Source organism: Aythya marila (genome assembly GCF_965140915.1).
Source record: "Aythya marila genome assembly, chromosome: 34".
In the NCBI taxonomy this organism is placed as follows: domain Eukaryota; kingdom Metazoa; phylum Chordata; class Aves; order Anseriformes; family Anatidae; genus Aythya; species Aythya marila.
In genome coordinates, this window is record NC_139075.1 from 77,122 (window position 1) to 194,579 (window position 117,458).

General features: G+C 44.5%; 3 protein-coding genes and 4 long non-coding RNA genes across 9 annotated transcripts; all 7 read right to left on the reverse strand.

The window, feature by feature from the left end:
- Positions 1-11,870: 11,870 nt before the first annotated feature.
- Positions 11,871-21,444, reverse strand: LOC309889283 (ubiquitin carboxyl-terminal hydrolase 42-like; the record flags this gene model as incomplete). Its single annotated transcript, XM_082782048.1, has 10 exons — positions 11,871-14,441; positions 15,248-15,710; positions 16,377-16,688; positions 17,190-17,834; positions 17,907-18,061; positions 18,596-18,684; positions 19,481-19,762; positions 20,443-20,584; positions 21,048-21,148; positions 21,343-21,444. The coding sequence occupies 7 exons, from the start codon at positions 21,442-21,444 to the stop codon at positions 17,674-17,676; spliced, it is 1,032 nt and encodes a 343-aa protein (XP_082638174.1). The 3' UTR covers positions 11,871-14,441; positions 15,248-15,710; positions 16,377-16,688; positions 17,190-17,673.
- Positions 21,445-23,762: 2,318 nt separating this feature from the next.
- Positions 23,763-24,380, reverse strand: LOC309889290. The gene is made up of 3 exons (XR_014319213.1): positions 24,297-24,380; positions 24,035-24,137; positions 23,763-23,830 (listed from the first exon to the last, which is right to left on the reverse strand). It is a non-coding gene; the product is annotated as an uncharacterized lncRNA (long non-coding RNA).
- Positions 24,381-26,060: 1,680 nt separating this feature from the next.
- LOC309889302 lies at positions 26,061-36,971 on the reverse strand. The gene is made up of 7 exons (XR_014319214.1): positions 36,889-36,971; positions 36,643-36,792; positions 35,558-35,700; positions 34,464-34,510; positions 33,312-33,465; positions 27,771-27,862; positions 26,061-26,168 (listed from the first exon to the last, which is right to left on the reverse strand). It is a non-coding gene; the product is annotated as an uncharacterized lncRNA (long non-coding RNA).
- Positions 36,972-37,367: 396 nt separating this feature from the next.
- LOC309889306 lies at positions 37,368-42,272 on the reverse strand. Its single transcript, XR_014319216.1, has 5 exons — positions 42,150-42,272; positions 41,446-41,700; positions 40,336-40,521; positions 38,643-38,839; positions 37,368-37,496 (listed from the first exon to the last, which is right to left on the reverse strand). It is a non-coding gene; the product is annotated as an uncharacterized lncRNA (long non-coding RNA).
- Positions 42,273-43,214: 942 nt separating this feature from the next.
- LOC309889305 lies at positions 43,215-51,827 on the reverse strand. The gene is made up of 4 exons (XR_014319215.1): positions 51,629-51,827; positions 44,907-51,159; positions 43,951-44,041; positions 43,215-43,523 (listed from the first exon to the last, which is right to left on the reverse strand). It is a non-coding gene; the product is annotated as an uncharacterized lncRNA (long non-coding RNA).
- A 12,008-nt stretch (positions 51,828-63,835) lies between these two features.
- LOC309889289 (ATPase family AAA domain-containing protein 2-like) lies at positions 63,836-75,398 on the reverse strand. 3 transcript variants are annotated; one of them, XM_082782054.1, is made up of 11 exons: positions 75,273-75,398; positions 74,163-74,348; positions 72,812-72,941; positions 72,465-72,661; positions 71,161-71,318; positions 70,711-70,824; positions 70,465-70,614; positions 69,148-69,402; positions 68,337-68,467; positions 66,808-66,936; positions 63,836-65,390 (listed from the first exon to the last, which is right to left on the reverse strand). In XM_082782054.1, exons 6-11 carry the CDS (start codon positions 70,781-70,783, stop codon positions 65,349-65,351), a joined length of 780 nt encoding a protein of 259 aa, XP_082638180.1. In that variant the 5' UTR covers positions 70,784-70,824; positions 71,161-71,318; positions 72,465-72,661; positions 72,812-72,941; positions 74,163-74,348; positions 75,273-75,398; the 3' UTR covers positions 63,836-65,348. The 3 variants fall into 3 exon arrangements, with proteins under 3 accessions (XP_082638180.1, XP_082638181.1, XP_082638182.1); XM_082782055.1 differs by lacking the exon at positions 72,812-72,941; XM_082782056.1 differs by lacking the exons at positions 72,465-72,661; positions 72,812-72,941.
- A 1,113-nt stretch (positions 75,399-76,511) lies between these two features.
- On the reverse strand, positions 76,512-79,364 carry LOC309889303 (ATPase family AAA domain-containing protein 2-like; the record flags this gene model as incomplete). Its single annotated transcript, XM_082782069.1, has 4 exons — positions 79,214-79,364; positions 78,262-78,352; positions 77,520-77,834; positions 76,512-76,642 (listed from the first exon to the last, which is right to left on the reverse strand). The coding sequence occupies exons 1-4, from the start codon at positions 79,343-79,345 to the stop codon at positions 76,512-76,514; spliced, it is 669 nt and encodes a 222-aa protein (XP_082638195.1). The 5' UTR covers positions 79,346-79,364.
- Positions 79,365-117,458: the final 38,094 nt, after the last annotated feature.

Here is a 117,458-nt window from a genome sequence, read left to right on the forward strand (position 1 = left end):
ATACCACAGCCACCGGAGGTGGATTGTTAGGATATGGAGATGGTAGGTTATCCAACGGCTCCCGTTTATTTTCTTTTTCTTTTTCCTGTTCTTCTTCAAATTTCTTATCTGCTTTTAGTGTAAATATTGAGGCTGGAAAAGGACATGAAGTCCTCCTGATCCATAATCCTGCATAATCACTTTCTACCCAGCAAAAAGGTTCTTTCGAATTAACATGTGTATTTCAGGCCTGACAAATCCAGTCTTCAAAAGATCGAAAAACAGACCGAAAGACATGTGATCTTAAAGGCTCCTTTGGCCATTCTATCACACAATACTGGACTGTTTTTTATTTACCTTTTCCTTTTCTTTTTTTATACCGTGGCACCAAGTATATTCAGCCAGCTGGCTCCACGCTGCTCTGACTCCCAGCTCCCATTAGCCACCCCAGATATGCAAATACCAGGTGCCCCCCAAGTTAGCTCTCAGGTTGCTGGATGGTAAAGTCCCTCCACCTCAAGAAACGCACAGGCACTGATTGTCATCTTAGTCAAGTGCCAGGCTCATCATCAGCTGCAAAAAGAGTATCAGCATTCACTAGGACGCCGGCAATGGCGCCCACCTTCTCCACAATGCTGACTACTTCTGATGCAACATACGATTGTGCTCACGCGTTCCTCTCCAAATCCAAACTCCAACAGTGCAGCCAGTATCATCCACACCACCTGGGAAAACAAAGGGATTAAATGATCACTGCGTTCACAAGAAGTAACCCAGCGGTGTTTTTTTGTTGTTGTTGTTTTCTTTGTGTGTGTGTTTCCTGTGCTCTCAGGCGTCCCGGCGGCAGAGCTCTCGGCGCTAAGCTGACTGCCAGGAGAAAAGGCTGCCGTGAAATGGCTGCTCCACAATGCCAGGAGCAAGGTCTGCTGGGCTGGGGGATCGCAGGGGAGCTCGGCCTTGGGCCTGGCAACTGCGCCTGGAAGCCAGGGACGGCCTTGGTGTGCAGCTGGACACCTGGGCCTGAGAAAGCAAGGTCTCTTTCAAGACAATTGGCACCATTGTCACCCAGTGGCTGTCTCAGGGGGACGAGAGAAATGCACAGCATCTCTTGCTGCCCTGAAAAATGGATGGATTTTGACCCCAAAGCGAGCTCCTTTCTCTCGGAAGCATCACGTCCTCCTGTCTTTCTTGTATTTGGCTATGACTTTAGGAATCCCTGCAATCCCAGCAGCTGTGTCCCCTGACAGCTTCTTGTGTGCCCCAAGCATCCTCGCTTGCAGGGCAGTAGAAGATGCAGAAAAGGCCTTGCCTTAGTGGAAGCACTGCCCTGCAGCAGCTCCAACATCCCTCTCAGCAGCACGCTGTAGCCCCCAAATGCCCCCAAAACGGCACATTTCAGCTACTGGGAAGGAAATGAGCTCGCTCAAGGTGAGCTACCCGCTCAAGGCCCTGCTCTTTGGCCCAGGTGTCTCTGAGGCAGTATTGGAAATGAGTTCTATTGTGAACATAAGAACATAACATAAGAACATAAAATAACATAACATAGAAAAAATGTATAAGAACATAACGTACCGTAAGAACATAAAACAAGAACAACTATCATCATGTGGTCTGCTAAGATCTAGGAGAAAGCAGAAATCCAGCAATGCTGTGTTTCCTACTCCTCTAAACCAATTCAGTTGACAACTATGAATGCTTCCAGCTGGAAAAAAATGGAAGAATGAAGTGGAGGACTCCTTGCCATCACTGTGTTTCTGGAGCACACCTCTACCTCTCCGCCCAACAAGGGCTTCTTCTTGGGAGAGAATTGCAGAACATGAAAAAAAACATGACCAAAGCCAGAGGACCCATCTCCACAACAGCACGATAAATATAAAAGACATCTCTAGATGCAGACCTGTCGTGGTTTAACCTGGCCGGCAGCTAAACACCACGCAGCCATTTGCTCACCCTCCCCCCTCCCTCTCTGGGGCGGGGGAGAGAAATGGAAAGTGAAGCCCGTGAGTTGAGATAAAGACAGTTTAATAAGACAGGAAAATAATAATAACAAAAATAATAATAACAATAATAATAATAATAATACACTGGTGATAATAGGAAAGTAATAATAATATGTACAAACAAGTGATGCACAATGCAATTGCTCACCACCCGCTGACCGATGCCCAGCCTAACCCCGAGCAGTCCGGCCCCCTCCCCCGGCTAGCCACCCCTATATATTGTTTAGCCTGACGTCAGATGGTATGGAATACCCCTTTGGCTAGTTTGGGTCACCTGTCCTGGATCTGTCCCCTCCCAGCTCTTACTGCACCCCCAGCCTGCCTGTTGGCAGGACAGAGCAAAAGGCTGAGATGTCCTTGGCTTGGTATAAGCACTGCTCTGCAACAATTAAAACATTAGAGTGTTATCAGCACTCTTCTCATCTTAAGCCAAAACACAGCATTCCACCAGCTACTAGGAAGAAAATTAATTCTGTTCTAACTGAAACCAGGACAGTGACCTATTTGGGATTTGAAATTTCGGGAGGACAACGAGAACTAGGAACTGAACGTAAGGAAGTCATTTGCCGGACTCCAGAACCTCAAATGGTAAAGGAGCTACGAACCTTTTTAGGAATGACAGGTTGATGTCGCCTTTGGATTTATAATTATGGGCTAATGGTAAAGCCTCTATATGAATTGATAAAGATTAACCAGTCAAAGTTAGTCTGGACTGGAGAAGCACGAAAAGCCTTTAAACAACTTAAACGAGAATTGATGCAAGCTCCGGCTTTGGGATTACCGGATCTCTCGAAATCCTTTTGATTGTTCTCTCATGAGAGACAAGGGATAGCTTTGGGAGTACTAGCACAAAGATTGTGTCCCTATAAACAAGCAGTAGCTTACTTCTCTAAACAATTAGATGAAGTAAGTAAAGGATAACCTGGATGCCTTTGGGCTGTTGCAGCTGTTGTTATCAATATACAAGAAGCTCGGAAGTTTACAATGGGACAGAAAATGACAGTGTTAGTCTCCCGTATGGCCTCAGCAGTTTTGGAACAAAAAGGAAACCATTGGCTTTCACCTCAGAGGTTTTAAAATATCAAGCAATATTAGTAGAACAAGATGATGTGGAAATTGTGCTCACTAACATCGTAAATCCAGCTTCTTTCCTTAGTGGAACTCTGGATGAACCCATAACCCATGATTATATAGAAACAATGGAGACTGTGTATTCTAGTCGACCCGATCTTAAGGAAGAACCTTTAGAAGATGCTGACAAATCTTGGTATACTGATGGAAGCAGCTTTGTGAAACAAGGACAACGTAAGGCAGGGTACGCCGTTACAACCACTCAACAGGTAATTGTGTCCAAACCATTACCCCCTGGGACATCCATCCAGAAAGCAGAGACAATTGCTCTTATGCGAGCGCTGGAACTAGCAGCAGGAAGGAATGTGGAGGAATGGTTAAGTGAAGTAGGTCATGTGAATGTTGAGCAACTTGGAGGTCACGAGCTAAGAAAGTATCGAACGCAGCTCATATGAGTCTGAGAAAGTACGTAACGTCTGGAAGCTAATCAGGCACAAGGACACGATATCCGTTGGAGGTTTGGGAAAGTACTAACTGTGTTATTTCAGTTTGATGGGAGTGAGAAACTAGCTGATAAAATAGAGAAATGCACTAACCAATCATGAGCTTAACTTTTGCAATATGTATGAGCTAATTATATTGAATTAGATAAAAGACAACTGAGCTATCCAATAAATCGAAGTTCACTGATCACTCATATTGAGCGTCTGTGTCTTCCTTCCGTCGACAACAAATGTCCTCGCAACAAAGGAAAATAAATATTTGGACAGATTCTAAATATGCATTCAGCGTGGTACATGCTCATGGAGCGATTTGGAAAGAATGTGGATTGCTGACCGCTCAGGGAGAACAGATAAAACATGCTGAAGAAATTTTAAAATTGTTAGGGGCTATAAAACAACCAGAAAAGGTAGCTATCATGCATTGTCGGGGACACCAAAAGGGGAACGCCGATTTTGAAATTGGAAATCGATTGGCAGATCAGGAGGCTAAGCGGGCAGCTGAAATAACTGAAGTGAAGGTATTGTCTTTGATACCAGATGGTAAAATCCAAACTATATACATGAACCAAAAGCCAAATTATACAAAAGAAGACTTAAAATTAATTGAAGATTTGAAAGGTAAAATGAAACCAGATGGATGGGTATATTTAAAAGATAACTGTGTAATAATACCCTCTAATTTGACATGGCCCATAGTTCTTACAGAACACAATAAAACACACCGGGGGCTGACATACTGCATAAGAGCATGAGTCAGACATTAGTGGGATGAAATTTATATACAATGATAAAACAAGTAACTCAACAATGGAGCATTTGCTTACACAATAACCCCAATACCAAGAATAGAATAAAATTTGGAATAATCGGTAAAGGAAATTATCTGGGGCAACAGTGGCAAATTGATTTTTCAGAACTCCCTAGAAAAGGGGGGTGTACTGGGTCTGGCTGGAATGTTAACTTTCCCGGCAGCAGCCCATACAGTGCCGTACTCTGTACTTGTAGCTGGAACAGCAGTGTTATCACACCAGTGTTGTGTCTACTGCTGAGCAGCAGTGGCACAGCATTGGGCCTTTCTCTAACCCTCCTAGGGGGTGGGCAAAAAAGTGAGGAGAGAAACATCACTAGGGCAGCTGACCTAAACCAATCAAAGGGATATTCCATACCATGTGGTGTCACACTCAGCAATAAAAGGTGGAAACAGGAAGAAGAGAGGAGGGGTGGGCTCTCGTTGAGAAGACGTCGGTCCTCCTCTCGAACACCGGCTGCGTGCGTTGAGGCCTTGCTTCAAGGACGTGGTCAATCATCGCTCATTTGTGGGAAGTAGAGAGTAATTTCTTTCCTCTGCACTTCCATATAGCTTTCATTTATTTTGTTTGTTTGTTTTCCTCCCTTTTTCCCCTTTCCCTTTTATTTCCCCTTAGTTAAATTGTTTAGTTCATGGTAGTCTTTATTTAATTATTATAATTATTTCCCTTTAATTAAATTATCCTTATCTCAACCCGTGAGTTGTTCTTTGCTTTACTTCTCCCCCTCCTTATCTAAAGGAGGGGGAGTGAGAGAGCGGTTGTGGGGTTTAGCTGCCCAGCACGGTAAAACCACCACAGGGGGGTATCGTGATTTACTGGTTCTGACTGACACGTTTTCAGGATGGCCTGAAGCCTTTCCCTGTCGAACAAACAAAGCAAGAGAAGTGGTTAAAGTCTTGTTAAATGAAGTAATACCACGCTCTGGGATTCCAGTAGCAATGTCTTCTGATAGAGGTTCACATTTTTGTGCGCAAGTGGTACAACAGATAAGTAAGATTCTAAAGATAGATTGGCAACTGCATACTCCTTATAGACCGCAGGCAAGTGGACAGGTAGAAAAAAATGAACCGTTTAATTAAACAACAAATAGCTAAAATCAGCTAATTTGTCATGGCCTCAATCCCTCCCTTTAGCACTACTTAGAATCAGAGTTAAACCTAAAATAAAAGGGAATATGAGTCCCTTTGAAATCTTATATGGAAGGCCGTATCAATTTCTATTTAGTGGAGAGGACCTAACGCAGTTAGGATCAGAATATTTATATGCTTATATATCTGAACTTCAGAAACAATTAAATAAAGTACATAAATTTGTTTTAGGTACCAGGGCTAGAGGGTTGGATCAACCAATCCACCCCTTTAAGCTCGGGGATTATATAAAGACTTTTTCAGGACAACCCCTAGAGGAAAAATGGAAGGGAAGTGGAGGGGACCATACCAGGTATTACTGACAACACACGCTGCCATTAAGATTAAGGAGCAAGCAGCTTGGATCCACTATTCAAGGGTGAAGAAGGCCCCGGCGAGGATATGGAGCACCACCCCAATTGGACCAGCAAAATTGCGGTTTTCCAGATCCTAATGATTGCAGGGGTGATGTTCTCGGATTTGGGGTGGGCAACTTGGGATGAGAACTTACACCTGTCCCTGATACAAACAATAGCTCAAGTAATTAATAAGACGAGATGTTGGGTATGCACCCATCTGCCAGAGCATGGGAATAAGAGTGTATCGTTAATCGGGATTCCCTTGCCTACAGATTTATCTTGGACTAATTTGTGGGAAAACACATCTTGGGGTCGAAAATATGAAGAAGTTTTGGAACTAGAAGTGAGTAGCTTCCTGCCATTGGAATCTTACTATGCATGTGTACAAAGGTGTAACCTGCCTACGGGTATGGGAAAACAGGATTGTATAAATACGAATACTACTTCTGTGGGAAATCAGACATCTTGTAATCGAACAATTGATATTAGTACGACTAGCGGTTGGGCAAATTCAACCAGCTGGCTGTTTCCAGAAGGAAAAGGGTGGTATTGGCTATACAATGATACAGTCCATAAGGTCTTGCCTGAGAATTGGAAGGGAACTTGCACTCTTGGAGCAGCAGTCCCCAATATGATGGTTACTTGAGTGATCATATCAGGAGAATCAGACGACAAATTAACAATCCGTTGATAGAGTGTCCTGGTTTCAGTTAGAACAGAATTGATTTTCTTCCTAGTAGCTGGTGGAATGCTGTGTTTTGGCTTAGGATGAGAAGAGTGCTGATAACACTCTAATGTTTTAATTGTTGCAGAGCAGTGCTTATACCAAGCCAAGGACATCTCAGCCTTTTGCTCTGTCCTGCCAACAGGCAGGCTGGGGGTGCAGTAAGAGCTGGGAGGGGACAGATCCAGGACAGGTGACCCAAACTAGCCAAAGGGGTATTCCATCCCATCTGACGTCATGCTAAACAATATATAGGGGTGGCTAGCCGGGGGGAGGGGGCCGGACTGCTCGGGGTTAGGCTGGGCATCGGTCAGCGGGTGGTGAGCAATTGCATTGTGCATCACTTGTTTGTACATATTATTATTACTTTCCTATTATCACCATTGTAACATTATTGTTATTATTGTTATTATTATTTTGTTATTATTATTTTCCTGTCTTATTAAACTGTCTTTATCTCAACTCACGGGCTTCACTTTCCATTTCTCTCCCCCGTCCCAGAGAGGGAGGGGGGAGGGTGAGCGAACAGCTGCGTGGTGTTTAGCTGCCGGCCGGGTTAAACCACGATATAGAGAGACCCACCGCTTTTCATAGTTTTGTTCAATGGTTTATCCCATGGTTAGGAGTGAGTGAATTGGAAAAGGTAATAGTTAATATTTCTGCAATTATAGAGAAGTTAGAAAACAAAACTCCGGATGCTATAGAGGCTCATCAAGAAGAGATATCTAGCTTATCACAGGTAGCATTACAAAATCGGATGGCCCTAGACTTGTTATTGGCCGCTCAAGGGGGAGTCTGTACAGTAATAAACACAAGTTGTTGTCTGTATGTAGATCAGAGCGGAAGAATCTCTGCTGACCTGGAAGAAATAGGGAAGCAAACAAAGATCATACATGAAATCAGTAAAGATGATCTTTCATGGAATTTTAGTGAAATATGGAATAAGTTAACCTCCTGGTTGCCCAATTTCCAATGGTTGAAACAAGTTTTCATTGCTCTAATTGCGCTAGTGGTGTTAGGAATATTTGTGTACATGTTGTTTAGATGCCTGCTTTGTTGTGTTACTGCAAATAATAAATCTGATGCAAAAGAATTTGCATGGGAAAAGAAAAGGGGGGATTGATTAAGGAGACTTTGGGGAGGCAAGGACAATAGACATTGGGGAGGCAAGGACAATCCCCCAATAAGGAAGCGGCAGACAGACAGAGAAACAGATGTAAGGACTATAAATCTCAAAACAGAACATTGGAATTCATGATAAAGATACAACAAACAGAAGAATCAGCAAAAGCCAGCTCTTGCAATTCAGAAACGTGCCAACTCAGCAGAATCCTGACCAATGGTGAAAAGTACACTGTGAGGAGGACTCGGGCTCTTCCTCCCAAAGACCACTGCCCACATCCCAAAGACCCCTGCCTGCAATTCTTGGGAGGCTATACACAGGTGCAAGGTGCCAAAAAGCTAATTAGCATGAGAAACGAGGGAAGGTGGGGATTGGTGATGAATATGTATAGGCGCTTGTAGAATATTAATAGATTGATTGTATAAATTCAAGACTGCTTTCCACTTTGGGTATGCATGATAGGTGGAGAGATCCCCCGTGCATCCAGCGCTGCAATAAAGAATATACCACTTCAAGGAATTTCGGCTTCAATCTTTGAATCACCTTTGAGGGAGGTACCCCTTGGGGGGAACCAGGGGGAAATAGGGTTTGTAGTGGTTCCTTTGAACACGTCAGATGTAAGAAATTTTAAGAAGGAAATGGGAAACCTTTTAGATGACCCTTTAGGAGTTGCCGAAAGATTGGACCAGTTCCTAGGTCCAAACACGTATACCTGGGAAGAAATGCAGTCCATATTAGGAATCCTCTTCACTATAGAAGAAAGAGGAATGATCAGGCAAGCAGGAATGAGACTGTGGGAAAGACAAAATCAGGGAGGTCCTCCAGGGGATGTGAAATGGCCAAATACCAACCCTAACTGGGATCATGAGGCTGCTCAGGGGAGGCAAAATATGAGGGAGCTTAGGACCATAATGATACAAGGGATAAAGGAATCGGTTCCAAGGGGACAAAATATTAATAAAGCTTTTAACGAGTGTCAGTGCAGAGACGAATCTCCAACTGAAGGGTTAGACAGGCTGAGAAAAAGCCTTCAGATGTACTCGGGGATAGATCCTGATTCCCCTGCAGGAGGGGCACTGTTGAGAACCCAGTTGGTAGCAAAATCCTGGGAAGACATCCGAAAGAAATTGGAGAAACTTGACGATTGGCATGAAAAAGGATTAGAAGAATTATTGAGGGAAGCACAAAAGGTCTATGTGAGGAGAGATGGGGAAAAACAGAAGGCAAAAGCAAATGTTTTTGTGGCAGCAATAAGGGAAAGTCAAAAACCAAGTGGACAGGAAAGCAGGAAAGCATCAGGAAAAAAAACAGGGTGAAAGAGAAGCCATGGATAAATGGAAAGGACAAGATAGAATCCTTATCTGTTACTATTGTGGCAAAAAGGGGCATCTTCAGAGGAACTGTAGAAAAAAGAAACAGGATGAAGAAATGTTGAAGGAAGACTAGGGGTGTCAGGGGCTATATCTTTTGGGGACCCGAACATCGAATGAGCCCTTGATAAAATTATTAATAGGTCCCCAAAGGGAAGAGGTGTATTTTTTTGGTAGATACTGGAGCGGAGAAATCACCTATGAGAAAATTACCAAAAGGGGTTAAGGAAAGAAAGGGGAATACCATGGTAGTAGGAGCAAAAGGTGAGCCCTTTAAGGTTCCTATATTGGAAAATATAGAAATAGAATCAGAAAAGAAACTATGTCTCAATGACCTATTGCTGGTGCCTGAGGCTGAGCACAATCTATTAGGAAGGGACTTAATAATAAGATTAGGGTTGGAAATAAAGAGCCAGGGGGGAGAATTTAAAATTCAGCTATATACCCTAACCCAAGAAGATGAGGGAGAAATAGACCCACAGGTATGGTACCAAGAGGGAGATTCAGAAAAATTAGATATGGAACCCTTGGTAGTAGAAATAGTGGTTCCACAACAGCCAATAAGGATTAGGTAATATCCTATCCCATTGGAGGGGAAGAGAGGACTCAAACCAGTGTGAGGAATGTTTGAACAATTCTTGTCAATAGAGAGCTTGAAGGAACATGTATTCGTAAGTTTTTTCCTTGAAGTCTCTGATATCCGGGGGTTTCAGAACAACTGCTAACTATTATGACTTTTGCATGGGACACTATGCAAGCCCCTGATATCTGGCCAGGAGATGAAGGAGAAGGGAAAAGCTGAAGGACGGCTAAAAGACAAAGCTTGCAGGGAACGCTGTGCAAGCTTTTGACATGCACCCAAGAAGTATAAAGAAGAAGGACAAGAAAAAAAGCCTGAGAGGAAGACTATGAGCCTTCAGCATGGGAGACCCACAGAGACCCCCAGGAGGACCACCAGAGACTGATACGCATGCTCCAGTAGGGGGGTTCAGTTTCTGGAACTAATTATAATAACCCTGTTTTTTTTAGAAGTAGTAATGAATATGTATTAGTCTAGGAGCAAAAAAAAAATCATCATCTTGATGTAACGGGTGTGTGTCTGGGTGGAGCGGAGACTCCCGGCACACCCAGTGCTGTTTGCTTACCTCTATTCCTTTAATAAATTGTAAACGTTGATTATTATCCTATTTTGGGATTTAGCCATTTATAACACCAGTTATAGACAGGTTGCTCCAAAAGGGGATGCTGGAACCATGTATGTCCCCACATAATACCCCCATTTTGTAAAAAAGGCTGATGGATCATACAGGTTGGTTCAGGATCTTAGGGCTGTGAATCAGCGAACCATAACCAAATTTCCAGTGGCGGCTAACCCATATACTTTATTAAACCACCTAACACCTCTGCATAAATGGTATAGTGTAATAGATTTGAAGGATGCTTTCTGGGCCTGCCCATTAAGTGAAGGGTCTTGGAATTACTTCGCCTTTGAATGGGAAGACCCCGAAACAGGAAGGTGACAACAGCTTAGATGGACTGTACTTCCTCAGGGATTTACTGAATCCCCAAAGTTATTTGGCCAAACCTTAGAAAAATTATTACAACTTTTTGAGGTAAAGGGGGAAGTGAAATTGTTGCAATATGTGGATGACCTATTAATAGCTGGGGAGACTGAAAAAGAGACACGGAGAACCACTATCGAATTACTTAATTTCTTAGGGAAAAAGGGTTGAAGGTCTCAAAATCTAAATTACAATTCGTGGAAAAAGAAGTAAGGTACTTAGGACATGGGCTTAGCCAAAGAAAGAAAAAAACGGATGCTGACAGGGTATCTGGGATTTTAGCCCTATCATCACCCAAAACGAAGAAGGAAGTGAGGCAACTGCTCGGGCTCTTGGGATATTGTAGACCCTGGATTGAAGGGTTTAGTGAAAAGGCAAAGTTTTTATATGAAAAACTGACTGGAGAAAAAATTAAGTGGAATGAGGAAGATGAGGAAAAGTTGAGGTTGATCAAGAAAACGTTAATAGAAGTTCCAGTGCTGAGCCTCCCAGATTTACAAAGACCCTTTTATTTATTTGTAAATGTTTCTAACCAAACTGCATATGTTAGTTGCAATTACAGCTAACTCAAGAATGGGCAGGAATCAAGAAACCTGTGGGATATTGTTCCAAACTATTAGACCCTGTGAGTAGGGGGTGGCCAGTGTGCTTACAGGCAATTGTGGCTACTGCCTTACTGATTGAGGAAGCTAGAAAAGTCACTTGTAGGGCACCTCTGAAGATATATTCTCCACATAATGTTAGGGGAGTACTCCAGCAGAAGGCTGAAAAATGGTTAACTGATAGTAGGATGCTGAAGTATGAGGCCATCCTGATCGACTCCCCTGATTTAGAATGAAAAATAACTGCTGCACAGAGCCCTGCACAATTTCTATATGGGGAACCCCTAACAGAACTACAACATAACTGCGTGGAAGTGATTGAATTGCAAACCAAAATCCGACCCGATCTCGAGGAGACAGAATTAGAAACAGGGGAAAAATTATTTATTGATGGATCATCCAAAGTAGTAGATGGAAAAAGAAGATCAGGGTATGCCATCGTAAATGGGGATATGGTCCTAATAGAGTCAGGACCACTCAGCGCTGCCTGGTCCGCTCAAGCACGTGAACTTTATGCATTACTACGAGCCCTAGAACTATTGAAAGGAAAAAGTGGCACTATTTATACAGACTCTAAATATGCTTATGGAATAGTCCACCCATTTGGGAAAATTTGGGAAGAAAGGGGACTCATAGGCACACAGGGAAAAGGGCTGATTCACCAAACTTTAGTTACTCAAATATTGCAGGCACTGAGAGGACCTAGGGAGATTGCTGTGGTACATGTCAGAGGACATCAAAAGGGAACTGCCTTCCACATAAGAGGGAATAACCTAGTGGATAGAGAAGCTAGGGAACCAGCTCTTAGGAAGCATGATGTAGTCCTAACCCTACAAGAAACGGATAACGGAAAAGGGACACAAGAGAAAAAGTATACAGAAGCAGAAATAAAAATTATAAAGACCATAGGAGCAGAACTGAAAGAAGGAAAATGGATTCTGCCTGATGGAAGAGAAATACTGCCAAAGGAACAAACTAGGTGTCTACTTTTACAGCTACATCTACAAACCCACTGGGGAACAAAAGCATTCAGTGATCAATTTCTAAAATTTTATGGGTCTGTAGGAATATATGAGATAGCCAAACAAACCGTCCAAGGATGCTTAACATGTCAAAAGGTGAATAAGAAGGTGATTAGGCAAGCACCTGCTGGAGGAAGACAAATTGCATATCGACCATTTGAGAGAATACAGGTGGACTTTACTGAACTACGAAAGAGATGGCTATAAGAATGGTGGAAAAGGGGTGGACACATGCATCACGAGTAAAGGGACCCGGAACAGGAACCTGGAAGGTTGAGTCTACTTCTGGAGATCTGAAAGTTAAGCTTAAAAGAACTTGAAGCATATCAGGGCATAGCTACCCTTTGGATGCTAATTGTATGTATATTAAATCTTGTACTGATTAGAATATTAGCAATCATTGGAAACTCATATAAAGGCCCTAATAGAAGGATTTGGGGACCCCAATATCCCATAGGGGGAGTGCCACCTCCAGTAGAGATACCCACAACATCTTGAATTACCTGAAAAATTTAAAATAATAGGTGGGAAAATTTACCTAGATGATTGGTTATCTGCTTTGAATCGAGCCCCCACTAACTAGTGGAAAAGTTGAACGCAAATAGAAGAACCATTGCATGTGTAAGTCTGGACCATTTCCTAAGAAGCATCAGGGAGAGGGCAAGACCGGAGAAGGGACCAGTACTGTGGCTCAAGACTGTGGCTCAAGAAGGTTTACCAAGGGCTGCAACCCCTTAGGGTAATAACCACCGGGTAACATGGCCTTTACCGGACCTCTCCTAATTACATGCTATTGGTCTCAGAATTGTAGTGAATGTATTGTTAACACCCGGAGGGGAAGAATTCAGGAACAAACACTACTATGCCTGTTAAACCTATGCTATGGAAACCAGAGTATGCTCGATGTAATGAAAGCAATAAGATAACCAGTTACAAGCCGAAAGAGGTCCCCTATCAATGGCGGATAGAGGTAAGAGCTAACAATGAAGGAGGGTTAATTGGGAAAAGAACAGTTATTATACACCCTGCGGAATCATGAAATTGAAACACGAGCTAACTATGGGATTCCAACCATTGCTAAAAACTTGTTTATAAATCTTACAGAGAATATTGTGAAAGCATTCTTTTATGGTTCAATTGGCCTTGGCCAAATTCAAAGCCAAGACACGAATTAATGACATTCAAAAGAAGAGGAGGGATTGTTATATATGGCGTGGTAATTTGTGACAGAAAAATGGCTGATATTAATAAAGAAGGGGGAGATTTGGGAATGTGGCAATGGGGGTCGGAAAGCCTCCTGGTTGCTCATAACATCAGACTCTTAACGGTGAGGTCATCAGGAATGTAAAGAGGTTAGAGGAAATAAAGAAGGGGGATTGAGGCAACGCCCTGCTGTCTGGGGTTGCTTGTTTTCCCCTCTGTTAAGGCACAAGGCACGGAAGTTGCTGGGGGGGTTGCTGGTTAGAACTGTTAACATTTATTGTTTTATGTTATATGATAATAATATTATTAGTGTGGTTTCAAGGGTTAATGAAACGCAGGAAAAGCAATCCCGTTTTGTTGCTTTTGGGAACCTTGTGGTGGGCAGAGCATGTGCAGAAGAAGAGGGAGACAGTCGAAGCCGCTCCTGCAGTCTGGAACAAAAGGTTGCTAATGGTGATGGGGAAACCGTGAGCCTTTCACCCACAAGGACCACCACAAAGAGAATTCTACTATGAAGCGGGGATAGGATATCCATATGTATAGGCGTACTTGGGTTTCTTGTAAATATGTAACAGCAATGTCCTCTATATATTAGGAAAGTTTGACGGTTGGGTGCGCGTGGTGGTAGAGCATAGACTCCCCACGCACCCAGCGCTGTTTACTTGCCTTTTATAAATATTCTTTTATGTTACTAAATTCAGAGGGAGTTGAGACTTCATTTATAACATGATGAGGTTGCATTGTCGGTTGTGAAGGTAAAAGGCAGTCGGTTTTGACTGTAAAAGGCAGTCAGTTTTGACGGTAAGAAGACGTTGGGATTGACGGTAAGAAATTGTAAGAAGTTGTTGGGTTTTTGATGGTAAGAAGTCGTAAGACGTTGTTGGGTTTGACGGTAAGAAGTTGTTGCGTTTCGATGGTAAAAAGGTTGTCGGATTTGATGGTAGGTTTAGTCTGAGTATTGAAGGCTTCCAGCAGTAAGCTCTGCATCTGAAAGACAAAGGGAAGAAATGTCATTCCCTGCTGTGATAGTCTACATGGAACTGTCTGGCTCACTGGTTTTCTTTCCAAAGAGAGAAGTCACAACCCTGTACACGGATTGATCTGCTCTCTGACTACAGGGCTGAACTGACTGGAGAAAGCAGCTTCCAAAGCCCTCCCATTAAACGGACTACATTTGAATTCTATGCTAAAATTGGTGAGCTGTACAGAATATTAGGACAAAGCTACCTGCTTTGATAGCAAATGGTTGACCTTAGGTAAGTTACAGTCATTTGAAGGTTTGATTGGACGGCATCCTTTGTTTACTAGTGATCAAAGCTGACCAAATCCTAGCCACAGAACAGAAGCGTTCACTAACTTGCTAGAGAGAGCACTTAGGAATGCAGGAATTTAACTGCTTTAATGCTGCTCTTTCTCTCACGTATCTGCAATTTCCTTAAATCACAAATTGTCACGAGCTATCCTTGTTCATTTATTCAAAGGAACATGATTCTGGTTGAAAAGGCACTCTAACAAGTCCTCCATTGTTCCTAGTCTGTCCCTAGCTTCTTTGAGAGGTTCAATACAGTAGAAAATTAAAAATAATAAACTAGCAAATAACTAACATGTGGAAGTGGTCTTCTTTCAGATTAGATTCCACCATTCAGAAAATCCTGCTTAAGAGACATTTTTTCTTTGCTTTGAAAGACTGACCTTCCCCAAAAGGAAACTAATTAGTATCTTTAGGCTTGACAAAATACTTGAATTCCTCAATTTACCAGAATTGCTTTGCACAGCCCTCCTATCCTGCTTACCTTGCAAGCAGTGTATCCAAGTGGGGTGGGTACTGCTGTATTTATCAACGAACATCTCTTTCACGTATATAGCCCAGGGATCCCCATGCCCCGCACTTGTGTAATGCATGCAAGACGTTGACTTTCTTCCTATACTTTGGACTGGTTTAGAAAGAACGAGTTCGCCATCTGCTGGCCAGAGAATTCACTGAAGCCCGAAGAGCAGTAGAGCAGAGGCATTTTCTTCTGTGCTCTTCCTGATTTTTCAGCTAGAAGAGATACTTCCAGTCCAGTACAATCAGGATTCTTTTGACATTAGTATCGTAAAAAGTCCATTTTTGCAACACTGGAATTTGAAAGACCTCCGTTCAGTCCCTAATTTTGTTCTTGATAATGGGACAGATTGCATGAATGTTGGCAAGAATGTGTGAACAACCAGCCTCCCCTCCATGTCGTATTTTAAGATGACAACTTCTGGTGCTCCCTGTCTCAGAAAAGAAAAATGCTTGGAAACAACTGAACTTGCTCTTAAGCTTGAAGAAACTTGTCAGTGCCAGAATCTACTGACTCTGGCAATTTACTTCATCATCCAAACTGGGCAAAAGATATGAAAACCTCTTCCGAGATTTTACTTCTCCAAACATTACGTAAAAGGCATTCAGCTGTACAGCAAGAAGCTGAAATAGCTGAAGGTAGTATGTTATTCACATGAATTATTCAGGCAGGTTTTTTTTAGGAAGGCTGTGATTCATTAGAACATTACTAGCCTCTAAGCCTCATGGCATCACCTTCCATCTTGACTGCTAAACCTCCTTGCTCCCTACTATCTTCTTTGCCAAGATACAGCTGTCCACGTTTACTTTTCCTACTTGGCTGGACTGAATTTAAGAAGGGAGCTTGCAACTCTTCCTCTTGTTTGCCACTTCATCATCAAACCAAATGAAAACTATTTGCCTTTAACCTCTTTATTTCAGGCCTTCTTTCCTAGTGGTCATTCAAAACTGGGAAAAAAATAGTCTACCAAGTTGGTTTTTTTTTTGATTTGATAATAAATCTGCAGACTGTTAAGTCATCAAGCACTTCAAGACTGTTTGAAATAATCTCGAGATTAATATAAAAGGAATTCCTCAAACACGCTGCGGCCGCTTACCTTTAGTATAGTCGTTGGATGTGATGGAGCTGTATTTCCTGCTTTCGCCTGCACTGGAAGTCTTCCCTTCCTTCTAAGGTTGTTTACTGCTCTCACTTCTGCATTACTCACATGAAGAGCCATCTGGAGGATGGGATTCTTCCTTCTTCTCCCGCGTTATCTTCTGGAAACGAGGATCTAAGTGTTCCAAGGAGCCTTTCACTTTCCTGGTGTTTCTCCTTTTTCTTCTTTTCCTTCTCCTTTTTCTTCTTTTTCTTATGCTTGCGATTGGCATTGTCAAAGTGGAGCGCACAGAAACACAAATCATGAAGTCTGAAAGAAACATGCAAGTTAAAAAGGGAAAAAAAGATGTGGCACTTGTTGCCTATATGAAACTTGATTTATTTTACCACAGGTGATGATTTGCAGCATGTCAGCTATTTTGTGGTGCTTTGTGCACACGCAACTTACTTTAGATGCAGCAAACTTAAGCCGTCAGATTGAAGGACCATAGGTCCTGGTTTGTACACAGATCATTAACAATGGCTAGCTCTGGAATACGTGTAAGCAGAAAAAATCTTTTAACCTAATCTGGAATGGTGTACAGATGTGATTCAAACTATGTGGTCCAAAGCTAGTGCTCTGACACAATTCAGCAAGAGCTTTCCTATCTTCACTGATCAACCTAACAACATGATCCCCAGCCAGCTGATGCTATCTAAATAACTTAGAAACTACCAGAAAAAAAAAAAAAAAAAAAAAAAGGAAGACATGAGAAGCACCCAGAAAAGAATTAGGATAAAAAATGCGGAGTATGCTGGAATCCTTGCTTACTTGGAATCCTTCTCTCCATGTTTATCCTTAGACTTCTGTTTCTTCCAGAACTTGTGATATTTTCGCATTTTTTTCACCACCTACAAGCTCCTTTTCTATCTTTCTGTCTTTCCTTTCTATTTCACTTTCACTACCTTCTGCACGGGTATATTTTCTTTTTCTGTTTCCTTCTGTTTCATTTTTCTGGCGACAGTTCTCCAAATGAGCTGACACAGGTGGAAGCGCATGTCTTTCACGAGAATGTCTTCCGGAATGTTGCTGAAGTACTGAGCAACGATGCAAGTCTGCTCGGGGTGTGCTAAAGCGACGTACATCTTCCTCTCTCAAGAGGGAACCGTGAGGCCATCCGCTTTTGTAATGATAATGCTTATGTGACCTGCTGTAGTAAGTTGCAGTCGATCTGTCAAAGGCTGCATCGCCGTGAGAGAACTTTCTCTCTCTACTGTCTCCTGTCGCATGAGGTGAATAGTAATCATTGTAATAGCTACATCTTTCCCATCTCTGTGCTTCGTCTCCTCTTGCTGGAAGGATCTGCTTTTTGACTCTCCTTCTCTTCAGTAGGAGCATGTTCCCTCTTTCTTCGGTAATGCTCTTTGTCAGTGTTTTTAGTCTTGTCCTTTGTATCTTGGTGTCTATCTGCAATAGCTAAGGAGGAAAGGTTTTTAGAGCTACATTCAGTGTCAGACTTGAGAGAGGAAGTTTGCCGCAATTTCTCACCAGGCTCACAAGACTCTTTGCCGTACAAAACATTTTCTTTTGAATTGAGGTCACGTTCTTTTGATCTTCTTGGTTTCTCCTTGTCTCCACCGTCATCACATTGGTACTGGGCGAGGTATTCATCATTCCCAGGAGATTTCGGAGGTTCCGCAACACTGCATAAAATAAAAACCCATTTCTGACTTCTGCTGAAGGACGTGAATATTAAGAGTAAAACCTTCCAAAGGCAAACAAACAAACAAAAACCTCCGGACTACAGGAACGCTCGCAAAGATATGCCATTTAGAAACCTCTCCTGTGATTAGGACACCTTCTTCAGCTCCCAGAGAAAGTGTTTTTTCCCCTCTTGCTTCTGAAGCCATTGCACTAAAAAAGCAAACGCATCTGTCTCCTTCCACCTGCTGCTCTGAGAAAAAAGGCATAGGGGCAAGCGGGGAACAGCCAATGTTTCTCCAGACAGTGGAGAAAAACGGAAAAACATTCTATAAAGGAACACAAGTTCTCCTTGAGGCACCAAGCTGCATCAGAGTGATATGCTCAGTGCTGATCATTAGTTCTGTTCGTGACACTGGACACACAGTATGGAATTGTACTAATTTAAATCCTTCCATTAAATACTATTAGTAGACAGATAAAACTGTAATGAACTTCCATAAAGTCTTGTCTTAATCAGACTGTGCTCATTTTACCTCATTTCCTCTGACAAGCTGTTCAGCTGGCTGGCTGTGAAGGACTCCGTGATGACTTCTCGATTGACTGAAGGCATAGCTCCAGGCATCTGCAATTAAAACGCACAAGTCAGCAGACAAAAAAATACTATTTGTAGTAGTACTGAGGACTAGTCTTGTCAGAATTTCTCCATTAAATGGTAAGCAAGACCGCTGTGAGTTGTATGCATTATCTACACTTCAAAGATAACCCCAACTCACCCCCCAAAATCTGCTTTATGAAACTTAGGAATTTTTATCTCAGCTGAGCTTAAGTTGACAAGTTCTAATGTAAGCTCAGGTCTGCAAATTCTAATGGGATAATACCACAAAGTCTTACGATCACATTTCTGCTGTGTTTTCTCAGTATTTCACCTGAATTAGGAACACAATAAACACTCCCGAATACATCGTAGGTGAGAAATTCTCGATGGAGCAAATCTATGTTTCAAGCAATCCATTTGTTTTAGAAAAGAACATCTCAGAAGGTTTAACAGGTTCAACTCAGCAAGTGGAATCATCAAGTTTCAGTCCGTTTTCTTTAGATTCATTAACTAACCTAATAGCACCATTTAGTGAATCTGTTTTTGGCAGCTCATGCTGGGATCTTCCTTTGTCAGCATTCTGACAGGAAGAATTGGAATGCTGCAATGTACGGACTACCTTTCCAACCAAAATTCCATTAGACATTGAATTGCAATTCCTTTGAAATAAGCCCTTTGACTCCTCCTCAGATTTTCCTGAAGATTCTGCACCATAAGGGACTGTGTTATCAGAGCTGAGTTTAGGATTTTCATTCACTGTTGGCTCCACAAAAATTTCATCAGAAACTTTTTTGTTTTTTTGCATTTGCTTCATTTGCATTACCAACTTTGTAATTGTGGATGAAGGAACAGCCTGGTAGAGATCTTCATCCTCCACAGCACTGCTAAGACAGTCAGGCTGTGACACAGTCTGACGAGCAGGCAATTTATTGTGAATACTGATGGTGATCTTCTGTTTTCTTGACGTATCAGTAATTGAAGGCCTGGTAATTGCCTGGTTTTGAACGCAGGCCATTGGTGGTGCTGAAGATGGCCTTTTTAGGGTGACACCAGTGGTCTTTGCGTCCTCTTTTATGGATCCATTTCCATTTAAACAGCTTGAATTCTGTATTTAAAAAGAAGAAATTGCAAGATGGATTAACGCAAACACTGCATGTAACATTTTGAAACACAAAACTCTCCTACTGAGTGTTTCTACAAATGGTCTTAACACCTAAAAAGAAAAACACACTGCCCTTTAAGGATAAATGCAAGTCCAATAAGCGTATTCAATTCCTGCTTTTGGTTTACTGCAGATTGGTATCAAATTAACATCATCTTTGAAAACCAGCCAAGCAACTTAACATTACCTGCTGCTATTCCCAAATATATTTATTTTCCCCTTTAAACATACCCTGAAAAGCCTGAAGTAATAGTTCTGGTGCTCAGGAATAAGACAATTAGTTTTCCCTGTCTTAGCTAAAGTGACGAGGATAGGAAAAACAAGTCCTCTTTTAAATGATTTGAGGATTAGTACACTCTGCTTAAATTGTCAAAGAGCGTAGCTCTCTGTGCTTTAGAAAGCTGTCTTGGAGGTACAAAGTAATGGAGTCGCATGGCTGCACAATTTAGCAGTAACCACTGTTTGAGTGACTCTGGCTGTAGCATGAGGGCTGTGAAGAAAGCTGCAGCGTGGGAAGGAAAACAAAACTAAGATGCCGAAAACCAAACAAAAAACCCCACGCCAAACCCCAAACCCACTAGCAGTTTGGTGCCGTTATCTGCCCTCCCACTTCCCTGAATTACCTTAATCATATGAGGAAGAAGTCGTGGTCCCATAAATCCAGCCTGCTTACTGTTAGCCCCCTGCTGACCAGGAGGGAATGAACAGGGATAAGATGGTGCTGGCAAGTAAAACGCACGTTCTCCAAGTGTCAAATCATAGCGCCTTCAGAAAAGAGCAGTGATCGTAGTTTAGTTTTTCTTTCAGCCTACTCTTGGATTAAATCCCATCCTATAATTTTAGAGGAACAGTTCATACGATATGGAAGCCTTCTCTACAGAAGGCTTCGCCAAGACTACAAACTGAAAAGTAGAGAACAGTCTTCCTACTAAGACTATCACTTTCAGAGCAATAATTCATTCTTACACCACAGATGACCTTCATTTCTCTCCTTCGCTAAATTAGCCAGCTACAGATAACACATAGATAGCAATTTACACAAGTGCTGCAGTTTAAGGCCAAGCAACAAAAGATAATAAATGACACAGAGAATTTCAGGCTAGACAGAACTGAATTAGACAAATAATAATCTTCTCCCGGGATAGCAAGAAAAACACTTGCAAAACAGAAAAATATCAATAACAGGAAAGTAAATCTCTTCTGAACACATTTTAAGATTTGTTATTACCTGATATAAAAAAGTATGTAAGCTTGCTGACCAAGAACTCTTTTAATGTCAGTACGGACTACTTTAGCATCATTCATCTGATACCAAAGTCCATTACCAGCCTGCAAATAAAGACAACGATTTCTTTAGGTGAATTGCACGTTTTCCAAATGAAATCACGGATAGGAACAAAATACACACATGTCAAATAAAAATATAATGAAATCTTTTTCCCTAGAAACAGTAGCCGCTAGTGATGCTTTAATTGGTTTGCCAGCACAACCTTTACCCTGTTAGAAATGCTGTTGACTTCTACCTTTACATAGCATATATAGTGTCCTGAGTGACAGTTGACACCGTGATGTACCAGCACCGCATATAAGGCATAGAGCAGTGGTTCTCCCATTGACTGCGACATGTAGGCTCTCAGGTCCAAATACTCCGGATATTTCACCTCCTAAAGAGACACCAAGAAGATAGAAAAATTATCCCAGAGTACTTCGTGGACTAGCCAGAGAAAAACACTTCCAAAAAACACAGACTAGAATTGATTTCTAGAATATATTTCTAGAATATATTTCTTGATTCACTACAAATAAGTCTTCCCATAAACAATGGTTAAGACTACAAGTTGCAGAGAACTGTTTCCTGATGAATCAGCCTTCTCAGAGGAAAGCATATGCTTCTTGTCAAGCGGGAACTTTATTGATATTAAGAGAAAGAATAAGCCATAGTCGTTAGTCTACAATTATTGTCTGAAAATATTAACAACTTTCAGCTTTGGGGGATGTCCCATTACACAATGATATAGTTGCATTACAGTGGTAAATATACCTTGTTGATCTTTCCACCTGTGAAATCCGCAAATCTTTTCAGTGATATTGTGAGAACCTTGGAAGAACGGTGTATGGTAAATCTCTTGGACGCAGGAACCATCTTTTTACACCTTAAAAACAAGCAGAGATAAGTGTTTGAAGGCATCTTCTTTTTTCGCCCCCAAAACAAACTCCTTTGAATGTCTCACACATGCCTATGCTATTTGAATGATATTTACTTGCATAATAGGTTGGTCTTTTTTCTTTTCATAAACCCATGCACTGCGTGTCAGGTTTGTTAATACAGAGAAGAAGGTCAATTTTCCCAACAACTCAGAGCATAGCGGGAACAGGAATCTCTCACGAAAGGGTATTACCAGGTTGGATGGCAAGGTACCATTTCTTGGTCTACAAAAGTGGCTATTTGAACTCCAATCCTGGATACATTCTTTCAGCTTTCAAGGGAAATACAAATACTGAAAGTGGAACGAGAGAGCCTTGGTCCCCAGGACTAGAAATTGCAAATAATCTCCAACATAGGTCGACTATCAACATCAAAAATACAACAGAAGCACATGGTCATTCTACAGGAGGGAGACATTTAACAGTAGGAAGTCTTCATGTACTGAGCTTGTCTGGAAAGACACTGAAACCATCTGCCATCCTTTGAAACAAAATAGTTCAGTTTGACACATTGCCCGCTCCAAGGTAGGACCTATGGTGTAAGCAGTGAAAATTAGCCACTAGCCCAGAGAACAACGGAAACTGGGCAGTTTACATCAAGAAAAGTACTGTCGAGAGCTAATAAATAGAAAGAACAAAAGTAGCTCTTTCTGAATTCTGATGGCAAAATACAAGCCAGAGAATTGCAAACCCATAGGGAATGCCTATGAACAAGACTTCCCCCCTCCAAAGAAACAAAAATCCAAGTCTAATAAACTTCCACAAGTCTAAAAATCCAAGTCTAATAAACTTCCACAAAACTTGTAAGTAGATCCAAAGTTTAGAGGTAGTCCAACAGAGTCATGCAACATAGAAAACTGACATCTAGGATTAAGACCTAATTCGTCAAAATCTTACTCGCTACATTTATAGCAATTCTCTCCATCCAGCTCTTCAGGTTTCACAAAGAGTTCCAGAGCTCTGCTAACAGACGAAACCGCCTAGAGCAGCGAGAAAGAAGAGCGTAAAGTCACCGTAATTCAAAATTCCAGAGACATACTAGTAGTTTATAAGAGAATCTTACTAACATACTCAAGCGATCTACTAGGAGCACTGTCAAGAAGGAGGCAGAAAGAGCATGCTCAGCATTGACCTCACCTGGAAGGCATTTGACTTTGGAACAAATACTTTTCCAGTTGCCTAAACAGCATCTATAGTGTGCTTTGTCATCAATACTGGGGACAAATTCATCAGTCTAACAATTAGATGTATATTGAGGTAGAACAACAAAGAAGTATGACAGCATTATAATTTTTGCAGAAAGAGAATTCTTTCCTCTTAAACCCAATGCAAATGTGGAGACTATTTACATGGGTTCCACAGAAGGACAAAGTCCAATCCACTTCCTTAGCACCACCAAGCTCTTATGTTTTAACATTATATGTGGTTTGGTTTTTTAAGTTAAACAAGTTTAATTTAGAAAGTTATGCATGTACTTAAACATCATGAATTATATTTAGAAAACATCTTACCTTTATATCCAAAGTGATATCAAGAAATGCCTCATACGTATCTGAAACTGCTTTGCAATTCAAGCACTTCACTGGAAACAAAATATAAATGCTTAACATTATGTGAAAGAGACTAACTGTCCAAATTCAAGTTGTTGACAGATACTACTTTAGACAAACTACAGACTGCTTTACTACCGACAGAAGACACAGATCAGTTCTAAGGACAGGAGTATTTTTTCAAGTACCTCTCGATCTTAGAAATCCTCCAAATATTTGATGAATGATGGTGGTAGCTTGAGAAGATCTGTCCAATCTGGAAATAAATTATAATCAGACCTCATAAGATTTAAGGCACAGAGTTAACTCTTCAAAGAGTTTGATGAAAACCAAGGATGATGTAGACTTTCGTTGCTGATAGTAAATAAGGCACTAAAAGGTGCTAGAGATCATTTTTGAGAGTAAATAAAGGACTAGAAGGTGCTAGAGAATGTATGAAAGTGAACTTGTTTATGCTTACTCGGTGCTTCCGTTCAAGCACGCTTCCTGCATAGCATCAACAGTATAGCGCAAGAACTCGTGTGCGTCTTCTTGACTGCCAAAACGGAAATGTTGTCCTATTCCTAAATAAGAAGATGATAGTATTGACCTCATTTAAAAATGAAATCATTCTTGTATTTCTAAAATCTCTCGTCATTTGAGTGTTAAAACCACTTATACGCATCAAATAATTATTTGAAGATTACAAGCTATCGAAAAGAAACACATCTGAAGCCACTTACGACTGAGATTACTGATAACATGTGTAGGCTCGATGGCATCAACAGTGCAACGCAGGGCCTGGTTAATGTGAGTCTCCATCGTGCACATCATGCAAAAATCTTGTTCACGACCTGAAGAGTGAAAGAACAAAGCATCCCAGTCCAGCGAAATATCCATAACTACAAACATCTAAGTACAATTTAAACTATAGATACAATATCCACTCTCCTTGCTACATTCTATTCTCCCAAGATGCCAATGTCCCAACAGTCTTGTAACATTTCATTTCACACAACTTGACAGAAGAAAAATATCCACTAAGCCTGTATTCAAATGCATTTTGTGATGAGAAATCTAAAAGACTACTGCAAAGTCGCAGTTGTAAAGGCTGACAGGAATGTGAACTCCACAGGCTGCCAAATGTATTACTCTCTAAAATTACTACTAAATGCATTACTGTCCAATGCACTTCATTATTCCCATGAAGCAATAAATGATCCTTTAATAAACAAACAAACAAACAAATAACTAAATAAATAAAACATGGTGCATTAATTGCACTCCATATGCTATTCGGAGCCCACTGCTAATACGGTGCTCAAAGCCAGCTTCTACAGGTAAAATCAGGCAAATAAGCTTATCTCACAGAATCACTGCTGTTCTTTCACCTTCAGAGCTATCCAACAGATTCAAAATACTGTTAGAAAGTACTCACATGACTGCCTGTGCTCAAGAGAAAGCATGTAATTGGCAAGTGGGGGTGTGTAGGTCAAACACTGTAGAGTAGCATTAAGAAAACATGTGTTGCCAAGATTGTACAGGCCAACTCCAACACTTTGTGTTTCTCGCCAATCCATACAAATCTTCTCAGGTGGAAAAAGAATGCTCTGTGGCGGAGCAATTCCATCATTAACGACTGCAAGAAAGTTAAATTTAAAAAGAGATTTTGTTTGTTTGTTTCTAAGAAAGGTATTTAAAAAAATACTATTCTGCAGGAGCACCTAGAGGAGCTAGCTACAATCCAAACCAGAAAAACTTATTGCAGACAGCTTTAATACCACCAAATTCAAATTGGCTGGTCAACACAATGTTTTGGGGAAAAAAAAACAAACAACTTTAGTCAACCATTTTAATTTTTCTAAGGCAAGGCTAACTGCCATTCTGTTTGTAGCACCTAATGCCAAGTTCCTCTCCATCTATAATCTTTAACCTGATTAACTCAACTACTGTTTTTTTCCTTATTATAACTTAAACCACAAACTTAGACTTGAAATTATACGGTAAAAACGTAAAAACTAGGAACTAGGAATGACGGTACCCCTACAGATACCAGGTTTTTTCCTGAGCAATGTTATCATTCAAAAAACCTGTGAAGAATGGAAGCTGTGAATAGCAACCATCAAACGCTTTTCTTTGCAAAACAGAAAAGACATGGAGGAATCTGTGCATTACAAAAAGCTCCCCATATTTCTCTGTTGACTGTAAATATATCAAAATTAATTTCTGTAACATCAGTCACTTCAGTTGCCTTAGGGGATTCGCTTTTGAAGTCTTTGTTCACAGTAGTCCCCTTCTCTATCAGTGCAACAAGTAAGAACTGCATTTTCTACTTTTGCTTTGAAGAAAATGGAGGCAGGATAAAACGCACACTTACTTAGATCTCTTGGGGCAAAAGCCTTAGATTTTTCAGATGATCTACAGTAAATAGCACCTCCACGTCCTTGGGCCACAGAGACTTGGCTTGAATCTTCTGCAGGCACTATCCGGCCCCAGTTGGCGGTGCGTGACATCAGTATTTTAGGACTTGGTTTCTTGGATTTGCCAGACCGCCTTGAAGAGGGCTTTTTAGGCTTTGAAGATTTGGGCTTCTTAGCTACGGTCATTGTTCACATCTGCGACAGAGACAGAAGTTCTGGTTGACGTAAGAATATCAAGAAGCATTCCAAGAAGAAAAGAGTAGCAGAAGTCCTGTCACTTAATCTCAAAGAAACAGCCTTAAGAACTAAATCGCTGGTATGAATGATTTAAAAAGAATCCCCAAACTAAACACACAAAGTGAAAATTTCCATCTAAACTCTATCAGTATTACTTCTAGCTTCTGCAGAACTAGTGGCTGATGCCATTTCTTTCCCTTCCGTAGGATTTTAATCCATTACAACTCTGGAGTCTTTTTGATATAAAAATGTAGAAGACATTCTCTGGGGGGAATCAGTTATTTATTGATTTCCGGAGTTGCGCAATTATCTGTTAATTATTACCTATGATCTAATAGATAATTGTTGCAATTATCTATTGCTGGCATGAGTAACGGAACACTATTACTTCACTGCCTGCGTTTTTCTGTTTCGTCTGCACAAAGGTACCCAGAACTCACTGCTACTTTTCTTCTGTCTTTCCAGGGCTCGCCCTCTACCTCACTGTCTACTGCACCAGTCATGAGGGGTTTGTTGTGATTCTATAATGAGCCTAGCTTTTAAATACACCTTTCATGGGCGTCACTTGGTGATAGCAAGTTAATTTCTGAGGGCTCCTCAGTCTACATCATGTGGTCGCTTTTTCCAGGTGAAAAAGCGGAGCCGTAAGTGGCAGTACACTAAAGCCCTGGCATGTTGAGATCCAAGAGGAGAGATGTTTGGCCCTCCTTTTCACTCCTGGGAACCATATACCTCAAAACCCACAGAGGATGGGCTATATCTCAGAGAAATCTTGGGAAAGGAGAGCATGAAGAGCATGTTTGCACATTTATTTCTCCCTGGGCTTCTTCTGCTTCTCCAAGAAAGACGAGTTTGAATATAACTTTGGCAGCAGTATTTCTGGTGTTTTACTCCTACCACATTTAAAACTCCTACGACAAACTGAAAAGTTAGACTAAAAAGCAGCTCTTTCCGTTCTACTTTCTAAAGTTGCACGTTTTCCTCATGCAAAACAACAGGGGAATGTAAGCTAGAAACGGAAATGCTGAATGTAAAACAAAACAAAACAAACCTCAGCCCTCCAGGACAAAAGCCAATAACTGCTACAAAGTCCTTTTTAAAATGCTGATTAGGTTTCAAGGTGATACCGCTTTAAATAAGCGTAGTTGTGTGTCCATAGGCAGAAGCTGAATAATGACAGGATGAACTTCTATACTTCATGTTTTGTTACTGTCTTACTGTAGCACACAGGGACTTGTTACCTTTAGGGAAACCACTAACCTCATGGAGGGTTTAAAACATAAGCTAGTTTGTTATACCAAAATGACGGAGAGAACAAAGCATAAAGTGCTTTCAGATTTCTAGCACGCCTTGATTGCTATCCATTAAACTTCAGACACGTTAAACAAAACACAGTAAATAAGAAAACTCCTAGTCCCACAGCTGGCAAATTGTGTGCAGAGGTTGTAATTAGAACTTTTTTGCCTTGACGTTTTACATTTAAAATTGATTTTAAATCCATTCTATACACACTTTCCATTCCTGAAAAAAACAATACGCAAACCTGAAAAATGCATTTACATGAGAAATGAAGTCGTCCTTGTCCGATTGGAAGACTAAGGTGACAGCTCCTGGGCTCAGGGATAAGCTCCGATCTTCACCAGTGACAGCTCCTTTTTTAGGATTGAAAGGGAAAATGTTTCAGCAACACATTGGAAACATACTTAAGGGACAAGAAACAAAATCAAGACTGCAGCGAGAAGGAGAACAGAAAAACAATACTGGGGGGGAAGGGAAGGGAAGGGAAGGGAAGGGAAGGGAAGGGAAGGGAAGGGAAGGGAAGGGAAGGGAAGGGAAGGGAAGGGAAGGGAAGGGAAGGGAAGGGAAGGGAAGGGAAGGGAAGGGAAGGGAAGGGAAGGGAAGGGAAGGGAAGACCTTGATCTTTATACTGACCAATGAGATAAGCCTTACACATTTTTAAGTTTATTTTTGACAACTGATTGAGGTGTTACCAGGTATTAAGTATGATTCAAGAGCAAATATTAACACTAGAAAGAAGAAATCCGATCCACCACCACTGTTTCAAAATACATCCATTTCTCATTTGGAGATGACGTCTCTCTGACAAGATAGTAGAAAAACTGTAAATACCGATAGAGCTTCCTCTCCCGATGTTCCATATACATACCGATGCTGTTCCTACACCTACGCTCTGAGCATAAATTTATGTTGATATGAGTATCGGGTGTTACTCCTCTCTTTGTTTGCCTTGAGAGACACACCTCTTGTCCATTGAAAAGTAAATTCAAGATTCCAGATCACTTAAGACAGTTGCTATCCTCCCATTCAGAGTTCTGCAGCAGCACTGTTCAGATGTGTTTAGCAGTCTCTTTAGAAAATGTTATCACTTAGGACCTGCTTCTCAGTAGGTCCACGTTTGGCCTCCGCTTAGCAGAGAGTCAATCCCAGCTTAAGCTTTCGTACAAGAGCCCCTTCATGAAACGGAGTTGAACCCTGACATAACTGAGTTGAACCTTTAACCTTGAAGCTTCCTTAAAGAAGAAAGCAGCACCCAGGCCAGGAAATAGAAATTAATCGTCACTTTACCCTGAAACGCAGTGGGCTATTCTGTGCTGGCAGGATTGCTGCCGGGCTGGCCGACGAGGCGGCGGGCAGCTCCCCGGGGCCACAGGGCCTGGCACAGGGAGCCGCCGGGGGTCTCCAAGGTCCGGGAACAGCGGCAACAGCGGCAACAGCAGGGACAGAGGGGACAGCAGCGACAGCAGCAGCCACCTCAGCCGGGGCCGTCTCCACAACCGCCACAACGGCCTCGGAACGCCGCCGAACTCGGAGCTCCAGCGTGACGCCTTTTGAACCTGGCCGCGCTGCTCATGGCTAAAACCAGAGCGTTTCCTCCGGCGTGTGTTTACTGTCGGTGCCGGATCGGCCCTCACCCCGAGCTCTCCCTGCCGGGAGGGCTTTGGGGTTGGGGTTTCCCTCCCGCCGCCGCCGCGGGCAGGCCCCGCGCGCAAGGGGTCCGCGCTGGGGAGCAGCATCACACCCGCGGCGAGAGACCGAGGGCACGACATGAAAAAGCCCCGACAAGAAAAAGCCACGACATGCGGCCGAGGCGGCGGGGAGACGGCTCTGAGGGAGCTGCCACTTCGCCCCGCCGTCCTCCCCTCCCGGGCCGCCCCGCCGAGCCCCGTGCGCCTCAGGCGCTGCGCTGAGGGGGTGGCTGGCTACTGAGACAGCTGCCCAGGGCACTGCTCATGGCACCGAGCCTGACGGAGGTCAACAAGTGTTGAACAATGCTCTCAGACATCGGGTCTCACTTTGGGGTGGTCCTGTGTGGAGCCACGAGTTGGACTTGGTGATTATTGGGAGTCCTTTCCACCTTGGGATGTTCTCTGATTCTAGGTCAGCAATCCAGTAGCTGATGAGAAGTGTGGAGTCATTCAAAGGGAAGAGAGAACACAACACTTCTTGTTTGCAGAAGCGGCTATTTGTTAACCAAACCGATGATTCCTTTGCTTCTAGAGCAACTAACAGCAGGGATCCGCTTTACAATAGAGGGAAAAGAGTTGTTGGCATGTCATGTGAAGTAAGCTTCAAATCCCAGAGGATGATTTTGTTGGAACTTTATTCAGCTGAAAACACGGAAGCCTTGCTTCTGCTTGTGTTAGTTACAGCTCCAGTTTACTTTGGTTGGGAGGGAAGGCATTCCAGGCTAATGTGCTGTACCTGTTCCTTCAGCTCATTGTCCATAAACGGAGGAGCAAACGAAATCAGTTTAATCTCCATTAAATGCAGCAGACAAAGCGGAGTAGAGGGCGATCTAGCACTTAATTTTTCCTGTAAGCAGGAAACCCAGAACTCAACAACAGTTTTCAAATCTTGTCCTGCAGTAAATGACCAGCTGAGTGAAGCTTGCATTCAGAGGATGTGCTCCTACAGTAGATGGAAATAGCTTTTCCTCTTCACAAGTGCAACTGAGTGGTGGACTGGCAGCTATGTGGTTAACTAGTTGTGTCAAAGGGGTTGTGTTGAGTGCACAGAAAAATATGCAGGTCCCAACAGTAAAGGGTTGTCTGTAGGCATGACATTGAGTACAGATGTTGTCCACAGGTTTGTGCAGAGTGCACCGTGCCAATAAGCACCCAGAGTCGGAATGCACACGAAGGTCTTTTAATTATATAATTACTTACAGAACTCTGCAGAGTCAGGTACTTGGCCATCTTTCGCAAAGCAAGCACACCTCTGACTTGAATCGCCGTCATTTATACACAGGAAACTTGTGAAAACTCTCTCTTTGGCTCCTTTGGATTGGTTATTACAGCTCACCTAACTTATCTCGACTGAGCTTGTGCATTACAGAGGAATACCAGGGGGGAGGGGGAACAGGAGAGGGGGGACACACACCAAATCCCACATTAGCATAGATTAGTATTTTGACAGGTATGATTTTTAATGTGCTAATGACCCTTAATGAGAAAAAGGTTACTATAGGTCAGTCTGGAGCTGGTGTTCTCCTTCCTGTTTTTTCCCTTTTATCCCTTCTCTTCCTTGCTTCTGCTAGCTCAAGGCTACCTGTCTCTCTCCTTCTTTGTGCAGCTAAAAGACTGCACAAGCTACAGGCCTCCCTATTTGCTTCAACATTTCCTTGTTTTTTTTTTGTTTTTTTTTTTGGGACGACACAGGTGTGGTTTGATATTTGCCAGTATAGCTAAAACTCACGCCAGTCTGCTCACGCACAATAAGTAGTAAGATTTAAGGACTGGTTTCATCGGCTTCTTCCATACTAACATCCTTCTTATGTTTTAGATATGCTGTAGTTAAATCAACACTAAGTTACTACTTGTGGAGTAATTGCCTTAAGCGACTAGGCATCATAAGCACACCTCCATTCCAAAAGCTACCCGCCTCCAAGGTGCAACCACCCCTCACTGAGCATGCCCTCGGAATTTCTCAGAGCCTGTACCTTTAAACGCAAGTGAGATCATTTCTACCAAGCACAACCAAGATATGCATGACTAGAGTCACTCAAGCTCCACCTTAAAGATAGAAAATAATATCAATTGCTTTAAGAGAAAGGGGATGTTAGGGAAGATACTATCAGGAAGGATTCCTTCTGACATCACTCGACAGGCTGAGCCTCTCACTCCCCCACCCCCACTCCATTGGGACGCCGTGGGGTAAGATCTGAACGCTTGCTTATACCAGGCGTCTCTGTGGAATCTTAGAAATCTCTAGAGTTTTGATGCTTTTTAATGTCTTAATACCTAGGCTGTGTCCCTGTGCATTTCATGCATGCTAGCTTGCTTTTGCAGACAGTGAATTTATCACTGACAATCCAAAGAACCTGTGTACCTGTCGCCGTAAGAAATTGCACTTAATTGCATTCTTCCTAGCTGTGAGAGGTCTCCTTGAACGCGACTAGAGCGAGGCCGTACTGCGTTGTTGGTGAATCCGTGACCGTGATAGTTCAGCACCCTGAATCCGACGGGACTCGTGACGGTCAATCGGCTACACCCCTTAACGCGACACTACTAGAGGAAGAAGATGACAGGGCTTGCATGCACTGCATTCGGCTTTGCATGTGAAAACATCCCCAAATAATTTCACGTGCATTTAACGTTTTTAAAGTGAAAAAAACAGGAAGGTGTAGTCTCTCTGTAAGCTACAGCCCTACATAGTTAAGGCATCAGCATTCATTCCTTTGCTTGATAGCAAAGTATGAACATACAGAAGAGTTAAATATTTTCTTTGCATTCTTAAAGGCGATTTTTCAGACTTGGGCTTCAGTTGTTGGAGTTGAAGAAATCAGTAGACATCCTTACTTTTACGTTAAGACCAAAATCTTTATCTAAGATTGTGTTATCTAACGCAACTAAACTCCCACCCCCACATGGTTTTTTTTGTAACTTCGGAGTGATCTTTCTGCAGTCCCACTCTGATGGTCTTTCAGTAACATGCAAACTGCCGTGGCAGATTCTGTTACAGTGCTTTTCTATTGACAGTGTGCATAACACTCAAGGTAAAGCCCCTCATTTTGCAGTGGGGACATAAAGTGTTTCTTTGGACCCTGCTGCTTCTGTTAGTACTCATTTTTTCACAAACTTGTTGAACCTGAGCCATGCCTACTGAGCCAACGAATGCTTTGATGACACAGTATTTTGTCAAAGCAGTTTTGTTTCTTGGAGCTACAGAAGCAGCTCTGGCTACGTGATAGGGAATTGTGCTGCATTGGCAAAACCAGACTTAGCTACAGACTTACAACACTTGCTAACTCGATCTATTTCAAATCTCATTTTAACTTTAAAGGACAATCAGTTTTGTGGCTCCTGTCTTACTAATTTGCCTTGTTTTGCATGGAATGGCAGCCTGTGAATGTTTTGCTTTATTGCATGCTTCAAAAAAAAGGCTGAGGAAGAGACTGGAGGAACCTTTTCTATTCTATGGACTTTCCCCTGAGAGTGTGGAATTGCAGGCTACTTGGATGAATGTTCGAATGTGAGTAAGGGAGCAGACCTCAGCCAAAGGAGGTGGAATCCTTGCTTAATAGTAAGTATCAGTGTGGGGACATCTTTGCTTAACAGGAGCCGTTTAAACTCTTCATAGAAACAAAATAAGCTGGACATCTTATGTTTGGAAAGCAGTATGGTTACACAGCTGCTAACATAATGACTTGAGTCTTCTGCTCTGCAACTTCAGGTTTTGTTTTCAAGAAGTGCATACATCAGTTTAAGCTTTGGACAAGGAGATTTGCAATGCAAATAGTGATAAACCAGAATCAGCGGTGCTGACAAGTGTAATGGTGAAATGCAGCAAATCAAGTATTCCTGGAGAAATGTGAGATTACAAAACTAGTAAGCCATGAAGCACTATTGTTGTTGTTGTTGTTTTTTAAATCAATTCTTATATGCTGAAATAGCACCTTCAAGAAAATCTGTTTATCTAGCCAGGTAACGGTGTCTCCCTGTAAACATGAAGGAAATGCCAGGAGCAGCCATACCTCTTTGCTGTCAAAATAAAGAGCAAATCGAGGCCAACATCATGCCATAGTGCAAAGGCTTGCTAAGAAAGATCATTCTAAGAGGTCTGCAAGAAAAGATGACTTACTTTGTTATAAGTTAGTCAAATAGAATGGACGAGTTAGTAGTCGAGTACCGACTGTGTCCGACTCTACAGCTGCGGCGCAGCTCCAAGTCCCTGTTTTCTCCGTGGACTCGTCTCACAGTTTTTGCACCAGCTCTACTCCTCAATGTTCTGGTGACTGAAACGCAGAAACAAAGGATTTTGAAACAGTGAAGATGGGATTCTCCTTATTTCACCGTTGCTCTTGTAAAATGTAAACAGACAAACAAAAAAGGCACCCTGAAGTGGACTGATTTTTCTTTACATTTCAGATCAGAAGTTGTTGTCACAACCACTGCATTCCACTTCTTTATCGCTCTGCACGTTTAAACTGTCTACTTAAAACTGGGACCTGTAGGGAAATTTTTGAAGAGACTGAAAGCTAGCCAGACAAAAACAAACGTGCAACTTTTGTTCCATGCAGGAGGGAAATCTACTCCAGTTATTTCTGTCTTGGAAAAGTGAGAACAATCAACACCTTTCTCTAAGGTGTTTTCACTCCATTCATGTAAAACTGTATCTAACAGTGCTCAAAACAAACACTATGACATTGCAAGCCTCTTCCTAAGAGGTGTATGTTTTATTACTCTGTTTATGCATGCAGCACTTTCATTTCCTGCATTAGGATCTAACAGCTCAAGGAGGTAAGAATCGTTTCAAGAGAAACACCCAAACACCAGATAACTCAAACTCGTGCTTTTTAGAAAAAAGCCTGCCCATTGTTTATCATACAGCACCCTTTGGCACAGGTTTGTTGCTTGCAATGTCATTAAAAGAGCCAAGAGGACAAGGGGAAGGGAAGAGCTACACCACTGTGCTGGTAGGATCACAGCTAAGGTTTACTTTTGTGCTTGCCAGCTATAAAACTAAGTTTGAACTTATCAAGTATCGATTTACTTTGCACAATTAGAACAGTTTGCTTTGTGCCTACCAAGCTGCAATTCACACTGCTCCCTCCCCAAGGAATTCATAAAATCTCCTATTTGCACCTACCTCTCTTCACAGAAAAGTCACTGAGGAGTGAATTCAGCTGACTACAGAAGGCTTTGGGGCCAAATGAAAGCCATGGAGTGACCAAGTGCCATCCTCTTCAGTAACCAGCGTAAATAGGTATCCCGGGGAGTTACAGCCACTTACCTGTGTTATATTCTTTTTTTCGTTCCAATTTTGGCTTTCTCAACTGCCTACATTATGAAAGAGGACAGGGCAGAGAAGGGAGAAAAGACTTTTTGTATTAGACCCATCAAGGATGGGAAATTTCACCATGTTTACAAGCCAGTGCTCCATGGTATACAAAGAGAAGCCTGTAGGCCTCATGAAGGATCCAGATCCCAAGTCTGTTGCGTACCATATACATGCGGTTCTGTATGTACCCACATTTCCTAGCTTGCTCATGTTGAATTCTCAAAATTATGAGCAATAGCACCCAAGTGGAAAAGATACATGTCCTGGTTTCAGTTAGGACAGAGTTAGTTCTCCTCCTAGTAGCGGGTAGGTTGCTATGTTTTGGCTTAGAATGTGTGAAAGGATGTTTAGAAGATTGCTGATACCACCCCGATGTTTCAATTGCTGCAGAGAAGTACTTAAAACAAGCCAAGGACCTTTCGGTGTCTCACTGTCCTACTGGCGATCAGAATCGGCGCACAGCAACAGCTGCGAGGGGACAGACTCAGGATGGCCGACCCCAACTGGCCAAAGAATTCTATGCCTTATGGCAACACGCTGCACCATGGATAGGGCGGGGCAGCCGGGCTGCTAGGGGTTACGCTGGGCACTGGTCAGCGGGTAGTGAGCAACTGCATTGTACATCACTTGTTTTGTACACATTACTAGTAGCAGTACTATCATCATCATCATTATTATTTTCCTGTCTTAATAAACTGCCTTTATCTCAACTCGTGGGCTTCACTGTCCCGTTTCTCTCCCCCATCCCAGAGAGGGAGGTGGGAGGGTTGGAGAAGGGCTGTGTGGTGTTTAGCTGCCGGCCGGGTTAAACCACAACAACACCTCAAAGGGGTTGGGGAAAAAAACAGGTTTTTTTTAGAAAAGCAGAAGACTTTCACTGAGAAGAGGGATTCTAGTTTTAAGGTACTGGTACGCCATCAGCATGCTCATAGGCCTCTGCTGATTTTAGCCGGAGGTTTATCAGGCCACAACTCACTGCACATGCTTTCTCTCTTGCTTTTCAATCTACAAATCGAACAGAGATTGAACATATAGAAATACACTACCTTGAAAAGCATCTTCTCTTGACATTTCCCCTCAGTATCGCCATACTTTCTTCAAAGCTGGAGACTGAACACCGCAGGATGCTTTTGCTCATTGATCTTAAACGGTGTCCGTTGAAACATTCAATACTGCTAGAAGAATAATCCTAGGGAAAGAAGGAAACAAGAATATATTTATGTGAACCACGTAGATTCAGATAAAGAAATTCTGCCTCACGCAAGTTTAATTGACCCTCCTGACTTGGTAGTGGGGCAACTAATGGCAGGCAGACACTGAAACGCTGCTGTGCTCAAGAAAAACCTGGAGAGAAAAAAAAAAAAAAAAAAAAAGCTTTCAAAACTAAAGCTTCCCTCTCCCCACCGTTTTCTTGTGGATAACTTAAGCTTAATATCCTTGGCGAAAAGATATTGCAGCAAAACCTTTCACATAAAATTAGTGTTTCGTGAAAAACAACAACAACAAAAAACCCTTTAAATTCAATTGGAATTTTTTTCAAAAAATTCAATTGGAATTAAAATTCAAAACTTTAAATTCAATTGAATTTAAATTAAAAAAACTAAACTAATTAATTTAAATTAAAAAAATTTAAATTCAACTGACTGTTCAGAGGAACAGTCAAGCTTGACATTATACATCCTAGAATTAAAATCTAGTTTGAGTTTTTCTCCCATCTCCAGACCTTGCTAAAGATGCTTATTAGGAGCTCTGTCAACAAAAGTGTAAGGCTTGTTATATCAAAGCTTCGAACCCTTCTTACTGCCCTTGACCTTCTTCACATTGCTGCTCCTACAAGGGTGAGTACTATCAATTTTAGTACAGGAGGGAAGCTGTGATATCCTTGAGTGGGGGGTCGTTCTGTTTACAGAATGAAGTTCCAGTAAGAGTACATCAAATGAACCAACTTTCTTTGAACTTTAATTCATCACTATATTGAATGAATGACCTCTGGATTTCTCTCTCCCATTTGGAAGTCAATTTGAAAACAAAATACCTCTGCCATAAAGAGCCAGGCATCAGAGACACCTGTTGCGCCTCAAGAACAGAGAAGGTATGAACGACAAGAGCAGCTGAATAAAATGCAACTTGCCATTAGAAATGGGTGTACTGGCATCTACAGGTGCCGCTGGCACCTCCTCATTTTCATTACTCTCTTCATCTGGTTTCTCGTCTTCAGTAGCAGGGTTCTGCTGTGGTGACTTGGAGTTGTCGCATGGAGCACACGCTGCAGAGGTGCGACCTTGCAAGAAAGAATAGATACCAAAGATCTTCGTCATGCATTTTCAGTTACAAATGCAGAGACAAGTCTTCAGATCCTTAGCGTTAAAGCACGTACCTCTTTTCTCACGAGATTCTTTAATTTGTTCACAAAGTCGTCCAAACTCTGTATCCATTTCGTTCCTCACCATTGAATATGCAGTGTCTTGCAAAACATAGGCGCTGTGACGATCTGAAATTTTACAGACTTTAACTGAATGTTGTCTACCAACCAATGAAACTGTTTTGATCACAGAAAAAAATTGCTTTCTTCATAGGTTGGTTCCGAAAGGTTCTCTCAGTGAATATTTTCAGCATAACAACATCGAAGTTAATTAAAACAAAAGCACTAGTTCCTTGGGAACACTTATATCACAATTCCATGCCCAAGTAGCAAAATGATAAAATATTTACAATGTGGACGTCCAAAATCATCTAATCCATCCGAAGTCTATTGTCCGCACACAGCATTTCTCCATCTATACGTTCGACAGATTTTTTAAACTAGGGCTAAAAAGCACATCCTCACCTGTAGATCTTTGATCCGGGTAGTACTCTAAGGCATTGTTACAGATTAGATCGATGTCCTTCAGCTAGTCTCCTGCAGTGAGGTACTGGCGCGAGTCAATTTGAGTCAGAACTGTTGAAAGATCCATCGGCTCTTTAATCCTTGTGGCAGTCAGGTACCTGCAGATCAAATACAAGCATTCAGAGGTTTTCTTAACCTTGCACACTGTCTACCAAAATTATTCTGAAAACTTTAAATAAACGACTTCCTAAAAACTCTCAACATTTGCGATGCATCAGAAGATGCTGAAATTAACCAGTTTGCTTCTCAAAAATGGAAGGGCTCTTTCATTTTTCATTAGAGCGGCCACGAGAGGACAACAAGAAGTAGGGAGGTCAGAAGCACGTGCATGGTAGAGAAGAAACACTGAGGGTGGGAGATTCATTTCACTTTGCTTCAGAAAATCACAACAGTGAAAGCTGAGCAAGCCATCCGGCATTCTCTTTGTTGTCGACATTGAGGAAAAGGTGCATGAATTGCACCTGTGAAGTACCTATTGCAGGCATCTACTTTAGAATGAGATAACTGGGACCTGAGGTGCTGATTTCTTCCCTCAGACCAGAAGAGGAGACTAATGACTAGTTCAGATGAGGACATATGTATCTCTCTAGATTTTTCACAGCTCTAGAACCTAGGAGAAAAGGGGAAGAAAAGCCAGTGGATGCCCACATGAAGAGGACTTTGCTGATCCGCAGGTATATTCAAGTTACATCTGTCTTTCAAATATACGCCCCTAGTTTAGGCTTATCTCATAAATTAAGGAGAAAAAGGCATCTAAGCAGCCAATTGGAGGAAAAAGAAAACACACTGCACTTATGGTTGATTCCTATTGAGGAATTCCAAATGAAACAGAGAACAGGATCTCAAAACTTATTTTTACAAACTGCTGCTCCTATTCCTGTTCCCACAGGAACTGACAGTCCAAGAAAGGGCTTCAGACTTCATTAAAGTAGTCCTGTAAATACTGTTTGTAATTAGAAGGAAAGATCTCTGTGCTTTTCAGTGCTGTGACACGCCTACATATCAAAGCCTTTTCACGAGCAAAGTGTGTTGGCATTTGGACTGGCTTTTTAGAATGAAACCAGGGCTTTCAGCGAATAATCCCAAAAGAGACATTTGAGAGTCAGCAGAAGTAAAAGCACTGCCTCTGCTTCTTGCAAAATCCTAATAGTGCAGCCCTAAAAACAAAGTTGAACCTTCCCCAAAACGCTGAGAAGTACGAACACTGAGAAGTTACAGACACACACAGATCAGCACTACTTTACCTTCTGTGGGTCAACGGGCTTTGCAAATTCCCTGAAACGTCTGTCAGTGGCAAGTCTGTGAGTAACGTCCCTCAAGAAAATTCTAAGGTCACGCAAGGTATCCTCCTCTTCCTCCTCCAGCATCCCTACTTCTTCCTCTTGTGGCTTCTGAGGCTCAGCTGGTGGTGCTACAGGCGGGACTTCCAATGTCCGATCAACTTCAATTAATCAGGAAAAATTAGCCATTTACAGTACTCAAATACAAGCATATGACAAATTACTGACAGAAAATGACCACCAAAGCAAAGCCCAAAGAGCTAGTAACTTCGATAGGAAAGTTTTAGATGTACTTCTCATATCCTCCTCACCTCTTTTCTTTACAGGAGGCTTAGCCACTTCATTTAGAATTAGGTCCTCAAAAAAAGGCTGCTCTCTCTGCCCTACCAGGCAACTCAATATTGCACACTTCTCCAAATTCCGTATTAAATATTTTTTGGATCTAAAGCAGAAGGAGGAGAGACATTTCAGATTTAAGGCCACAAAAACTCATCTTCTATTCCAAAAAGACGAGTACCTTTTCAAATTAAGAATAACCTGAAGAACACAAACTGAAAAAAGTTATCTTCCTGGCCTTAAAAGGCTACATTTTCACAGGCTGGCACGGCAAATTCAAATATCACCTTTAAGAATCACCTGTAGAATTAAAGCTCGCTGAAGGGATTGTACGCTACACTGATAAAGTAATGGCTTTCACCACATCCAACAGCGCCTCCTTTGTATTTACTTGCCTTGCTGCAGCCTTTACTTAGAACCTTTATGGCTATAGAGGGAAGAGAAAGGCTTCAGCAGACAAGTGAGGGCTTTTTGCTGAGTTTTTATTTCTCTACCAAAAGGTGTCTGAAGTAGCTAGTACCTCTACGTCTTCCTCCATGTTCAAGTTCTAGTATTAAAAGGTAGGTAAGGAATTTCACTACTTATTTTAGAAGGAATTTACAACCTGTACCAAAACTTCTGTGGGAACTCAAGCACTTTCAAAGCAGTTGATAATAAACACGTTTAGGTAAGACCCGTTCTCTTCCCCCAATGACTGAGACCAAATCATCAGAATGAGAACAGCATGGTCCTGTTTTGGGCACCTTCCCTTAATGTAAACTCTCAGAAGTCAATGAAGTTCTGCACGTACTTTTACTACAGTTTATTTAGGAATACAACTAGAATTCGATTCCAAAGTTACTTTAGCAGAAATTGGAACTTAGCTTTCCAGCTTGGAAAGCTTTGGCCTATATGAAGAAAGAAACTTTTTTTTTTTTTTTAATCAAAGTGTTTCAATTCTCTACTAAATTGCATTATTAGCTGTTTACCCAACATAGCATGGAATGACAGACTGTCAGAAGAAATCTCTTCAGTAAAGACATCCTCTTGTCATTTCAAGCACTGCATATTCTTGACTGAACCACTTTGTAGCCACCGGAATTATTGTATTAACTTATTATTTGCATGCATGAGAAAGGGGTAAAAGTCACTTGCTTGACTCAGAAAAAACCTTAAGCAGATGCTTTCACAGTATGCTTTTTCTCTAAGCAAATTTTAAGTGATTTGTTAGGGTGCCTGAGTAATAACAGTATGCATTTAACAAAGCACAGCATTTTGATGCTGAAAGCATTCATAAATTACAAGACACTGAAGAAATAGTAAGGAAAGTATTGACAAATACCTCTTCTGGGAGATCTGAGTGACGTACATCAGACGGAGCAAGCAGCAAAATTGGCGGAAATGCTGGAATGTTACATAGTAGAGTTAGAAAAGTAAGTTTCAAGGCAGGTCCAACGTTGTCCCACCATAAATGGATATCTGGGATATAAATTCTGCTTGGTGCTGTCTTCTGAGCATTTCGGATCAGCTAGTGAAAAGGAAAGCTTGGGTAAGAAAACTAAAACACGTAGAATAACCTGTTAATACATAGCTACATAGCCATCTGACTGCCCCATGAAATGAAACTGCGTGAACAGAGTGGCAAGCATCCTTTCACATAAGGAATTTCTCTGTGCACCCTTTCAGATTATCAGTATTCGGAGAACTCTAGTCAGAAGATGGGAAGGATATATTCAGGCAGTGGCTAGACACCGTAGCTATATGGCCACAGCCACAATCATCGCATAACAAAGAAAGGAAATGTCCCTCTTATGGGACACATCAGTATTCAGTCGTGGAACATGTCTGTCCTTACTTGTATGGCTCTCAAACGTTTCCACTAAAGGTAAAAATATTTTAAGGTAGTGATGCCAAACAAGAAAATGGATTTCCTGCCTAAAAGTAAAAACACCAAATCTGTTCATTTTTTCTAGTTAAAACCACATCAGCGTGCAAATGAAGTGTTTTGTGACTGTTAATGCCTTTGTTGCACATACTGCAACAGCACAAGTTGTGTATGTCCGTGTGAAAACAAAATAAACAGAAGCCCCAAACCTTGGTTGCCTTACCAATATAATTTAAAAGAAGGCTACAAAAAGTAGCCGACGTGCAGTCTGATACAGAGCCATCTACTGGGAGCACACAGTCTTAGGAGGCAATGAGAACTACTTTCTGGATCCCAGTGACATGAGCAGCATTTCTTTCCACGAAGACATGTTTATTAGCAACACCGCCCAGCTTCCTGAGCTGCTAGCAACAGCCTCACTGTAAAACTGGGTATGCAAAATGTGGACATGTACAACATCCAGATTGTTTGTGGTGCTGTCTAAAAGAAAAGGGGATTTTCAGACAGAAGCAAACATCCCAGCACATTAAAACAAGGCCACCTCCATTACCAATTAATTTTGCTCACCTTACTTGCAACTCGATTGATCCTTTACATACAGTCAGTGAATCCGATGAGAAGAAAAAGAAAAATGGTAGCTGTCCGCAGATTTCTTCTGGCGGTGCAACGTTTGTAAGCAGAACAGAAAGGTCCGGGGTGTGAACGGGAAACTTCTCCAAAGCGTGCAACACCGCGGGTGCCACGTAAGAAACCTGGCCGTACCCTTCTTTTCCTACTATTACCAGACGGGGCCGGCATGATGTTGGTTCGCAGAAAGCACTCCTAGAACAAGAGTTAAGAAAACAAGTTTATAAATGAGGTGCTGAATAGACACACAGATGTTCCAAGTACTTTGAAACAGAAGGGCAAAAGGTGGCAACACAAACCCACAAAGTTGGGGTATTTTTAGCTAAAAGGACAGACAGCACATTTATGTGGTCTTGAGTCTTTCAAAGAATGCCATGGATTAAGTCAATGTGTTCTGGTAGTCTACGGATCACTTTGGCTTACGAAGAGAAGCCTGGGCTTTTCAGTTTGGTCATTCAGAGCAACTTCATTACAACTTTAGTCCCTCCACCCTTTCTTCTTGTGAATACCAAGCACCCCTTCAACACACAAACTTGATGTTACCCCTTCGTCTACCACCCCTCGCACTTTTAACAGCTGGAACTGTTTACAAAGACTCAGCAGTCCTGAGAATTTAAACGTAACAGGGATCTATCTTTCTTTACCTGCTGAAACAGAGGCGTTTTTTCTCTGGTCTGTCAGGCATTCCATCTTTTAATTCATTTCCAGAAACCAAGGATGCATCGTCATCACTGTCGAACATATCATCTTGTAAAATAGGATTGAAATGGTCTGAAAGGCAAAAGAGGTTTGTTAACTTTCCTGAATGGCCTTTGTCTCTTTCTCTTCCATTAATACAGCTTCTAAATCAGTGCCAAAACCCTTTCTTCATTTGAGAGCACACACTGAAAGCTATTTCCTAGAGTTCATCCCACCATAGATCTAAGGAGATGGCACAAGGCCCTACAAAGCTGTACTAAGTCCCACTGATGTGTACGTATAAGGTACGCTACTCTTGGTGATTTTTTTCTCCCCCTTAGAATAAAGGAGATTACGAACAATTTCTGCAGTTGCTTAATAGCTAAAAAAAAAAATAAAAACAAGACCATTTCTTTCTGGAGGAGGTTCCCACAATGAAAGCACGGGGATAAAGGATGTGATGGCCACAGAATTCCGTTCATCTAGTAAATATCAATGCTAATTGATCTCATGTGCACGTGTATAGTACGATCCACAAACGTTTAAATTAGGAGACTGGTTAAAAAGGATGATAGCTAAAACAATATTTAGCTTAGACCAGTTATACTTGTATCCTGGTCCTGACATTCTTCAGAAAGGAATTAGAAACATTGACCTAGAAATGCTTCCCCTCCAAATATCTGAGTTTTGATTTTTTAAAGAAAAATAGGTGCCTTATACTTCAAACCTCAAGTCAACCTCTACAAATGCTAATTATCTTAGCAGCCGTCAGAAGAAGGATGCTTCAGTAGAGAATGCATCGTCCTTTACTGTGTATTGACTCATTCAGAGCTTCCATTTGGCATTTCAGTTTCGAATCCACAATAAGACCTATGCGTTATATTCCAGACTTGCCCAAAAAAAAGACATGCACATGCAAATAATAAAATTCTACCACCATTATGTCTGAAAGGTTTAAGTTGATTGCACAAACCACAAGTTTTTGCTTTAGCAGAATTATAAAGAAGTGGATGCTGTGGTTATACCTTGCTGTCGGTCCTCCTTTAGCGCAAGCTGTGCATGCGGGAAGATCTTCTGCACAACTTGTAAAATATTCTCTACTGATCTTCTAAAAAGTGGCTTGAAAATGGGTGATAGTGCTTGTACTGGTGAAGCCTCGATCCTGTTTGAAGCTGGAACAACCTTCTTCATAGCCATGAAAAAGTCCTTTGCTTTTATTTTAATAGAATTAACGTCTAGTAGCAACTTCTCCCTACTTGCATAAATCTGAGGATAGCATCGGCGCAGAGAGCACAGAGCAGCTTCAGTACAGAGGGATTTGATATCTGCACCACAGTACCCTAACAAACAAAAATCAAACGTTACATCAGTCAAGGCCCAGGTTTACAACATGCAACATTTAAAGAATTTGTAATGCCAAAACCAAACAGCTTAACAGGGAATTCAAAGTGCTACCGCTCTGCAGGGAAGTTTCATGTTGCTCACTGCCTGATATCCTGCGCTTATGCAGCTGAAGCAGACTCCTCATCAAAAACTATACTCTTGAGGAAGATGCCCCAGAACCATTTAACGTTCTCAGACAACAAGAGGAACGACAACAAAGAGTAAATAGATGAAAGCATCTCACTCTGATTGCTATGAAGGCGTGCCAGCTGCCTCGTTGACTAGTTGTGCAGCAAGGCACAAGAGCATGGGTACTGCCTGGTACAAGCTAAGGTTCTTTACAACTTGGTCACAAGCAAGAATCCATTTTGGTTTCAGTCTTACCAATGCATGTCTCAGCTAGTTCATCAAGCAACATGTCCGGTGGCTGAGGGGTCCAGTCACGAGTATGAATCTTGAAAATTTCTTTTCTAGCCTGGAAGCAAAATCATTGCATTTTAGCTTGTCCCAAGTTTTCCTTAAAAATACCAACAAGAAACAAACAAACCAAAAGGCAAACAAACAAACAAACAAAAAAACAGTCCTCCCTCAAAACCCCTCATCTATTAATACGCTTCTCTTACTTGCTCAACTTTCAAGTATTTTACAGTTATTTAATATACACTCTGCATTGTCAACCAGAAAATTGAATATTTCTTATTTGTTACACTGCACTTTTTTCTAGGAACCTACAATGAAAGAAAAGGCATTTATAGCTTCAATAACAAGTTTCCAAACTACGAGACCTAAGGACCCAGAGGAAAATACTGCAATGAAAAATTTATCCAGAAACATTTCTTTGTTGTCCAAAAAACTTCTCTAAAATTTAACAAACTTTCATTGGGACAGTCTCATTACTTCATCACATTTGCTTTTCAGTCAGTAAATTCACAGAAAGCACTTCTGGCACAATGCTTCCAATTGCTACAATTACTATAAAGAAGAAAAGAATTATGACTCAAACTACTACCACTGATCCGGGGCACAATCAAATGCAAACAAGTCCCCTATTCATTCATAAGTGAAGGATTGAGACCAAAAACACAACTTCATGATGAAAGCACCCAAGTGGACTAAATAATTAAGCAAACAGGTGCAACTTTGGGAATGAAAGGTTTGGTTATAGAACTAACTACTTGGTGGTATCATCCTGACCATATATATCCAGTACCAGATTTGCCCTCCGTGGAACAATGCAGTGTCTCCACATATCACTCTTTCGTTCAAGTTGTCAATTATTTTTTTTTCCTATAAAGTTGGACTTTGCCACAGTAGCACTAACGTTGAATTTAAGTTCTCACCTCTTTATTTGGCAAGTTGAAGAGGAACTCTCTGCCAAAGTGTCCTGGTCTTCGTAAAGCAGGATCTATAGAATCCAGTCTGTTGGTAGCTTCGATTACCACGATCTCCCCTCTGTTATCTATGCCGTCCATAAGGGTCAGAAGAGTTGAAAAATGGAACTAATAGAAAAATATAAGTTTTACTTACTGGTTCAGTAAATTTTATTACATTCCACATGACTTTCTTCCATGAGTAGTCATAAAGGACAAGCTTTTTAAGGACAAGACTCATTTTAAGACATAAAAAATAGGTAAGTTAACACAGACCACATGCTGATATCAGACTTAGTAAATTGGTTTCTGCTATCATTTAAAATCACCTGTTTTGACATTGAGTTACAAGTTTTCAGGACAAATTAACGTGCTCAAAGTAAATTAAACAGGTCATCATCCTTTTTTTTTTTTTTTTTTCCCAAAGATCAAGCAGATTTTATGTAGGTGCAAAACTGTAATACCTATGAATGTGGTCTTGTTTACTGGAGCGCACAGGAGCGAGACCATCTATCTCGTCAAAGAAAATAATTAATAACTAATCATCTGGAAGCTGGGATATGCATCATTTGCCATTTTCTAAGAAAATTACAAAAATATAAAACCCCAGCAGTCTGAGAATGTGAGCATTGAGGTAAAGGCCTGAACAAACAAACGCGCGCAACTATGATTTGTCCTTTTAACTCAGCAAAAGTCTGCAAACTGCCACGGTAGCAAATGAGGAGAAGGAGTTGGTATTTACAGAAGTTGCAGCTGAAGATTCAGATAAACCATTCGGGTCGATGCTCCCTTCCTGCAGGTTTAAGCTGCGGTCACATCACCTATTTCAAACCCTTTTGATTTCTACCAGTCACCCCAGATCCCACCTATTTTGCACGTTTTCCAATCAATGAATTTGCTACATGATTTCTGGGGCAGAAGAGCAGGCCTGGTGAAGAGGAGCATGCCTGGTGCCATTATTAAATCGAATCAAAAGTGTCCAGGAGAAGCCCGGGGTGTGGTACTCACAGGGAATGTTTGCGAGCGGCCAAGTTCAGCAGAAGAGAATAGGCAGGCCTGGAAGCCCAGGGGAACGAAGTGCATCTGTTGCTGTAGGCAGCCCCAGCAAAATGTTACAGCTTCACTAGCCTGGGGCATGATTCCCCCCTTCCCTTTTGACAGCCAAGTACAATATTAGCTTGCCTTTTCTTTTTTTTAATTATTATTTTTATTTCTTTTTGCCATCGTCAGGCTGAGGCCGGCTGAGAATATTTTGTGTCTAGACTAATAAATGTTTGTGTGGATTTTGCAAGAGCGGCTTATGGGAACAGAATCCACTTTTTGCTTTCTGCTGGAGGAAAAAAAAATAAAATAAAAATAAAGGAGGAGCATTAAAAGCAACCAAGCACCCCCGTGCATTTGTTTTAAATTGCATATTACAGTGCTGCTATTTTATGTGCAATCAATACATAATTTGGAAGAAAAAAATGCTTTTAAAATTCAGAGCTATCCCTGAGCAGCTAAGGTTCTCTTGGAAACTGAAGGAGGACTCTGAAATTATTGTTCTTTTGTTTGCATCCCCCAGTGGGAAAGGCAGCACACAAGTAGAAAACACTGTGGTTTGAGGCGGCATGAATCATTAAGAATAAAGGTCAACCCCCCCCCATTTAAACATGAAATATTAAAACTGAATCTAGGACAAAGGTAAACTAAACAGACTCCTTCCTTCCCGGGCAGTCAGTGAGTTAAATCAAATACCAAAGGGGCAACATCAACCTTATAACTTCCTCTGCCGAAATTTAAAAATAAAAATAAAGGTAACTTCTATTTTGCCTGCCCCGACCCCAATCGCACCGCCCGAATGGGTGCAAACTGCTGGGATATGTGAGGGCCCAAGCCTACATTTTCCCTTTTTCATATTTGTTGGAGGAGGGCGGGGTATCTCCAGATGAAATGGCTGACCGAGCTTTTTATTTCCTCGCTTTGGGTGGAAATGACTGAATCTTTCCAGGCAGCGGAGCAGCGCTCGGCCGGCTCCCTCAGCCTCCCCGGGTGGGAAGAGCCCTGCCGGGAGCAGCCCGCGTAACCCTCGGATGCCAGCCCCATCAGGATTAGGTCCAGCAATGGGATGTTGGCTCCTCTAAGTGAGGACGCATCCTCTCGAAACACATACACAGAGATTTAAATGAGATATTCCCAAGAACACCTGCCTATTCTTTCAGCACGTGTGCAAAGAGGAAATTCATTTTACTTCATTCCTCTTTTTCTCAACTCTCCCCTCCTTCCTCCAGAAGGAAACAACCAAGCAATATTAGCAGGGCCTTCCTTTTCCCCTGGTGGAGTCCAAGAACTCAAGAATTGAGAAAAGCGACTTGTCAGGAATCAAGTTTAAAAAGAGTGTTTGTGGACTGCGAGGTAAAATACACGAAGTTGTAATCAGAAACACAACTTTTAACTAAAAAAAAGCTTCTTTCCGTTGTAAATTATTCCAGTTAGTGAAATAACAAATTAGTTCTCTGCTCAGCCACAGCCTCCTCCACCAAATTTAAATAAAACCTGCAAAGAAGTCGAAGTTGTAAAACATTTGTCAGATGCAAGGGGCAGCGTTGCGTGGGTTAGCATCACACTCGGATGCCCACAGCACCAACAGGTGCTTTCTTTCCAGAGGCACCAGCTCCTCCAAGAGTTCCCCGCACGAAGAACTGAAGAAGCTGCAGGCAGGGTGAGCCTTCCTCAGTCCTCATCCTCACAGTGAGGAGTACTGGGGACGGGGAGCTGTGTTTCAGCTTGCTGAGAAGCAGAAACCCCCCGAGTTTTCAGGCAGGCTCCGCTCAGCTCCCCTTGTGACTGCTGCTCGGGACACGACCCTGCCTTGCTCAGCACCCTCGACTCCAGCACGTGCTGTTGCTGGCAGCTGCCCTATGTATACAAAAAAAAAAAAAAGAAACCAACACAGTATTTTCCTGCTTTTAAAGTATATCCCGAAGATTTACTAGGAATTGTGACGTTCTGCAGAAGCCCACAGCTGTAACTAAGGTTTGTGGGGTGTAGAGGGGCTGGGGGTTAAACAAGGCCGAGAAGAGCCACATCTCCTCCCCGGTTGTCTCCCCTGTACTCTTTTTAGGACATCCAACATTCCCAGATCTCGTTTTGTCCCAGTGACCAAACAGGAGCCTGGCACTCATGCACTATGCTTTAAAACCTCTACAAACCGTGTGCCTAAGTCACAGCACTCATTATAAGCCAGCAGCTCTTTCTGGTCTCACAAACTATATGTGGCTTGAGAGATGCTCTCAAGATTCAGGGCGCTGAACACCTGCAGCCTTTGCCATAATCATGACAAAGTTCAGGACCTCCCTGCTGGCTCCAAGCCTGGCTCCAGCAGCGGCTTCAAGCTGTGGGTCAAGAAGGCCAAGACACCCAACGAGAACCTACAACACCAAGTGGCTTTCTGGAACAGCTCCAAACACAGCTGGAAGCCTGTTTTTTTGGGATTTTTTTTTTTGTTTTTTTTTTTTTGGAAGTGAGCTCTTCTGGACCTGTTAGGTGCAAGCAGAAGTCAAACTTCGTGTTTGTATCATTAAGCTCTCCATGACCTATCTCCAAGGTCTTTTAAGAGCTATTAGCAACGTGTTCAGAGTTCTTGCCTGTTTTCCCCTTCACGTTCTCCCACGACAGCAGCCGTGTGCTCCCTTTGGGCTGACTTCCAGAGCTGGGTAGAAAGGATCCCCTGGAAGCAGAGATGCTGCTTTATGCAACACCTTGCAGCTCACTGCACTCTGAAGGGTACGCGAAAAGAGGTGAGTGGTCCTGCTGTGGTTCCTTCCAGCTCTCAGAAAGACAAGAGAACTGGAAATGAACCATCAGCCAAAGGGAGGCACGGCACAGCATTACGAAATGCCATCTGGCTGCTACAGGATAAGGAAATGAGGCATTTTTGGTGGCTCCCACCTCCACAGAAAAAGAAACAACTGTTTATGCAGCAGAGTGGTTGGAGTATTTCAGGAGACCCTGAGCTACCACAAAAACCGACAACAAAACCACAAACCAAACCGAAACCAAACCAAACTAACATGATGGACTGCAATAAAAGATGAAAATCAGAATTAATACTACCAATGACAATAAAGATGTTGAAAACTCGAGTCATCGCATCCCTTGCGTAGACTGCAGGAGGAAGCACCTTTAGTGCCTGATGTGACAGTGTCAAAAAGTTCATTAATAACACCACAAAACTGGATTCCTATGAGCACACACTTGGCAAAGGTGATACAACCGACAGCCGGACTTGAACACTGATACTGGTACCTGACTGGGAAATAGCGAGGAAACAAAGGGAGGAGGGGAAACGGTGCTATCCCGAAAATTGCACCACTTGTTTACAAGTCACCGGCAACTCCGAGGCAAACCATCTCGGGCATTTATGGATCAGTGACCTCATGTCTCTGGCACAGGACGGAGAGGGAATACCGACCGTGAGTTCACAGAAGGGAACAGCGCGTCCAGGCCCTCCTGCACTCTGCCAAATGTGGTCAGAACGTCCCCTCCCCTCATCGCCCCAAAACTTATCATGTAGGACTTCTATTAAACAGACCCCAAAGAGCTCGTTCTGTCAATTTTGCAACAGGCTCAGGATTTCTGAAAATTAGAGAGGCTAATTTTGTAATATAAAAAAAATACTGCATCTGGCACAGGGGAATTCTCAGCTAGACTTCAGCCTTGAGACACAAAGAGAAACTGACCATAGAAATAGAGATTGGCCATAGCTCAGCCACAAGCAAGTATGCCTCGGTTATATTTATTATGTGCAAACAGAACTAGAAAAACAGTTTACACTGACTTGCTGCTTTAGAAGTTAGTTCCATAAAGACGGAAGAAATTCTCAACTCAAACTTGAAGAAAGCATCAGACTTCAAAACCAGTCGTAGATCTTTGAAGTAAGACTGTTATGAATTCAGAAGTCACATCCAAACAAAAAGATCATTTATGTTAATGGTAACTAGATTAAAAAAAAAAAAAAAATTAATCCTGTCCCTCAGGTTTTGTAAGTGACTGGGGGAAAAACAGCTCAAGGATAGTAATAAGCCTAAGTGAAATACCGCAAACTGCTAAGAGAAGCAAAAGACCCAAGGAAACAGCCTTTTTGGTACATTAGGAACAAAAGGAATCCTAACAACAGCGTAAAGTCCATCACTTGACAGAAATTCTTCAGCGTAGAGAAATTTACAAAAGGCAGAACAGTTCAAAAGCCAGCTCTAACAGGCTCCAAGGACACATGGACACGCAGCGATAAACATTGTCTTTCCCAGTAATAACCAGCAGAGATAAATGACAACAATTACGGCTAGCAAACACAGCGCTGGATGCAGCTGAAGCAGGCACAGGTCATCGAGGGCTTGGCAAGAGAAGAGAGAGCCCAGGAGAGCCACAAGAAGCATTAAAGGAGTAGGAAAGCCTCACAAAGAGAATGCGTGCCCTACCCCCAAGTGTTATGTCCCAAACTTGTCTTTGTTAAACAAGCACAGTGCACAGGTGCTTTACCGAAATGCAAAGGGCTTTTTGGCTGAGGAAAGCTAGTAGGACTGCCAGCCTGAAGTTAGCAGTCACCTCGTTTAGAAAAAATGGCACCTCCTTCTAACGAGCTCCGGGGAAGCCAATTAACAGCGTAACTGGAAGAGGCTGCCTTGCTGGCAATGTTTAAAGACTGTAACAAATGCGTTTTCTACATGATGTCTGCTTGTTCGGGGAGGTTTGGACTTACGGCCTGTGGTATTTGGGTCCTGGGGTTTGCCTCATACAGGTTGTTCTCCTCAGCTGGACCAGGTTCCTCAGAGCACCCACCAGCTCCTCGTGCATGAAACCCCTCTGAGCAAACACCAACACAGCACAGGCTGCTGCTTAACACCAGCAGCGCAGCTTTCCAAACTCCCCTCTCCTTTCCCCCTCCAGCGGGCTGCTCGTGTTCACCTCAGGACTTCCACAACAAAGCCCCCTTTGCACGGATCGCCGTGCACTTTGACAGCCCCAAGGCGCTCTCTGGGGCGCCTGTCCCGGCTGGGACCGCCACCTCAGCCTTGACTCACCCTTCAACGAAGCCAAACTCCTCCGCCAAGCCTGACGGGGAGCCCCAGCACCTACCGGGCAGCGCTGACACTCGCAGCCTCTCCGCTCCCTCAGCGTCCCGCCACCGCCTCCATTAGGCGCCTCGCCCCGCCACGTGCCGATCTCCAGCACCGCGCAGCACCTGGGGGACAGCCGGGCGTCAGGGCGGCCCCCGGCACCCCAAAAACCCCCGGCAGGGCTGGGGACATGGCCCCGCTCCCCTCCCACCGCCACACCGAGCGTGTGTGTGTATATATAGAGGGGGGGGGAGCCCGGTCTCGGCTGGCTCCGTCCCGTTTCAAGGCACGGAAAGCGAAGCTGCTCGCCCTGCCCGTGTGCCCCCCATCCCCCCGGCTCTGTCACAGCCTCGTTTATCCCCCCCCGGGGGCCGCCAGACAATGAGGAGGAGGAGGGCGACGAGGCGGGGCGCCGCCGCCCCACCGCGCCCCGTTCCCCCCTCACAGAGCCGGGGAAGGGGTGCTCGCAGCCGCCCCTCTCCTCAGGGCCGGCCGGGGGAACGCCTCGCCTTCTCCTCGGGGGTCTTCCGTGGCCGCTTGGGGTCGCCCCCCGCAGCCGCCTCGCCCCCCTCTCCTCTCAGCCCCGCCGCCTGCCTCCTCCTCTTCCGCCGCCGCCGTTTTGCGTCTCCGGGAGTCGTCCGCTGCCGGCGGGGCGGGCGCCGAGCCGCCGCCGAGTCCCAGCTCCGACGGCCGCCCGGGCCCTCGCCTCGCCGCCCGCGGCGCCCACTCGCATCTTCCCGGCGCCTCGCAGCCTCCCCCCCCCCCTCCCCGGGAGGGTTTGAGAGCCGGGGAGGGCCGGGCAGCGGCGGGCCGCAGTGCCTCAGCCTCCCCCGGCAGGGAGCGGGGCGGAGCCGCTCCGCCCGGCAGGCGGCGGCCGGCCCGGCCCGGCCCGGCCCAGCTCGGCTCGGCTCAGGGCATAAAGGCGCTGAGGGCGCCCGGCTCCCCGACCTCGGCTTCTTCTCCAGCCCCGAGTTCCCCTCAGGTGCCCGGTGCTGAGGGAGGAATTCCCTCCGGGGCTGGCTGGGACACCCCCAAAGCCTTTGGAGAAAAAACAAACAAAGAGCGAACAAACAAACCCCCCCCCCCCCCCCCAACCCCCTTTTTTTCCACCTCCAAGTTGAATAAAGAGGAGCTCTTCCTTCAATACGTGTCCAGATATCTTAGTCTACGCTTCGCTTTAACTCCCACTACGGACTTCTCTTCAATACGCTGTGTTTCCACATACCGCTGCTTTTAGCAATGTTTTTACCTCAGACGCTAAAAGTTGATCTTTTCCCCAAGTCAGAAAAACCAGAATGGGGCTTCTGGGAACCCTGAGCTGTGACAGCTGTTCATGTAGAACCGAGATTTACACCTTTATATATATATATATATTTAAGTGTGAAGGTCTTCTTCTCTCCAGACTAATAACGGGGAGAAGTTTGCCCAAAACTTTGAAGAGCAAAAGTTTTGATGCCAGGAACGTTCCTGCTTCCTCATTGCCTGTCATTCCCTTTTAAGTATGAAATTTTCCAGTTGCAATGCAATGAGCTGACTGTGGTTCCATAGGTAAAGATGCATTTAGGATACCAGGTTTTCAACATCGTCTTGAAGTGGATAAGAAGAAACACATTTTTGCCTCAGTGATATTTTTTTTTCCTCTCCTTTGCCTGGAGATGCAATGAAAGCTTCCTGTTGTCTGCTCAACACAGGCATCTTCTTCACAGTAGCTTTTTAAATACAGTGCTAACAACACAGCTCTTTGTTCCCTTCTGTACATCTACTGAAACGCAGATTAGGTGAGAGGTGTAGGTCAGTCTTGGAAAAAGCTGCCACCCCTAACATACTGATGTGTATAAATACCTGAGATGTGGTGGACAGAGGGATTTGGCCAACCTCTTTTCAGTGGTTTGTGGGGACAGGACAAGGGGCAATGGCCACAAAATGGAGCCCAGGAAGCTCCGCACCAACATGTGAAAGAACTTCTTCACGGTGAGGGTGACGGAGCACTGGGACAGGCTGCCCAGGGAGGTTGTGGAGTCTCCTTCTCTGGAGATATTCAAGGCCCATCTGGATGCCTACCTGGGCAACCTGCTCTAAGGAACCTGCTTTGGCAGGGGAGTTGGACCCCATGATCTCTAGAGGTCCCTTCCAACCCCTACAATTCTAACAAAAAGGACTGGTTCATATTCATACTGGTGCCTCAGTGGTGGAAGATGCTTATTAGACTGGCCTAGAAACCTGAAGTAATGTGCTCAGGCGTGCTAACTAGCATCCCAAAAACTCAGCCCTGTAGAATGCAGTCACAGGAGAAAGATGACAATGTACTTATAACAGATGAGGCAAGAAGCTAGGAATCAGAAATGGATATTTTTATGGTGTGTACTCTTTTGAGCACCTGAGAAGTTATTTTCACCTGTCTTGTCTGTGATTCCTCAACTTCATGTTTATTATATAAAGGATTTCTCAAAAAGTCATTTTAGAGAACAAGATAAGCAAACCATATACACAATCCCATTAAAAATGTCAAGCATAGATAAAGAACATCATACGATGGGTGAACAATGTCTGACGGGTAGGGCTCAGAGGGTTATGGTAAATGGGGCTACATCAGGCTGGTGGCTGGTCACCAGTGGGGTCCCCCAGGGCTCCGTTTTAGTGCCAGTTCTTTTCAATGCTTTTATAAACAATTTGGATGTAGGAATCAAAGGTGTTTTGAGCAAATTTGCTGATGACACTAATCTGGAAGTTGTTGACTGTTGAGGGTGAAAAGGCCTTGCAGAGAGATCTGGACAGATTGGAGAGCTGGGCAATCACCAACTGCATGAAGTTTTACAAGAGCAAGTGCCGGGTCCTGCACCTGTGACGGGGCAACCCTGGTTATATGTACAGACTGGGTGATGAGATGCTGGAGAGCAGCCCTGCACAGACGGATCTAGGGGGGTTGTGGTTGACAGCAAGTTGAGTATGAGCCAGCAGTGCGCCCTGGCAGCCAGGAGGGCCAACCATACCCTGGGGTGCATCAAGCACAGCACTGCTAGTCGGTTGAGGGAGGTGATTGTCCTGCACTGCTCTGCACTGTGCGGCCTCACCTCGAGCACTGTGTGCAGTTCTGGGCACCACAGTACAAAAAGAACATTAAACTGTTGGAGAGTGTCCAGAGAAGAGCTACGAAGATGGTGAAGGGCCTTGAGGGGAAGACATATGAGGAGCAGCTGAGGGCACTGGGCCCGTTTGGCCTGGAAAGGAGCAGGCTGAGGGGAGACCTCATCACGGTCTACAGCTTCCTCATGAAAGAATCATAGAAACACAAGGTTGGAAAGGACCCACAGGATCATCTAGTCCAACCATCCTTCTAGTACCGTTACTACCCACTAAGCTACTAAATCATATCTCGTGCACCTTGTCCAGGTGCTTCCTGAACACCGTGAGGGACGGTGACTCCACCACCTCCCTGGGCAGGCCGTTCCAGTGCCTGACTGCTCTCTGAGAGAAAAAGTTGTTCCTGATATCTTATCTAAATCTCCCCAGGCACAACTTGTGGCCATTTCCTCAAGTCCTATCATTAGTTATCTGAGAAAAGAGGCTGACCCCCTCCTCATCACAACCTCCCTTCAGGAAGTTGTAGAGTACAATGAGGTCTCCCCTGAGCCTCCTCTTCCCCAGACCAACCACCCCCAGCTCCCTCAGCTGCTCCTCACAGGACTTGTGCCCCAGGCCCTTCCCCAGCTTTGTAGCCCTGTTCTGGGCACACTCCAGGGCGTCAGTGTCCTTCTGGTACTGAGGGGACCAAAGCTGAGCACAGCACTTGAGGGGCGGCCTCACCAGAGCAGAGTACAGGGGGACGATCACCTCCCTGCTCCTGCTGGCTGCACTATTTCTAATGCAGGCCAGGATGCCACTGGCCTTCTTGGCCACCTGGGCACACAGCTGGCTTGTGTTCAGCCGAGCATCGATCAACACTCCCAGGTCCCCTTCCTCTTCATAATTTTCTAGCCACTCTGCCCCAAGCCTATGGCATTGCATGGGCTTCTTGTGGCCAAAGTGCAGGACCCAGCACTTGGCCTTGTTAAACCTCACCCCATTCAACTCAGCCCAGCAGTCCGGCCTATCCAGGGCCCTCTGAAGGGCCGACCTACCCTCAGGCAGGTCGACACTATCTCCCGGCTTGGTGTCTGTAGTGGATTTATGTGGCAAGGTTTTGGTAGCAGGGGGCCATAGGGGTGGTTTCTGTGAGAAGGATCTAGAAGCTGCCCCATGTTTGATAAGGGCCCCATTGTTTTCCAGAGCTGAGCCAATAAGCGATGTTGTTTTGCACCTCTGTGAGAGCATATTTAAGACAGGGAAAAAAATGCTGCGCCACACAGCAGCCAGGAGAGTGAGAGGAGTGAGGAATGGCCTTGCAGGCACCAAGGTCAGTGCAGAAGGAGGGGGAGAGGTGCTGCAGGCACCAGAGCAGAAGTCCCCTGCGGCCTGTGGTGAGGACCGTGGTGGAGCAGGATGTCCCCCTGCAGCCCATGGAGTACCACGGTGGAGCAGGGTTCCACACTGCAGCCCGTGGAGGAGACCACGGTGGAGCAGGTGGCCCTGCACCGACGGAGGCTGCCGCCTGTGGAAGACCCCTGCCGGAGCAGATTCCAGGCCGGACCTGTAGCCCGTGGAGAGGAGACCACGCAGGAGCAGGTGACCTGGCAGGAGCTGCTGCCCATGGGGGACCCAGGTTGGAGCAGTTTTCTCCTGAGGGATGGACCCCGTGGTACGGACCCGTACCTGGAGCAGCTCTGGAGGAGCTGCTGCCTGTGGGAAGCCCACGCCGGATCAGTTCATCAAGGACTGCATCCCGTGGGTGGGACCCCACAGCACAGGGGATGAGAGTGACTGAGAAGGAGCGGCAGAGAAGCGCTGTAGACTGACCATAACCCCCATTCCCCCATGCCGCTCGGGGGGAGGAGGTGGAAGAGGGTGGATGGGGGGGAAGGTGCTTTTGGTTTCTTTCCTTTGTTTCTCACTTCTCTAGCTTGTTAGCAATAAGCAATAAATCTTACTATCTCCCTATGCCAAGTCTGTTTTGCCCGTTACAATAATTACTGCGTGATTTTCTCGTCCTTATCTCAACCTTTGAGCGCTTTTCACATATTTTCTCCCCATTCTTCTTTGAGGAGGGGGAGTGAGAGAGCGGCTGTGGTGGAGCTCGGCTGCCCACTCGAGCGGAACCACAACAGTGTCATCTGCAACCTTACTGAGGGTACACTCCATCCCCTCATCTAGGTCATCAATAAAGGTATTAAACAAAATAGGACCCAGTACCGACCCCTGGGGGGCACCACTTGTAATGGGACGCCAGCTGGACTTAATTAACCACAACCCACCGGGCACAGCCAGTTCTGTACCTGGAGAGGGAGTGGATGGGCAGGCACCAATCTGTTTTCTTTAGAGACCAGTCACAGGACCTGAGGGAATGGTGTCAAGCTGAGGCAGGGGAGGTTCAGGCTGGACATCAGGATGAGGTTCTTCACCGAGAGGGTGGTTGCACACTGGAACAGGCTCCCCAGGGAAGCAGTCGCTGCACCAAGCCTGTCGGAGTTTAAGAAGCGTTTGTACTGTGCTCTTAGTCACGTGGCCTGAATTTTGGGGTAGACCTGTGTAGTGCCAGGAGCTGGACTCGATGATCCTTAGGGGGCCCTTCCAACTTGGGATATTCTATGATTCTGTGGTTCTAAAAATCTGTGACATTAACCAAGTTGAAGAATAATTTAAGGAAAAATGAGGTTGACTCCTTTATTACCTTTTCAATGTAATAATACATTACAATGTAAATTTTCAATATATATTTTTCTTCCTCCTGTGTTTGCCTTTGACATATAACCAAGACAACAAGAATGGGGTAAGCTGCTCACAAACTTTTTTTTAAAAGTTTATACAGTTTTAAGTGTAAGATTAAAAAAATGACAACAACAACAAAACAGATGGTGGCTCACTTTTTATTATTACATATCCAAACAATACACACGAAAGAAAAAATTCTTAATACTACACTGATATTGGGACAGATGCTAAAAAGCTACATATGTGTGTTTCAGTTTTCTTAAGAAAAACAGACATAGAGATTGCACAGTTAGGTATTCACCATCACTAGGTGTTGTGTACGAGATGTGACAACACAACAGCAACATATCCTGCTGCATATTTTAGCACAGCTGATACAGAATCTTATTTTCAAAAAAATTAAACCTTTCCTGCCTTAACTTAAATATCTGTGAAATTCAGAGAAATTTTTCTCTGCTGGTTTGAAGAGGTATCCTTCAAACAGAATATTGCTTTCTGTTTATTTAAATATATTTATCACCAGCAATATATTCATTTTTATGAAAATAAATATATATAATTATCTCCAGGTCAGTAGAAAACAATTTATTCAACTATAAGGCTTTCTTGTAACTAGTTTTTCATATTAAAATGGTATTCTCTGGTATCAGTAACACTGTTATTGTTAGAAGCAAGACTTAGCTTTGCATTAGAAAGTTGCAATAAGCAAATCTTCCTTTGCTTCAGTTTGTGTCGTTTACTTTTAATAGGCAAAAATCTTGTGTTTGTGGAAAGTGTTTCTCCCACATACTTTCTCTAGCGTGTTAATACTATGAAAGCCCTTTAAGGTGCTATCAGTAAATTATAAAAAAAGATACCTCCTGCACTAAGGTAAAGGAGGTTTACAAGTTTTTATAGGACATAAAAATACCTCCTGCACTAAACTGCACTAAGAGGTTTCTGAAGGAGTTGCTGTTGTGGTTTAACCCGGCCGGCAGCCAAACACCACGCAGCCGCTCGCTCACCCTCCCCCCTCCCTCCCTGGGACGGGGGAGAGAAATGGAAAGTGAAGCCCGTGAGTTGAGACAAAGACAGCCCAACAAGACAGGAAAATAATAATAACAAAATAATAATAATAATAATGTTACAATGGTGATAATAGGAAAGTAATAATAATATGTACAAACAAGTGATGCACAATGCAACCGCTCACCACCCGCTGACCGATGCCCAGCCCAACCCCGAGCAGTCCGGCCCCCTCCCCCCGGCTAGCCACCCCTATATATTGTTTAGCATGACGTCAGATGGTATGGAATACCCCTTTGGCTAGTTTGGGTCACCTGTCCTGGGTCTGTCCCCTCCCAGCTCTTACTGCACCCCCCAGCCTGCCCGTTGGCAGGACAGAGCAAAGGCTGAGATGTCCTTGGCTTAGTATAAGCACTGCTCTGCAACAATTAAAGCATCGGGGTGTTATCAGCACTCTTCTCATTCTAAGCCAAAACACAGCATTCCACCAGCTACTAGGAAGAAAATTAATTCTGTGCTAACTGAAACCAGGACATCTATCCACCCCTTATTCCATACCATTTATGTCATGCTCAGGTTACACTCTTTTCCATACATTCTAATTAGTCACCTATAGTAATCATGGTAGTGATAACATACAGTATAATATACTATTTAACATGGTGCAATTCAGTTCATGGGCTATTCTCACCCAGTATTAAATCTCCTTGAGGTACACACCGGACCTCTCCGTTCTTTTGCATCACCCACCAAGTATATCCAGGTCCCTGAGCGAAAACAATTCCACGAATAGGTTTGCCTTTTCCTGAGGCAGGAGTAGCCCAGACTGTTTTACCCAGCATATTTTTTACATGCACTACAGGAACTTTATCCCCATCTACAGTACGTAACAGGTTTGATTGGGCAGGTCCAGCTCGGTTGGTAGATCCCCTAGTATTGACTAACCAGGTGGCCTTTGCCAAATGCGTATCCCAGTTTTTGAACGTCCCAGCGCCCATTGCTTTCAAGGTAGTCTTTAACAGGCCATTGTATCGTTCAACTTTCCCGGAGGCTGGTGCATGATAGGGGATGTGATACACCCATTCAATACCATGTTCTTTGGCCCAAGTGTCTATAAGGTTGTTTCGGAAGTGAGTCCCATTGTCTGATTCTATTCTTTCTGGGGTGCCATGTCGCCATAGGACTTGCTTTTCAAGGCCCAGGATGGTGTTCCGGGCGGTAGCATGAGGCACAGGATATGTTTCCAGCCATCCGGTGGTTGCTTCCACCATTGTAAGTACGTGGCGCTTGCCATTGCGAGTTTGAGGGAGTGTGATGTAATCAATCTGCCAGGCCTCTCCATATTTATATTTCAGCCATCGTCCTCCATACCAAAGAGGCTTTGACCGTTTGGCTTGCTTGATTGCAGCACATGTTTCACAGTCATGAATAACCTGTGCTATAGCGTCCATGGTCAAGTCCACCCCTCGATCACGAGCCCATCTGTATGTTGCATCTCTACCTTGATGGCCTGAGGTGTCATGGGCCCATCGGGCTATAAATAATTCACCTTTATGCTGCCAATCCAGGTCCACCTGAGCTACTTCAATCTTAGCAGCCTGATCCACCTGCTGGTTGTTTTGATGTTCTTCAGTAGCCCGATTCTTGGGCACATGAGCATCTACGTGGCGTACTTTCACAGCCAGGTTCTCTACCCGAGCAGCAATATCTTGCCACAATGCAGCAGCCCAGATAGGTTTGCCCCTAGGCTGCCAGTTGTTTTGCTTCCATTGCTGTAACCATCCCCACAGGGCATTTGCTACCATCCATGAATCGGTGTAGAGATAGAGAACTGGCCATTTTTCTCGTTCAGCAATGTCTAAAGCCAGCTGAATGGCTTTCACTTCTGCAAACTGACTCGATTCACCTTTTCCCTCAGCAGCTTCTGCAACTCGTCGTGTAGGGCTCCATACAGCAGCCTTCCATCTCCGATGCTTCCCCACAATACGACAGGACCCATCAGTGAACAGGGCATATTTCTTTTCATTCTCTGGTAACTGGTTGTACAGTGGGGCTTCTTCAGCACGACCCACCTCCTCCTCGGATGATATCCCAAAGTATTTGCCTTCTGGCCAGTCCATAATCACTTCCAATATTCCTGGGCGACTGGGGTTTCCTATTCGAGCCCGCTGAGTAATCAGTGCAACCCACTTGCTCCACGTAGCATCAGTTGCATGATGTGTAGAAGGGACCGTTCCCTTGAACATCCAGCCTAGTACTGGCAATCGGGGTGCTAGGAGGAGCTGCGCTTCAGTACCGACCACCTCTGAAGCAGATCGAACTCCTTCATATGCTGCCAATATCTCCTTTTCAGTTGGAGTATAGCGGGCCTCAGATCCTCTGTATCCCCGACTCCAAAACCCCAGGGGCCGACCTCGAGTTTCCCCAGGTTCTTTCTGCCAGAGGCTCCAGGTGGGGCCGTTCTCCCCGGCTGCAGTGTAGAGCACATTCTTGACATCTGGTCCTGTTCGAACTGGCCCAAGGGCTACTGCATGGACTATTTCCTGCTTGATTTGTTCAAACGCTTGTCGTTGTTCAGGGCCCCATTCAAACTCATTCTTCTTACGGGTTACTTGGTAGAGCGGGTTTACAATCAGACTGTAATTCGGGATGTGCATTCTCCAAAACCCCACAACACCTAGGAAAGTCTGTGTTTCTTTTTTGTTAGTTGGTGGAGACATAGCTGTCATTTTGTTGATCACATCCATTGGGATTTGACGACGCCCATCTTGCCATTTTATTCCTAAAAAATGGATCTCTCGTGCAGGTCCTTTGACTTTATTTTGTTTTATGGCAAAACCGGCTTTCAGAAGGATTTGGACTATTTTCTTCCCTTTCTCAAAAACTTCCTCTGCTGTGTCACCCCACACAATAATGTCATCGATGTACTGCAGGTGTTCAGGAGCTTCCCCCTGCTCCAGTGCAGACTGGATCAGCCCATGGCAAATGGTAGGGCTGTGTTTCCACCCCTGGGGCAGTCGATTCCAAGTATATTGGACTCCCCTCCAAGTGAAAGCAAACTGTGGCCTGCACTCTGCTGCTAGAGGGATGGAGAAAAATGCATTAGCGATATCAATTGTGGCGTACCACTTGGCTGCCTTCGATTCAAGTTCGTACTGAAGTTCCAGCATGTCCGGCACTGCAGCACTCAGTGGTGGCGTCACTTCGTTCAGGCCACGATAGTCCACTGTTAGTCTCCACTCGCCATTAGACTTTCGCACTGGCCATATGGGACTATTGAAAGGTGAATGAGTCTTGCTGATCACTCCTTGGCTCTCCAATTGATGAATTAGCTTATGGATGGGAATCAGGGAGTCTCGGTTAGTGCGATATTGCCGCCGGTGCACAGTTGTGGTAGCGATTGGCACTTGCTGTTCTTCGACCCTCAGCAACCCCACAACAGAGGGGTCCTCTGAGAGACCAGGCAAGGTAGATAATTGTTTAATGCCTTCTGTCTCTAAGGCAGCTATACCAAAAGCCCACCGGAACCCTTTTGGGTCCTTGCAATATCCTCTTCTAAGATAGTCTATGCCAAGGATACATGGAGCATCCGGGCCAGTCACAATGCGGTGCTTTTCCCACTCATTCCCAGTCAGACTCACTTCAGCCTCCAATACAGTCAACTGCTGAGATCCGCCTGTCACTCCACAAATATAGATGGGCTCTGGTCCTTTATATCTCGATGGCATTATAGTACATTGTGCACCGGTGTCTACTAAAGCCTTATACTTCTGTGCGTCTGACGTGCCAGGCCATCGAATCCACACAGTCCAATAAACTCGATTGTCCCTTTCCTCCCCCTGGCTGGAGGCAGGGCTCCCCTAATCCTGGTCAGAATCTTCTTCATTTCTGTGTTTGAAGGACTGTCTGCTGGAAGTTGGAGCAGCAAACTTTTCAGAGAATCCCTTTTTCTTGATTGTTTTCTTTTGCAACTCACGTACCCGTGCCTCTAGGGTCGCAGTAGATTTTCCATCCCATTTTCTCATGTCCTCTCCATGGTCTCGTAAGTAAAACCACAGAGTGGCACGGGGTGAGTACCCACCATATCGTCTTCCTTGTGTGGATGAACGCCTACCCCTGATAGCTGCGACACTGCTTTGTGCAGGTGCGGAGGAGAATAATCTCTCTTCAAGTTGGTGAACCTTTTCAGAAAGTTTCTCCCAAGTGTTCTCTTTTGGTCGGTGGACACTGGTTGGTTCAGGTGGGGAGGATGATAGATTCTCTTCAAGTTGTTGAACCTTTTCAGAAAGTTTCTCCACAGCTGAGACGCAGGCCTGTAAGGAAGAAGAGAGACTTTCTTCGTACTGCCGAAGTTGTTTAGCAGCTTCATCCACTGTGGGTTCCTCATCCTCTTTCCAGGCCATTATTGCCAATGAGCTGGCATATGATGATGGTGCACTCCGTACGAACTTCCGCCACATGGGTCGTGTACACCTGACTTCATCTGGATCTTTGGATGTTTGTCTGAGGTCTGGATCCTCATAAATCACTTCCCGTACGGCTAATTCCCTCAGGTACTGGATTCCCTTCTCCATAGTGGTCCACTTGCCTGGTAGACATAAAAGTTCTTCCTTGAAGGGATACCTTTCCCTCACAGCTGAGAGGAGACGCCTCCAGAGGCTGTGAGATTGTGCTCCATCTGCAATTGCTTTGTCAATGCCTGCGTCTCTAGCAAGGGATCCCAGTCGCTTGGCTTCCCTGCCGTCTAATTCCACACAATTGGCTCCAGAGTCCCAGCATCGGAGCAGCCAGGTGACAAGCTGCTCACCTATACAGCGACCAAAATCTTTTCGCACATCTCGTAACTCACGCTCGTTTAGGCTTCGGGTAGTTACTGTTGATTTTTTTTTGAGGGAGAAGGCATAGTGATCCAGGAGGATACAGGGGTGGTGAAGGAGAAAGGGAGAGTAATCAAGTAAGAAAAAATATCTTCCCCTTTCCCCTCCACAGATTGACTTCCTAACGGAAAAAAAGCAATAGGTATAATTGCTAATAGTTTCCAAGATACAGTTTCCAAAATACAGAGTCGACGATGTTACTGAGTACAAATACCAAGTTAGAGTCATGACCAGATATCTCATCGTCTCATAAGCCATTGCTACAACACTCAGTACCATAATGATCTGAAACCAGGGCCCGGAGAGGATAAACAACATGACAGAGAGCAAATACGGAAAATAATGTACTATAATACTCAATTTGGAAAACAGGCGCAGCAGAGTTGAGATTAAAGCAATCAGCATTATGACAAGTGACTATTAAGCAGGTCTAATACTTACACCAATTTTAGTTTAACACACTGTGGTCAGATCTGCCGTTATCTCAACCTTTCGAGCCCCACGTTGGGCGCCAAAAAGACTGTCGTGGTTTAAACCGGCCGGCAGCCAAACACCACGCAGCCGCTCGCTCACCCTCCCCCCTCCCTCCCTGGGACGGGGGAGAGAAATGGAAAGTGAAGCCCGTGAGTTGAGACAAAGACAGCCCAACAAGACAGGAAAATAATAATAACAAAATAATAATAATAATAATGTTACAATGGTGATAATAGGAAAGTAATAATAATATGTACAAACAAGTGATGCACAATGCAACCGCTCACCACCCGCTGACCGATGCCCAGCCCAACCCCGAGCAGTCCGGCCCCCTCCCCCCGGCTAGCCACCCCTATATATTGTTTAGCATGACGTCAGATGGTATGGAATACCCCTTTGGCTAGTTTGGGTCACCTGTCCTGGGTCTGTCCCCTCCCAGCTCTTACTGCACCCCCCAGCCTGCCCGTTGGCAGGACAGAGCAAAGGCTGAGATGTCCTTGGCTTAGTATAAGCACTGCTCTGCAACAATTAAAGCATCGGGGTGTTATCAGCACTCTTCTCATTCTAAGCCAAAACACAGCATTCCACCAGCTACTAGGAAGAAAATTAATTCTGTGCTAACTGAAACCAGGACAGTTGCATTTCATATATAGGTTTGTGAGGAATGTGTTAACAATTCGTGTCAATAAAGAGCAGTCCTGTCTGCCTCCCGGTCCTGCACTGGCAATTTAATTCCTGAACCACAGATATAGTTTCTCCCAGTGTGTCCCAGTCTCCCCCTCATTCTAGTCAATTTATCAAGTCTTCAGAAAATATTCCTCAAATCTATGAACCTGTTTGCTTTTGTTATTCCGAACTCCTATTTCTAACAGTTACAGCCTTTTTTGTCTTCTTCGTGATTGATTTAGCACTGCTATAGGTGTGACTGTCCCTGTGAATGGCCGATGAGGAATGTTTTAACTACTCGTGAAGTGTCAATAAGAGAGCTATTTGTGTTTGTATGTTTTTTTCTTTGAAGTCTGATGTCTGGGGGTTTCAGAACAACTGCTAACAACTAGTGACTGTTATGGCTTCTGAATGGGATACTATGCAAGCCTCTGATATCTGGCCAGGTGGCCAGGAGATTAAGGAGAAGGAAAAAAAGAAGCTGAAGACTTGCAGGGGACGCTGTGTAAACTTGCCATGCTGCCAAGGAGTACAAAGGGGAAGGACAAGAAAAAAAACTTGGAGAGGAAGACTACGAGCCTTCAGCATGAAAGACCCCTAGAGACCCCCAGAGGGACCACCGGAGACTGATGCGCATGCTCCAGTTGGAGGGACTGGATCCCGGAAGCTAATTATAATAACCTATTTTTTTTAGAAGTAGTAATGAATATGTATTAGTCTAGGAGCATAAAAATCAGCTGCTTGATGTAACTGGTGTGCGTCCTGGTGGAGTGGAGACTCCCGGTGCACCCAGCGCTGTTTGCTTACCTCTATTCTTTTAATAAATCCTATTTTTTATTTAATCCTACTTTGGGACTGAGCAAATTTATAACAGGTTTCTTTTAAGACATTTGTGTAGTGTCCAGTGGAATAAAGAGCACCACAGGTTACTTCAGAAAAATATATTCTGAATAGCTGACAAAGTACGTTAAAAGTCTATCCAGTTTTCAGTCATTTTCTTTTAAGAAGAGGTATTGGCATTATCCGAAAGACATTCATATCTACAGTGTTACATAGGCACTGTCAGCAGTAGCTCCGATAAAAAGAAGATGGAAAATTAAGGTGTTGTGTAATGGAAATGAAAGTCATGTCCTGTGATTTCAGAAGACTGTGTATGTTCCATTCCTTCTGCCAAGCCTGCTATTTATCATGCTATATACATACACATATACATGCATATATATATATATATATAGGATAATAAATAGAGAGCTACATATATAGAACAAAGATATCAAATAAAAGTACTTAAATATATTTAAGAAAGGTCAAATAAACAAATTTGTTTTAAATATCTTAAAATACCTATATATGAAATTTTATATACCTATATGAGATACCATTTACTAAATTGTTTACAAATAATAGAACATTACTAAATTGTTTACAAATAACAGAACAGTGTGCAACAAAAGCCTCTGGAGAGTAAAAATTAAGTATGTTGAAGACTACTTGTAGGACCAGAAGGCTGAGATTTCTTTCTTAATTTCCTAGTAAGAAAAAAAAAAGACAAAATAGCAGTAAGCACAAATGAAAGCTTAAGAACACTTTCTATTACTATAAAAATAAATAATTTGTAATACATGGTTAGTAATATTTAGCAAACAGTGTGCTACCACCATCACAACGGCCTATTACCCCTTCTAGCTTCAGAGGCATCCTTATACATCCAAAATAGAGAGGAGGATATCAACTATATGGATCTCTCTCAGCAGTGGTTTCACAACAATTAGAAAGAAGAAACAGTTCCTGAGAAGCCACAACAAGCTCAAGTTAATTTCTGGACTTTGAATAATTACTCCTTAAGTTCTCTCTCTCTCCATACAGTAGAGCACGCTCCTGACTAACTTGTACAGTGCACTCTGAATAGGAGAGATTTGTTTGCCTAAGCTAAAGGAAGAAATAGAAAACCAAGAAAGCTACTTAACTTTTAACACTTAAATTAAATGTTAAGTTACAAAAGTTCACAGGCCATGAGATAACATAAATAAATCCCTTCTCGAGCTAAAAGATCTCCTTTTTTTTTTTCAGGAGCGGCCTCCCTGAATCTAAATAATCCTCTCACAGGCAGAACAGAGTGTCCGTTCTAACTCTTTATCAGATGTGGAAGAAGAGATCGAGATGACCAGTGCCTAAAAAAAAAAAAGGCACTCTCTTTTTAAGGCAGACTGATCGGCACAACACATTTTATCTGTTCTCAAACACAAGCAACTCTAAGATAAATGGGTTCAAGGATCTTCAATGTGAAGAGTGAATATCCAGCGTATACTGGGAATACCTGACTTGGACCATGGACGCCTCACGCAGATTTCTGAGGAGTTCGGACAACTCAGAAATCATCTTTTACAGGAAGAGACCAGAGAATTTGACTCAGTGTAAAACTGGCACAGGCAGAAATCTCCCCAATTACAGATGCTCAAACGCATTAGTTAAAAAGAGATTACAGTGTGACTAGAGAGAAGTCTCAAACTCTTGTTATATACTTAAATTTCTCTCCAAGGATGGAACAACTGCTATCACCGTGCATGACTGGCTGCAGAGGGAGAGAGCGAGTGAAAGACTTAGAAAAGCACCTTCCCTTTGTAGTCCTCCCACTCCCAAAATGGTTCTCAAGGAAAACTATTGACAGACTAAGGTTAACTGCTTTGAAAGGGCTGTGTGGGTGGACCCATTGTCTTCAAGTTCAAGCTTTTTCCTGCAGAAACTGCAAACAATTATGCCAAATATAACAATGGTTTTGCAAGATGGATAAATGTCTTCCAGACTGAAAGGGAGAAGTCGTACTGTTGTTGTCTGTGCGCAGACAGCTAAGCAGTAAAGAGCAATGCTAAACAACCACGATATCCCAGAACACACAAATACTGCATAACAGTGACAGAAAGTGCTAGAATTCAAAACAAAAATTACCTCCACCAGATCGGTTTTGTCGTAGTCTTCTCTATGGTTGTAAATACACAGATTAATGACGCCATGTACTTTTTGCAGGTGATGAATGTCAAATCCCTTCGTTATCTCAGTGACAAAGCATAACAGTTTCTGAAGACAACAATGGAGCAAAACAACAACTTTAGAATAGTACAAGATCCTTTGAATATGCTCTATATGTTTTCGGAGGTTGAACAGTAACGATACAAGTGACATCCTACTTTTTCTTACGCTATTAAATAAAATGTGACACTTCAGAGAACAAATTAAATATCCCATGAGACTTCAGCATGGAAAATAAGTTAATTTTTCATATTTCAGAGAAAGGAAAGGCTTAAATTTCGGACAATCTTTTACTACTAACCAATCTATCACATCAATGGTTGTAATTGCAAGTCGACTGCTCCCAAAGCAGCAGGGAATGACACGATCCTCTTTGTAGGACAGCTGCTGCCACAGCAAAGCCACTGTTGCATTTCATTAGAGAAGCGTTGCAGCAGCGCGAGGCACTGTAAAAAGGCTGCAGATCTTGTAGATACAGCTGTGCCAGCTGGAAAAGGAAGCACCCTTAGGTGATTACCTTTACCCACGTGTGCCATGCCTACAACTCTGCTGGCAGAACAGATTGCTCAAAAGCCCAGAGCAAAGGTGGATTAGTTTGCTCAATCCTACCTTTAAATTCAGGGGTGGGTAAATAGCAAAGTGACTGCTTGTAGCAATCACCTCTCTCTCACACAGTCATTTCTATTACCAAAGATGTAGAGACGATAATCTCTGGCACAGCAACAGTGACAAGCTAGTGGCAGCACCTTCTTCCACTGCCACAGCTGTCCATTAGCTGTGTGAGCCTGCGAGTATGTAGCTTTAGGGAGCAGCCATACCAAATGGAAATACTACTGCCCCCTGGAAATAATGCTGCTTATCATCTTATCAGCAAACTCTGCCTCCCTCATGTATATATACACACACACACACAATATAAGAAATCCTAATACTGCACTTTCAAGGAATTTCAGAAAAGTAGTCACTTCTCCACGGCTAGCTAGTTTACGTCAACCTGCTAACTTCAGGTTTAAAATCATCACTGCAAGAAATAAAGATCCTTTTCAGGTTCTTAATACATCAAAGCATGAAAAAAAATCCCCAAATAAAAGCCCTCAAACCCATCATAAGAATTATGAATCATTAAAATGATATCCATAATAGTACTAGCAGGTTGTCAGTGTAGTATTTTAAAATTCAGCAAGGCCTTTTATCTTAAAAATTAGGCAAAGAATCTGTCTCCTAATCTACAGATGACCAGAAGCAAATGGTAGCCTACAGAAATCTACACGAGGTGTGGAAACTAAACAGTCACAGTGCATTACAGGCTGAATTATTTCACTATCTATATGTCCTTCCAATTAATTGTTTTAATTGGCATTGGTTAACAATGGGCTTAATTTGCAATTTTACATGTCGCAGGAATATGTCCTATTTGAGCATTAAAAAAAAGCTGAAATTAGACATACTTTGAGCTCATAGCAATCCACGATAACTACATACTCTGTCTCTGTAGGAACTTGTACAGTGTTCTCATCACTTATCTGTTGCTGGTCTTCCCAAGAACGTTCATGAGTCACCACTTGAAATGCCCAGGAATCTGGAAGGACACAGATTTCTTCAGTCAGGTTTTCTGTTTATCTAGAATACAGTCTCAGTGAAGTATCCTGTACCTGCAAAACAGTCTCTTTCTACAAATACTGAGACAGAATTGTTATCGTCTTCACTGAGAAATACTTGGCTTCTCCCTTCTTTCCAGCTAAAGTCACTGCTCCATAAAAATTAGAAACTAAGACAAAAAAAAGCAGACAAAAATACCCACAAACAAACAAAAAGCACTAATTAAAAGGTTAATAGTGGAAAAAAAAGTCATGTTGCCAGTTCAGGTTAGGGAACACATCTTAGAGTACAACATTAGGGCTTAAGTCTCCTATTCCACATGTTACTCTGGATCCACGCATCTTGAAGTGCAGCTTTTTCACCTAAGCTGCTTGTTATTGGAAAGCACCTCATACAATAAAAGAATGTCAGTGACTGCTGGCTTTCAGGTACCATTAGAAAAAAACAGACTTCAGAATCAAAAAAAACAGCACCTACAGAAACATGTGGGCTTGGCTTGCACAATTAGAGGAGCAACATCATTACGGAATAAACTGTGTGATGATTTTTGAGAGCTGTAACAGAAAAAATAGAGTGAAATTGAAGGCTAAAGCTAATAAATAGTGCAATCCTCCTCAGCAAGAATAAGGTGCTAAAGGATCTGTTGGACTTCTCCCTTACCATTTGAACTTGGATTTTCAATAGTTATAGTTCCCCATCTTGATGGGGAATATCCACAAAGCTTAGCACTTTCCTTTTCAGTGTTAAGTTTAACTTGACATATGTCAGAAACATGTTTGCCCACAAACTCTTCTTCATCACTATCATTTTGGTCATCTGTTGGTACTCTGTTCTCTTTATCAAATTGAGAACTCCTTCTTCTCTTTGCTGCAGCATGCGCACAGTTGTTCCTTCTGCGCTTTCTTTCTGACGCACCTACAAAGAGACAGCATAAAAAAATAATCCAAAACATAACCAAAAGAATTCTTTCTTCAAAATCCATTATCTTCATCTTACTTGACTGACAAGGAAAACAAAGGAACTGAGCTACCACTGCCTATATCCCTACATATGCTGAGAAAAGAGTTGAAAGTTAATGGGGTAAGTTTGCTATTAAGATTAAAAACAAGCAAACAAACCACACACAGAGCTATGGAATTTCATTCACTAAACAGTCACTTTCAGGATTTTACATGCTGAGGATTCTTACTTTGGATGGGCAGTATTAATACAACGTGAGGTTATTTGATAAAGTCACTGTCTTACTACATGAACTAATACAGATGAACATCATAAAAGCCTCTGGAAATAAGCTCTCCTTCGACTCTGGTATCAAGCTGAAGACTTCAAAGCTGAATACATGTTTGGAAGAGATTAATTAATGAGACAATTTTAAGGGAATATTCAAAGGAGAAAAAACGTGAAGACTTATACCTCGTATGCTTCCTGATTCGGTAAACCTTTTGTGAAAAAACAAACTTTGTGATTTTGCCCAACATTCGTAGTATTCATAGAGTATTGCAAAAGGATATGGGTGGAGTCCATGGCAAAATTCCCACTCTCACTAGTTAGACTTCCCTCCTTCAACTGGAAATCGCAGTATGAGGTAGCTAAGATTTTAGCATTTGGGGAAGGGAGGGGTGGAGTGGGGGTAAAAATACCATTTTGCATAATTAAAAACTAGTTAAGTATTCAGAAACTGCCATCCACAACATTTTTTACCTCAAAATTAGCAATTTAGGGGCGATTAAATGTCAATTGGGCCATCAAAGTTGTTTTTTGTTTTGTTTTGTTTTTTATATTGTAATCCAACTTTCTTTGAACTTTAATTCATCACTATATTGAATGAATGACCTCTGGATTTCTCTCTCCCATTTGGAAGTCAATTTGAAAACAAAAGACCTCTGCCATAAAGAGCCAGGCATCAGAGACACCTGTTGCACCTCAAGAACAGAGAAGGTATGAACGACAAGAGCAGCTGAATAAAATGCAACTTGCCATTAGAAATGGGTGTACTGGCATCTACAGGTGCCGCTGGCATCTCCTCATTTTCATTACTCTCTTCATCTGGTTTCTCGTCTTCAGTAGCAGGGTTCTGCTGTGGTGACTTGGAGTTGTCGCATGGAGCACACGCTGCAGAGGTGCGACCTTGCAAGAAAGAATAGATACCAAAGATCTTCGTCGTGCATTTTCAGTTACAAATGCAGAGACAAGTCTTCAAATCCTTAGCGTTAAAGCACGTACCTCTTTTCTCACGAGATTCTTTAATTTGTTCACAAAGTCGTCCAAACTCTGTATCCATTTCGTTCCTCACCATTGAATATGCAGTGTCTTGCAAAACATAGGCGCTGTGACGATCTGAAATTTTACAGACTTTAACTGAATGTTGTCTACCAACCAATGAAACTGTTTTGATCACAGAAAAAAATTGCTTTCTTCATAGGTTGGTTCCGAAAGGTTCTCTCAGTGAATATTTTCAGCATAACAACATCGAAGTTAATTAAAACAAAAGCACTAGTTCCTTGGGAACACTTATATCACAATTCCATGCCCAAGTAGCAAAATGATAAAATATTTGCAATGTGGACGTCCAAAATCATCTAATCCATCCGAAGTCTATTCTCCGCACACAGCATTTCTCCATCTATACGTTTGACAGATTTTTTAAACTAGGGCTAAAAAGCACATCCTCACCTGTAGATCTTTGATCCGGGTAGTACTCTAAGGCATTGTTACAGATTAGATCGATGTCCTTCAGCTAGTCTCCTGCAGCGAGGTACTGGCGCGAGTCAATTTGAGTCAGAACTGTTGAAAGATCCATCGGCTCTTTAATCCTTGTGGCAGTCAGGTACCTGCAGATCAAATACAAGCATTCAGAGGTTTTCTTAACCTTGCACACTGTCTACCAAAATTATTCTGAAAACTTTAAATAAACGACTTCCTAAAAACTCTCAACATTTGCGATGCATCAGAAGATGCTGAAATTAACCAGTTTGCTTCTCAAAAATGGAAGGGCTCTTTCATTTTTCATTAGAGCGGCCACGAGAGGACAACAAGAAGTAGGGAGGTCAGAAGCACGTGCATGGTAGAGAAGAAACACTGAGGGTGGGAGATTCATTTCACTTTGCTTCAGAAAATCACAACAGTGAAAGCTGAGCAAGCCATCCAGCATTCTCTTTGTTGTCGACATTGAGGAAAAGGTGCATGAATTGCACCTGTGAAGTACCTATTGCAGGCATCTACTTTAGAATGAGATAACTGGGCCCTGAGGTGCTGATTTCTTCCCTCAGACCAGAAGAGGAGACTAATGACTAGTTCAGATGAGGACATATGTATCTCTCTAGATTTTTCACAGCTCTAGAACCTAGGAGAAAAGGGGAAGAAAAGCCAGTGGATGCCCACATGAAGAGGACTTTGCTGATCCGCAGGTATATTCAAGTTACATCTGTCTTTCAAATATACGCCCCTAGTTTAGGCTTATCTCATAAATTAAGGAGAAAAAGGCATCTAAGCAGCCAATTGGAGGAAAAAGAAAACACACTGCACTTATGGTTGATTCCTATTGAGGAGTTCCAAATGAAACAGAGAACAGGATCTCAAAACTTATTTTTACAAACTGCTGCTCCTATTCCTGTTCCCACAGGAACTGACAGTCCAAGAAAGGGCTTCAGACTTCATTAAAGTAGTCCTGTAAATACTGTTTGTAATTAGAAGGAAAGATCTCTGTGCTTTTCAGTGCTGTGACACGCCTACATATCAAAGCCTTTTCACGAGCAAACTGTGTTGGCATTTGGACTGGCTTTTTAGAATGAAACCAGGGCTTTCAGCGAATAATCCCAAAAGAGACATTTGAGAGTCAGCAGAAGTAAAAGCACTGCCTCTGCTTCTTGCAAAATCCTAATAGTGCAGCCCTAAAAACAAAGTTGAACCTTCCCCAAAACGCTGAGAAGTACGAACACTGAGAAGTTACAGACACACACAGATCAGCACTACTTTACCTTCTGTGGGTCAACGGGCTTTGCAAATTCCCTGAAACGTCTGTCAGTGGCAAGTCTGTGAGTAACGTCCCTCAAGAAAATTCTAAGGTCATGCAAGGTATCCTCCTCTTCCTCCTCCAGCATCCCTACTTCTTCCTCTTGTGGCTTCTGAGGCTCAGCTGGTGGTGCTACAGGCGGGACTCCCAATGCCCGATCAACTTCAATTAATCAGGAAAAATTAGCCATTTTCAGTACTCAAATACAAGCATATGACAAATTACTGACAGAAAATGACCACCAAAGCAAAGCCCAACGAGCTAGTAACTTCGATAGGAAAGTTTTAGATGTACTTCTCATATCCTCCTCACCTCTTTTCTTTACAGGAGGCTTAGCCACTTCATTTAGAATTAGGTCCTCAAAAGAAGCTGCTCTCTCTGCCCTACCAGGCAACTCAATATTGCACACTTCTCCAAATTCCGTATTAAATAATTTTTGGATCTAAAGCAGAAGGAGGAGAGACATTTCAGATTTAAGGCCACAAAAACTCATCTTCTATTCCAAAAAGACGAGTACCTTTTCAAATTATGAATAACCTGAAGAACACAAACTGAAAAAAGTTATCTTCCTGGCCTTAAAAGGCTACATTTTCACAGGCTGGCACGGCAAATTCAAATATCACCTTTAAGAATCACCTGTAGAATTAAAGCTCGCTGAAGGGATTGTACGCTACACTGATAAAGTAATGGCTTTCACCACATCCAACAGCGCCTCCTTTGTATTTACTTGCCTTGCTGCAGCCTTTACTTAGAACCTTTATGGCTATAGAGGGAAGAGAAAGGCTTCAGCAGACAAGTGAGGGCTTTTTGCTGAGTTTTTATTTCTCTACCAAAAGGTGTCTGAAGTAGCTAGTACCTCTACGTCTTCCTCCATGTTCAAGTTCTAGTATTAAAAGGTAGGTAAGGAATTTCACTACTTATTTTAGAAGGAATTTACAACCTGTACCAAAACTTCTGTGGGAACTCAAGCACTTTCAAAGCAGTTGATAATAAACACGTTTAGGTAAGATCCGTTCTCTTCCCCCAATGACTGAGACCAAATCATCAGAATGAGAACAGCGTGGTCCTGTTTTGGGCACCTTCCCTTAATGTAAACTCTCAGAAGTCAATGAAGTTCTGCACGTACTTTTACTACAGTTTATTTAGGAATACAACTAGAATTCGATTCCAAAGTTACTTTAGCAGAAATTGGAACTTAGCTTTCCAGCTTGGAAAGCTTTGGCCTATATGAAGAAAGAAACTGATTTAATTATTTATTTTTTAATCAAAGTGTTTCAATTCTCTACTAAATTGCATTATTAGCTGTTTACCCAACATAGCATGGAATGGCAGACTGTCAGAAGAAATCTCTTCAGTAAAGACATCCTCTTGTCATTTCAAGCACTGCATATTCTTGACTGAACCACTTTGTAGCCACCGGAATTATTGTATTAACTTATTATTTGCATGCATGAGAAAGGGGTAAAAGTCACTTGCTTGACTCAGAAAAAACCTTAAGCAGATGCTTTCACAGTATGCTTTTTCTCTAAGCAAATTTTAAGTGATTTGTTAGGGTGCCTGAGTAATAACAGTATGCATTTAACAAAGCACAGAATTTTGATGCTGAAAGCATTCATAAATTACAAGACACTGAAGAAATAGTAAGGAAAGTATTGACAAATACCTCTTCTGGGAGATCTGAGTGACGTACATCAGACGGAGCAAGCAGCAAAATTGGCGGAAATGCTGGAATGTTACATAGTAGAGTTAGAAAAGTAAGTTTCAAGGCAGGTCCAACGTTGTCCCACCATAAATGGATATCTGGGATATAAATTCTGCTTGGTGCTGTCTTCTGAGCATTTCGGATCAGCTAGTGAAAAGGAAAGCTTGGGTAAGAAAACTAAAACACGTAGAATAACCTGTTAATACATAGCTACATAGCCATCTGACTGCCCCATGAAATGAAACTACGCGAACAGAGTGGCAAGCATCCTTTCACATAAGGAATTTCTCTGTGCACCCTTTCAGATTATCAGTATTCAGAGAACTCTAGTCAGAAGATGGGAAGGATATATTCAGGCAGTGGCTAGACACCGTAGCTATATGGCCACAGCCACAATCATCGCATAACAAAGAAAGGAAATGTCCCTCTTATGGGACACATCAGTATTCAGTCGTGGAACATGTCTGTCCTTACCTGTATGGCTCTCAAACGTTTCCACTAAAGGTAAAAATATTTTAAGGTAGTGATGCCAAACAAGAAAATGGATTTCCTGCCTAAAAGTAAAAACACCAAATCTGTTCATTTTTTCTAGTTAAAACCACATCAGCGTGCAAATGAAGTGTTTTGTGACTGTTAATGCTTTTGTTGCACATACTGCAACAGCACAAGTTGTGTATGTCCGTGTGAAAACAAAATAAACAGAAGCCCCAAACCTTGGTTGCCTTACTAATATAATTTAAAAGAAGGCTACAAAAAGTAGCCGATGTGCAGTCTGATACAGAGCCATCTACTGGGAGCACACAGTCTTAGGAGGCAATGAGAACTACTTTCTGGATCCCAGTGACATGAGCAGCATTTCTTTCCACAAAGAGATGTTTATTAGCAACACCGCCCAGCTTCCTGAGCTGCTAGCAACAGCCTCACTGTAAAACTGGGTATGCAAAATGTGGACATGTACAACATCCAGATTGTTTGTGGTGCTGTCTAAAAGAAAAGGGGATTTTCAGACAGAAGCAAACATCCCAGCACATTAAAACAAGGCCACCTCCATTACCAATTAATTTTGCTCACCTTACTTGCAACTCGATTGATCCTTTACATACAGTCAGTGAATCCGATGAGAAGAAAAAGAAAAAAGGTAGCTGTCCGCAGATTTCTTCTGGCGGTGCAACGTTTGTAAGCAGAACAGAAAGGTCCAGGGTGTGAACGGGAAACTTCTCCAAAGCGTGCAACACCGCGGGTGCCACGTAAGAAACCTGGCTGTACCCTTCTTTTCCTACTATTAGCAGACGGGGCCGGCATGATGTTGGTTCGCAGAAAGCACTCCTAGAACAAGAGTTAAGAAAACAAGCTTATAAATGAGGTGCTGAATAGACACACAGATGTTCCAAGTAATTTTCCTATAGACTTTCTTTTCCCTCCCCAAATAATCCAAATGGCAGCAGTACATTAAATACATGTAAGATTTCCAGTTAAGTTATTCAGTCATTCCAATTGTTTCATCTTCTTCCCTTTGTTTCATCTTCTTCCCTTGTGTTTCCTATTCTTTACTAAACCAAGACTGCAAATTAATATCCCTGCAATCTTGCTTTACTACTAGGAAATAAATTTCTGAGGAGCATTTGTTTCCCCACTACAATCAGGCTGTACCTTTGCTGGCTTAAATCAAAGATGCTAGAGACTTAGCCTTGCTCTAAAGCACAGAAAATCTTCTGGACAGCACAGCAATAGAAACTGAGAAAAATAACTGATCCAGCTGTGACAACATGATCTAACTGTGGACTTGCATGACTTCCATATTAAAATATCACAAGATTAACACAACTTGGTGGCTTAACAAATAAAGACACCATTCAAATTTTTCTCAAGGTGTTTTATCAAGCCATTTCTCAGTTTTCTTTCTGCTACATAATTCACTACTGGTTTAACAATCCTGGAAAACAGAAGGGCAAAAGGTGGCAACACAAACCCATAAAGTTGGGGTATTTTTAGCTAAAAGGACGGACAGGACATTTATGTGGTCTTGAGTCTTTCAAAGAATGCCATGGATTAAGTCAACGTGTTCTGGTAGTCTACGGATCACTTTGGCTTACGAAGAGAAGCCTGGGCTTTTCAATTCGGTCATTCAGAGCAACTTCGTTACAACTTTAGTCCCTCCACCCTTTCTTCTTGTGAATACCAAGCACCCCTTCAACACACAAACTTGATGTTACCCCTTCGTCTAACACCCCTTGCACTTTTAACAGCTGGAACTGTTTACAAAGACTCAACAGACCTGAGAATTTAAATGTAACAGGGATCTATCTTTCTTTACCTGCTGAAACAGAGGCGTTTTTTCTCTGGTCTGTCAGGCATTCCATCTTTTAATTCATCTCCAGAAACCAAGGATGCATTGTCATCACTGTCGAACATATCATCTTGTAAAATAGGATTGAAATGCTCTGAAAGGCAAAAGAGGTTTGTTAGCTTTCCTGAATAGCCTTTGTCTCTTTGCACACACTGAAAGCTATTTCCTAGAGTTCATCCCACCACAGATCTAAGGAGATGGCACAAGGCCCTACAAAGCTGTACTAAGTCCCACTGATGTGTACGTATAAGGTACGCTACTCTTGGTGATTTTTTTCTCCCCCTTAGAATAAAGGAGATTACGAACAATTTCTGCAGTTGCTTAATAGCTAAAAAAAAAAATAAAAACAAGACCATTTCTTTCTGGAGGAGGTTCCCACAATGAAAGCACGGGGATAAAGGATGTGATGGCCACAGAATTCCGTTCATCTAGTAAATATCAATGCTAATTGATCTCATGTGCACGTGTATAGTACGATCCACAAACGTTTAAATTAGGAGACTGGTTAAAAAGGATGATAGCTAAAACAATATTTAGCTTAGACCAGTTATACTTGTATCCTGGTCCTGACATTCTTCAGAAAGGAATTAGAAACATTGACCTAGAAATGCTTCCCCTCCAAAGATCTGAGTTTTGATTTTTTAAAGAAAAATAGGTGCATTATACTTCAAACCTCAAGTCAACCTCTACAAATGCTAATTATCTTAGCAGCCGTCAGAAGCAGGATGCTTCAGTAGAGAACGCATCGTCCTTTACTGTGTATTGACTCATTCAGAGCTTCCATTTGGCATTTCAGTTTCGAATCCACAATAAGACCTATGCGTTATATTCCAGACTTGCCCAAAAAAAAGACATGCACATGCAAATAATAAAATTCTACCACCATTATGTCTGAAAGGTTTAAGTTGATTGCACAAACCACAAGTTTTTGCTTTAGCAGAATTATAAAGAAGTGGATGCTGTGGTTATACCTTGCTGTCGGTCCTCCTTTAGCGCAAGCTGTGCATGCGGGAAGATCTTCTGCACAACTTGTAAAATATTCTCTACTGATCTTCTAAAAAGTGGCTTGAAAATGGGTGATAGTGCTTGTACTGGTGAAGCCTCGATCCTGTTTGAAGCTGGAACAACCTTCTTCATAGCCATGAAAAAGTCCTTTGCTTTTATTTTAATAGAATTAACGTCTAGTAGCAACTTCTCCCTACTTGCATAAATCTGAGGATAGCATCGGCGCAGAGAGCACAGAGCAGCTTCAGTACAGAGGGATTTGATATCTGCACCACAGTACCCTAACAAACAAAAATCAAACGTTACATCAGTCAAGGCCCAGGTTTACAACATGCAACATTTAAAGAATTTGTAATGCCAAAACCAAACAGCTTAACAGGGAATTCAAAGTGCTACCGCTCTGCAGGGAAGTTTCATGTTGCTCACTGCCTGATATCCTGCGCTTATGCAGCTGAAGCAGACTCCTCATCAAAAACTATACTCTTGAGGAAGATGCCCCAGAACCATTTAACGTTCTCAGACAACAAGAGGAACGACAACAAAGAGTAAACAGATGAAAGCATCTCACTCTGATTGCTATGAAGGCGTGCCAGCTGCCTCGTTGACTAGTTGTGCAGCAAGGCACAAGAGCATGGGTACTGCCTGGTACAAGCTAAGGTTCTTTACAACTTGGTCACAAGCAAGAATCCATTTTGGTTTCAGTCTTACCAATGTATGTCTCAGCTAGTTCATCAAGCAACATGTCCGGTGGCTGAGGGGTCCAGTCAAGAGTATGAATCTTGAAAATTTCTTTTCTAGCCTGGAAGCAAAATCATTGCATTTTAGCTTGTCCCAAGTTTTCCTTAAAAATACCAACAAGAAACAAACAAACCAAAAAGCAAACCAATAAACAAACAAAACAGTCCTCCCTCAAAACCCCTCATCTATTAATACGCTTCTCTTACTTGCTCAACTTTCAAGTATTTTACAGTTATTTAATATACACTCTGCGTTGTCAACCAGAAAATTGAATATTTCTTATTTGTTATACTGAACTTTTTCTAGGAACCTACAATGAAAGAAAAGGCATTTATAGCTTCAATAACAAGTTTCCAAACTACGAGACCTAAGGACCCAGAGGAAAATACTGCAATGAAAAATTTATCCAGAAACATTTCTTTGTTGTCCAAAAAACTTCTCTAAAACTTAGCAAGCTTTCATTGGGATAGTCTCATTACTTCATCACATTTGCTTTTCAGTCAGTAAATTCACAGAAAGCACTTCTGGCACAATGCTTCCAATTGCTACAATTACTATAAAGAAGAAAAGAATTATGACTCAAACTACTACCACTGATCCGGGGCACAATCAAATGCAGACACGTCCCCTATTCATTCATAAGTGAAGGATTGAGACCAAAAACACAACTTCATGATGAAAGCGCCCAAGTGGACTAAATAATTAAGCAAACAGGTACAACTTTGGGAATGAAAGGTTTGATTATAGAACTAACTACTTGGTGGTATCATCCTGACCATATATATCCAGTACCAGATTTGCCCTCCGTGGAACAACGCAGTGTCTCCACATATCACTCTTTTGTTCAAGTTGTCAATTATTTTTTTTTCCTATAAAGTTGGACTTTGCCATGGTAGCACTAACGTTGAATTTAAGTTCTCACCTCTTTATTTGGCAAGTTGAAGAGGAACTCTCTGCCAAAGTGTCCTGGTCTTTGTAAAGCAGGATCTACAGAATCCAGTCTGTTGGTAGCTCCAATTACCACGATCTCCCCTCTGTTATCTATGCCATCCATAAGCGTCTGAAGAGTTGAAACAATGGAACTAATAGAAAAATATAAGTTTTACTTACTGGTTCAGTAAATTTTGTTACATTCCACATGACTTTCTTGATGCCGTAAAAACCTTCTTCCTACTGGTCATTTTGAATGGGAAAAAAATAGTCTACCAAGTAGGGTTTTTTTTGATTTGATAATAAATCTGCAGACTGTTAAGTCATCAAGCACTTCAAGACTGTTTGAAATAATCTCTACGTTAATATAAAAGGAGTACTGCACACTTCTGCTCAGGAAGAAAATCATGGAAAATGTCAACTTTGATTTTAGATGTTGAATTTGTTGCAGTGAGATCTTCCTCATCGCACGATTCTATTTGGATTTAAACCATATTATCTATGGAGAGACCAAGATTACGACAAGAACAGCACAGAGTTCAGCATAAAGCCAATCAGGAGCTCAAGTTTGTATTCTTTGTATTCAACTTTATCCTTCTCTTGCTGGAAGGACCTGCTTTTTGACTCTTCTCTTCAGTAGGAGCATGTTCCCTCTTGCTTTTGTAATGCTTTTTCTCAGTGGTTTTAGTCTCGTCCTTTGTATCTTGGCATCTCTCTGTAACAGCTGAGGAGGAAAGGTTTTTAGAGCTACATTCAGTGTCAGACTTGAGAGAGGAAGTTTGCCGCAATTTCTCACCAGGCTCACAAGACTCTTTGCCGTACAAAACATTTTCTTTTGAAATGAGGTCACGTTCTTTTGATCTTCTTGGTTTCTCCTTGTCTCCACCGTCATCACATTGGTACTGTGCGAGGTATTCATCATTCCCAGGAGATTTCGGAGGGTCCGTGACACTGCACAAAATAAAATCACATTTCTGACTTCTGCTGAAGGACGTGAATATTACGAGTAAAATCTTCCAACATCGAACAAACAAACAAAAACCTCCGGACTAAAGGAACCCTCGCAAAGATATGCCATTTAGAAACCTCTCCTGTGATTAGGACACCTTCTCCAGCTCCCAGAGAAAGTGCTTTTTCCCCTCTTGCTTCTGAAGCCATTGCACTAGAAAAGCAAACGCATCTGTCTCCCTCCACATGCCGCTCTGAATAAGAGCCAAAATATTCAAAACCACTCTATTTGTTCTCCCCACATAGCCGAAAAAACACCAGTTGAAACAGTTTTCTACCTCTCTCCCACGAATTTACATTCACATGTCCTATGACTGCAAAAATAGAAGGCGGGGCTCAGGAGGAACAGGCAGTGTTGGAAACGAAAAAAAGCAGCCTGTTTCTTCAGAGTCTTAAGTCTATGCTGCTAGGAAAAAAAAAAAAAAAAAAAAAAAAAAAAAAAAAAAAAACCAAGAGGAGAGGAGAACAAGAGCGGAAAATTTACCTATTTTCCAAGTGTGCAATTGCAAAGCCTCCTCTGGAGGATCAACAGCTGTGAATTCAGCATGCTTAGGAGAAATCAGATCTACATCTGAACCACAACTATTTCAGTCGTATCACTAACTTCTGTTACTCTGAAGAAGCAGTCAGCACCGTTTCTATGTTAGGAAAGAGCTGGACAGAGTATGATATTCACATGAAGTAGTCAGGCAGGTTTCTTTAGGAAGGCTGGGTTTCACTAGAACATTACTAGCCTCTAAGCCTCATGGCATCACCTTCCATCTTGACTGCTAAACCTCCTTGCTCCCTACTATCTTCTTTGCCAAGATACAGCTGTCCACATTTACTTTTCCTACTTGGCTGGACTGAATTTAAGAAGGTATCTTGCATCTAAGAAAGGGAACAAAAGCTGCTGCCCAGCAGCGTCTGGCTCAGGGAGGAGTGAGAAAGCTCTGTGCAGCCCCCAAGGTCCATGCAGCAGGAGGCAGGAGGTGCTCCAGGCTCACAGCAGCAGTTCCCCTGCGGCCTGTGCAGGGAGAGGCCCCTGGTGGAGCAGGCTGTCCCCCTGCAGCCCATGGGTCCCCCGTGGAGCAGATCTCCATGCTGCAGCCCCCCTGTGGGTGGAGGAGCCCCCGGTGGAGCAGGTGGCTGTGGCCTGGAGGAGGCCACGGCCTGTGGAGAGCCCCCACAGGAGCAGGCCCCCTGGGCTGGACTGGAACAGGCTGTGCTGAGCCTGCTTTGCCCGTGACGCTCCTTGTGGAGTGATCTCCCTGTCCTTCTGGCAGCCCTTGAGCCCTTGCCAGCCTCTTTTCTCCCCTTGGCGTTGGAGGAGGGGCAGGGAGAGAGCGCTTGTGCTGGAGCTCAGCTGCCCAGCTGAGGAAAACCACCATGGCTCTGCCTTGCCGCTGCTGTAGCACGCTGGTAGCAGCCAGCACCGTCTGTTCTTCGAGCCTCAGCAAGCCCACAGCATCTTCCTTGAAGGGATCCCTTTCCTTCACGACTGACAGGCGCCGCCTCCAGAGGCTGAGGGCTTGTGCCCCGTTTGCAAGCGCTTTCTCAGTGCCCCCTTCCCCAGAGAAGGATCCCAGCTGCTTGGCTTCCCTGCCCTCTGCTGCCAGGCTCCTGCAGCTGCTATCCCAGCAGCGCAGCAGCCAGCTGACAATGTGCTCGCCTGGAGGACAGCTGCAGTCTTGTCCCATGGCTCGCAGCTCGCCCAGGGATGGGGATCACCTGCTTCCAGCTGCTTTTCTCTCTGCTCTCCTTTCCAACAGCCTCCTGTGCCCTGGGATGGCCCTACCTTGGGGTAGGCTGCCTTGCCTTCCTCTTGCTCCTTCCCCTTCTTGGGAGGACTTTCTGCCCTTCCGAAACGAGATGACTTCTGCATGCATTCCTTCCCCTTGTGTGTACTGGTGCCTGATCGTCCCTGGAGCCAGCTGTAGGGCCTGTGCCAGGCTTGGAGTGGCTGCAGGGAACATGCCAGGGGCTGGAGGGACTTCAGGGAACATGCCAGGGGCTGGAGTGGCTGGATGTGAAGTACTATCAGTAAAGAATTTCTTCCTAACATATATCAGAAATCTAACTTTTCAGTGTAAAGCTATTACTCCATGTCCTGTCACTCCAGGCCCTGATAAAGACCCCCTCCCCAGCTTTCCCATAGGTTGCCTTTTGTAATACACAATAAATGTTTGTTCATTGCCTTTTGTATTATAAAGCAAGGAGTTCCGTTTGAGGAGCAGGAGTTGCAAAAGCTTCCTGCTGAAGTAAGGAGCTGTATAATACTTGGCTAGACACTATGAAAATTCTTTTGCTTAATGTAACAAAAAAGAGAACCCCCTCCCCTTCTCTCCTTCTGCATCTCAGTTGCCTCTTTTGTTCAAAGACACTGCTGCAAAGTTCATGTAACCATCTCCTGATAAGTTGCTAAACTAGTGTATCAACATCCTGCCTTCCTGTCTCACGCTGGGCCAACATGACCAAATAAAAAAAAGAAGTTGAACCACAACGCTGAGGAAGACTACGGCCTTCATCTTCACGACCACCAGAGGGACAGAGACGACCCCCTAGCAACAGTGTGCGCAGTCGCAGAATATACCAGGATGTGCTGCGTAATCCCGGAATTACCAAGATATAAAAAGGGACCCTGGCGGGGGTGAGGTGCGTGCCGTTGGCGGAGCCGAGACTCCCCGGCCGCCCAGCGCTGTTTTGCTTGCTGTTGCTTACTCAATAAATTCCTTTCTATTATTAATGCAATGCTCTCTGAAAATTAATTAAGGGGGCAACTTATAACACCTTTAAGTACAGGAAGGCTCTCAGCCTGGCACACAGTAAAACTGATGGCAGATTCTTCACAATATTTTTTGAATTTCATGTAAATAGAACAGACTATCAAATTACTTAGGAGAAGTAATACAATTTCAGAACTATTCAAAACCAAAACTGACTGCCAGGAGAAAAGGCTGCCGTGAAATGGCTGCTCCACAATGCCAGGAGCAAGGTCTGCTGGGCTGGGGGTTCGCAGGGGAGCTCGGCCTTGGGCCTGGCAACTGCGCCTGGAAGCCAGGGACGGCCTTGGTGCGCAGCTGGACACCTGGGCCTGAGAAAGCAAGGTCTCTTTCAAGACACTTGGCACCATCTTCACCCAGTGGCTGTCTCAGGGGGACGAGAGAAATGCACAGCATCTCTTGCTGCCCTGCAGTGCTGCTGTCCTACGCCCTTGGGTGTCTCTGGGATAGAAAAAGGGACGGATTATGACCCAAAACCCAGCTCCTTTCTATCAAAAGCATCATGTCCTCCTCTCTTTCTTGTTGTCCTGGTTTCAGTTAGAACAGAATTAATTTTCTTCCTAGTAGCTGGTGGAATGCTGTGTTTTGGCTTAGGATAAGAAGAGTACTGATAACACCCCAATGTTTTAATTGTTGCAGAGCAGTGCTTATACTAAACCAAGGACATCTCAGCTTCTTGCTCTGTCCTGCCAATGGGCAGGCTGGGGGTGCAGTAAGAGCTGGGAGGGGACAGACCCAGGACAGGTGACCCAAACTAGCCAAAGGGGTATTCCATACCATCTGACGTCATGCTAAACAATATATAGGGGTGGCTAGCCGGGGGAGGGGGCCGGACTGCTCGGGGTTAGGCTGGGCATTGGTCAGTGGGTGGTGAGCAATTGCATTGTGCATCACTTGTTTGTACATATTAGTAGTAGTAGTACTATTATCATCATTGTATTATTATTATTATTATTATTATTATTATTATTATTATTATTATTATTATTATTATTATTATTATTATTATTGTTATTATTATTATTATTGTTATTATTTTCCTGTCTTATTAAACTGTCTTTATCTCAACTCATGGGCTTCACTTTCCATTTCTCTCCCCCGTCCCAGAGAAGGAGGGGGGAGGGTGAGCGAACGGCTGCGTGGTGTTTAGCTGCCGGCCGGGTTAAACCATGACAGTCTTTTTGGCGCCCAACGTGGGGCCCGAAAGGTTGAGATAATGGCAGATCTGACCAGAGTGTGTTAAACTAAAATTGGTATAAGTATTAGACCTGCTTAATAGTCACTTGTCATAATGCTGATTGCTTTAATCTCAACTCTGCTGCGCCTGTTTTCCAAATTGAGTATTATAGCACGTTATTTTCCGTATGTGCTCTCTGTCATGTTGTTTATCCTCTCCGGGCCCTGGTTTCAGACCATTATGGTACTGTGTGTTGTATCAGTGGCTTATGAGATGATGAAATATCTGGCCATGACTCTAACCTGGTATTTGTACTCAGTAAGATCTTCGACTCTATACTTTGGAAACTGTATTTTGGAAACTATTAGCAATTATATCTGTTGCCTTTTTTCATTAGGGAGTCAATCTGTGGAGGGGAAAAGGGAAGATATTTTTTCTTACTTGATCACTCTCCCTTCCTCCTTCACCACCCTCATCCTCCGAGCTTATTACAATAGCTCTCCAAGATATTGAATATCCTTGGGATACTCAGACCAGCATAGTCTTGTTGTTCTGCCTCCTGAATGCGCTTCAGATTCTGCTTAAAGTTAAACAACTACTTAGGAAGCTCATCCGGAGATCTGCCCGGAGGCAGTATAGTTGTGGGTGGCAGGGAGTATGGGAGGATATGGGCAGGCATCTAGAGCAGTTGGCACCCCCAGTGTTTTGGAAATTCACCCCTGAACAACTGCAAAATCCTCAAAAACTGGCAGAATGCTTGAAAAAAAGGTGTCACGATTCTGGCAGTTCCAAAGTAACACAAATCATTGTAACTTGCTGGGGCCTGGCTCATGCCTATCGAGCTGCAATTGATACTACTATCAACTTAGTGACAGACCCTGCGGCCACTCCAAGCCCTGTGACAGATCCAACAGCCACTGTGACCCCTACGGTGGAGTCTGCAGCCGCTCCAGCTCCAGCTCCTGCAGCTGCTCCAGTTCCATTTCCTGTAGCTGCTCCAGTCCCAGCTCCTGCAGCTGCTCCAGCTCCGGTTCCTGCAGCCGCTTCAGCTCCTGTGGCTGTGTCAGAGAAACGAGCTGTAGCAGTGCAAGTTGACCCTGCAGAGGGTATTCCAACCCCTGTAGCAGACCCTGTAATGGGGTCAGAGAAACGAGCTGTAGCAGTGCAAGCTGCCCCTGTAGAGAAGGTGAAAAAATGGTATAGAGATTCAGGTCGTCTAGAACGCAGAGAGTCTTCTGCCAAATCTAGGTATAGAGATGACGATGACTCTGGGCCATCAGGGATTCAGGAGGAGGAAGATGAGGATGCCAAAAAATCAACAGTAACTACCCGAAGCCTAAACGAGCATGAGTTACGAGATGTGCAAAAAGATTTTGGTCGCTGTATAGGTGAGCAGCTTGTCACCTGGCTGCTCCGGTGCTGGGACTCTGGAGCCAATTGTGTGGAATTAGACGGCAGGGAAGCCAAGCGACTGGGATCCCTTGCTCGAGACGCAGGCATTGACAAAGCAATTGCAGATGGAGCACAATCTCACAGCCTCTGGAGGCGTCTCCTCTCAGCTGTGAGGGAAAGGTATCCCTTCAAGGAAGAACTTTTATGTCTACCAGGCAAGTGGACCACTATGGAGAAGGGAATCCAGTACCTGAGGGAATTAGCTGCACGGGAAGTGATTTATGAGGATCCAGACCTCAGACAAACATCCAAAGATCCAGATGAAGTCAGGTGTACGCAACCCATGTGGCGGAAGTTTGTACGGAGTGCACCATCATCATATGCCAGCTCATTGGCAATAATGGCCTGGAAAGAGGATGAGGAACCCACAGTGGATGAAGTGGCTAAACAACTCCGGCAGTATGAAGAAAGTCTCTCCTCTTCCTTACAGGCCTGCGTCTCAGCTGTGGAGAAACTTTCTGAAAAGGTTCACCAACTTGAAGAGAATCTATCATCCTCCCCACCTGAACCAACCAGTGTCCACCGACCAAAAGAGAACACTTGGGAGAAACTTTCCAAAAAGGTTCACCAACTTGAAGAGAAATTATTCTCCTCCGCACCTGTACAAAGCAGCGTCTCAGCTATCAGGGGTAGGCGTTCATCCACACAAGAAAGACGATATGGTGGGTACTCACCCCGTGCCACCCTGTGGTTTTACTTATGAGACCATGGAGAGGACATGAGAAAATGGGATGGAAAATCTACCGCGACCCTAGAGGCACGGGTACGTGAGTTGCAAAAGAAAACAATCAGGAAAAAGGGATTCTCTGAAAAGTTTGCTGCTCCAACTTCCAGCAGACAGTCCTTCAAACACAGAAACGAAGAAGATTCTGACCAGGATTAGGTGGGCCCTGCCTCCAGCCAGGGGGAGGAAAGGGGCAATTGAGTTTATTGGACTGTGTGGATTCGATGGCCTGGCACATCAGATGCACAGAAGTATAAGGCTTTGGTAGACAACAGTGCCCAATGTACTCTAATGCCATTATGCTATAAAGGGCCAGAGCCCATCTGTATTTATGGAGTGACGGGGGAATTCCAGCAGTTAACTGTATTGGAGGCTGAAGTGAGTCTGACTGGGAATGAGTGCGAAAAGCACCGCATTGTGACTGGCCCGGATGCTCCATGTATCCTTGGAATAGACTATCTTAGAAGAGGATATTTCAAGGACCCAAAAGGGTTCCAGTGGGCTTTTGGTATAGCTGCCTTAGAGACAGAGGGCATTAAACAATTCTCTACCTTGCCTGGTCTCTCAGAGGACCCCTCTGTTGTGGGGTTGCTGAGCGTCGAAGAACAGCAAGTGCCAATCGCTACCACAACTGTGCACCGGTGGCAATATCGCACTAACCGAGACTCCCTGATTCCCATCCATAAGCTAATTCATCAATTGGAGAGCCAAGGAGTGATCAGCAAGACTCATTCACCTTTCAATAGTCCCATATGGCCAGCGCGAAAGTCTAATGGTGAGTGGAGACTAACAGTGGACTATCGTGGCCTGAACGAAGTGACGCCACCACTGAGTGCTGCAGTGCTGGACATGCTGGAACTTCAGTACGAACTTGAATCGAAGGCAGCCAAGTGGTACGCCACAATTGATATCGCTAATGCATTTTTCTCCATCCCTCTAGCAGCAGAGTGCAGGCCACAATTTGCCTTCACTTGGAGGGGAATCCAATATACTTGGAATCGGCTGCCCCAGGGGTGGAAACACAGCCCTACCATTTGCCATGGGCTGATCCAGTCTGTGCTAGAGCAGGGGGAAGCTCCTGAACACCTGCAGTACATTGATGACATTATTGTGTGGGGTGACACAGCAAAGGAAGTTTTCGAGAAAGGGAAGAAAATAGTCCAAATCCTTCCGAAATCCGGTTTTGCCATAAAACAAAATAAAGTCAAAGGACCTGCACGAGAGATCCATTTTTTAGGAATAAAATGGCAAGATGGACGTCGTCAAATCCCAATGGATGTGATCAACAAAATAACAGCTATGTCTCCACCAACTAACAAAAAAGAAACACAGACTTTCCTAGGTGTTGTGGGGTTTTGGAGAATGCACATCCCAAATTACAGTCTGATTGTGAACGCGCTCTACCAAGTAACCTGTAAGAAGAATGAGTTTGAATGGGGCCCTGAACAACGACAAGCGTTTGAACAAATCAAGCAGGAAATAGTCCATGCAGTAGCCCTTGGGCCAGTTCGAACAGGACCAGATGTCAAGAATGTGCTCTACACTGCAGCCGGGGAGAACGGCCCCACCTGGAGCCTCTGGCAGAAAGAACCTGGGGAAACTCGAGGTCGGCCCCTGGGGTTTTGGAGTCGGGGATACAGAGGATCTGAAGCCCGCTATACTCCAACTGAAAAGGAGATATTGGCAGCATTATGAAGGACTTCAATCTGCTTCGGAGGTGGTCGGTACTGAAGCGCAGCTCCTCCTAGCACCCCAATTGCCGGTACTAGGCTGGATGTTCAAAGGAAGGGTCCCCTCTACACATCATGCAACTGATGCTACATGGAGCAAGTGGGTTGCACCGATTACTCAGCGGGCTCGAATAGGAAACCCCAGTCGCCCAGGAATACTGGAAGTGATTATGGATTGGTCAGAAGGCAAATACTTTGGGACATCATCAGAGGAGGAGGTGGGTTGTGCTGAAGAAGCCCCACTGTACAACCAGTTACCAGAGATTGAGAAGAAATATGCCCTGTTCACTGATGGGTCCTGTTGTATTGTGGGGAAGCATCGGAGATGGAAGGCTGCTGTATGGAGTCCAACACGACGAGCTGCAGAAGCTGCTGAGGGAGAAGGTGAATTGAGTCAGTTTGCAGAAGTGAAGGCCATTCAGCTGGCTTTAGACATTGCTGAACGAGAAAAATGGCCAGTTCTCTATCTCTACACCGATTCATGGATGGTAGCAAATGCCCTGTGGGGATGGTTACAGCAATGGGAGCAAAACAACTGGCAGCGCAGGAGCAAACCCATCTGGGCTGCTGCATTGTGGCAAGATATTGCTGCCTGGGTGGGGAACCTGGCTGTAAAGGTACGCCACATAGATGCTCGTGTGCCCAAGAATCGGGCTACTGAAGAACATCAAAACAACCAGCAGGTGGATCAGGCTGCTAAGATTGAAGTAGCTCAGGTGGACCTGGATTGGCAGCATAAAGGTGAATTATTTATAGCCCGATGGGCCCATGACACCTCAGGCCATCAAGGTAGAGATGCAACATACAGATGGGCTTGTGATCGAGGGGTGGACCTGACCATGGACGCTATAGCACAGGTTATTCATGGCTGTGAAACATGTGCTGCAATCAAGCAAGCCAAACGGTCAAAGCCTCTTTGGTATGGAGGACGATGGCTGAAATATAAATATGGAGAGGCCTGGCAGATTGATTACATCACACTCCCTCAAACTCGCAACTGCAAGTGCCATGTACTTACAATGGTGGAAGCAACCACCGGATGGCTGGAAACATACCCTGTGCCTCATGCCACCACCCGGAACACTATCCTGGGCCTTGAAAAGCAAGTCCTATGGCAACATGGCACCCCATGACATGTTGTGCTTCTGGCACTGGAACCATGCGGCCTCCTTGCAGCCCGGTGCAGTGGTGTTGTACTGTTGTCCTTCAGTTGCCATCACACCCCCCATATCCCACTGCCCCTTGAAGAGCAGTGTGAGGGACAGAAGCTCTCTTCCCAGAGGCTGGGTGTCGGGCCTTGGTGTTTGCTTTGATAAGACACATCAAGGTTTCCTCAGCGTCAGGGCCACCTTTACTTTGCCTTTGCTTGTCTGTCATCACTGCCTCTTGTTTTCTTCTCTAACAAGTCCATAGGGGAGTAGTGGTGGTAATGGTCCCCAGTGGGACCAATTAACACTCCCAGAAACTTCAGCTCATTACAATGCAGAGAGTGCTCTTGTGCCCTCTTTCTGCCCAGCAGTTCCTTCAAGGCTTCAGGGCTTGTACATCTAATTCAGGAGATTTCAGGAGGATGGTGAATGAGGCAGATTTCAATGAGCAGTTGGTACTAAGGGAGTTTTCCCTTTGAGTAAGATTCTTTATTGATTTATTTCAATCGCCTGACCTCTGCCATTGCTATTGATCCAGAAGGTCACCTAAAGAGGCCTAGTTAGCTTCGAAAAGCAGTCCCTTGAGACCAAACACTCTGTGGGCAACCTTGCTCCTCACCTCCCCAAGCCCACCGTTTCTCTCAGGAGCCACGTGGGCCTTTCAGCACTTCTCCTCCCATCAGACTTCTCCATTCAGGTCTGCAGCTGCATGTTACAGCTCCTTTGCACCAACTCCTGTCCCTTTTCCCCACAGACCTGTCTGCACACAGGCACTGAGCAATGGAGAGGGACCGGCTTCCCATGGAGAACAATGTATCAATGTCCTAGAACTTTGCCTTTGTTTGTATTGTTTTGATGTTTTCTTTGCATTTTTATTGACTTTTTAAAAAATATTTCTGGTACTGTTAGGCCAATGACATTAAATAAGATTATTCCATGTCTTGTACAAAGCACCGTGCCCACTAAAAACCTCAGTCTGCCCAGGAATGTCCATGAAAATTCACAGTCTTTGCACAAAGAAAATCACTCTGAACTGAAATGTTCTGGAGATGCTTGAGTTCCCTTGGAAATGCCTCAGTACCTAGGTGAGATGATTGTGGGATACAGGGATTTGCTTGAGCTTGAAGCAAGCGAACACCTCCATGGGGCACAAAAGCACCACTCATGGGCACCCCAGCAACTCCATAGGGCATGCATGAACATCCTTGGAACTCCCAAGAACCTCCCTACAGCCATCAAGCACCTCTCAGGAGAAGACACACATCTCCCTGGGATGCCCAGGATGTCCCTGAGTCACCCACAAACCTCCATGGACTCCTGAAGCCCCTCAGCCTGACACACCACATGTCTCTGGGGCACTCAAGCATCTCTTCAGAGCACCCAAGCTTATCCAAAGGGTAGACAAGAATCTTCCTGGAGGAACCAAGGACCTCCTTGGGGTAGCATGGCATTTCCACAAGGCACCCAGTCATCTTCCCAAGGGAAACCAGCACCTCTCTTGAGGGACCAAGCATCTCTGCACAACACTCAAACATCTCCCTTGGAGCAATCAGATATCTTCCCAGGACACAGGAGCATCTCCGCCAGGTTCCCAAGCACCTTCCTGCAGCACACAAACATCTTCCCAGGGCATCCAAGCATCTTCCCGGAACACTCAAGTAACTTCTTGGAACACCTACAAATGTCCCTAGGGGATCCTAGAATTTCCTGTGCAGTCCCCAGCAAGTTTCTGGACCTTGCCAAGGACCAATCCAAGGCACCTTGCATGTCCCTGAAGGCTCCAGGCATCTCCCTGGAGCAGCCAAGCATCACTGCAGGGCACTCAAGAATGAATATTTTAAGGTCTCAAGCATTCCAAAGGAGCAGAAAAGGATTTCCAAGGGTGCTCAGGCATCTCCTCTGGGCACATAAGCAAATGCCTGGGCATATCAACACCTGACTGGAGCACCCATGATTCTGCCTTAGTCAATCCCAGTGTTCTCCCCAAGTCACCCAAGCATATCCCTGTGGCACAAATCACTTCCCTGGAACACCCGAGCACCCCATTGGAGTACCCACCAGCCTCCCCACCACACTCCAATCAAGATCTGACTGGAGAAACCAAGATACCCATAGGAACCCAAGCATATCCTGATGCAGTCAAGCATCACCCCAGAGCATCCAAGCACCTCCCAAGGCAGACATGCAGAGTCCCTTTTGTGCCCAAGGAAGAGGTTTGTATGATCAGGGAGAAAGATTTGTTTCTCCAGGGAGGATTTTGGGTGCTCCAGGGAGATGCTTGTGTGACTTTGTGAGATGTTTGTCTCCAGGGAGATGGTGGAGTGCTGTGGGGAGATGCCTGCACATTGGCATTTGTGTCCCCTGGGGGATGCCTGCATGCCTACAGATGCAGACTTGAATGACCCTTCTAGGTGCTTGTGCTACCCACAGAAGGGGTTTGGCCAGCTCCTCCACCAGTTCTCTCAGTACCCTCGGGTGGATCCCATCCGGCTCCATCGAATTGCGTACATCCAAGTGCTGTAGCAGGCTGCCAACCATTTTAGTTTTAGTTTCAAAACATTAGTCCTTATCTCATTATGACAGTCCCTGACAAAAGGTCTCTCCCCGGCTTTTCTGTAGGCCTCCTTTAGGTACTGGAAGGCTGCTATAGGGTCTCTCCAGGCTGAAGAGAACCAGCTTTCTCACCCTGTCTTCACTGAAAAGGTGCCCCAGACTTTCAATCCCCTTTTTGGCCTCTTCTAGACTCATTCTCATACTTCCATGTCCTTGAGCTTGGGCCCAAGTGCTGTACACAGTACTCCAGGTGGGGTCTCATAGGACCAGAGCAGAGAAATAGAACCAGCTCCCTGGACCTAGTGGACAAACTCCCTTTGATGCAGCCCAGGATGGCTTTCTGGGCTGCAAGCACACATTGCCAGCACATGTGGAATTTCTCATCCACCAAAATGCCTACGTCCTTCTCCTCACAGCTGCTCTCTATCCATTCTCCACCCAGCCTGCATTTGTGCTTGGGATTGCCCCAACCCGGTTGCAGAACCTTGTATTTGGCTTTTGTCAATGTCAGACCCCTCTCAAATCTGTCAAGGCCCCTGTGGATGGCATTCCTTCCCTGCCACGTGTCAACTGCACCACCCAGCTTCGCGTCGTCAGCAAACTCACTCAGACTGCACTCAATCACACTGTCTACGTACCAACAGATGTTGTACTACCAGTGCTGTAAGCCCATTGGAGATGGTCACCAGAGTTGACGGGCACGATCTGCCCTCAGTGAAGCCATGTTGGCTGTCACCAACAGCCACTGGTTGGCTGTCACCACCAGTCCAGAAAGGCAGGGTAGCATGACATAGCAGAGAGGGATACTTGCAATGATCCTGTGCAAGAAGGGTGACAGAAATATCAAGGCAACACTGGGGCCAACCACCCAGAATAATGTCAGGGCTCTGGGAGGTCCCCATACCTGAGCTGGCCTCGTGCACTGCTCATCCACGCAGGGCTGGTCAGAGACACGAGTCCCTGCCTTGCACACACACACAGGCAGTGTACTGCAACACTTGCAGGGTCCCCCTGGCTCCTGCAGCCACTGCCAGAGGCTGGGAGGCACCTCAGCCCTGTGGAGAATCACCCTGCTCTGCCCTCTTCTAAGATGCCCCGAGGCATGAGGAATGGTCACAGGGTCCTTGGAGGTTCAAGGAGGCACATCCCAGAGCTGCATTCAGGTCTTGCACTTTGGCCTCCAGTTGCTGCATGGCCACACAACAGCACTAGCACTAAGATACAGGAGTGGCCAGGCCTTTCACAAGAGCTGCATTTAGGTCTTACACTTTGGATTAGTCAGTCTCTGACAGTGCTTTCCACCTGGCCTATTCTGTGCTATTCAGGCAGATGCCCCATGGATGTTACTCTCAGGATGAAGGGACCTGTAGACAATGTCTGCCCCACTGGCCTTCATGCCACCCCTGGGGATAGTTGATGGCCTTTGTGCTCAATCATCTTCCTCTGTGCCTGCTGGCAGCAGCAGCAGAGGTTGTCTGTTCCTGTGTCTCCCCTGCACATGGACAAGGCCCTGCCTCTGACTGCCTCCCACAGGGGGAAATGCTGTTTTGGAGGCCAGTTGTGTCACCCAAGTGCCGACTGCCTGTCCCTGCCTGCAGTCTCAGCACAGCCGCACAGCAGCTCTGGCATCAAGCTACAGGAGCAGCTGGGCCTTACACCACCAGCAGGGCTCAGAAGGAGAGGGTGGCAGTGGCAGGAGAGCAGCTCTGGATGGACCAGAGTTAGTGCTCCCTGGCCGTACTGCTGGGCTACGGCTACTTTCTCCTCCAACTCTGCACATGGGCACTGCCACTGCAGTCACAGAAAAGGTCTCAGGAAGGATATAAGACGAAAGGATACTTTAATTGCTTTACATACAGAAGCAAAATGAAGAATTATATTTCTTTCTGGACAACATGTGATAGGATACAACAGGAAAACAAACAAACAAACAAACAAACAAACAAAACAATTACATTAGACGGACAGGCTTCGCCTACCATAAGAAACATTATGAGTGACTTACAGACGAAGGAAGGCAGTATATTGCTCAAGAAAACCTGCCAGTCATCTGTTTCCACATGGCATTCTTGAGTTCCTGGTTCCTCATGCTGTAGATGAGGGGATTCACTGCTGGAGGCACCACCAAGTACAGAAATGCCAGAACAAAATCCAGGGGAGGGGAGGAAATTGATGGGGGCTTCAGGTGGGCAAACATGGTTGTGCTGAGATAGAGGGAGACCACAGCCAGGTGAGGGAGGCATGTGGAAAAGGCTTTGTGCCGTCCCTGCTGCGAAGGGATCCTCAGCACAGCCCTGAAGATCTGCACGTAGGACAGTAAAATGAAAATAAAGCACACCACAAATAGAAAAGCAGTAACCGCAAGAACTTGAACTTCCCTTAGGTAGGAGTCTGAGCAGGAGAGCTTGAGGATCTTGGGGATTTCACAGAAGAACTGGTCCAGGGTATTGCCATTACAGAGAGGTAGTGAAAAGGTATTGGCAGTGTGCATCACAGCATGGAGAAAGCCACTGCCCCAGGCAGCTGCTGCCATGGTGGCACAGGCTCTGCTGTCCAGGAGGCTCCCGTAGTGCAGGGGCTTGCAGATGGCAATGTAGCGGTCATAGGCCATGACAGTGAGAAGAAAAAATTCTGCAGTATTGAAAAAGACTAGCAGAAAGATCTGAGCAGCACATCCTGCATAGGAAATGGCCCTGGTACCCCAAAGGGAATTGGCCATGGCTTTCGGGATAGAGGTGGAGATGGAGCCCAGGTCAAGGAGGGCAAGGTTGAGGAGGAAGAAGTACATGGGGGTGTGGAGGACATGGTTGCAAGCTACAGCAGTGAAGATGAGGCCGTTTCCCAGGACGGCAGCCAGGTAGATGCCCAGGAAGAGCCCAAAGTGCAGGAGCTGCAGCTCCCATGTGTCTGCGAATGCCAGGAGGAGGAACTCAGTGATGGAGCTGCTGTTATACATTTGCTGTCTCTTGGCTAGGGAGCCTGTCCAAATGAAGCAAAGACAGTGCAAAATTTAATTTCTTCTCTGACCAAAATCCATTGCATGTCTCATAGAATACCCTACAATCACCACACTGCCTTATTGACTTCAGGAAGAGCTTTCTGCAGCTCCTTGGCTTACCTCTGGTTGCTGCTCTGAGGGTACCACAACAAGCAGGGGGCTGTGCTGTGGATTCTGCAGCAGGCAGTCCTGGTCTACGGCGTCATGTAAAAGAGAACCAGGAGTCATCTGAGAAGTCCACAGGCCAAGGATATCTCTCTGATCTCAGAACATGAGGAGAATGTCAAATAATCCCTTAAGAAACAGCAAAGGTGATGTTGGTACAGTTTGTAGGATGAGCTGTGTGAGGTGCCTCAAAGCTGCAGCAATGCTCTAGGAGCCTTAGTCTCTAATACAGATGTTACTACTCCGTTACTATCCCTCTGCCTCAGCACGCAGTCAGAAAAATGGAAACAGAGACTGTAGAAATTGCATTGCCTTCAGGTAGCTCTTGTCTTGCAGTTCTACTGTGCAATGCCCTGCAGAGGTGTGGGGCTGTAAGCAGACTGCCCCACGTAGCAGACTCTGGGCAGCAGCAGGATCCTGCCCTGCCCTGCCCTGCCGGGGAGCATCCTTCCACCCACAGCTTCTCACCACAGCCCCTGGGCAGCTCCCCGGGCAGGCTGAGTGCTGAGCCTGGCAGGCAGCAGAGCCCCTGCCCCAGCACACAGCCCCTGGAGCACAGCAGGGACCCTGCTCTGCACCACAGCCCTGGACACCGCTGTCTCCATCTCTAGCTTCAGAGCCTGCAGCTGGCCCCAAGAGAAGGGAGCCCTCGGGCCCTGCATGCTGACCCTGCAGCACACAAGCCCTGCATGCCCTTCAACTCCAACACCGAGCGTCCTCCTGACAGCTCCCATCAGCTGAGGGCTGTGCCAACTCCAGGAGAGCCTGGCGGGGTGCACAGCAGCATTGCCCTGCACCCAGAGACCTACCATGGGGAGGTGGCTGTGAAGATTTCTCCCCCAGCAAGCTCTCCCCCTGCATTTCCCCCCAGGATGCTCTGAACCTCATTCCCAGTTCTCTCCTTTCCCCATGCCTGCTGCAGGCAGTGCCCCCAGCCCTGCTGCACCTTGCAGAGGAGATACTCCTGGACAGAGCTGTGTCTCTGCATTGCTGCCTGCTTGCCAGGAGCTCCGTCCCTCCATGCCATGAGCTGTCCCAGCTCAGCAGCACAGGCCCAGCCCAAGGCATTTTACTGACCCTCCCGGTGGGTTTGGGCAAACCCAAGGAGCCTCAGACACTGAGAGGAAATAGAAGACATTTCTCAAGTAGAGAATGCAGATGCAAACACCAAAGCCTCTCACGGCGTTAATGAGTCCCACTGAGGGACGTTCCTGACAAAGCCCCCCCATGGGCTTGTTAGAGCAGAAAAGTGCAAGCAGTGATGATGGGGATACCAGGCCAAGTAAAGGTGGTCTTGATGCTGAGGAAACCCTGGTGTGTCCCCTGAAGTCCAACAGTCAGGCCCTGAGCCCAGCCTCTGGGAAGGGAGATCCTGTCCCTCCAGTGGGATTTAGGGCTCCTCCTGGATCAGTGCAATGTGGGTAAGGGCAATGCCAAGTACAAGGCTACAGAAGGACATCTCCTAGGCTCATGGAGGGGGATGAGGAGACACTGAGACCCGAATGGTGTGAGAATAATATGTCTCCCAATAGGCATCACTGACAGAGACAGGAGCCAGATCCTGGCAGACAAAGCTGTTGGCTCTGTCGGGGGCTTTCATCTTGCAAAAGTTGGCTGAGTTAGGGGAAGCTTAGGCTAGACATCAGGAAGAGGTTCTTCACTGAGAGTGTGGTTATACACTGGAATAGACTCCCCAAGGAAGCAGTCTCTTCACCAAGCCTGTCAGAGTTTAAGAAGCATTTGGACTGTGCAGTTAGTCACATGGTCTGAATTTTTGGGTATACCTCTGTGGCGCAAGGATTTGGACTCAAAGATCCTTATTAGTCCCTTCCTACTCGGGATATTCTACGATTCTATGTAGTGTCAGTCATTTGTTACAGGCAAAAGTAACTGAGTTCTTAAATTGACCTAGAATACTTCCTTGGTTGTGAGCTGCTCCAAGAATTTTCAGGAACTTGAAGCCCTTTTAATATTCCGACTGATGGCTATACTATATATATGTATCTACAGCTACCTTTGTTGATGGTTTTCTCTGAAGCAACTTCAAAACCTGCCCAGAATATTTCCTTTGTGCTGACATAATTTCTGATGAAACCTGTACCTAGGTTGCTGCTTTCTTTAACATATAAACTGTGTTGTGTTGAACTTCTCTTTAGGTTGGATTTGAGAATGTGGGTGGTCTTTTGCAGCTTTAAAAAGAGATGGTGATTTTTCCCCTCCTTTATCCAAAAGTCTTTGAAAGATTTAATATTCAGCCTCCAAGGTAACTCATTAAAGCGGTAAATTGTTAGTCATTTGTTTTCAGGAGAATGTTCAATTAAGGTATCTATAAGTTTCCATGCTTCAACATTTTGGCAGTGCTGAACATTTGTTGAACATAGTAGTAGTAAAAAGTAATTTCTTAGAAAGGGATAGAATCCAGAATATAGGTAGATTAAAAAGATAAGCAACACCTTCAAGTTTTACTACCTGGTGTTTTAAAATGAGAAAATACTTCAGAAGTGCCTGGGTTTTAAAAAGTTGGGTTGGAGTGGTTTTGTTCAGAGTTTTATGTACAAGCCAGCTTGATTAGTTTGTAAGCAAGAAGGGATTATCTAGTGGAAGTCAATGGTAATATGTTGCTTGGAAGCCCAGTTGTTTCTCCCACCTACTTTTGCTTTCTTTCTTTTTTCATTTTTCTTTTTTTTTTTTTTCTTTTTTCTCTGAGTGATAAGGCATCACTTTTCCTTCCAGCTTTAGACTTCCTCCCTTGTCATCAGCAATAGATGGTCTGACAGACCAAACCCAGTAACTTAATGCTTTTGAAGGGAGAATTAAATGTTTTCATATCAGATTTTTTATGTTGTAAAAGCAAGAATATGCAGCTTATCACTGAAGAATGAACTGGTGATTCACCATTGAGCCCACTCTCAGATTCTGTGCTGAAGTTTGCTCGTTTGGCTCCACTTTGGTGTAATCACCCTGTTTGTCCACAGTTTTGGAAGTGTCCTTCTGGGACAGTATCCTCTCGTTTGAAGGTTTTGTACAATTGAGTTATCCCCCTTATTCATTTCTCTGGGTGAAAGAAATAAGTTTTCCTGTGGAATCTTGTAGGAATGCAAAACTTCTATCTGTTCTGACTCTACCTACACTTCAACTATTAATGCTGTCTTGGACATGATGTGTTCATGATGTGTTTTGCTTAGGAAAGAGGACTTGTTTTTTTCTAGAGACAATGGTTGTAAGAGGTACTCATCATGATGTTTTTTTCCTGTCTGAATCTTCTTTATTGCAGAGGCTATTTATTCTATACCCACCCCAAGGAACGGGAAAGATGCTGGTTGCTCATGCTCTTGCTAACGAATGTAGCCAAGTTGACAGAAAAATATCATTTTTTATGAGGAAAGCTTTGGACTGCCTGAGACAATGGGTGGGTGAATCAGAAAGTCAACTTCGCTCATCATTTGAACAGGTAAGGTTGAAATTTACAATGTATTCTGTTTGAGTTGAAACTGTCAAATTTATGGTCAACATTTTTAAGTAGAACTTGCTCTTGTTTTTATGTTTTGTTAGGTGGTGGTTGTTTGTTTGTTTGTTTGTTTTTTTCCCACTAAAATGGAAATGACAGTACTTCCTTTTTCAGTGACACCATAGTTTGGATCAGGGGCTTGAAATTGAGTTGTGTGAGGAAGGAACAAAACGAGAAAACCTTCCAAAGCAAGAAATTACCTCCCACCAAAACAGCCGCTGAAAAGTCTGCAGGAGGCAAGAGATGATGGCTTTGGATGAGAGGGAAATAGATACAGGCTGGAAACATGGTTATTTAACTTCATAAGGGATTCTTGCTTCCCAAAGCTGTAATTGAATTAAGTTCTTAATTTTTTACTTTTGTTTGTTTTTTAATGGTAGTGAAAAAGCTGTAAAAAGTACTACTATGATTTGTTTCCTGTTGCCCAGTAAAATTGGGTTGACACAAACTGCCATCTTCTGTTAGTCATGACAGATACTCTGTGAGCTGTGTAAGTAGAAGTCCCAGATGCTAAAGTGAAACATCAAGTTTAGGTGACATTCCAACCATAAAGTTTTTGAGCATTTTTTCTTTAAATACTGCGGTTTTACTCTGTGTTTTCATTCTAGGCCTATCAGATGTGACCTTCAGTTATTTTCTTTGACGAGAAAGGTGGCCTCTGTGCAGTCCAGCAAACAAGACCAAACTCAGAGGTACTACATTTTTGCACCTACCTAAAATCTGCTTGATCTTTGGGGAATAAAAAAAAGGATGATGGCATGTTTAATTTACTGTGAGCACATTAATTTATCTTGAAAACTGGTAACTCAAAGCCACTAAATTTCAGGTGATTTTAAACAACAGTTGAAAACAATACTCTAAGCCCGATACCAGCTCTTGGTCTGTGTTAACTTACCTATATATATTTGTTGTTGTTGTTGTTGTTGTTGTTGTTGTTGTTGTTGTTGTTGTTTTTTATGGCTTAAAATGAGTCCTGTCCTTAAAAAACTTGTCCTTTTTGACTACTCATGGAAGAAAGTCATGTGGAATGTAAGAAAGTTTACTGAACCAGTAACTAAAGATTATGTTTTTCTGTTAGTTCCATTGTCTCAACACTTCTGACGCTTAAGGATGGCATAGACAACAGAGGGGAGATTGTGGCAATCGGAGCCACCAACAGACCAGATTCTATAGATCTTGCGGAGACCAGGACGCCTTGACAGAGTTCCTCTTCAACTTGCCAAATAAAAAGGTGAGAACTTCAATTCAATGTTAATGCTAATGTGGCAAAGTCCAACTTTATAGAAAAAAAAAATTACAACATGAACGAAAGAGTGATATGTGGAGACACTGTGTCATACTGTGGAGGGCAAATCAGGTACTGAATATATATGGTCAAGATGATACCACCAAGTAGTTGTATAATCAGATCTTTGATTCCCAATGGTGTTCCCATTTGCTTGATTATTTAATCCACTTAGGTGCTTTCACCTTGAAGTTGTGTTCTTGGTCTCAATATTTCATTTATGAATGGATAGGGGACATATTTGCATTTGATTGCTCCCTGGATCAGTGGTAGTAGTTTGAGTCATAATTATTTTCTTCTTTATAGTAATTGAAGCAGCCTGAAACATAGCGCTAGAAGTGCTTTCTGTGAATTTACTGACTGAAAAGCAAATTTGATGAACTAATGAGACTGTCACAAAGAAATTTTGCTCAATCTTAGAGAAGTTTTTTGGAGAAAAAAGATCTGTTTCTGGATAAATTTTTATTACTGTCTTTTCCTCTGGGTCACTAGGTCTCATATTTTGCAAACTTATTATGGGAGCTATAAATGCCTTTTCTTTCATTGCAGGTTCCTAGAAAAAGTTCAGTGTAACAAATCTAGAAATACTGGATTTCCTGGTTGAAAATGCAGACTGTATATTAAGTAACTGTACGATACTTGAAAGTTTAGCAAATAAGAAAACTGTGCTAATATATGAGGGGTTTTGAGGGAGGGTTGTTCTTTTTTGTTGTTGTTGTTGTTGATTTTTGGTTTGTTTGCTTTTGTTGGTATTTTTAAGCAAAACTTAGGACAAGCTAAAATGCAATGATTTTGTTTCCAGGCTAGAAAAGAAATTTTCAAGATTCATACTTGTGACCTGATCCCTAAGCCACCGGACCTGTTGCTCGCTGAGCAAGCTGAGAAATGCATTGGTAAGACTGAACACAAAATGGATTAATGCTTGTGACTAAGTTCTAAAGAATCTTAGCTTGTACGAGGCAGTACCCAAGCTCTTGTGCCTTGCTGCACAACTAGTCAGTGAGACAGCTGGCATGCCTTCGTATCAATCAGCGTTAGAAGTTTTCATCTATTTTTGTTGTCATTCCTCTTGTCTGAGAACACCGAATAGTTTTGGGGCATCTTCCTCAAGAGTATAGTTTTGATGAGCAGTCTGCTTCAGCTTCATAAGCACAGGATAGCAGGCAGTGAGCAACATAACAAAACTTCCTTGCAGAGCGGTAGCACTTTCCAGTCCCTGATAACTTGTTTGGTTTGGGCTTTACAAATTCTTTAAATGTTGCGTATTGTAAACCTGGGCCTTGACTGATGTAACATGTGGTTTTTGTTTATTAGGCTACTGTGGTGCAGATATAAAATCCTTATGTACTGAAGCTGTGCTGTGCTCTCTGCATCAACACTATCCTCAGATCTATGCAAGGAGGGAGAGATTGTGACTAGACGTTAATTCTATGAAAATGAAAGCAAAGGATATTCTATGGCTCTGAAGGAGGTTGTTCCAGAAAAAACAGGATTGTGGCTTCACCTGGACATGCACTGTCGCTCATTTTTAAGACACTTTTTGAAAATTGAGTAGTGAATATTTTACAAGCTGTGCAGAAGATATTTCTGCATGCAGAGCTTTTAGCTAAAAATAACCAACTTTCTGAATTTGTGTTGCCACCTTTTGCCCTTCTGTTTTCCAGGACTGTTAAGCCAGTAGTGAATTCTGTAACAGAAAGAAAACTGAGAAATGGCTTGTTAAAACACCTTGAGAAGAGTTCAAATGGTGTCTTTATTTGTTACCATTAAGCCACTAAGTTGTGTTATCTTCTGGTATTTTAATGTGGAAGTCATGTAAGCCCATGGTTGGAAAGTTAGATTATGTTGTCACAGTCGGGTCCGTTATTTTTCTCAATTTCTCTTGCTGTGCTGTCCAGAAAATGTTCTGTCCTTTTGGGCAAAGTTAACTCTCAAGCATCTTTGATTTCAGCCAGTAAAGGTACAGGTTTACTGTAGTGGGAAAAAGGCAAATGCTCCTTGCATATGTATTTCCTAGGAGAAAAGCAAGATTGCCAGGCTATTAGGTCACAATCTTGCTTTAGTAAAGAATAGGAAACGTAAGGGAAGAAGATGAAACAATTAGAATGACTGAATAACTGGAAATCTTACATGTATTTAATGTACTGCTGTCATTTAACCAATCCAGTTGTGTGCTGCTTTAGATACGGCCCATGTGGTTCAGTGCCCACACATATTTTTTTTCTAGAAAAGCTGTTCTGCTCCTTTCTTGCTATATTCTCCAGTAACTAGGGCCACATTTTAGCTAAACTTGACAGATGTAGAGATCTCTCAGGCACTTAAACTTGAGACCTTCTGAAGACTGGTGTATACAGGAAGTGATGAAATCCAGATTGGTGTGTGCTGGGAAAGTTGCTGTGCTCCCCATTTGAGGTAGCAGACCAGTTGTTGTCTATGTATTCAGTTAGACGGTCCGTGTGTACGCCTGAGGAGTCATTACTTGCCCCATCCAAATGAATAGCTGACATGATAGAGATGGGCAGGATTTCTTAGGGGGAGGTATGGTACAAGATTGTAAGAGAATGGGCTTTGATAGTCTTGCTGATCACAGAAGAGCTTATTGCTGGAATATGGAGATTTTTTATTTATTTATTTATTTATTTATTTATTTTGGGGGAGGGGGAGAGGGAGGAAGTGTATAGGAAAAGTACTTGGAACATCTATGTGTCTATTCAGCACCTCATTTCTAAACTTGTTTTTCTTATGACTCTTGTTCTAGGAGCGCTTACTACAAACTGACATCATGTTGGCCCCATCTGCTAATAGTAGGAAAAGTGGGATATGGATGTGGTTTCTTATTTGGCACCTGCAGCGTTGCATTCTTTGGAGAAGTTTCCCATTCACACCCTGGACCTATCCTTTCTGTTTACAATCATTGCACCACCAGAATAAGTATGCGGACAGGTATCTTTTTTCTTTTTATTCTCATAGGATTCATTGACTGTATGCAAAGGATCGATTGAGTTGCAAGTAAGGAAAGCAAAATTCATTGGTAATGGAGGTGGCCTTGTCTTCATGTGCTGTTATGTTTGCTTCTGTCTGAAAATCCACTTTTCTTTTAGATAAAACCATAAACAATCTGGATGTTGTACACATCCACATTTTCCATACCAAATGGAGGATGTTGCTAGCAGCTCAGAAAGCAGGGAGGTGCTGCTAATAGGCCTCTCTATGTGGAAAGAAATGCTGCTCATCTCAGTGAGATCCAGAAAGTAGTTTTCATTATAGAATCATAGAATCATAGAATATCCTGAGTTGGAAGGGACCCTTAAGGATCATCAAGTCCAACTCTTGACACCGCACAGGTCTACCCAAAAGTTCAGACCATGTGCCTAAGTGCACAGTCCAATCTCTTCTTAAATTCAGACAGGCTCGGTGCAGTGACCACTTCCCTGGGGAGCCTGTTCCAGTGTGCAACCACCCTCTCTGTGAAGAACCCCCTCCTGACGTCCAGCCTAAATTTCCCCTGCCTCAGCTTAACCCCGTTCCCGTGGGTCCTGTCACTAGTGTTAATGGAGAAAAGGTCTCCTGCCTCTCGACACCCCCTTACGAGGAAGTTGTAGACTGTGATGAGGTCTCCCCTCAGCCTCCTCTTCTCCAGGCTGAACAGGCCCAGTGACCTCAGCCGTTCTTCGTACGTCTTCCCCTCAAGGCCTTTCACCATCTTCGTAGCCCTCCTCTGGACACTTTCCAACAGTTTCATGTCCTTTTTATACTGTGGTGCCCAGAACTGCACACAGTACTCGAGGTGAGGCTGCACCAGCGCAGAGTAGAGCGGGACAATCACCTCCCTTGACCTACTAGCGATGCCGTGCTTGATGCACCCCAGGACACGATTGGCCCTCCTGGCTGCCAGGGCACACTGCTGGCTCATATTCAACTTGCTGTCTACCACGACCCCCAGATCCCTCTCTTCTAGGCTGCTCTCCAGCGTCTCATCGCCCAGTCTGTACATGCAGCCAGGGTTTCCCCGTCCCAGGTGCAGGACCCGGCACTTGCTCTTATTGAACTTCATGTGGTTGGAGATCGCCCAGCTCTCCAACCTGTCCAGATCCCTCTGTAAGGCCTTTACGCCCTCATTTGAGTCCACAACTCCTCCAAGTTTGGTGTCATCAGCAAACTTGCTCAAAATACCCTCTATTCCTACATCCAGATCGTTTATAAAAATATTGAAAAGTACCGGCCCTAAAATGGAGCCTTGAGGGACCCCACTGGTGACCGCCCGCCAGCCTGACACAGCCCCATTTACCATAACCCTTTGGGCCCTGCCCGTTAGCCAATTGCTCACCCATCGTATGATGTTTTTATTTAGCTGTATGGTGGACATTTTGTCCAGTAGGATCCTATGGGAAACCGTGTCAAAAGCCTTGCTGAAGTCCAAAAAAATCACATCAGCTGGTTTCCCTTGGTCCACCATACAGGTGATCTTATCATAAAAGGAAATCAGGTTAGTTAGGCAGGACCTACCCTTCACAAACCCATGCTGGCTGGGACCAATGACTGCTTTGTCCCCCAGGTGCGCCTCAATAAGTTCGAGAACCAACTTCTCCATGATTTTACCAGGCACTGACGTGAGACTGACAGGCCTGTAATTGCTAGGGTCTTCTTTCTGACCCTTCTTGAAAATCGGCAGAACATTTGCCAGCTTCCAGGCTACTGGGACCTCTCCAAATTCCCAGGATCATTGAAAAATAATTGAAAGAGGTTCCACGATGACGTCCGCCAGCTCTTTCAGCACCCGGGGATGAATCCCATCCGGACCCATGGACTTGTAGGGATCCAGGTGGAGTAGCAAATCCCGCACATGTTCAGGGTCAGTTGGGAGTTTGTCATCCCCACCGTCCCGGTCCTCCAGCTCAGGGCACCCTGGGTCCCGAAGCCCATCATCGGCATTGAAGACAGAGGCAAAGAAGGCGTTAAGCGTCTCTGCTTTGCCTATGTCATCGTCTGTGAGGAGACCTTCCCTATCAAGGAGCAGCCCTATGTATTCTTTAGTTCTCCTTTTTCCATTTACATATCTAAAAAAACCCTTTTTATTTTCTCTCACAGACACAGCCAGCTTCAACTCTAGCTGTGCTTTGGCCACACGAACTTTCTCCCTACAAACACGAACAGCATCCCTGTATTCTTTCCATGACGCCTGGCCCTCCTTCCAGTAGCGAAACACTCTCTGTTTCTGCCTAATCTCCATTAGAACGTTCCTGGTCAGCCACGCCGGCCTCCTGCCCCGCCTGCCTGACTTGTGATATTTAGGAATTGCCTGATCTTGTGCTTCTAGGAGGCATTGCTTAAAGAGTGACCAGCACTGGTGGACATCGAGGCCTTCATTGTCTCATAAGACTGTGCTCCCAGTAAATGGCTCTGTATCAGACTGCATGTCATGTACCTTTTGTAGCCTTGTTTCTTATTCTGTTTGTAGAGCAACCAAGGTTTGGGGGCTTCTGTTTATTTTGTTTTTACATGTACATATACAACTTGTGCCGTTGCAGTCTGTGCAATAAAAGCATTAAAATTCATAAAATTTGCATCTGCACACTGATGCTTTTAACTTGAAAAAATAAACATAAACAGATTTGGTGTTTTTACATTTAGGCAGGAAATCCTTTTTGTTGTTTGGCATCACTGTCTTAAAATATGTTTACCTTTAGTAAAAACATTTGAGAGCCACACAAGTAAGGACAGACCCGCTACATGACTGGATCGTTATGTCTTAACAGGCTATTCTACGTGTTTTAGTTTTCTCATCCAAGCTTTCCTTTTCACTAGCTGATCCAAAAAGCTCATAAGACAGCACCAACCATAATTTATGTCCCAGATATCCATTTGTGGTGGAACAACGTTGGACCTGCCTTGAAACTTACTTTTCTAACTCTACTACATTCCAGCATTTTCTCCAGTTTTGCTGCTTGCTACATCTGATGTGTGTCACTCAGATCTTCCAGAAGAGGTATTGCTGTCAATACATTGCTTCCTATTTCTTCAGTTTCTTGTTAATTTAGGAATGCTTTCAGCATCAAAATGCTGTGCTTTCTTAAATGCATACTGTTATTATTCAGCCACCCTAACAAATCTCTTAAAATTTGCTTAGAGAAAAAGAATGCTGTGAAAGCATTTACTTAAGGTTTTTTCTGAGTCAAGCAAGCAACTTTGACCCCCTGTCATGCATGCAATTAGTAAATTCACTTAAGACAATAATTCCGGTGGCTACAAAGTGGTTCAGTCAAGAATATGCAGTGCTTGAAATGTAAATGACAAAAAGATATTTTGACTGAAGAGAGTTCTTCTGACAGTCTGCAATTTCATGCTCTGCTGGGTAAACTGCTAATAATGCAATTTGTTAGAGAATTGAAAAGCTATAATAAAAAGTCAGTTTCTTTCTTCATATAGGCCAAAGCTTTCCGAGCTGGAAAGCTGAGTTCCAATTTCTGCTCAAGTAACTTTGAAATCAATTTTTAGTTGTATTCCTAAACAAACTGTAGTAAAAGTACATGCATAACTCGGTTGACTTCTGAGAGTTTAAATTAAAGGAAGGTGTTCAAAACAGGAGCACACTGTTCTCATTCTGGTTATTTGTCTCAGTTATTGGGGGAGAGAATGGGTCTTACCTAGATGTGTTTATTGTCAACTGCTTTGAAAGTGCTAACATTTCTACAGAAGTTTTTATGCTGGCTATAAATTCCTTCTAAAATAAGTATTGAAATTGCTTACCTACCTACCTTTTGCGACTAGAAAATGAATAATGGAGGAAACCCGAGAAGTACTAGCTACTTCAGACACCTAATATTTTGTACAGAAATAAAAACTCAGCAAAAAACCCTCACTTGTCTACTGAAGCCTTTCTCTTCCTTCTATAGCCATAAAGGTTCTAACTAAAGGACAGCAAGGTAAGTAAATACAAAGTAAGTGGTCTTGGATATGGTGAATGCCATTACTTTATCAGTGTATTGTACAATCCCTTCATTGAGATGTAATTCTACAGCTGTTTCTTAGAGGTGATATTTGAACGTGCAATGTTACTGTTTAACCTCAGGAAACATAAAGAGTGTACATGTATTCAAAAGATCTCGTGCTCTTGTAAAGTTGTTTTTTGTTTGTTTATTTTTTTCCCATTGTTTTCTTCAGAAACTGTTGCACACTGTCATTGATCTAACTAAGGGATCTGACATATTTCACTTGGAAAAAGTATATGGCATGATTAATTAACGTATTTACAAACACTGGGAAGACTATGACAAAACCCATTTGGTAGAGGTAATTTTTCTTTTTGTTCTATAGCATTTTCTGTCACTGTTACGCAGTATTTGTGCATTCGTGCTATCATGGTTATTTAGCGTTGCTCTTTACTGCTTAGTTGTCTGTGCCCAGACAGCAACAAAAGTCAGACTTTCTCATTTCAGTCTGGAAAATGTTTGTCTGTATTGCAAAACCATTGATATATTTGGCATAATTGTTGGCAGTTTCAGCAGGAAAAAGCTTGAACTTGAAGGCAACAGGTCCTCCCACACAGCCTTTTCAAAGCAGTTAATCTTAGTCTGTCAGTAGTTTTTCTTGAGAACCATTTTGGGGCTGGGAGGGCTATGAAGGGAAGGTGCTTTTCTAACACAGAGGCATCCAGGCATGTCTCTGGAGTACCCAAGCATCTCCTTTGTGCACTGTAGCATCTCCTCAAGGCACACAAACACCACCGGGGGCATCCGGGCATCTTCCTGGGGACACCCAGTGCTTCCCTGTGGTCCACAAGCACCTCCCAGGGGGACACGAGCTTGTTTCCAGAAAAACAGTGCTTCTCACCTGAGGAAACATCTCCCCGAAGCATCCAAGCATCGTTATTGAGTACTCAGCAATCTTGTTGGAGCACACAAGCATCTCAACAGGACAAACAAACACCTGCCCAGGGAACTCAGCAATACTCCTGGAGCACTCAGGACCCTCCCTGGAGGAGACAAACTACTGTGCAGTACTCAGGCACATACTGGGGCACCCAAGTATCTCCCAGGGGAATAGGAGCATCTTCCTAGGGAGCCCAAGGACATTCCCAGAGCACACAAGCAGCTCCCTCCCCAGGGCACATAAGCAAATTCTGACTGCACCCAAGGTTCTCCCCTCAAGGACCCTGAGTGACCCATTCAAGGTCACTCAGGCATCTCCCTGGAAGTCCTAAACCATCTTGGTGGAACATGCAACTAGCTTTCTGGGCACACCACCCGTCTTTGTTGACCTGCAAAGCATCTCCCCCAGGAATCCAACACCTTCCTGGAGCACATGACTGGGGGTAAGCTCAGGGTAAGCAAGCACCTCCCTTGACACCAAAACCTATCCCTGGAGAACCCGTGCCTCTTCCTGGAATAACCAGGGATCTCCCCAGGGTACCCAAGCATCTTCCCAGCGCACCCAAAAACTTTCATATCACCGCTTGGGCTGAAGGTCTGCAACAGCATTTCTGCAGCAGACATTTGGTTCCCCTTGTGCTGTGGGGGCTGCTCAAAGCCAGCCCCTGCTCAGGCTGCAGCAGGACTTTGGCCATTGCTCACTCACCTCCCTGCTCTGCCCTCTGCCGCCAGTGGCTTCTATCCCAACTGAGGCCTGTCTGCACCCCTGGCCCTTTTTCACAACTGGGCTGCCATGTCACAGCCCCACTATGACACCTTGGTGACACATGCACCTCCGCCCCCCCGCCTACTGTGACACCTGGGTGACACAGGCAGCGCTACCCTCCTGTCCACTTTGACACCTGCTTGACACAGCCACAGCTGCTCCCCTGCCCCACTAGGACACCTCAATCAGACAGCCACCAATGCCCTCTTGCCCACTGGGACACCACTCAGTATCTATATCTTTGAACTCAAAGGTTTGTCAGTGAGAGTTAAATTTAAAAGAATTTGACAGATTCACCCCCAGAAAAAAAAATAAAAATATTTCTGGCAAATTCCATAAACCTCACTGGTAATGAAGAAGAAACAATTCTTGAAGTTTTAATCAAAAGTGATCGTGGTTGTATTTCGTTGTGTGTTTCTTGTCCATATTTAGCAAGCCTTTAATTTTTCGAAAGTTTCAAGTTGAACACATATGCTTTCCTCTTTCTCTAGCTTGGATAGTTCTCTTATAAAAAGATCTATTTCTAGCTGCTTTCTGTTAAGAAGGATCCTCATGGTTTGTGTCTTGTCCTTGTCTCTATATTTGCTTGGTCAGGTCCGTGTCTCAGCACTTCTGTTTATTATCATAGAATCGTCGAATCGTTTAGGCTGGAAAAGACCTCTGAGGTCTTCTGAAGTCCAAGCACTAACCCAGCGCCGCCAAGTCTACCACCAAACCACATCCCCAAGCACCACATCTACACAACTTCTGCATAGCTGCAGGGACAGTGACTCAACTGCTTCCCTGGGCAGCCTCTTCCAAGGCCTCACAAGCCTTTCAGGGAAGAAATTTTCCCTCATATCCACCCCGTACCTCCCCTGGTGAAACTTGAAGCCATTTCCTCTTCCCGTGTTGCTTGCTGCTTAGGGGAAAGACCGAACCCCTCCCTGCTGCAACCCCTTAAGAGGGAGCTGTGAGAGCAATAAGGTCACCCCTGAGCCTCCTTTTCTCCAGGCTAAACAACCTCAGCTCCCTCAGCCGCTCCTCATAAGACTTGTTCTCCAGATCGCTCACCAGCTTTGTTGTCCTTCTCTGGACACGCTCAAGCACGTCCATGTCCTTCTTGTAGTGAGGGGCCCAAAACTGAACACAGTATTCGAGGTGCGGCCTCACCAGAGCTGAGTACAGGGGCACAGTCACTGTCCTTGCCTTGATGGCCGCACTATTTCTGATCCCAGCCAAGATGCTGATGGTCTTGTTGGCCACCTGAGCACACTCATGTCTCATACTCATCTTGCTCATTATTTTTTTTAATGCCCCTTCAAATTCCTACTTCAGTTTAGAACTGCTCAGTCAGACCGCCTTGTGTGAGTCAGCATCCCCATGTTCTGTCCCGTTCCTTATCAATTGGCACAACTGACCAGGTCTGGCTCCCATCACGGTCTCCCTTATCAGAATCCCTTGGTGCACTGGAAGAGGCCCTTAACCAGATACCCTGGAAGGACAGACCCTCTACTTCTGCGTACCCTTACACAAACCACCCAGGAGGCTTTGGGAGCTCCTTGATGACATCTGGCTGACACGGGTGACTGAGGAGCCAGTGAGGTGAGGTGACCTGCAGGACCTCATCCTTAGAACTCCACATGAAGTGCTCAGGGATTTGAAAGAGGTGAGAGGGTAGAGTTGAGGATGCTGAGAGAGGGGACCAAGGCAAAGCAGAGGAATTGAGGTGAGCAGGGTCTGCTGAGGGACCTGCATGGAGGATTCCGTTGGCATATGGAATACTGGAAGGGACTATAAAGATTCTATAAGTGCAACAGCTGTGCCTTGGGCAGGGATAGCTTCCAGTAGACCTGGTTGCTCAAAGCCCTGTCCAACCTGGCCTTGAACACTTTCTGGGATGGGGCATCCACAGTTTCTCTGGGCAGCCTCTTTCTAGGACTCGTCATCCTGAAAAGAAAAGAATTTCTTCCTCATACTTAATCTGGATCTACCCTTCTTTGGGATTCAAACCATTTCTCCTTGGTCTGTCATCTCCTCGTCAAGCTCATGAATGGTCCAACCCGACACACAGGAAGTAAGCAAAGGTGGCAGGAGGCTGGCATGAATGAGAAGGGACTCCTGACCAAAATCAACAGGAGAAGGAGGCGGATAAATGGTGGGAGCTTGCTGTCTCCCAGCATCAAAGGTTTGGTGATTGTGTACAGGAGAGACTCAATACAGTTTGTGTGTTTAGGGAATGGGAGGTGATCATGGGGCAAGCTCCTGGCTAGACAGAGGGTCCAAGTCCAGCTGCTGGAGGGGTGCATATTGTATGTGTGTCTGTACAGGTGCATGTTTTCCCAGAAAATACCCTAGCAGAGAACATGCCCAACATTCATTCCGTTTGGTCCTGGCTTTGCTTGCTTTGTAGTGTCATTGGGTGTTTCAGAGATGGTTCTCATGGTAATTCCTGCCCTGGTCAGAATTTCCTCGAAATGAGTACCTCTTTCAGTGCCTGTAGAGTCCTGACACTCCTCATGCTCTTATCCTATGAGCAACACGACCATCAGGGTGAGCTATGTGGATCCAACCATGAACAGGTGACAAAATGGAGCTTCAGTGCAGTGGGTATTGACCTTGGGAATCTCCAGCCTTCAGCCAACAGAAACCCCTGAAGTTGGCAAGGAGACGTGGCCAGTGCTGCACATGGGGCAGAATACCTGCATCCATCAGGGCACGGTTGGACATGAGCAGCTGAGGGGGGACCCTGAGGAGAAGGCCTGGGTACTACCAGGACACCTTAGGAGCCAGTGGGACATGCTGACAGGGAGCAAGGCCAGCTCCTTACAGGGCTGCACTAGGGGCAGCATGGGCAACCCGGATCACTTGAGTTATCCCCCTTGGCTCAGTGCTGCTGTGGCTACCTCTGGAGCAGTGTATCTCAGGGTGCGGCTCCAGGTTTTGCAGGAGTGCAGAGAAACTGGAGAGTGTGGAAGGGAGGTCTGCCAATGTGGGCTTCAGGGCTAGAAGCACATGAAATGAACAGTTTGAGAGACCTGGTCTCCTTTGGCCCTGTGTTGTGGTGGCTCCAGGCAGTAGAGAAGTACGCAAAGACTGCTTGAGGGGTGGCTTCTGACATGTAGGTGCTTTTCCTTATTGTAGGAAAGAGCATGAGAATGAATGAATATCACAAAATGCAGCTGCGAGCACTAAGACTGAGGTGGAGGAGAAAGGTTTATTGAAGGACAGAGGTCACCCAGAGCCACTGGATTTGTGTTTCATGGATTACTGATGCAGATGGAGAGACGTCGGTCAAGTCAGGAAGGCGCTCAGGTGAGAACAAAGTGGGGAAGCAGCGTGGATACTGAAGTCCTGCAGGACTCCAGGAGCCCAGGAGATATCCTCCTGTAGCCTTGTACTTGGCATTGTCCATCGCCATGCTGAACTGATCAAGCAAGGGCCATAAACCCCACCAGAGGGACAGGATCTCCCTTCCTGGAAGCTGGGGTTAGTGCCTGACTGTTGGACTTGATGAGACACATCAAGGTTTCCTCAGCCTCAGGGCCATCTTTACTTGGCCTTGGTGTCCCCATCATCACTGCCTGCATTTTTCTGCTCTAACTAGTCCCTGGGGAGGCACTCACAGTAATGTCCCTCAGTGGGGCCATTAACACTGTGAGAGCCTGTGGGGTTTGTATCAGGCTTGGACTACTTGTGAAGCTGCTTCAGCCACCAAGCAGCTGCTCCTCTGCAAGGTGCAGCAGGGCTGGGGCCACTGCCTGCAGCTGACATGGGGAGAGGAGAGAAGGGGGATAGAGTTTCAAGGCACCCTGGGTGTAGGAGCGAGGGAAGGGAGAGGAGAGCTGGCTGGGGGAGAAATCTTCACAGCCACCTCCCCATGGTAGGTCTCTGGGTGCAGGGCAATGCCACTCTGCACCCCGCCAGGCTCTCCTCGAGCTGGCACAGCCCTCAGCCAAAGGGAGCTGTCAGGAGGACGCTCGGTGTTGGAGTTGAAGGGCATGCAGGGCTTGTGTGCTGCAGGGTCAGCATGCAGGGCCTGAGGGCTCCCTTCTCTTGGGGTCAGCTGCAGCTCTGAAGCTAGAGATGGAGACAGCGGTGTCCAGGGCTGTGGTGCAGAGCAGGGTCCCTGCTGTGCTCCAGGGGCTGTGTGCTGGGGCAGGGGCTCTGCTGCCTGCCAGGCTCAGCACTCAGCCTGCCCGGGGAGCTGCCCAGGGGCTGTGGTGAGAAGCTGTGGGTGGAAGGATGCTCCCCGGCAGGGCAGGGCAGGGCAGGATCCTGCTGCTGCCCTGAGTCTGCTACGTGGGGCAGTCTGCTTACAGCCCCACACCTCTGCAGGGCATTGCACAGTAGAAATGCAAGGCAAGAGCTACCTGAAGGCAATGCAATTTCTACAGTCTCTGTTTCCATTTTTCTGACTGCGTGCTGAGGCAGAGGGATAGTAACGGAGTAGTAACATCTGTATTAGAGACTAAGGCTCCTAGAGCATTGCTGCAGCTTTGAGGCACCTCACACAGCTCAGCCTACAAACTGTACCAACATCACCTTTGCTGTTTCTTAAGGGATTATTTGACCTTCTCCTCATGTTCTGAGATCAGAGAGATGTCCTTGGCCTGTGGACTTCTCAGATTACTCCTGGTTCCCTTTTACATGACGCCGTAGACCAGGACTGCCTGCTGCAGAATCCACAGCAAAGCCCCCTGCTTGTTGTGGTACCCTCAGAGCAGCAACCAGAGGTAAGCCAAGGAGCTGCAGAAAGCTCTTCCTGAAGTCAATGAGGCAGTGTGGTGTTTGTAGGGTATTCTATGAGACATGCAATGGATTTTGGTCAGAGAAGAAATTAAATTTTGCACTGTCTTTGCTTCGTTTGGACAGGCTCCCTAGCCAAGAGACAGCAAATGTATAACAGCAGCTCCATCACTGAGTTCCTCCTCCTGGCATTCACAGACACGCGGGAGCTGCAGCTCCTGCACTTTGGGCTTTTCCTGGGCATCTACCTGGCTGCCGTCCTGGGAAACGGCCTCATCCTCACTGCTGTAGCTTGCAACTACCGCCTCCACACCCCCATGTACTTCTTCCTCCTCAACCTTGCCCTCATTGACCTGGGCTCCATCTCCACTTCTATCCCCAAAGCCATGGACAATTTCCTCTGGGACACCAGGGCCATTTCCTACTCAGGATGTGCTGCACAGGTCTTTTTGCTAGTCTTTTTAATTTCAGCAGAATTTTCTCTTCTCACGGTCATGGCCTGTGACCGCTACATTGCCATCTGCAAGCCTCTGCACTATGGGAGCCTTCTGGACAGCAGAGCCTGTGCCACCATGGCAGCAGCTGCCTGGGGCAGTGGCTTTCTCCATGCTGTGATGCACACTGCCAATATTTTTTCACTACCTCTCTGCTGTGGTAATGCCCTGAACCAGTTCTTCTGTGAAATCTCTCAGATCCTCAAGCTCTCCTGCTCAGACTCCTACCTAAGGGAAGTTCAAGTTCTTGTGGTCAGTGCTATTCTATTTGGGGGTTGTTTTGTTTTCATTTTACTGTCCTACGTGCAGATCTTCAGGGCTGTGCTGAGGATCCCCTCGCAGCAGGGACGGCACAAAGCCTTTTCCACGTGCCTCCCTCACCTGGCCGTGGTCTCCCTCTTCATCAGCACCATCATGTTTGCTCAACTGAAGCCACCTTCCATATCCTCCCCATTCCTGGATCTGGTGCTGGCAGTCCTGTATGCGGTTGTGCCTCCAGCAGTGAATCCCCTCATCTACAGCATGAGGAACCAGGAGCTCAAGAATGCCATGTGGAAAGTGATGACCAGGTGTTTTTCATAATCAATTAACATTCTTGCCTCTCCTCTTCTGAAAACAACTGAAAACATTACTCACCATAGGCCATGCCTGTTGTTTTTGTTTTGTTTTGTTCTTACTTTCCAGTAATATTCTGAGTAATTTTGTTCACTTTGTAATAATATTCCTCATCTTTGTTCTATATTTAAACCATATAAAATATTTTTTTTCTTATAGCTTTTTTCTGAGGCCTTATCTATGACTGCAGAGGCAGTGACCACGTGCAGAGGTGGAGAGAAAAGAGTCGTGGCCCAGCAACATGGACAGGGAGCACCAGCACTGGGTGCTCAGCACTGCTCTAAGCAGAGCTGATCCTACCTGCCACTGCCAGTCTCTCCTACTGAGCCCTGCTGGTGATGTAAGACTGGGCTGCTCCTGTAGCTTGGTGCTAGCTACTAGCTTGCTGCTGTGTGGCTTTGCTGGGACCACAAGCAGGGCCAGTGGGCATTTTGATGACACAGCTAACCTCTAGAACAGCATTTCCCTTCTAAAAGGGAAGTGTCTGAAGGCTCAGGTCATCTTTCGGGTTTGCTGTCACATCAGAACATGCTCAAAGAGCGTCCCAAAGGCTTCCTGGGACATAGGATGTCATGAGACAAGAGCAGACTGGGTGCAGGGGAGACATGGGAACAGAAACTCTGCAGCTGATACTACCAACAGACACATTGTACGCACGTGGAGAGAGGAACAAGAGTGAGCCCAAAAGCCATCACCTATCCCTAGGGGTGACACGAAGGCCAGTGGGGCAGACAGCGTCTCTAGGTCCCTTCATCCTGAGAGTAACATCCATGGGGCATCTGCCTGAATAGCACAGAATAGGCCAGGTGGAAAGCACTGTCAGAGACTGACTAATCCAAAGTGTAAGACCTAAATGCAGCTCTTGTGAAAGGCCTGGCCACTCCTGTATCTTAGTGCTAGTGCTGTTGTGTGGCCATGCAGCAACTGGAGGCCAAAGTGCAAGACCTGAATGCAGCTCTGGGATGTGCCTCCTTGAACCTCCAAGGACCTGTGACCATTCCTCATGCCTTGGGGCATCTTAGAAGAGGGCAGAGCAGGGTGATTCTCCACAGGGCTGAGGTGCCTCCCAGCCTCTGGCAGTGGTTGCAGGAGCCAGGGGGACCCTGCAAGTGTTGCAGTACACTGCCTGTGTGTGTGTGCAAGGCAGGGACTCGTGTCTCTGACCAGCCCTGCGTGGATGAGCAGTGCACGAGGCCAGCTCAGGTATGGGGACCTCCCAGAGCCCTGACATTATTCTGGGTGGTTGGCCCCAGTGTTGCCTTGATATTTCTGTCACCCTTCTTGCACAGGATCATTGCAAGTATCCCTCTCTGCTATGTCATGCTACCCTGCCTTTCTGGACTGGTGGTGACAGCCAACCAGTGGCTGTTGGAGACAGCCAACATGGCTTCACTGAGGGCAGATCGTGCCCGTCAACTCTGGTGGCCATCTCCAATGGGCTTACAGCATTGGTAGTACAACATCTGTTGGTACGTAGACAGTGTGATTGAGTGCAGTCTGAGTGAGTTTGCTGATGACGCGAAGCTGGGTGGTGCAGTTGACACGTGGCAGGGAAGAGATGCCATCCACAGGGGCCTTGACAGATTTGAGAGGGGTCTGACATTGAAAAAAGCCAAATACAAGGTTCTGCAACTGGGTTGGGGCAATCCCAAGCACAAATGCAGGCTGGGTGGAGAATGGATAGAGAGCAGCTGTGAGGAGAAGGACGTAGGCATTTTTGTGGATGAGAAACTCTGCATGTGCTGGCAATGTGTGCTTGCAGCCCAGAAAGCCAAACGTTTTCTGGGCAGCATCAAAGGAATTTTGTCCAGCAGGTCAAGGGAGGTGATTCTTTTTCTCTACTCTGCTCTTGTGAGACCCCACATGGAGTACTGCATTCACCTCTGGGGCCCAAGCTCAGGAAGGACACAGAAGTATTAGAATGAGTCTAGAAGAGGCCAAAAAGGGGATTGAAAGTCTGGGGCACCTTTTCAGTGAAGACAGGCTGAGAAAGATGGTTCTTTTCAGCCTGGAGAAACCCTATAGTAGCCTTCCAGTACCTAAAGGAGGACTTACAGAAAATCTGGGGAGGGACCTTCTGTCAGGGACTGTAATAATGAGACAGGAGCCCAAGTGGGCAGCAGCTGGCAAGAAGCAAGGGGAAGCCAGGAAGCACCTCCTAAAGCTGCTCCTGCCAGCAGAGACAAGGCCAGGGCTGAGGGAAGGGGAGAGGAGGGGGCTGGAAGGATGGTGGTGAGGTCCCAGCCGCTGTGAGGCCTGGTTGCCCTGCAGGAGATGTGCTGGCCAGCAGGCCTTGTGAGGTCACCCAGCATGTCACAGAGTGCCCCAAGGCAGCAGTGAGGGCACTGGAGAGGTGATTGGCAGAGCCCAGGCAGGGGCTGGCTGTGGGTCCCCTCTGCTGCAGCCTCCTGATGGAGCGTGACAGGAGGAGGGCAGGCAGGGCTTGTGGCCGCCGTGCTTACGTTTGCCTTGCCACAGGCTGCTGCAGGGCTCTGGGCATGGTCACCACAGCCCCATCCCCTTGGAAGGCACCACAGCATCTGGGACAAAGGTGGTTCTTGGCCTCTCCAACAACCTCAGGGCCAGAGTCAGCCACGGCACCAGGAAATGGAGGTCCATGAGATGCCGGCACCCCTGCTGCCAGGCCCAGTGGAGCCCTGGCACAGATTTTCAGGGGAGGAGATGGTGAATTTACATTGTGCCATCACATCTCACCCCATCAGGCTGATGGGGATATTAGCAATGTAAGGGCGTACTGTGCACGTAGTACCTTCTTGGGTTTTTATAGTAAGCATCGTGGCACTCTGAAAGGTGTTTGACATTCCTTCCACTCCAACCGATCTGCCTGTGGGAGTTGTCATGGGCCAAGCAGAGGGACAGTCTTTAATGGCAATGATGGTAACATCCGCTCCAATGCCCACTAGCATCTTGCATTGACTGGAGTGTGGGTGCTCAGTTATTCCAAAGGGTAACAGTAAGCATTGGCTGATGCTAGGTTATGTCGGAAGCCCAAAACACCTTGGGGAATTCGGTTGCTCCCCTGATAGAGTCCAGAGCCAGTACTACTACTTGGAAAAGAATCGATTGAGCAATTATAGTTCTCTTTGGTATTGACAATGGTGGAGACGGCATCCAAGCTATAGTTTGGATTTGTCCATTATAGTTGGCATCATTTATCCCCAGAAAAACAAACAATCCAGTCAAAGCTGTACTTCATCGTTCTAGCTGCTATGCACTGTAGTCATTCCCAGTTGGT

What these genes read in the sequence shown, in the direction of transcription:
- LOC309889289 (XM_082782056.1), bottom strand. Translation starts at nt 70,783, where the DNA reads ATGGTGAGGAACGAAATGGATACAGAGTTTGGACGACTTTGTGAACAA. An exon ending in TGAAAATCCAAGTTCAAATG is followed by an intron (nt 68,468 to 69,147) that starts GTAAGGGAGAAG and finishes GTGTCCTTCCAG; the next exon opens with ATTCCTGGGCATTTCAAGTG. An exon ending in ACAAAACCGATCTGGTGGAG is followed by an intron (nt 65,391 to 66,807) that starts GTAATTTTTGTT and finishes TTTTCTTACTAG; the next exon opens with GAAATTAAGAAAGAAATCTC.